General features: G+C 42.0%; 2 long non-coding RNA genes across 3 annotated transcripts; one reads left to right on the forward strand and one right to left on the reverse strand.

Annotated features, from left to right (window-relative positions):
- The first annotated feature begins 35,591 nt into the window (after positions 1 to 35,591).
- LOC144283348 (uncharacterized) lies at positions 35,592 to 69,079 on the forward strand. Of its 2 annotated transcripts, XR_013351872.1 has the most exons (6): positions 35,592 to 35,734; positions 38,324 to 38,498; positions 43,388 to 43,529; positions 63,134 to 63,337; positions 67,174 to 67,311; positions 68,887 to 69,079. It is a non-coding gene; the product is annotated as an uncharacterized LOC144283348 (long non-coding RNA). The 2 variants fall into 2 exon arrangements; XR_013351871.1 differs by lacking the exons at positions 67,174 to 67,311; positions 68,887 to 69,079 and adding an exon at positions 65,447 to 65,896.
- A 22,476-nt stretch (positions 69,080 to 91,555) lies between these two features.
- On the reverse strand, positions 91,556 to 110,434 carry LOC144282898 (uncharacterized). Its single transcript, XR_013351313.1, has 3 exons — positions 110,295 to 110,434; positions 92,503 to 92,632; positions 91,556 to 91,747 (listed from the first exon to the last, which is right to left on the reverse strand). It is a non-coding gene; the product is annotated as an uncharacterized LOC144282898 (long non-coding RNA).
- Between the last annotated feature and the right edge of the window lie 33,745 nt (positions 110,435 to 144,179).

The following is a 144,179-nucleotide window of genomic DNA, read 5'->3' on the forward strand; positions in this document are numbered from 1 at the left end:
TTTCCATGACTTTTCTATAAGTCTAAAACTATTTCAAAATAAAAAGTTTTGACCTGTTTTCTTGTGAAACAAGAATAGAAGAGGGCTGTATGGCTCACAGTGAAGACACAGGTCATGCCCTCTCCCACTCAGGTTTCAGAACTACTCAGTGATGGACAGGACCTATCTTGCCATCGTATCTCAAGTAAAGATTTTTCAAACCAGGCTGTAAGGATAGGTTACAGAGGTTCCTAAAAACAAAATAAAACAATGCTATTATAGTTATTTTCCCCTCATCAAACAATGGTGATTTAATGCTATAAAAACCCATTCATTGTTTTTATCTGTTTTATATGTTGGGATGTTGTTAAAGATTTCCTTTGAAGTTAAGGGTTCAGCCACTGAAAATGCTTGAAAACCACATACCTGGAAGAAAAATCAAATGCTGAAGGAGTAGGGGCAAAGTGGCTCATGGGTGGGTTTGTGTGGATGTGTGGAGGTGGGGGTGTATTGGAACAGAGACAGAGGAGAGGTAAGTTCATTCATTAGATATTTTCCACACTCCAGTATGTAGATATGACACCCATGGGAAGGGACTTCCTGTTTCTCAGAGTCTGCTGACAAGTCTTTATCACTCTTTTTTTCTAAAAATCTGTCTGAGGGCAGTGACTCCTGTCCTTGCACACCTGCGTGTGGCTCTAGTCTGTAAGGACAGATTGCTTCACCCTCAGGGGGTGGCTGTGAGCACAGGCTGGTCTCCGTATTCCTAGAGATGATGCAGCTGAAGTGCTCAGATGAGGAAACACATCAGGGAGGGTTTTATTTCATTGATTTTATGTTACTTTGCTATTTTAAAGGGCTTCATAGAAAGAGAGAGTTGTGGATAATTCTAGTCATTGAGCTCCCAAAAATTTCATATGAGAAGGACTTAAGAAAATGCCTTTTAAACTGCCCCATCCCATGATATAGAGGAAGCATACATTTGACATAATGCTCCAATGTGCACTTACACACACACAAATCCATATAAAGATACATAAAATTAAGCTAAGTATATTACACAACACTTACCCTCATTGCATGTCATGCATTCATTTTGTATTCTGTTCCATTTCATCCCATTTTATACATTCTATACTCCTTTATTTAAGAAAACTATTGACTTTAACACCCATTAATATATTTGTAGTTTTTAGAAATAGATGTAGGGAAAACAGTCAGGAAGGTGGGGCCTAGAAGACTTATTTTAAAGCTGGCTTAGCATTGCAGGTGACAGTAGATTACAAAAATGTCAACTAACCATATCAATGAAGGGGACAGGTGATAATTACAGTGGAGCTTTACACCCTCCCCCCACCATACACACACACCAGCTCCAAATCTCTCCTTGGGGTAGCCAGTGATGTTGGTGATGTCTCAGATCCTATCGACTTGACAAACATCAGTTCCCTGGTGTGTCCCCAGAGCAGCGTGACTAGATAGGGCTGGAAGTCACATCTTGTCTTAGGCAGAACTGGGGACCGAGGAGAACAGGCGGCTTCAAGAAGTTGAGCAGGATTTGCACATGGGCTCCTGAGGACCGGCCAAGGGCAGAGTGTGGGCACCCGGGGAGATGGACTTGAGGACACATGAGGCTGCACGGTCTTGCAGTCCATCACAGACTTCAGGGGCTGTGTGCCCAGGGAGCAAGTCAGTAAGCAAATGAGGAGGAAGAGAGCAAAAGCCAGGAAGGGGCACTGCTAGGAAAGCTTTGTTGCCTTTAAATATCCATTCCCTGCCTTTATGACAGGGGTCTCTCTGTGATTGATAATATCAGCTGAGTGTTTGTAGAAGTTATTGGCCTAAGTGCTTTACACATACGGACTTACTTAATCCCCGTAATAACTCTAGGAGGCTCTATTTCTTATTACCATCCCCACTTTGCAACCGAGGAAATCAAGGACTGGAAAGATTAAGAGAATTGATCTCAATCCAGATTTGGCCCCCTGCATCTGGCTCAAGAGCCTGCCCCTAATCTCAGATCTGCATGGCCTCCTGCAGAGCGGCCATGCTCTCGGCCTGCTGGCTGACATGCTTCAGGGAATCAACTCTCAGAGAAGAAGATAGATTCAGCATTCCCAGTGACGGGAATGCTGTGAATCACCGACCTTTGGTGGATGAACAGAGAAACATGATTCCAGGGAGAAGGAGGACAAAGAATGGTCAGAGATACCTATGGAGCTAGGAGAGGAACGGGAATTCGAATATATGAGCTGGGAGACCATGAGTTCCTTAGGGTTCAATCCACTGTCCACTCTCTTATACATTGGGTTCCTGAAACTCTCAAAGTAAGAGAATTTGTGGTTAGGAAAACATGTAAAATTGAGCTGGAGGGGCAAGATCCTGAGTGACATTCTGACATCGCCTGAGATCCTATTTTAGCATTTACCAATGAAACCGCACGTTATGTCAAATAATTTGCATCTTGTATTCACAAAAATACAGTTAACGCGTCAACTGCTTTTGTGTTTCATGAAAAATACCTGGTCCTTTCAAATGTTAAATGAAATCAATGGTATCACTAATACTTAACCTTCCAGGGCAAATACTCTTTTATGTCCATTTTTCAGATGAAGCGCGCACGCGTGCACACACACACACACACACACACACGCATCCCACAGGCTTGGCATAGTTAAGTGCCACTCCAGTAGTAAGTAGCAGAGCCAGAATTCTCACATGGATTTGTCTACACCCAGAAGCTGGGCTGCAGGCCACCTCGCTGTGCAATATCTAATACAGAGGATTGTAAATATCTAGTGAGAATTTCCTCCAACACTAGAAACTCTTCAGGATATACCTCTCTCGGAGTCCTTTAGTGAGATGCTCATTCATTATGCTCATCAGAACACACACACCAAGAACTAAGCTTTAGCTTCTAACTGACTAACACCTTCTGAGCTTCGCCACTTAGGATTCTCTGTCTTTCCTCCTAAGATACCTTGAGGAAGGCCTTGACATTTGCCTAAACTCTATCAGAAATGCTTAGGTAAATAGAAGGCAATCTGTATACGCTACAATTAGGTAGTGGTATTTGAGGATGGGGAGGGACTGCAATATTTTTGAATTTTCAAATTTAATCATTTGTATGTTTTGGGAGAATGAAACAGATCGAGTTGTAGCAACCTATAGTGAGGATAATCATATTTGGGGGCCAACCGTTTCCCAGAAACAGAGCCTGTGAGTTATAGTCTCTTTTCTCTCGGTTAACATTGTCAGAAAGCAGAAAAGACAAACCTCTTCCTTGCACTTGCCTTCCAGGCATCCTGTCTGACCCTCCGTCCAGGTGGATGAGAAACTAAGGAGCAGATCCCTTGACTTCACTCTTTCAGAGAGAGAGAAAGGACTGTATTTCCTTACGACGTCTGCAAGATTGAAAGAGCCATGAATCACAGCAAAATGGCATTTTATATTTAGTAATTCATTTCCCGTTCAGATCAAGGTGACAAAGCATATGAAAATAGCTCCTCGTGACTCACATCAGCTTTTCAAGATCTTGGTAACAAAGTTTGACGACTTATTATCAATCTGGCACCAAGAGCATGTACAACGTATCTGGGCTCCTAGTAGGATAGGCAGTCTGTCTGGTTATGTGATTGTGATTTCTCTCTCTCTCAGCAGACCGCTCACGAAAGGGGGCAAGCCATGTCCCAGATTTGATAGAACACTCGGGAGCCACACTGAAAGCTGGCTTCTTAATGTTGCCACACCTGGAAAACAGGATGCTTTCAAGGCATAAGACAAAGGCGCAACACACACAAAGGGTTCATTAATACCAAAATTTGTATGATGAAAAGTGTGAAAGGCTGAAAAGCTGCTTATCATTTAGAAGGTTCAGGATGACTTCATTCTTGTTTCCTGTGACTAGAGCTTGGAACGTATCTGTCACTGTCCTGCTCAGAAAGAGCACCTTCTGGTTGATTGTGCTGAAACTAACCTCTGTTTAATTAACTCTTTTTTTTTGAAACCAGAATCCATTCAGACAGCATCCGAGGCACTAGGGTATGGAGTGCCTAGGGTATGAGGCTGGATAGTCTGGTCGCTGGCTGGGAAGGTGTCAACAGTTCTGGAGAAATCTATGATGTAAGCATTGTATTTTGATCCTGTGTAGGTTGAGGCAGGCATGCAGGACACAAAAGAGCCTGAACTGTTTTGTGTGTAGGTGGCATCCAATCTGATTTCAGGGAGGACCAGGCATTTGATTTGGGGTATGACACAGGAGTTAAAGCTCCCTAGGAGTCAGTAAGTCCTGGGCTTGGGTGTTAGATCAGCCACTTTGGACATGGTGTGTGCCTTTTGTGTCTTGATTTTCTCATCCATAAATAGGGACAGGATACCCCAGGACTCATGCCTCAGCAGTATTGAGGGGATTAAGTGAGACCATGCATAAGGAGCGCTTAACAGTGTGTTTGGAAGATGCTCGTGTTTGAGACCTGTCTTCTGAATGAGGGATTACCCACTCTGGGCCAGGCACAGTCTCTGGAATCCTTTGAGAATAGCCAGAAGCTAGAGAAACAGATGGACTGGGATGCAGAGCATGGGACCCCTGTCCTGGGTAAGCAGCTCCCTTCTCTCTGCTGCTCACTCATTCGTGCATCCTGGCTCATCACAAGACAGCTTCCCTTAGCAACTTTCTCTCCTGCATCCCAGTCCATCTGGGATTTCTTTGCCTCACATGAAACTCTCTTGTGGTGGCAGCCATTATGAATGAGCCCCTACCAGCTCCCTGTTTATATCCTCATGGTCACACGGAGGCTGGTGCATTTCCAGGCCTGGTGTCTCCATCTCAGACAGAAAGAAGGAAAGGTGCAGGAGCAAATGCTGGTGAGTCTCTTTATAAAGAGTGCCACATAGGGACTTCTGACATCCCACAGGGCAGACAGGGCCGTGAGGCCACTGCAATCCACAAGGGAGTCTGGAAAAGAAAGGCCAAAGGGAAGGGATGGGGTGACTTTAGGGTTGCCCTAACATGGTGTATGCAGCTCTAGCCATTCTTTGCTCCCTAACATAACTACCTTTGGTCCCATGAAAACTATCTTGACAACCACCATGGTCACTGCTACCCCTGTCCCATGAAAGGCACAGCACACTGCTCCCCACTGGTAAGCCTTTAACATGAGCACAGAGAACACCATTCCTGAGCATATCACTTCACAGGTTACAATGTACTTTCTATCGTGACCTCCTATTTGACCATACAACCATCTGGGGTGTGTGTGCATCCTTTCTGAAGGGGAGACTGGCTCAACTTAACACAGCGAGATGGTGATTTGGAGATTTGGGGGCAGAAGTACGAATTTTTAGTCCTAGTTCAGAAATATTTTGGAGTCACGTGGGATGGGATTTCTTTTTTTTTTTAAGATTTTTTAAATTTATTATCATGTGCATGCGTGCTTACACTTGCACACGAGAGAGAGAGAGAGAGAGAGAGAGAACATATATGAGTTGGGGCAGGGAAGAGGAAGAAGCAGACCCCTCACTGAACAGGGAGTCTGATTTGGGACTCGACCCCAGGACCCTGGGATCATGACCTGAGCAGAAGGCAGACACTTCACTGACTGAGCCACCCAGGCGCCCTGGAACAGGATTGCAGTGCTCATTTGACCACTTATTAGCTGTGTTAACCTGGCAACTTCCTGAAACCCTCTGAGCCTCAGTCTTACTATCTGTAAAACGGGGATAAAAGCACAGGCCGCTATGGATTGCTATAGGGATTAAGTGATAAAATATAAGCAAAGTGCAATCCCTGACCTTAGAGCAGGCCTTCACAATCTGATAATTATTGTTAGTTTAACTGGTTGTTTGACCTTAGGCAAGATGAGTAAACTCTTTGGAACTCAGTGTATAATCTCTGAAATAGAGAGACAGTAAGGATTTCATAGGGTACAGGGCAGCCCGGGGGGCTCAGTGGTTTAGCGCCGCCTTCAGCCCGGGATGTGATTCTGAAGACTTGGGATCGAGTCCCACATCAGGCTCCCTGTAGGGAGCCTGCTTTTCCCTGTGCCTGTGTCTCTGCCTCTCTGTGTGTGTGTCTTTCATGAATAAATAAATAAAATATTTTTTAAAAAGCCCATATAATAAGTACTATCTAATCCAGCTTCATCTGACTGACCATGAGAGCCTCAAGTCCCACCACATAGGTGCTTTGTTCAGTTCACCCTATGATGCCATGAACATGATACGATTGGAACTCAGGTCCCAGAATAGCAAACCCTTCAGAAATAAAGCCACACCAGCAGCTGATTCTCAGAGTGTATCTCTCCAGCTTTGTTCAAGAGAAGATATGTAGCTATTTGTTCAGATTTGGTAGCTGGGACCCCAGAATTGGATGAGCAGTTAGGAATAGCATTGCTAGAGCCCTTCATTCATCACTATTTAAGTACCTACTATGTGCCAACCATGCTGGAAGCCATGGGGACGCCTTAGCAAAAGAAAGGAACCAATTTCTTTCTTTCTTCTTTTTTTATTTTTAGGATTTTATTTATTTATTTGACAGAGAGATAGAGTCAGAAAGCACAAGCAGGGGGAATGGCAGAGGGAGAGGGAGAAGCAGGCTCAATGTGGGGCTCGATCCCAGGACCCTGGGATCACGACCTGAGCTGAAGGCATACGCTTAATGGACTGAGTCACCCAGGTACCCTGAAAGGGACCTAATTCTTATTGTAGAGCTTAGAGTCAGCACAGAAAGAGATTAACAAATAAACATATCATTACAGATGGGAAAAGGCATGGAAGGAAGCCCACGTTACAATGTGACAGAGGCGCCATCCACATGGTGAAGGTCTGGGAAGGGCCCCCTGAGGAGGCAACTTTCAACAGAGGGCCGGGAAGGAGAAGAAATTAGCTTGACCCCCTGACTCTGTCTCCCCCCACAGCCACACCATGTGGGCAAACTCCCTGTGGGGCTGGGGCTATGGCTGGGTGGGTAATCCAGAAGCTTCCTGAGTGACAAGAGCTTGGAATGACAGTTTCTTTCATTCTCAAACACTAAGCTGCTCTGTAATGGAAAAGATGCACACATGCCATTCAGCAACGGATAAGGTGGAGGCTGGCTGTCGAGGAGGCAGGTGGATGGGATGGCTCTCTGGCAGGAAAACCCTGCTTCCCAGTGGGCTTCCAGGGAGACCAGGCAGGGACATCCTGGCACGTATAGCACCCTGGTCCCAACTCCTCTCCGTAGCCCTGACCCTAAGATATTGTGCAATTTACTTCCACATCTGAATCCCCTGGATGGAGGGGATTTCTCATGTGCGAGGCCATTTCTAACTCATCTCACAAATGTGTACTGCATAGTCTCCATGATCGCTGTCACCATCTTCCCCATCTTTCCAATACATGCATCATCCCAATAAATCCCCATTGCAATGGTAACTGAGGGGTAACCTTCTACGACCATTATTTTCTTTGAGTCTTAGAGAAGGTGGTGATGTAGGCATTTGCCAATGAGTCTTGGTCTATGGAGAAGCAAAGGACATTCAGACCTTGCTCCATGGTGAGTCATGGCAAGGTTGACATTTGAATCAGGTGCTTTAAGGTCTGTAGAAGACCATCCGATCCTCAGTATAATGCATGTCTTTGTAGCTACATGGCGTAGACACCATGCCTGAGAGCACTTACTAGCTGTAGGGATGGACTCCCTCTTCTCCAGCAGGCCCTGGGGACACAGAGGAGACTTTTTATGTAACAGGAACAACAGTCATTAGCCTAAAATTAGCTCCCCCAGACCCCTACCCCTCACCCCTCCACTCTTCCATCCTTCCACCCTCACCCCCCGGCTCAGGACTTAGGACTCTTGCTTCCCTCCTCCATGTAGGAATAATGTAAAGAGCATGATCCTCAATCATACAGATTTGATTTGACCCTTGACCACCTCACTCATAGATTGTAACCTTGGGCAAGGCTCTTGACCTCTCTGATCTTTCCTCCCCTCAACTCTGTGCTGAGTATTTGGAATACAGTGGGGGGCTTAATAAATCCAAGCCACCATCCTTTGCCTTCATCTCCACTAATTCATTCCGCAGAGACTGGCTGAGTACCCACATGATGACAGACAGACACTGCACCAAACGTTAATTAGACAGAGTTACATTTTACTTTCCGGGACCTACACTCCCATGGTGTAGGGACATTATGCTGTAACCCAAGCACAATCAGTGTCACAGGTGGTCCGGCCCTGGTATAAAGTCCTAGCCAGAGAAGCCCCGTGCAGATGTGGAATGCCGTCTTCCAAAGCGATTCCAAAGATTTCTCATGTCTCCCAGGGAATTTTAGTAGGGATCCAGTTTGTAATCCACACCAGCCTTACACAAATCTTCTTCCCTGAATCTGTTCATTCAGATTCTGCACCTGCTCAGGAGTCTCTCCCATGCCCATCCCCCCAGCATCTTCTATAAGCTTCCAGGCCATCATTTTCCTTCTCCCTCTTGTTCTCTTTATCCCACACTCTTTAGTATAGACATCGGCTTAGGCTCTTGAGCTGAAATCTCTCCCCCGACCTCTCCTCTCTCATGTTGGGATTTTCTTAATCTGCTCCTTTTACTTGACATGCAATTTCTTATAACTAATTTGGCAAGTACTTGCCTTTAAATTAAGAAAAACGTTGAGTACTGGGGTGAGGGTGAGGAACACATGCACGAGTGGGTCCTGCCACTCTGCTCGTGCAAATACAATGTATGTGCTGATAATTGCTTCTAATAGTTAATAACTCCCCAGAATACCTCTGCTTCGCCCATGTTGTCCTTCAAGCCTCAGAAAACTCATGCAAAGTAAGTGTGCTGTACTGATCTACATCCATTTACCTCCAATTTCTTAGCAGAACCTAATTAACCCACCCAAACTGTACAAGACTGTTGTGCTCTGGATATCGGCGGGGTTCTTCTCCCTCTGCCACTGGAGATAAACCAGGAAGCACGTGGCTTCAGCTGCAAAGAGATGCTGCCCTGGAGGCAAAATTTTGAAAGGCAGGCAGAAAATCATAATGAAATAAGTGGAAACTGATCACCTCATGCCTGGGCTCATATTTCCTCTTAACTTCCTGCCCAGAAATTTGTTTATTTTCCAAGTCGCAGTGGTTACTGGGAATAGCACTTAACTAGTAAGGTTTCAGGTGATCTAAATTTCTTCTTGATAAATGTGTATTTTCCATACTTTGGGCATGAAGCACGTGAGTTAAAAAAAAAAGAAAACAAAACAAAACCGGGGGTGGAGGGAATTGTAAAAAAGAAGCAATTTCTATTTGCAACTTTGAGTTTGGAAGCACATCTGAGGCCGGACAGGGTTGCTTGCTGCTGACTTCATCATGGCTAGTTATAGGGGGCTGACATCACTGTTGACTTTGGAGCATATTCTGGGATCCAGAAAGGAAAGAGAGTCTCCACCAAGTCATTCCCTGGAATTACAAACGACCGCAAGCAACGGTTTTCTTGGAACTAAAGTCTGCAGAGAATTCATTCATCCTACCATCAAATTAGACCAGAGGGTGAAAGGCAGGCCCAGCAGAGGGTCCTCACAGGCTCTATTTATTTGCCCATAAGTGTGAGGAGTAGCTGAGCAAACACTTGTCCTGAAGGACAGAGAAACTATAAACACAGACAATTGGTTCTAGGACAAAGATCCCATGTTGGAGGGGAACAGTGACCAGAGCTCAGTTGGGGACTGTCACTGAGGGTCACCGAACCCCCAGTCTTATGTCTTCTGGTCTCAGTTAAGGGTTGGGGGCTATTACCCCAAGACATTGAGATGCTAGTAGCACAAATCAGCTGTCCTTTAGAGTCAGGGGTGGGGCACAGCAGTGGGGGGGGGGGGTTCCCGAGCTCCAGCAGAGGGCACCTAGCAGCTTTGTTGTGAACCCTGGAGGGGTCTAAGCTGCCCGTTAGAGAGGGAGGGGATAGTGATTGGCAGGTTTCAGCCACACGGGGTCCCAGACATTGGGAAACCAAAACCACAGCAGGAAAGATAACTGAGGGGCCCATGCTCATCAGCATGTGGCTAATTCTGCCCCTTACTGGGCCCCCAGAAATGAGTGGAAATGCTTCTCTGAGAAGAGGCCAAAAGTAGTTACTGACTGACACCCTCTTTCCACTCTCCAGCTGGAGAAAACTCAGGTCAAACTCAGGTTAAAAACATAAACATGCTTTCTCCACTTTAGTAGAAAAATTAGGCATCATCTATTGTGTTTATTTATTTTCTCCATCTAGACCCCTGTATCCCCAGGAAAATTGACACCCCCACTACCCCCCTGCAACCTCCCCTCAACCCCCACCCCCACCCCCGCCCAGTTTGCCTATCAGTCCCCAGATCCTGCCTCTCTTGGCAGAGGGGAAAGAACAGGATCAGGGTGCTGGGCAAGACCAGGACCATACACCCGGAACCAGTGAGAGACCCAGCAGGGCTAATCAGAACCTTTCTATAAAAAACAGTGTATAGATGCTGGGTAATGAATGGTCTTCATGTTTTCAGGGATCGGGGGCTATAAAATTAGAAGTGTGAGATGTGCAGAAAGCGTCATTTCTGCCATCACTGAAGAGAGACTGGAGAGAACGAAGCTGATACACTACACACAGGCCAACAACAAAGTGCTGCTAGACACACGGAGCCCAATGTCATTGGGAGTCCCTAGATCTGGATTTGCCCCTCATCGGTTGCTAGCTTGGCTTTTCTTTAACGTTAGACCTCTCATTCCTCCTTCCCTTCATTCCCTCCTCCTTGACTTAATTTACCTGTAGGTGACTCCTTTTGAAAGAGCTCTGTGAACTGGGGGATGCATGCTGGGAAGCAATGGGCCCTACGCTAGAGGGGTCACTGGGTCAGGCAGGGTGTAAGGTTTGAGGAGTCATCTGATGACCCCAGGAACCTGGCAACCTCTCATAGGCAGTCAGTTAAATTGTTGAAGTGGGTGTCTTAAACTTCAGACCCCCAACTTTCAGAGGCTGGCATTTCAGAGACCTCAGAGAAAATGTCAGAACATTGGGAAGTATTCCCTTCCTCTTTGAAACTTCCACTTTGCACTGTGGTCAAGGGACAACCTCCCATCCAAACTGGTCCTTTAAAAGGGAGAGAGTGGTAGGCATCTGTGCAGAGGCTGGAAAGAGCAGGGTACACAGAGGGTGCTTCTGAAGAAGTACAAGGGTCAGGATGCCTGGGCGGTTCAGTGGTTGACCATCTGCCTTTAGCTCAGGGAGTGATCCTGGAGTCCCGGGATCGAGTCCCACATTGGGCTCCCTGCATGGGGCCTGCTTCTCCCTCTGCCTATGTCACTGCCTCTCTCTTTCTCTGTGTGTCTCTCATGAATAAATAAATAAAATCTTAAAAAAAAAAAGAAAAAGTACAGGGGTTGAAGGCAGATCCCCTCTGCTTGTCTTCCCATGCCAGCCACCCAAGTGGAAGCCATCTAGCTGAGGCCGGCTGGAATGGACAGAACTTTGAGACCAGTTAGGAAGCAATGAAAATGTCAAGGGTGTATCCAGATGCATGGACTCTGACTCAAGCCTTGGTCTTTGGTCACCAGCCAGTGTTGTTTCCAAAAACCAAACCAACCAACAGATGACTGAGATCTTAGGGGAGTCATACACAGGAGAAGGTTCAGTTCCAGAGAATGAGAGTCTGGTTGCACAACTCCCAGGTCTCGGGCAGCAGGAAGTGGGCCACTCAGTCACTGCAGGCCTGGGAGGGGAATCCTCCCTGGGACCTGACTCAGAGGTGGTTGAGAAGAACAGTGGACAGAAGAAAGCCTTTCAAAGATCAGAACTGGACAGGCCAGGTTGGCAGATTAGGAAAGTCCCTGAATTGAAAAAAAAAATTCATTCTCACAACATTGCCCAACAAGATGGCTCTGTGAACGTAGGTCACTGTTCTTCTTTTCTCCTGGCCTTATTCTTATTTAGCCGTGGTGCCTAAAAGTATTTGGGGGTTGTCTATCTTTGGGAGGAAGTTGGTGTATTTCCGTTTGGATGTAGAATAGTGCTCTTTTTAAAGAAGGAAATGTTACTTGGACATGTAGAAAGAAGGGTATGGATGTGTAGAGGGGAGCCAAGGGATAGAAGGTAGTAGCTACAGTACTTCTGTTTTCTAGAAATGCATGACTCCCTCCATGTTCTGAGCAGTGAGAGTGACCCTGCATGCCCCTCAGCTTCCATCTATGTGCTCTCAGAGCTGTCTCACTCATGCCAGCCCCTGATGGCCTCCCAGGGTTGAACAGCCACATGACCCACGTAAAGCAGCAGCAACCCACACGTTATGAGATGTCTAAGTTGTTTTAAGTCACTAAGTTTCAGGATCATCGGTTACCTGGGGTCACTTTCACCATATCCTATTGGTCAGAATGAATCACGAGGCCAGCTCAAATCAAGGGGAAGCACATTGGGTCCCCTCTTGAAGAAAAAACTTTGGTAGACCTCTTTGCTGTTAATTTGCTATATTTCACCTCCCCAGGTTGCAAGTATTCACATCTCTCCTATGCGCAAAATACCCTCGGGCTCTCCCCCTAACCCCCCCGGGTCTCACCCAATCATAGCAGGAAGCTGAGGCTGCAAGCCCCAATCCTCACCATCGAATGATCCCGATGTAGGCTGGGCTTAGGTGTGATTCCTGAGTGTAATTCCACAGCTGCCATTTCTATTGACCCACAAGATCCAGCACGAAGAGTCACTGCTTTGCCCTCCCGGCCATGCAGTTAGAGCCGTAATCATGCCCATTGTCCTGTCAGGTGGCTGTTGACACACAGCTGGAAAATGGTGAGGCCAGGACTGAATCCAGTTCTGCCCCATTCTAAAGGCCATGCTCCTCTGGCTGAGGAATGACACACAGACAAGATGTTATGGAGGCTGATATTAATTACAATATTGAAATGGCATCATAATGATTTGAAAGTACAGAAAAATGTCAAATTCTCTCCTGTTCTTTTTCCATAGTAGGCACCTGGCATTTTCTCTTCAAAGCAGAATGAAATTTCATAGCTTTGGATGATCAGATAGTTTTTTTCCCGTTTGGTTTACAATCTTTTCTTTTTCGTGACTTCGGTTGCCCCACTCATTTCTTGGTAGTACCACTGTTATTTCCAGAATCCTTTCTCTAGAACGAATGCCCCTCGTGTCTAAAATTATTTAACTTGAATTTTTAGTTAGGTCACTTGGAAAGCTGAATCCATCAATTGAATTGTAAATTTTGGGATCTCAATGATCCTCTGAATGAGTTAGCATTCAGGACTCTGATCCTGCCCCAGGTAAGCAGGCTGCCCTGGTAAGGCAAGGGAATTAGTGTTTGGAGTCTCACTAGGACACTTAGTGGCAGTCTGTTTTATAAGACCTTCATAAAATGTCTTCCTCTCAGTTAAGCTAAAACTGGAATATTACCTAAATGCCACGCATACCTAACCCTACCTAGATTAAGAAATAGAACATCCCTGGAATCCCATAAACTCCTCTTAGACCGTGTGCTATAACATCCTTTTCTCCCTAGAGGTAAGCGTGATCCTCACTTGTAATGCTGCAAATTAATAATGCTGGCTTATGTTTAAAAATTGTTGCATAAAAGTAATCATATGGTATCTATTTAACGTGCCTCATTTCTTACCTAAATAACATGATTGTGGGCTTCATCTGTGTGGTTGCTATAGCAATGGTTCACTCATCCCCATCAATATTTTGTTTCACGCTGTCTGGGCACATCATGAATTACTGATCCATTTTTCTATCATGGACATTTAGGGAGCATATTAGTTGGGGTTCTCCTGAAAAAACAGAACCAACAGAGGATGATAGATAGATGATAGATAGATAGATAGATAGATGATAGATAGATAGATAGATAGATATAGATGATAGAAGATTTTTTACAGGAATTGGCTCATCCATTTATTGGGGACCAAAAAGTCCCATGATTCCTCATCTGCAAAGGGGAACGTTGAAACCCGTGGTGTGATTCAGTCTGAATCTGGAGGCCTGAGAATCAGGGAAACCAATGGCGTAAGCCCCCATCCGAGTCTGGAAGCCTAATTGAAGTAGAGGTTTCTCCGATGTAGAATTACTTCTTCTCTTCTTTTTTCATCCTGTACCCTTTGGAAATAAGTTACTAAGCATAGCCAACAGTTATGGGGAATGATACTACACATCCTTGAGGGTAGAGTAGCTACAAAATCTACTTGAATTTCTTCTGTATGGGAGATTTGAATCTTCTCTCCCATTTATTCCATCACTTATTTATGTTGGCATGGATTCATGGATATTTAATTATAATTTGGGCTATTTATTTCATTCCAGTTTTGGCCACTAGTTCTTCTTGGCTCCCGTGTCCCTTGGATGTGGCCCATGATCCCCGCCCAACTTTGTTTAAAGCTCTGGCTTTTTACTTTCTGGCACTATAAGATGACTCAGACTCTTTCTGTATATTCTATTCCCCAGCCCTAGAATCAGCCATTTCTCCAAGAAGCCCTGATTTCTTTTATTGGAGAATGGTATTAGAGACCAAAGTCTGGATTCTAAGTATATTTGTTGCTATGGGGTTTTGTCAGGGGGCAGAACTAGGAAACGTGTGTGTGTGTGTGTGTGTGTGTGTGTGTGTGTGTGTGTTAAAACCAAGTATACATGCATACACACATATCTGCAATCACATCTATGTCTACCCCGAGTATCCATATGAAACTAATTGCGAATTCTGATGGATGTCTCAAACCCTTATCTGATACTACGTAGTTCATTCTAGTCTTCCTACATATCTGTAACCTCCCACCCCAAAGTAAGAAACCTGGTTTCCGACATTAGTGGTGCATTTACTTAATTCCAGGACAAGTTTACAGTGGGTTTCGGAAGTGGTAAGCCTGTACCCCATGGGAAACAACTATATCACCTAAAGTGCAATGCTCATGCGCAGTTCCTTCTGTGGTGAGTCTGACAGGTTTTCTTCCCTCCTAAAGTTTCAGTACCTCTCTTACCTCCAGTCTCCTCAGAGAGGTTATGTCACCCATTAGTAACAGAGGCTGATTCTTTGGCTACGGTCTGCATCCCACCTTGAGATCTTCCACCCTCATACTTTTTAACCATTTGCATACATTAAGATTTGCAGTTTGTGCTATAAACTTCCATGGATTTTGACAAATGGGTAGTGTCGTGTATCTACTACCACAGAGCCACACAAAATAAAAGATGTCCTGTACTTCATTGAGTCAAATCTCTGCATCCCTAAGCCCTGGCCATCATGATCTATTGTCCGTCTCTACAGCTTTGCTTTTCAAAATGTTATATAAATGAAAACATTTATCGGGTTGACTTCTTTCATTTATCAATATGCATTTCAGCTTCATGCATGTCGTTGGTTCTGATGATTGGACAGCTGTTAGTGTTGTGGCTATGCCATAGCTTGTTTGTTCATTCACCTATTAAAGGGTTTCTAGGTCGTTCCCAATGTTTGTCAATTATGAATAAAATTTCTGTAAATATTTATGTACAGGCTTTGTGTGGATATAAGTTTTCAAGTCAGTTGTGTCAATATCTAGAAGCTGGACAGTTGCTGGATAGTATGTTAAGGGTATGTTCAATATTATAGGAAACCACCAAACTGCACCAGCAGTTGCTCTGCATATCCTCATCAGAACTAAATTTTGATGTTGCTTTTCTTTTTTTACTTATAGGTGTGTAATGGTATCTCATTGGTTTTTTTTAATTTGCATTTCTATAGTGATAAAGGAGGTGGAGCATCTTTTTACAGGATTGTATAGGATTGTACAGGCCTGTTACAAGATCTTTACATCTTCCTTAGTGAGATTTCTCTCCATATCTTTCCCCCATTTTTAAATTGGGTTGCTTGTTTCCTTTCTGAGTTTTAAGACTTGTTTGCATATTCTGCATAAGTGAAGTTCAATGTGGTTCCCAGTATGTGCTTTCTCTTTTTATTCAATTAATATTGTCTTTCACAGAGCAAAAGTTTTCAATGTTAATAAGTCCAACTTATCAATTTTTCTTTCCTAATAAAATTAACTTTAATTTTACATTATTTTTTGGTATTGCATCTCAAAACTCATCACTAAACCCAAGGCCATGAAAATTTTCTCCATGACTTCTTCCAGAAGTTTTATAATTTTGCATTTCATATTTAGGTCCATGAAATAGAAGCTTTCTTTTTTTTTTAAGCTTTTACATTTAGACCTCAAAACCTCGTGGAACTGATTTTTATTTAGGGTTCAGAAGAGGGGTCAAAATCCATTTTTTGGCATATGAATTTCAGTTGACATAGCACTATTTATTGAAAAGACCGTCCATTACTCACTCTGCAGTGTCACCTGTGTCATAAATGAAGTGTCCTTATTTGACTGGGTCTATTTCTAGACTCTATTCTGGCCCATCGATATATTTGTCTGCCCTTGCACCAATGCCACACTGTCTTAATTAATGTGGCTTTATAAGAAACATTTATGCTGGGTAGTGTAAATCATCCAAATTGGTTTTCCTTCTTTAGGATCTTGGCTATTGTTTGGCTCTTTGCATTTCCATATCTCCTGGAGAATCAGTTTGGAGTTTCCATAAAGAAATTTGGGATTCTGTTTATAATAGCATGAAATCTATGGATCAATCCTGGATAATACAATATTGCCTTACCAATAATAACTCCTTCAAATAATGAACATGATATATCTCTCCATTCAGGAGGGTCTTCTTTAGTTCGCCTCAATAATGTTTTATAGTTTTGTGTGCAGATGTCTTATTCATTTTTAGATTTATTTCCACCTATTTGAAGTTTTTTAGTTATATATGTATATGTGTAGTTTTGGATTGCTCATGTAGTATGTAGAAATACAATTGACTTTTTTAAAAAATACCAATTTGTAGCCAGTGATTAATTATAATAGTTTGTGAATTCTTTACTTGGTTACTGGGCTGAATACCTCATTTGTCTCTCTACATACAGTTACTCTTCTCCACACTGATCTCTGCCCTAATGGATTACATATCAAAGAATCTACTGCCCTTTGGCTTTCTGCTGAGTTTAGCCAATGGATCCCATGGGACAGGGTTCTGGGGAAGAGAAGAGAGTATAGCCAGGTTGTTTTTATTTCTCTGTTTCCATCTTGCCGTCTCTCAACAGAGGTCATGGCTCCTTTCAAGTCAGCTGATTTCTTTAGGGATCACTCTCCTATTTCGCTTTCTTTCTTTCTTTTTAAAGATTTGTTTTATTTATTTGAGAGAGAAAAAGAGCAAGCGAGCACATGTCCATGAACATCCGGGGGGGGGGGGGGAGGGTTTAGGGGGGAGAGGCAGGGAGAGAAGCATGTTCCTTGCTGATGGGGTAGCCCAACACAGGGCTTGATCTGAGAACCCTGGGATCATGACCCAAGCCAAAGTCAGCTGTTGAACTGACTGAACCACTCAGGTGCCCCTACTCTTCTAGTTTTCTAAGACCCTTCCATCCCCTTGTTCCCTTGAACTTAGTTGGAAGTGCTGAAAACCCTAAAAACCTTGAGTCCTTCACTGTCCCTTGTCATTCCACTACATTTTGCTTACAATCTTGTAACAGTCTTCTTATAAATAATAATAATTTACTTATAAGTGATAGCAACTTTACTTGAATTATCCTACTTTGCATGTGCTATTTCTTTGCAATCCTGACTGAAACAGGTGCAGAGACTCCTAAAACAACAAAGTCCATAATTTCTGGAATGGGAAGCCAAAACTCTGTAAGCATGTTGTTAGGACAGTCAGAACTGCACCATTTCCACATTTGTCTGTTGATTCCTATTCCATCCATTCTAGCAATGAGAGAAATGGCACCACACATTGGTTTCTGGATCCAAGCCCATTCCACATATGCAAGATGTGCCCCTCCTTACAGAATGTTGTCTCCAGGCTGACTCCAAGGGTGAGCCATCAGTAAACCCCTTCACCTCTTTATTAGGCTGTGTGCTTGCTTTTGGGCAATTAGGTTCATTATAAAGCAATGAATCCCATAGGCATCTCTCCCCTGTCCTACTTCCTTGCAGTGGCAACTGTTTCTTGGTATGAGATACCAGAGGAATGAATAAGGCATTCCATAAGTCTACAAATGGAGTAGGCATCAGAGACTGGGAAAGCAAATTCAAATCTAGAATAGGCATCAATTCCAGTGAGAACTAGTTCCTTTCTCACCAAAATGAATGAAGTTCACTTTAATAGCTAGGCTGGCAGATGCTTTGAAGGAATGGCACCATAAGCAGCCCCAGACTTACCTGTTGTTTCTGTGCTGGGCAGAGACAGGAACTGAGTCAACCCAGGTGAGGGGCAGTCAAGCTTTTGAGAATGACTTTTGTCCATAAGTCCTTTGAACAAGCATAGGCATTGTAGAGGGAGGAGGCTGCATATTATCAGTCAAAAACCCTAGCCACCTGATCCCTGAGGACTACTTCTTCACAATGCCATTTCAAGGGAGCACAACTCAAGTTTTTGTTATTATTGCAAACAAGACACAGGCTTTACTCACCTGTGCCAAAAAATCATGTATTGGAGAGGTCAGAGACACCTTACGTAGTGGAAGAGGATGTTGACAATCCAGACATCAGAAGGCATCCAGAATAAGGGAACTATGGGAACTTGGGTAGTAGTTAAGGTGACTATATAATTTATCATCTCAACCAGGATCCTTTGGGGAGTGAAAAACACTTATCAATAGTAGTGTTGGACCAGCCACTCACAGGGCTGGTCTCCGTAGATGTTCACATGAAGAAGCTTTAATCCAGTTGGTTTTCACTGTTAGCCTCTCCACTTAAGCTTTAAACTCTAGGGGGAAAGAGATAAGTTGTAGAACTTGGGTCACATGTCCACACCTTGGACAGGAGAAGGTAGGAAGGTGTGATTGATGGTCTCACTGAATTCAAGAGCAGAGAAGTACCTGATGCCTATCCCAAAGGGAAGTGAAAACAACCAAACAAAACCAGAATGGACAAAGAAATGGGATATCACTCAGCCATCCAAAAGAATCAAATCTTGCCTTTTGCAATGATATGGACAGAGCTAGGGTGTATTATGCTAAGTGAAATAAGTCTGTCAGGGAAAGACAAATAACATATGATCTCACTCCTTTGTAGAATTTAGGAAATGAAACAGATGACCATATGATAAGGGGTAAAAAGGGAGAGAAGGAAAGAAATCATAAGACATGCTTCACTATAGAAGGTCAATGGAGGGATGCAGGTGGAGGGGATGGATTAAATGAGGATTAAGGAAGGTACTTATTCTGGGGCACCTGGGTGGCTCAGTTGGTTAAGTGTCTGACCCTTGATTTTGGCTGGTCATGATCTCAGGGTCCTAAAACTGAGCCCCACATCAGGTTCCACACTGAGCATGGAAGCCTGCTTGAGATTCTCTCTCTGTATCTCTCTACCTAGTCCCCCCTACCCCCTGCACTGCTCCCATATGTGCATTTTCTCTCTTTCTGTCTCTAAAAAACCCAAACAAACAAGGAGGCCACTTTCTGTGATGAGCACTGGGTGTTATGTGCAAGAGATGAATCACTAAATTCTACCCCTGAAAATAATACTATGCTCTATATTGACTAATTTGAATGTAGACAAAAATTTGGAAGAAAAACAAACCTCTTACCAGCTTACAAAAAGTTACTAGGCAGGCAAAACAGTGCATATATACTCCTCAAAAGGAGGCATATAAAACTAGCTGATGTATCTTCCTATAGACAGATTCATGCTGGAAAACTGCCATGTGACTTCAGACAGTGAAAAGAACATGGCACTTTGGGGTCAGGAAGCCTGGGATGAGGCCCCAACTCTATCCCTTTTCAGCTGGTGTGACTTGGTGTGAGATGCTGGGCCACTCAAACTCTGTGGCCTCGGCTCTAACACGGAGACCAAGAAGCCTGGCAGGAGTAGCGTTGTTCCCAAGTGTGGGGGAGACCGACAATGCAGGAAATGCCCGTGGGGCTCTAGAACACGGCAGATCCCCAGTGACTCATGTCCCACCTGTACCTTAACCATACTCTCTTCCCAATGTGTCAATTTTCTTGCAATGGAAACGGAACTCTTTCAGTTTGGGAGATGGATAAAACTGGATCTGATGCCTGACGCTGCCACATATAACTCTATGGCCCTGAGCAAGTTTCATAACTTCTCCAAGTTTCCACGTGGTCAGAAGGGAAAGCAATATTCACTCTGTTGGGGGTGGGGGTGGGGAGGATGGTGTTTCTGAGGCTTAAACAGGATGAGAGTTTGAAAGCACCTGGTGCCCTCTTCAGCACCAGTAGGTGTTGGAAGAACACGGGAGGACTGGCACGTTCATTCCTGGCTCTTCAGAGCTGCTCGGGACTTCTGAGATAAACAAGAACCCCTGCAGCCAAAGAAAATGTTCTCAAACCACAGAGCAAATAAGCAATTTGTCAGTCAGTCCAGGAGGTAAGAAGGCATGAATAATTTCCAGGGTATCCTCTAAGGTAGAATAGCAGTCTCCAGTGGTTCTGGAAGACTCTGTTAAAATTGACTACCAGAAGGAGCCTGCATTGGAACAGAGAAATTCCTCCTATCCTCGGATGAAACTCCAGAACCCACTAGATTTGGTTTCCTGCTCCTGTTTCCCTCCAGTGGCCACCGGTGGCTGGGGAGCTCAGGGAAGCAAAAGCACACTGAGAAAGCTGGCATGGAAAAGGGTCATCTCCATCCTCATCGCTTTGTGTTTGACTTCAGGAAATCACTGCCCACCTCTCACCTCAGCGCTGTCATCTGTGAGAGAAAAGGAGACTTTGGAGCACTGGCGAGCACCATGCACAGGTGCTGTGCCCTCTGCCGGCCCCGTCCGTGGTGTGTCATGAGTGTGTGACGCTGTGACACTGTGAGTCAGCGTGGGATCAGGAAAGAAGCCGTGTTTACGGCAGCAAAGTAACAACAGATGCAATTTATGTGCCTGCTGTGTGCTTTCCACACTTACGCTCATTCACGCCTCACCCCAGCAGAACTCTGAGGTGCTACTATCATCTGTTTTACAGATGCGGACACACTGGGGCCTGGTAATTCCTGAGACAGGAACTGATGTGAGACCAAACTCAGTGTTCGATCATGACTGGGGGCAAAGATGAGGGAATTCCTGCCAATGCTTCTAGCCTCTCAGGGAAGTTCTAGAAAGATGCTCCTGTCCCTACCTTCTTCTCTAGTGCTGAGCACATTTGTCTACTGGGAAGGAGGGTGTTGGAATCCATTAGCTAGAGTGACACCAATCAGTGAAAAATTTGAGATACCCAGCAGGTGCGTGTGACCTGTGTCCCTCTGCCAACTGGTCAGGCCCTGGGCACAGCCTGGCAGCACCAGCACCCTGGCCCGACCCTCCCACTCCCCCCACCCCATGTTCCTGCTCTGGTAGTCTCCTAGGAGGGAGTGGGGGAGGAGGTGGAAGGCCCATCTCACCTCCATATGAGATTCTAAACTGGATCACCCAATCTAGCTTTCAGTAGATTTCGCTGTTTAAGGAGCAAGATTGGACACCTGCCTGAGACTTGGCACAACGGACACCTCAATCACAATGGACCAGGGATATACTCTCTCTCAGGCCAGAAAGAGACCTGGGTATTCAACTCTGAGAAACCCAGCACCTACATTGTAGGTGCCACCACCTGAATTGTACCTGCATCGTAGAGCACCTACACTGTGATGCCACCACCTGAATTTCTCCTAGGGGACTGTGATCCCAGGTGATGCCCATTCTCTCCGCATTCCTTGCTCTTGGTCAGTCTTCTCCATCTATTCATGTCTTGTCTGGTCACTGTCCCTTCAGTACATGCTCTACTAGCTCATCAGCAAGCTGTATTGTGCAGGTGGATGCTCAGTTCTCTTCATGGTGCAAAATGTGCCAAGATGCCTCTGTTGACCCACGGTCTGCACAGATGCCTGGCCTCTGGCAACTGGTAACGACTAAAGGAAGGGTGTGGGGATCGTTGCTCTAATTATGTCATCAGATTTCATGTGTTCTTGTAACAGAGCTTTTGGACACACATTAATTTGTCTTATTTGCACAACCCTCTGGGGTTGTGCACAGACGACTTTTGTCGCTTTCCATTTTATAGATGGGGAGACTGAGGCTCAATGAGGTAAGCCCTACTCAGATTCTAAGTCACAGAGCTGGGCTTCTAAGTGAGGTTTTTGACTCTAAAATACATGAAGGGAAGAAAAAGGAACTTTCCAAATCGTCAGAGGGGATCCAAGGCCTCAGCAGTCAGCACTGCGGGGAGGAAAACCCCCTAGTCGAGGCGTCAGCAGATGAGCGAATCTCATCCTGACTCAGTGGCTAACAGGCAGCCTTGAGCAGGTCCCTGGGCCCTCCCAGCCTCAGGCTCAGCCAGTCTCTGTCGATTTAAAATGCTGACAAAAGACACACACAGCAGGAAACTGCTCTGTGCGCCCACAGAGATGCCCGCCACTGCCTTTGTCATTAGTGGTTGTTCCTACCTTATTCCTGCTGCTCTTTGAAAATGATCTGTCTTGGCTTCAACCTCCCTGCCCTCACTCCCTCCACTGGGCCTGGTGTCACCTTCTAAGGGGTCTTAGGCAGAGCAGGATGGGAACAGGGAAGGAGCAAGAAGTAAGAGTCCCCGGGCTGCCCTGGGATGCATGGCCAATGCTCTTTCCTGGCTGGTACAGGGTTTTGGGTGCAGATGGGTGCAGGTGGGAGCATGGGCAGAGAGCGGGTGGGCTAGAGATCAGGGCACTGGCCAAGCAGACTGCTGCTTACTGGGCAGTGTTCCTGTGGGCATGGTGAGGGCCTGGAAGAGCTCACTCAGGAAGGCGGTGACAGGCACTGAAGGGTCCCCAGGCATCAGGGGCTATCATTAGGAATCCTGCTTACCAGGAACCCACCTGTCCTGGTCCCCAAGAGCTCTGCGCTGGGGAAGCCGAGGCCAGAAGGCAGAGAGGGTCAGAGCATAGAACCGGGGCAGGGGCACCCTGTCACAGCCGAGCAAGAGGGCCATCCTCTCAGCCCCTCGGCTGTCCTATCTGTCCACAGCATGCAGAGCTGATGAAGGCCACTGCGGGGCTTCCTCCTCACCCCCACCCTGTCAACCCATGTCACAGCACTGGATTTGGCCATCCGTCTAGATAACTGTGGTTCCTGAGTGACTTTCAAGTAGATTTTTCATTTTGGGTCACATTACATGGGGATGTAACTTAGGAACTACTCCCAAATCCCTTTGGAAAAGATCTGACCTCCAACAGGGGGAAGGCAGCATAATGAGCCTTTGGGGCTAGAGAACCCCGAGCAAGAAATAGAGGCTCCTCACCAGGGGGACAAGAGCCCCATCCCCAGCATTCGGAGGCCTCTCTGCTCACTCCCTGGATGATCAATGCTCCAAAGAGACATGCTACGGATCTCCTTATTTTCCCAACAGATCTCTCCAAAGGAGTCAGGTGTGATTCAGCGGGTCCCAGGGCCTGCCCCCACACCCCTCTTCACCTTGGCTTAAAGGGCAAACTGTAAACCCCAGGCATTTTCTGCAGAATTCTTTCTCCATACTTTCTACACTATTCCACACATGGCCACACTTCCCACGCCCAGGCACACCGCAGTCCTCTCCCTCCCGGGGACTTGCTGGATGCTGTCATGAGTCTGCATCTCCCACACGTATTTACTGTCTCAGGTGTACCATCCTGTGTCCTAGGCTCAGGGGAGAGAGGACAGGGCAGTCACATTTCTTCCATTCTAAGGGAGAAACAGACGACCAACAAACCAGTAAGCATATAAACAATGCCAGTGATAAACACTCGTAGGACGGTTAATGCCAGATAAAGAAACTGAGACATCAAGGCAACCGTTTTAAAGCATGTTGATAAGGGCTGTATCTCTGAAGTGAGGATGCTCGGGCAGAGACCTGAATTAAAGAAGGGACCAAGCCATAAAAATATCTGAGGGAGGAGAAGGGGTCTTGGGCTGGAGTGACAATAGGATGATTGGTGCACAGGACCGAGAAACTCCCTGCTTTTTCAGGGCCTGGACTCCAGCAGCGGAGACACGCAGGAAGGAAGCAACCGTGGAACACCTGTCACACGCAATCACTCAAACAAGAAATGATAACGCAGTGTGATGCATGTGACAAACTAGTCCAGGTATGTTGGATCGGTTCTCCCAGTCATCAGGCTCCACTTGCCTCCTGAGCCTCGTCTCCGCTCCACATCTAGTAGATCTTGGGGCGGGGGGGGTGTACAACCTTGGTGGTCGACCAGCAGGAACATGTCCCACTCATGTCTCCTCATCAGGATGGTCTGGAGGGCTTCCATAGTCTACTCATGTCTGGCTTTGCCATATCGCCATGGAGTCCAACTCTCCAGGGACAGGTCCAGGCATTTTCATTTGTGGCGGGTCTGATACAAAGTCACTCCCTGCCCCACCGCAGCCCCAACCAACGCTTCAATGTTTCTGTCTAGTGTCCTTATGCTTGAGCATCTCTGATGCAGGGGAGCTCACGTCCCCACTCCAGCCCACACTCAGCAAATCCTGTCCATTTTGAGCCACTCCAGTCACTAGAAATCAGTCCTTTATGTTGAGCAGAAATGCAACTGCTGGTACTCTGCAGGTCTAATCAAAGGTGCGTAGTGGATGCCTGTGGCCCTTACGGATGTTGGCTGTACTGCCTGGAGTTTTCAAATAAATTTAATTATTTAATTATTCACAAGGGAAATAGAGAGTTTTTATTTATCTGGCCTCTCTCAAAATATCAGATCTGTAAACGGAAGGCTGGTTTCTGAAGGGGGAAGATGGGCAGGAGCCGGACAGCTGCCACCTGACGTGAGCTGGGGCACAGGTGACCACCACGCCACAGTCCCCGAACGCCCTGGGTCACCTCTACCTGGTTGGTCCACATTTTGGTCACCCGCCCAACCTCTCTGGCTGGTGACTTTGGGACCTCTCTCTCCTGCCTCTGCTTCTGAGAAGCTCAACGATGCTCCGCTACCCTCCATCGAACGACCGGCCCACCCAGGCTGACGGTCACCCGGCGCCATCAGCACATCAGCCGCCCACAGACTCAGGTTCCCACCATCCCGGCTGCTCCTCTGGATCCTTCAGTTTGTTAAAATTTCCCCAAATGTCAGAGGCAAAATTTGCCTCTTGGGTGGCGGATACCTCCGACTCGCTTTGGACGTTCAGGTTCGTTTCCTCCTTGAACACCCTGGGTTGGCCCCTCGTCAGATTCCTTCCAGGCCTTCTCCCGCCACTCAGTTTTGTTTTACTCAGTGTACCTTGGCTTTTTCATTTTACCCTCCTTTCATTTATCTGCTGCCTGCTGAATTTTTCCCCGCATCATTCATGATTTTATTCAGAGATGATTGCACACCTATGAAATAAACCTCCTCAGATCTCAGTAGCTGTCAGTTCAGGCTCTGTTAATAACGTCCTCCTTGATCTTCTGCAAACGGTTTCGCACTTCATTAAGGATCTCAGTAAACTTTCCCAACACACACACACATACACTTGCCCACATGCTAACATGCAGCAGGAGGCTACCCGATGGGTTCCTGGGACTTTCTGATGTGTAGAAAATTGTCTGTATGAGGAAGGAATACGTTCACAAGCGTTTGGATACACGGAACAAAGGTGAGGTCCAGACCCCAGCCCAGACTCCCACCAAGCAGCGACCTGGGGACTAGCTGCCAGCAAAGTCACCCAAGAGAAGGGAAACCTCGTTTTGCATAACAGATGGAGAAACACTTTGAATTTCTTTCTTGCAAACCAAGGAGGAAAGAGAGAGGAGGGAGCTGGTGGCCACACAAGGCATATTGAACAACAAACCTTCACCGCGTGGTGGAATGTGGGTGGTTAGTGGGTTTTGTAGATTCACAGAGCTGAGAACTAGGGAGGGAATTTGTGATTCTATCCTCAAGCAGTGTCTGAATCGTGTCTGCTCCATCCCCATATGCCTGTCCATCCTTGGGAAACACCCTCCTTGCTCTGAGGCAGACTTCCACCCACACAGCTCTATCCATTTACTCCGAGCCCACCCTGGTTGCACCTAGAACAGATCGCACTTCCCACACAGTCTTTGGGAGTCCTTCAACAGGACGCATTCCCAGACTCACTTCCTTTGTGTTAATTACTTCCACATTTGATGTTCCTCTGGCACCATGCTTTTTATCCTCCTCAGCATCCCTCCCATGGGTGAGTCCCTGAGGTGCATATTCCGGAACAAGTGACGTACTTGGACCTAGGTGTAGTGTTCTGCCCCTGTGGCCAGCCTCGTCCCACTGATTCCATACATGCAGTAACTTTGCCCTTGGCCGTGCGGCCAAGGAGAGGTCTCACACTTACATGTGTGCACCTCCTCTCCAGTAAAAGGCAAGGCAACACAGAGCCAGCTGCCTTTCAGGTTTGCAACATCTGTAGTTAGAACAACTTCCAGTTCAGGGATCCTCCCACAGGTCAGGGAGTCTTTGTAGGGACCTAAACTCTGAGGCCACATGGATCCCAGACTCTTGTCTACTCTTCCAGTTCCTGTGAGGCATCCTCAAAGCCATCTGGGGTTCTGGTTGACGACTGCAAGAAGTCCAGTTTCTGTAATGAATGTCAGGAGAGATCATCAAATTCAAGACAGGCTCAGCCAAAGGCAGTTAGTTCTCCTCTCCTGATCCCTTTTCATAACAGAGGTACTCAGTGAAACCTCCATCTCTTCAGTGTGTACATTGCCAGCTCAAACAGTCCAGTTGTCGTGTATATTAAAAAATTAATTTAGCGTCCTCCAAATACACTCTGCTGAGCCTGCAACAAGCAGTCTGCAAGGAGAAAAAATAAGAGGGATGAACAAATGGAAAGTGAGAAAGTGGATTTTCTTTTTTTTTTTTTACTCAATTAGATTGCCACTTGGTTTCCATGATTTTCATTGTCCTAGAGACGCAACCATAGTGAAATGGCGGTTGTAACGGAGTCATACTTGAGCACTTACTGTATGCTGATATCTTCCAGATATTTTCTCATTTAATCCTTACAGCAACTCCGTGGAATGAGAGGGGGCAGGGGTTTGGGGCAGAGACGTGACTTCCAGAGATTATCCAACCAGATGTGCTGCTTCCATATCTTACCAGGTATGGGCAGTGGGCAGCAGGGAGAAAACCACCCTCTCACTTGACTGAGCTATTTATTTATTTTAATTTAAATTCAATTAGCCAACCTATAGTACATCTTTAGTGCCTGAGCTATTTAGGGCAGCTTCTCTCTCCTTAGCACCCTGGTTTCCTCTGTAGCATGTGAGTTATTATGTAAGGCATTGTGGCAGATTCAGAGATGAAAAGAATGCACGTAGCATAGCTTTTAGCACACAGTATATACTCAATAAATATCATCTGAGGGAGTGTGGAGTCCATTGGGATAGGCAGAGCTATACTATTAATGGTCATGCAAGACAATATCAAGTAGGGATGTTCACTTATTCAGCAAGTATTTGTTAAACACTTAATATGTGGGGCACCTGGGTGGCTCAGTTGTTGAGTATCTCCTTTAGCTTAGGTCATGATCCCCGGGTCTTGGCATCAAGTCCCACATCGATCCCCCAGCTTCTTTTAGAAATGCGGTGAGGCCCTGGGGAGTTAGAACTCCACAGCCTGCTTCTCCCTCTGTCTATGTCTCTGCCCTTCTCTGTCTCTCATGAATAAATAAATAAAATCTTTAAAAGACAAAAACAAGAAAAAAAAAACCCACAATATATTCTGGGCAGAAATAAAGGAGTAGAAGGGAGAGGAATCTTCTAGTGCAAAGTCCTTGATAATTTCTTAGCATTTTTGCCACACTTTTTCCTAGACAGGAAAAAGGAGACCTAAAGCAGGCTAGTAACTTATTCAAGGTAACTGGTTACCAGAAGACTCAGGTTGAACCTATATTTTCTCAATCTGCCCAAATGCCAGATGTTTCTCCCACCATCATTTAGCTTCTCAGGGAAGATTCCAGATTTCTGGCATTTGATCTGGAGGCTGCAGAGCCTGGGAAGTAAGGGTAGGAGTGGGCGTGGGTAATGGTGAAGAGAGGAGTCCGGGCAGGTGTCTCTTATACTTAAGGGCAGGGATTTCTGCTAGACCCAAGGAAAGCTTCTCAGGGCTTTGGAAGTCATAGAGCATCTCTTAGGGCTCAGCTCTGCCACTCTCTCCTCATCTGAGACCCTACTGCTGGACTCCCTGTTGTGCAGTCACAAACAATCTTTTATCTTCTGGGTCACAGAAGGCAGGAAAACCTATAGAACAGAAAATTCTATTTGGGAATTAAGGTAATCCTAAGAGCAGGAGCCCAGTTTTGAGGTGAAATTCAAAATCAATGGCTCTTAGAAAGGCATTGGCCTGCTTCCCATGGTATCAATTCAAATATCTCAGAAGAGTCTCATTGGTTCAACACAGGTCACATGCTCACCTCTGGACCAGTGAACTGTGGCCGGGTGGGCAGGATTGCCAATGGCAGGCCAGGGCAGAGCTGAAGTGGAGGCAGGAACAATTTTCCCTCAAAGATTATGAAGCTCTTGGTAAAGAGGTCAGAGAAAAAACAGATGTCCTCATTGCTTGCTATATACCTTAGGGAATTCTAGTGAGCCTCAGTTTGCCCATCCATAAAGCTAGAATAATAGCAGCTATCTTGCAGATTTATTGTAAAGATTAGATGCAGTCACGCTTGAGTACCTGCCACAGACACAATATGTTTTTATTATTCATGCATTAAAGGACTCTTCTCTTTCATACATTTTTACAATTTTTTCACACATTTGTATAATTTCTTCCATGACCTAAAGTAAAAGTAAAGCTCCTTATTAAGAATATGGGAAAGTGACAAAATGAGTAGAGCAAATCTCCCAATTTCCCCATCTGTGTTCAGGTTACTCGTGCACAATGATCTGCAATATCTAGCTTGCTCGGCCGGTGCCGTGTAACTAGAGTAGGTTTTTACAAGTTCTCATAGAGAAAGGTAGAGCTTGCACGTGGTCAGGGACTATGGTGAGTCAGGCATGCCTACGAGAGAAGGAGCACATCCTCAGGTACAAATTTCCATGGGTCACTTCACAGACAACAAGGAGCCTTAAGTGAGGAAGGAACTAGAATGCAGGCGGCATGGTCACTCTTACGGTTTTGAGGTGGTCACATGGACTTAACCCTGAGCTTGAGGGACAAAAGACCTTTAGGTAAAGTTCAAGGGGGAACTCGTATGAGGGAATTTCATGGAAGGGTTGATCCCCCAGCTTCTTTTAGAAATGTGATGAGGCCCTGGTGAGTTAGAACTCCACAGCACTTGTGTCTCCTGGCACCCAGGAGAGATACAGTTCCAGAAGCATCAAAGACAGCTGTCATGGGCCAGACTTTTGGGGGAGCCTGGTGATCCTGGAAGCATGGTGATCCAGGAAGCAGGGTGAGCCTGGAAGCAGGGTGAGCCTAGAAGCAGGGTGAACCTGAAGGTAGTGCCATAAGCAAGGCATCAGGGAGGGGGAACACGAGGGGAAAGATAATGTCCCTTGGAAGCTTCCATACAGACGCCAGGGGTGAACAGGTGGTGTACCCTCTCTGAGGACAAGCAGAAGTAACCAGTGAGACCTCTTAACCCGATGGGGAGAGAAGCTCTCGACTTTGACTTGCCACTAGATGTACTCAGGTGAGGGGTAGGGGAATTCATTACCGATGCTAGGTAAGCATCAGCTTATATCTGTGCGCTATACTCTCCGGGAGAGGTGCTCGATTCTCTTTACTCAGTGTCCTATTATTTACTGTTTGGACGGCTTCCAGGTGTTCATTATAATAAATTCTGTGGTAATGAACAGTGACCTACTAAGCCTTTTGTTGAGTCATGTTAATTTTTAAATGCAGTATAAATGAGGGAAAATAGGCTTTTTGTGCCCCCAAAGAAGAAAAGAATGGGATCATTATGTAATGATTGATCATAGTACAAATTGGTGAATGAAGTAATTATAGTGGATCAGGATGTACAATGTCTTTAAATTTTCTATATTGTGTTTTTATATTATAATGCATAAAAAGTAATAAATATATCAGTGCACTGATACATATGCACTTATAATTACATACGTACTTATATATAATATGAATATGCATACTATATGTATATTCTATACACAATTATCAATGACAGTGCCAGGACAGTAATTCATTACATCTTGGGCTATTCTTATGTCCTTGTGCCACCAAAAATAAAGAGGAGTCTACTTCTTACTGGCGTTTATCATAAGCAATCACTACTACGGATCTGATGGCAGGGTTTTCCTTCTTCCCGACCAAATCCTGAATCTGTAAGCCAAGCTGCCAACTAAGAGTTGGACCCCAGTGGCCCACAGAAGGGATCTATGGTCATATGGCAGTCTTCTGGAAAAGGGGTCTGAAAATGATGCTTCTTAGAAACCTATGGATTTTGCAAAGGCCCTTTGGGAGCTTCCATTTGAGTTGGGTGGGACTATAGAGGGTCCTCAAAGTCCCCCACTCCTACTTCCACCAAAACAGAACGTTTCTATTTGTTTTGTTTTAATGTCCCATAAAACATTTCCTTGGAACCTAGGACTTACAGATAAAGCTATTTGTTCTAAACCCCTGAAGGATCCCTATTGATCCCCACTGCTTTCTGGTACTATCACCTGGTCCTTCCCAGACTTGAGGTTCTTCTGGAATCCGCAGTTTAGTTTGTCCCTTGGACTGTAGCATTTCCCATTTTTTACGTATTATATTACATATTAAATGCACTATGCATTACATGTTATATCACATATTGTTACACATTAAATTACATTTATTTTCCCCACCTCACTGGTCAGCCTGACTACCCCAGCTTGAGGGAGACAGAAGAATTAATTTTAAAAATTTTCCTTTGTAAGCACCGTTAGTACAATTTCCCCACAAAGAATGGAGCCTTACCGTCCTTTCTTCCAACCATATAAGTAGTACATACTCATTGTGAAAAATCTGAACCATACAGAAAATTATAAAAAAGAAAATAAAAATCAAATAAAATCCTAGCACTCTAAGATAACCATCATTAAAAATTTATTATCCATATTTCAGAACTCTCTTTATACAAACATAGAATTGGAGCCTTATAATTTTAAATAAATGGAGGGAAATACTGTAATACTATTTTTCCCTTCCTTCCCCACCATTTGTCAGATAACACATTCTGTTTTCCTCTCTCTCCTCTGTATGTACAAATGTACAGAGGTTTTAAAAAACTTGTTATCAGGGATGCCTGATTGGCTCAGCGGTTAAGTGCCTGCCTTCAGCTCAGGGTGTGATCCTGGAGTCCTGGGATCGAGTCCCACATCAGGCTCCCCACAGGGAGCCTGCTTCTCCCTCTGCCCATGTCTCTGCCTCTCCTTCTCTCTGTCTCTCATGAATAAATAAATAAAATCTTAAAAAAACTTGTTATCAATACTTGATTTTTAAATCAAATATATATGTAAATATATATGTGTATGTATACAGTTTAAAACTCTTAGAGCAGGGGTGCCTGAGTGGCTCAGTTGGTTAAGCATCCAACTCTTTTCTTTTTTTCTTTCTTTTTTTTTTTAATTACATTCAATTAGTCAACACAGTACATCATTAGTCTCAGAGGAAGTGTTCAAGCATCTGATTCTTGATTTCAACTCAGGTCATTATCTTAGCATTCTGAGATCAAGTCCCATGTTGGGCTCCATGCTCAGGGGTAAGTCTGCTTGAGAAACTCTCTTCTCTGCCCCTCTCCCTCCTCATGCTCTAGAAAGGAAGGAAGGAAGGAAGGAAGGAAGGAAGGAAGGAAGGAAGGAAGGAAGGAAGGAAGGAAGGAAGAAAGAAAAGAAAGAAAGAAAGAAAGAAAGAAAGAAAGAAAGAAAGAAAGAAAGAAAGAAAGAAAAAGGAAGGAAGGAAGGAAGGAAGGAAGGAAGGAAGAAAGAAAGAAAGAAAGAAAGAAAGAAAGAAAGAAAGAAAGAAAGAGAGAAAGAAAGAAAGAAAATCTAAAAACTGCTGGAGCAGTATCTTTGAGGATTCTTTTACTATGTTTTAAATTATTATTTAATTTTATGTTAAATTGCTTTTGTGAGAACCTATAAAAATGTTGAATATTGATAGTTAATGGACATCCCATCTTGTGCTTGGTTTTAAGAGAAATGGCTGCAGAGTTTTACTCTTTTAGAATGATGTTTAAGAGTAGATTTTTGTAAATAATGAATCATTGCCTAGTTTCTAAATTATTTTTAATATAATCATAATAGCTACCAAATTTTATCAAATTCCTTTTCAGCACCTGTTCATATGATCTTACCCTACCCCCCATCTTCCTCCAACATAGGCCTTTATTTGCAGTAGAATGGTCAAGAATAAGCACTGAGATTTCCAGGCCTAACACTTACACTATGTGTGATCATAGGAGTTTAACTTATCTCCTAATACCTTCGGTTTTTCATCTTCAAAATTCAATTCTAATTATGATTGTGATGACCAAAACAGGACTACAGTGAGAAGGCCATTGTGTTAATACATGAAAATCGTTTAGCAGAGTACGTAGTGCAAAGTCTGTGCTGAATACACATTCACCTTCAATGTTTTTATTATTCTTATATTAATAGATTTCTTGGTAGACTATCTTTAGAAGAAACCTTCCAGGTCACGGTGTATGGTCCTATTTGTTAATATTGAAATTGTGCATCTCAATTACAAATAAAGTTGGTCTTGTAATATTTGTCATTATTTCTTTTTTCAGGACTTTGTAGGCTTAGTTAGTATTAAGGTTATGCTGGTTTTTTTTTTTAAAGGTTCTATTTATTTATTCATGAGAGGCACAGAGAGAGGCAGAGACTTAGGCAGAAGGAGGAGAAGCAGGCTCCATGCAGGGAGCCCGATGTGGGACTCAATCCCAGGACTCCGGGATCACACCCTGAGTCAAAGGCAGTCAGTCAACCACTGAGCCACCCAGGCTTCCCAAGGTTATGCTCTTTTAAAGAGTTGTGTACTTGAGATTTTTTTTCTTTCTTGGATCATTACAGGTTTCTAGTTAGGACTCAATTGTGAAGCCATCTGGTCCTCAAGGTTTTGTGTTTTTTTTTTTTTTTTTTGAGTCAATCTTTAATTGCTTTTTAAATCCTTTTTTTTGGGGGGGGCGGTAATTAATCTGCTCATATTTTCTAATTCTTCCAAAGCAGTTTTGGTAGTTTGTATTTTGACAAGGAGGCATCCATCTCTCCATATTTGTTTCCATGCATATTTACTTATTTGTTATAGATTTACATGTCATTCATTTGACATTCTTAAAATTCTCTTTCATATGTGTGTTTCAACCTCCAATTTTATTTTGAACCAAGACCATTCTACATTTTCCTTGCCAATAAGGCACTTATATATTTTTATTAATCTTTTCAAAGAACGAGAGTTTTGATGTATTTATTCTAAAACATATTTTTCTTATAGATGTCATTAATTTTGTTGTGCCTCATGGGTTTGTTATAAAGTTTTATCCTTTTCACTGTTTTTTTTTTTATTTTTATTTTTTTAAAGATTTTATTTATTTATACATGAGAGACACACAGAGGGAGAGAGGCACAGACACAGGCAGAGGGAGAAGCAGGCTCCATGCAGGGAGCCCGATGTGGGACTCGATCCCCGGGGACTCTAGGACCACACTGTGGGCCAAAGTCAGACGCTAAACCGCTGAGCCACCGGGCTGCCCTCATTGTTTTTTTTAGATAGTCTGTAATTTCAGTTGAAATTGTCACTTTGAGTTTTAAAATGTTAAGTAATTAATAATTTTTGGTGCTCTTTTTTAATTAGTTATAGTCATGATTTTGATCGCAGTATGTGGTCTGCTTAATTACTGTTTTTGAATTTAAGTTTTTTGTACTCAGGAATATAATCAATTTTTGAAGATGTTTATTAGACATATGTAAAATGTGTAATGTATTCAAAGAACAAAGAGTAATATGCACACACATATAATTTATAAATATGTATATAACATGCAAAGAGAGTAATTCTAGTACATATAACACTGACGTTGCCACTTGGCTTTCTTATTGTATGCCTGCTAGATTTTTTTTTTTAGATTTTATTTATTTATTAATGAGAGACACAGAGAGAGAGGCAGAGTCATAGGCAGAGAGGAAGCAGGCTCCATGCAGGGAGCCTGATGTGGGACTTGATCCCAGGACTCCAAGATCATGACCTGAGCCAAAGGCAGACGCTCAACCACTGAGCCACCCAGTGGCTCATCCCAGTGCTCATCCAATGTCATCCCTTCAAGTGCCCCCCTCAGTGCCCGTCACCCAGTCACCCTCACCCCCTGCCCACCTCCCCTTCCACCACCCCTAGTTCGTTTCCCAGAGTTAAGAGTCTCTCATGTTCTGTCTCCCTTTCTGATATTTCCCACTCATTTTTTCTCCTTTCCCCTTTATTCCCTTTCAGTATTTTTTATATTCCCCAAATGAATGAGATCATATAGTGTTTGTCCTCCAATTGACTTATTTCACTCAGCATAATACCCTCCAGTTCCATCCACGTCAAAACAAATGGTGGGTATTTGTCGTTTCTAATGGCTGAGTAATATTCCATTGTATACATAGACCACAGCTTCTTTATCCATTCATCTTTCAATGGACACTGAAGCTCCTTCCACAGTTTGGCTATTGTGGTCATTGCTGCTAGAAACATCGGGGTGCAGGTGACCCGGCATTTCACTGCATCTGTATCTTTGGAGTAAATCCCCAGCAGTGCAATTGCTGGGTCGTAGGGCCTGATAGATCTTTATACATCTTTTTATTTTCAACTCTCTTGATTACTTTGTCTTAAATTCACTTTTGCCAACAATATGGAAGTAAGTTTATTTTTCAAACAAATTGGGCAGCCTTTGCCCATTCATCTATAGTATTAAGAACAACTGGATATGATTTATTCTTCTCACGCTCTTCATATTTACTGTTTATTACACATTGTTATTTCTAGTTTTTCCTTATTTATTTTTGTCGATCTGTTCTAGGCACTACACATATAAACTGCCTTGTTTGTACCCTTTGTTAGTTCAGAACTTATGCTATTCTGTTGCATACTCCCACCAAAGATCTCCCCTTTCTTCATGCCCAGAACCACTCACTATTCTATTTTTGTGATAAAGTGAGACAGCAGTTATTACTTCTAACCGAGCTTCTTTAACCTGCCTGCCCATTGTTACCCTCCTACATCAAGGCAATGAACACTTAGAAATATTTTCATTTCTCCTTTCTGGTCTATCCCATACCTTCATGGTTTTATTCACAGAAGGAATTTCATTCTCCCAGTTTTAAATATTTTCTCTGGTAGCATGTGACTTCTATTTCAGGAATTCTTTGATATGTATGCTATGCATACCAAGGCTTTTGGTAATTATGTGTATCTGTCTCTATTTCTATCTTTATTTATTTCATACTCTTTCCCTTCCTCCTATCCTCTTCTGTCTTGAGGTCTCTTGTTAGATTCATTTCTTGGTTGATTAGAGTCCATACTTCGGTCTCTTCAGTGAAGTGCCAGTGATGTGTTCCCGGAACCCTTCTATATCTGCAGACATATTTCACACCAACAGATGAATACCATCTTGGTTGGACATAGAATTATTGGTTCAGAATTCATTCTCTGAGCGACCTCACAATGTGATTCCATTATCTCTAATTTGGTGCTATGCAGGAGAAGTTCCATGCCAGTTTGATCCTTTTTTACCTTTGCAAATTATTTCTCTTTCTGTGTGGAAGCTTTCAATGTTTTCTTTGTATTCCCAAGATAAGAAAATGAAGAGCATTTTCAGACTTTGTCTTGGTATGTGACTTCTTTATCCATCTTGCTTAGAATTGGTTGAGGCTTTCAGGATTCAGACTCAAGCCTTTCTTTAACTCAATGAATTTTTAATGTATTAACTGTTTTATTATAACCCATTCTCCATCTGTTCTTATTCTGTTCCCCTGGAAGCACCAGTATATGCAAATTAGCACCACCCTCATCTTATCTCATCTCTTATCTTTTCCCTCACAGTTCCCTTTCCTAAGTTTTTCTCATGATTTAAGATTTTTCTTCTATTAGGTGTTCCAGGTTCTAATGGTAACCACATTCTCCTTCAATTTCTGAGATTTTTAGTTTAAAAATATTATTATATACACTAGATCTTCATTGTTGATGGATTTTGTGTTTGTGAATTTGCTTACTTGCTAAAATGTATTTGCAACCCGAAAACCAATACTCATGGTGCTTTTGCAGTCATTTGCAGACACGTTCATAGTAGAGAAAAATTTGAGAAAGCCAACGTGCGTGCCTCCAGCTGCCTTCTTACTAAAGCTCTCATACTACAAACAAATGTCTTTTTCACAGTCTATGTAGTGCCATATTTAACCACAAACTTTGTGGGTCTTTTTTTGTTGACTTTGTTATTTAAAATGGCCCCTAAGCACAGTGTGGTAGAGCTGTCTAATGTCCCTCAGTACAAAATGGCCATGACATGCTTTCCAGGGCAAATGCATGTGTTAGATAAGCTTCATTCAAACATGAGTTATAATGATGTTGGCCATGAGCTCAACAGATGAATCCATGATATGTACTAAACAAGGGGTCTTTAAACACAAACACACATGAAACAAAGGTATGTATTAATCAGTTGGTGAAACACTTTGACTAGAGGCTCACAGAAACCTATCCCTGTATTTCTTCCAGCAGCATGGCCCGGTATTTGCTAATTCAATATTCAGAGCAACTGTGTAAAACATCGACCGTGAATCATGAGAATTGCCTGTATCTGGCCCTGTGAAGTCTTTTTTTTTTTTTTTTTTCATGCTATATAATGTGATCTTAAGTGTTGATAATTTTGTCTCTTTAAGTTGCCTGTTATTCTCCAGTGTTTTTCTCTGGCTGTTAGGTCTCTTTTGACTAGATGTAAAATTTCCCTTCCCATTTAGTGGGGCTCAACTTCAGCCATAGGGTTCCTTAGCATTGACCTTCAAAGATAAGAAAGGTACCTTCGTCTCTGTCAGACTAATTATCAACAATATTTAGCTATAAAAAAGGACTTAGCCTACCTGTCAAGTTCCAATAAAGCTGCTCTGAAACCAGGGAGATCAACAGGTTTTTCCAAGAGTATTTTTTCCAGCCCCTGAATCTTTAAGGGGTAAGGATGTCCAAGGTCTCCATAGGTCCATACTCTTTGTAACGCTGCCATGTTTCTCTCCATTGATTTCCAGGCTCTCATTTGATCTAGGAGAGCAGAGATCTTTAAGCGCCATTTCCTGTCTTGACTTCTGCATGCCCCCAAATCTTGCCAGCCCTCTGGAGTCTATGGACACCACATTCAGAGAGGTGGTTGGCAGTGGGAGTTGAGAAGGGGATGCAAATACATTATAAAGTTGCCATCTTTCTAGAATTGGATTCTAAAAAGTATTAAATGTTAGAAAATGCCACTAGATTTAATGAGCACAGTCTTTCTCTAGAAGTAAATTATTTGTAAGTCTTGAGCTTGAACTAAAATGCAACCACATCCACTCGACTCCACATTGTCACAAGAGACCTCTGTCCCACAGTGGTTGTTGTTTTCATGCACTGCTGTTCATAATGCATAGGCGGATTGGTTTATCTCTTTTTTTATTTTTTGGCAAGTTGCTTGCATCACATGGAGGCAGCTGAACTCTGTAATTATGAGCATGGAAGGGAAAGAATCTCCATAACTGCCATATGTTTTACCAACAATGCTTCAGATGAGGCTCGCCCATGAGATTTTGATCCTGCACTGTGATAACAATTCTATTATTTTACAGTCTATTATTTTCAAATGAAGAAAATGAATATACATTTTCTGGCCCACTAATTCTTGTTAACACACCAAAAATCAATAGCCTCTCCTATTGTACACATACTTTCTATTCAGGGTGACCCGTTTCAAGCAAATTCCCACTAACAGTTTTTATATCCACTTGGTTATATCAGTTTTAACTGATATCAATGTGGGCTTACTTTGCCACCTGTTTCATAGTATATTTTTATATTTATTTTTATTCATAAAAGACTTTGTTTTAGAAAATGTTTGTTTCACTTAAACACGGTACTTATAACTCTTTACTTTTGTAAATTCTCTAATTTATGTGGCCCTAACCTCCATAACATGTATCTTTAATAGTTATATGCTGAACTTGAACATTTCAGAAACATTATTATATGTAGGCTAAATCTGAATTTTGTTAAATATTCATGATTTCTGTTGAAATGTATTCTGTTGGCTAAGTATTTGATACTGTAATAAGAGCACTGGATTTAAAAGCAAAAGGTTTAGGTTTAAATTTCTCTCCTGCTGAGAAGTTAGTTTGTTCTTTTTCTGTGTGACTCTAAGTACCTTACTTAACCTCTATGAACTTTGATCTTCCTTTTAAGTGAGGATGAAAGCACCAACTTTACAGAGTTCCCATACTGAGTGAAGGCTAAGAAAGTGGCTGACTCACCACAAATACTCAATGAAATGTTCGCTGAATTGGAAACCACAAGAAAATGTCTTCTACATATAACAAGTAATATAAATAATTTTAAGGAGAAAGTTTAATCCTCCTAAGTAAGTAAGCAAAGCTTCTGCACCATTTAAAGAAATCCATTTTGAGGCCAAAGTGTTAACTCACATCACCATTTTTATCCATAGTATTATGTCTGCTTTATTGCTATTTCAGGAAGACTTCTTAATTCATTTTCCTATTTCCTATAACTGTATTTATTCTAAATCATAAAATAGCTGTTCTTGAAAAATAGTCCTAGGGTTTAGATTTCTTGCTAAATTAGATTTCCTTCTGCCTCAAATTGGGGATACCTGGCTATATTTAAAAAAAAAAAAAGCAGAAAAATTTCACCTGAGAATCAGGAGTCTGGGGAAAATATTGCAATACTGTATAATAGAGTATTAATGAAATATGTATATATCATTTGTAGGGCCAATTGGAAACAAATGGGACACCCAAAGCAGTAGTTGAACAGAGCTTAATAATATATCATTGTTTGTAGAGAGGTAGGCAGGGTGAAGAAACACACAAGGATAAAGAAGCATCCAGAGAAGCAACAGCAGAATCCTTAATTGTGCAAGACCAAAGGGTTGTGAGAGAGCAGTATTACCAGAACTTGTCTGTGAAAGACAGCTTCCAGACAAGTTCTGTGGCCACAGGCAGAGAAATACAGCCACTGCCAAACCGTGGACCTGACCTGATGGAGGGGAGCATGGAGATTCTCTTGCCCTCTGATGTCCTTCCTTGGAAACAAATGCAACAGGGTAAAGGAGGATAAGAGAGCCAGGGTGAATCCCTCCTATGGGGCATGAAGCAGAGCACACTGAGAATGCAGTGAACGGCACAAGGAGAAACACTGGAGATAAATACCAAAGGCTTCTGAACACGGGAAATGTTCAGAATCGCTAAGCTGGAATGGGTGAAAGAATGACAGTATTTGGTGAGGGGAACAGGTGCTCTTATACTTTTCTATACTGCTGAAGGAGGATGGATTGATCCAACTTTTTCTGGGAAGCAGTTTAACAGTATATAGGAAAGATCTCAAAAATTTGCATTTCCTTAGACCTAAGTTTATCCTGGAAAAATCTATTCTAAAGAAATACTTGAAACATGGTCTAAGAAAATAATTGCACAGGTTCACAAACATGACTGTACAAGAAAGTTTATCTCACCAACCATTATAATAGCAAAACTTGAAAGATATCTAAATGTACAGTAATGAGGATTAGTTAATTACCATATGTGCATGTATATATATTTAATGTTCATAACTATATAAATTCTTTAATATATGTGTATATATATTTAATAGTGGCATTGATTGCAAACTCTGAGAAAGATACTGTAAATTAGAATTTATTTTCATAGAAAAAGACTCACAATATATTGCTAAATGTAAAAAAGTAGATTGACACAATATTCCTAGTTTGTAGATAAGCTGGAGTCAAAGATAAAGGCATTTCTCAAGCCCACAGTCAGAAAGAGAAGGAACTAAGGTTACAAACCAAACTTAGGCAATACCTTGGGCCATGTGCTTTCCACTTGCTCTACGAGTCACTGCCTTCCAGCAAGTTCTTTGTGACCCACCTTTGGGAAACAAGCTATACCCAAGATTACCTGAAAATTAAACAAAATTCTCTTGGGTGGGTGGGTAAGGTCTGTGGCGTCTCCTTGGCATCTGGTTCTGGTCTCAGTTGTTTCTCAACCTGTCTTAAACTGTGAGGAAGTTCTAGAAATATTTGGATCCCCATCATCCTGAAAGCATTTCAAAAATAAGAGATGTGGAAGAGAGTATGGGGAGGGGAGGGAGTAAAAAAGGAAAAGGAAGAGAGGAGGAGAGGGATTGGAGGGAAAGGAGAATCGGCCCATGTCAAGAGTTCTTTAAGCACCTGCCGCATACCAGTCCTGGTTAGGGGCACTGGTGACTGAAGCAGACATGCCTGGCCCCCTAGTCGAGTGGGCTAAGTTAACCCATAATAAAGTTGTAATCACTGTACTGGTTTGGAAGGGCTGCCAGAAAACAGCACCACAGAGTAAGTTGATTGAGCAGCAGGATTTGATTACCTCACGCTTCTGGAGGCTGCAAGCCTGAGATTAAGATGTCTGCAGGGTTTGTTTCCATGCCGCTCTCAGCTTCTGGTGTTTTGCTGGCAACCTGTGGTGTTCCTGGCTTGTAGAAGTGTTTCTCCCATCTCTGCCTTCATCCTCATGTGGCTTCTTTCTGAATCTGTGTCTATGTCCAAATTTCCCCTCCTTATAAGGACACCAGCCATACTGAATTAGGGTCCACCTGATGAAATCTATGTCCAAATAGGTCACATTATGAAGTCCTGGGGGTTAGGGCTTCAACATGGAGATCTGGGGTGAGGGAGGGACATAATTCAATCCATAACAATCACGAATTGGGATCATTGGAGGGAACTCGGAGGGTCATTTATAAAGCCTCCTTGAAGAGATGGCATTGAAGTAAGCCCTGAAGGAGCTTTGGAAAGGCACAGAAGTACATTTTAGGCAGAAGGAAGAGCATATATAAAGGAGACTGCAGTCAGGAGAGATCTTGGCCTATTTAAGAAACTCTGAAAACAGGCAACTGGGATGGACGAGAGGGAGAACAGGAGAATGTTCCAGATGAGATCCTACTTGGTAGCCAGGGCCAGACCGTTCTCAACTCTGGAAGCCACAATGAGAAGGGTTCATTTTGTTCAAAATGCAGCAAGGCCTTAAGTGCCAAGGCCTGATCAGGCACACCTACCTGGCTAATTTCATCCTCCTCCTGCTCTTACCCTGGGGCCTTGAGGCTGCCCTGGCTCCTTGCACTCCAGCAGCACAGCGACCCTGCTTTCTTACTGCCACCAGTTCAATCACTTCATGCCCCACTCAGTTCATCTCTGCAAGGGCTAGAATGGGACCTTATTTGTCTTGTTCCCCATTGTATATCTAATGGCCTTGCCTACTGCTGGCCTGAAGGAAGTATTTAGTGGATTTGTATGAATTAAATTAAAAGACACTTCCCAGCCCTGGCTCTGGCTCTATGGATCAGTTTCCTTTCTCAGCCACCATTTCCTAAGCTATAAAACCCATTTTCTAAATAAAAGGGTTCTTTACTGGCCAATAGCTTATATTCTGGGTTCAGACTATTAGGTTCACACCCCAGCTCTGCCACATGTTTGGTATGAGATGTCATGGGGTTCCTCAACCCTTCTGTGTCATTGGGCTCTTCAGTGAAAGGGAGATGCTAATAGTACCTAACTTACAAGATTGTTCTGGAAATTAAGTGAATTAGTACACACTAATCACTTATATTGTGTCTTGTACATAGTTAAATTCTAAGAATCATCATTGTTATTAATGAAATTCCTCTTGGAAATCGAGTAGATTCATCTAAACCAGGTTGTATTCATAAATGACCAAGATAGAGTGGTTTAATAAGATACAACCTCTAATTATACAGATCAATTTGTTCATGAAATGATCTTGACATATATCCCCATACACTCTCCACAGACCCTCTTCCCTCCAAATTGGAGAGCTGTGCATTGAGATATCCCCACTCATGTGTGTGGGTCTGCCCTACACATATTTGTACTCTCAGTGGCAGATAGAAGACACCAATCCCAATCATGTTGTGGGTAATTGCTTCATTTTTACCAGTGGACTTTTTCAGTGGAAATACATCTTTTGGAAAATATACCTTCTCTTCTTTTTATTTATTTTGAAAGAAATATTGAGTATGAATGTGTGAAGTTCAAGAACTGAAAGTTAAAAAGCCAGTACAGAGCTTTATTCTGATCATCCAAGTAATCTATAAACATGTATTGAAGACCAAGTGAATAATGATTATTTATCCCCGGACTGGAACACTCAACATTATTGGGTAGCTGTCCGTCTATCAATGTGTCTATATTGATTTATTACCCACTTACCTATCCAGCTAGCTAGCTAGTGAGCTATCCTCTGCCTCATTCAACAAATGATTGAGGTATTAATCCACCTTTAGCTTTAAAGCCCTCCAGTGAAGAAAGTACTATTATTATCCATATTACAGATGAGAAAACAAAACCACCTGGAAATTAACTTTCATTTTTCACTTATTAAAATATTTATAAAATTTAGAAACAGGCACTGCAGAATGTTGATAAATATCTTTGTGAAGGCCTCCATGTGTATTTCTGAACTTCTGTGCAAAACCCCACACTCTGAATCTGCCAGAATATGATTGGTGATGGAGCTCTGCATACATGACCGGTCTATATCTCTGATATCCCATTAGCAACTCACATGCAACTTGACAAGTTTGAATGATAGCAGGCTATGTTCGAAAGGATGGAAATTATATTGGAGAATTTCTCTTGTCCTCACTTTCCTAAAATCCTAATGATTATAGCTATCATTCTGGAGCCCCGGACACAAGTCCAGCTGGGAATAACAAATAAATTTCTGAAGCTGTAAATGAAAACTGGAGGCTGTGTTTTCGAAAGTAGGCTCCAAAGAAGTGGACAGTGGACTCCAATTAGTGCATCTGGTATACTTATGGAAATATATTTCTGTGTTCACCCTCATGCCTTGAAATAGCCCAGTCCTTGCCAACTGTGTCTCTCACACAGACTGCAATGGAGCACTGAGCCTCCCTCTACCTTCCTGCCTTACTGAGGCTGTACCTAAAGGCTATAGTTGGAGGCCAGAAGGATCTTCTCTGAGCCAAGTTAGCATAATATTAAACATGAGCCTGTGAGTGCCATTTCAGAAAGAAAAGCCACCATGCACCCATTTGCAAATCTGGGAAGTAGCTGGGTAAGAAACATGAAGACTAGAAGTGTCAAAGTATTTACTGAAACATGTTCCATCACGGTGTAGTTGCGGCTAAAATATGCTATTAAAATCATAGCTTCAGGAAGGCACCGATTCTGTTTTTGCTCAGCCACTTCTATTTTGAAATTGTCCTTTGGTGCAGCTTTCTTCTGCTGAATCCCTTGGGTGCGACTTCCTGCTGGGATACTGTGCAATATGGAGTCCATGACTATGTGCATGTGGAATGACCACGACTGAGAAGACAGTGAGGCAAGACCTCGTTCCCCCTTCCTCACACTTCCTGGGTAAGTTATTGCAGGATCAGGTGGTGACATGCTGGGATCACTGAGTACAGGTCGAGGATGTCCTCTGGAGACATAAGACAGCATCTGTTTTTCAGCAGTGTAACATTAATATCAGTGCAGCACAGAAAGGTCCCCAGTAGACTAAATTTTCCAGTTTCCACTCTGCATGGCAATTTGAAGCTCAAACTGACTCCTGGGACCGAATGAGCCCCTGGGGCTTGGATTTGTCATGAGGTAGGAGACACTTGCGGAGGAGAAAAGTAATGACCTTTTCATGACAGAAAATATGGAGTATGAAACAATTATATAAAAAGCAGATTTTTCTTGGAAAGGTCTTATATTAAACACTCAAAATGAAACATGCCAATGGAGAGTTGGAGAGTTATGTTGACCACAGAACGTCTTGGCCCAGAAATAATCATCCATAGCTGAATAACATTCCTGTGTGTGTGTGTGTTTGTGTGTGTGTGTGTGTGTGCACATGCATGTGTTTATATACCAGATCTTCTTTATCCACTCACCTATTGATGGGCTGCTTCCAGTTTGGCTATTGTAAATAATGCTGCAATAAACATAGGGGTGCATGTATCCCTTCGAATTGGTACTTTCGTATTTTTTAGGTAAATAGTAGTGCATAAAATTAAAATAAAATATCCATTCATATGTCTTAAACTTATTTTTCCTTGGATTTATTTTGAAGAATTCCAAATTCCTACTTGTTCTGTTCCTGCTATCCTGCTAAGTGGGAAGGGAGGGAAATTCAAAGCCATTAAATGACCCATATAATTTAATGGCTTTGAATTTCCCTCCCTCCCTTCCTTTATTTTTTATTTTTTAAAAGATTTTATTTATTTATTCATGAGAGACACACACACAGAGAGAGAGAGAGACAGAGACATAGGCAGAGGGAAAAGCAGGCTTCACGCAGGGAGCCCAATGTGGGACTTGATCCCAGGATTCCAGGATCATGCCCTGGGCCGAAGGCAGGCGCTAAACCACTGAGCCACCCAGGGATCCCTCCTTCCTTCCTTTAATAAGTTTTTACAATCTTCAGTTCAGCAGGAATTCCGCCAAGAGGAATAGATAAAAAAGCACAACACATTTCCCATACTCTGGAAGAATAGTTTAGTATTTATTCAATACCATCAGTATAGTTAAGTACTTTATGTACAATATTCCAAAATATTCTTCCCAACTATGCAATATTAGTAGTGTTATTTCTGATTTTAAAGATGAGAAGATTGAGAATGGGTGAACTGGTGGGATTTATTCACTTGGCTAGGAGAGATGGATACAGGGGCCTACCTGAAATCTGCCCTGAACCCTGTGCCTTGCCAAGACACTTATGCTGTTTGACTCCCACCTGAGCCCAACTGTGTATGGGCAAGAAACTGGCAAAGTGCTAAGAGCAGTGGGGAGGATGACCAGGAGAAGGCTACTCTACTTGGGAGGATCAGGAAATACTTAATTAGAAAATACATGAATTGAATAAAGTCAACCTGTAAAGGTCCTCTCACCACAAACAGCCATGTGCACTGAGTTGGACTCTTGATAGTTGCTCAATTTGTTAGATTAATTGGATTTGCTCAAATAACAACAACCTAAATGAGGGGAGCATTAATGTGCTTGGTGCTCTACAGAAGGTTTGGTGATGATGGACCATCCCTGTCTATATGGATCATGATTCATAAACCACATGTGCAGGGACCTTGTGATCCTCTGAAGAAAGCCAGTATATGAAATCAAAGTATGATTATGGCCAATCACTGTCTCATCAGGCAACATAAACTTGTGATTGTTTTCCCCTACATGCAGTTCGTGACAATTCTTATGGCTAGGGATCTACGTTTTATTGCCCATAAATCTTGTATATTGTACTAGTTGGAAGCTAAAGCTACCATAAGTTAAAAAACAATAGCCCCACAGACCCTGCCAATTAGAATTTCTTTAATGTTTAGGGGCCATTAAGTGGCAGAAAGACATCACTATGAAGTCATTATACTTCCAACATTCGGACTTAAATGGCAAGTGTTTGGGGCCATTATGGATCAATTCTTCAAAAAGATTGAGAGCCAGCTTCATACTGAAGGGCATGGATTATTAAGTTATCATAGGAATAGGGTATTAAATGGATATGTGAACACACTCCCTTCATGTCATCATCCTCATTAATTCAAAAATGTATATTTCCTTAGCAAGTATAAAAAAAAGTACAGGGTGCTATAAGAAGGGGACCTTCTTGAGATTTGAGGGGCTGCCAATTATCATGGAAAAATGCAAGCCTAGCGTTGTCATTTCAGTTTCTCAAGAGACGCCTGATGTGCAGATTTTTATACAAAATTACCAAATTAAAATTTCAAAAAGTTTACGATATCTTGAAGGTCACAAATCTAGTCACAGTCCAGGTGTCCCCTACGCTCTCTCTTTTTACAATCTCTGCCTTTAAATCTAGGATAATGTCTTCTTGGAAAGGAAAAGATCAGAACAGAAGATCAGGAAAAGGTATCAAGCATCTGGGTCAAATTCAGATTCAAAGGAGAAAATTCAGGAGCTTGGATAAACCAGACCAAGGACAAGAATTTGGCATCATTTTATGTTTATGACTTTCTGAGTCATTTTTATATCCTTGGAAGGGGCAGAGGAACAGTAGTTCCCTGTTTGGGCTTTGGGGTCAAACAGACCTGAATCTTAGATGAGTTTCTGAAGCTCCCTGATCTTTAATTTGTTAGCCTTAAACCAATAATACATCTATCTCATGGGGTTACAGGAGGAGTAAATGAGATCATTCACCTCAAGCACCTATCACAATGCTCAAAGTGTGGTAAGGACAGAACGAATGGCAGCCAATAACAACTGTTCTTGTATCTCATTAATTTAACTTGATAATTCCAATGAGTTAGCAACTTACCCAACATCACAATAAGTAAGAGAAGAATCAGCATTTGAGCTCAGATCTGTCTGCTGCTTCTTTTTTAAAGATTTATTTATTTGAGACAGAGAGTGATAGAGATAGCAGTGGGAGGGGCAGTGGGAGAGGAACAAACAGACTCTATGCTGAGTGTGGAGCCAGATGTGGGGCTCAATCCCATGCCTCTGAGATCATGACCTGCGCCAAAATCAAAGAGTCTGACACTCTACTGACAGAGCCACCCAGGAACCCACTGTCTGCTTCAAGTTGGTTAGCTTCTCCTGATTGACTCACTGTCTAGGATACCTCCACCTGCCACAACATCCTGGTGAACATCAGGGCATGTCATGGTGATTGGGCACAGAGACTCTCTAAGACCCCAGGTTCTCTGTGGACTTTACATTCACCCACAGAAAGTCCCTCTGGGTAACATAAGTCTTTCATTTCATGTGAGCTACTCCCTTGGCAGGAATCACATTATAGCTGTGTCACTTCACATCACGTTTCCTCATGAGGATGGTAGACTCACTAAAAGAAGGAGTTTAGATCGTACGTATGATACCGTCTTCTCTCATAGGACCTAATACGCACGACCATTTGTTATGCAGATCCCATATCCACCATTCTGAAACCCAAAGAGTTCTAAAAGCTGTATTTTTAAAAGTTCATTTGATAGGGAGACCAAAGCCGACTTTTACTATTTTTTTTAGATTATTTATTTATTCATGAGAGACACACAGATAGAGAGAGAGAGGCAGTCCTACTGATTTAACCATTGGTAGGTTCCCTGCAGGAAGCCCGATGTGGGACTCGATCCCAGGACCCCGGGATCATGCCCTGAGCCAAAGGCAGACACTCAACTGCTGAGCCACCCAGGTGTCCCTGACCTTTACTAATTTAGGGGAAAAACTTGACCTGAATTATTGAGAGGCCATGTATGATCTTCATTGATCCCATGTAGAATATTAATACGTTTTTGTGCAGATACATTAATAATTTTGAATAGTGGGTTTAGTCCAAATGTGTCAGTTCCATTATATTACCAGCCACCCTGTGTATGTGCCACCAGTGGGGGATCTACTGGCAGCTAAAGAGGCTTAGACTTCAGGGCTTTTTTTCTTTTTAAGATTTTATTTGTTTACTCATGAGAGACAGAGAGAAAGAGAGAGGGAGAGACACAGTCAGAGGGAGAAGCAGGCTCCATGCAGGGGAGCCCGACGTGGGACTCGATCCTAGGTCTCCAGGATCACGCCCTGGGCTGAAGGCAGCGCTAAACCGCTGAGCCACCCGGGCTGTCTAACTTCAGGGCTTTTGTCCCCGATATTGTATTCAAAATTTAGAATCTTTTACTTGAAGAAGTTCCCCAAATTGCATAAGCTTCAGCCCTGCAAGGGATCAGCCCTAGTACACTACATCAGTTTTGTAAAATTTGAAAAGTTTTCAATCTTCAATCAAACTTCCTACTTGAAGGATTATGGGTTTGTGCAGTTGGAAAAAGAAGAGCAAGTCAGGAAGACAGAAAGAAAATAAGATATGACGGAAGGGAAGAAAGAAGGTAGATATATCTGGTTCATTTTGGGTAAGAAAATGCTCTAATAAATAGGCTCTCAAACTCCATAGCTGAAGACACAACACAACACAGCACAGTACAAGTAGTTGATGTGATGCTCTGTTAAGTGTCCAAGGTGGAAGTTCATGGTTAGGCCCAGCTTTGCTCCACCAGATCGTGAAGGGACTCAGACTGTGGTCAGGCTGTGGTCATTACCATGTGGTGCCCAGGGTTTCCCTCATCAGCACCCTCCCAGGACATGAGGTAGGAAAGCAAGAAGTGGACATGGGAAATGTTTTTCTTTTTTCTGTACTTTGTTTTTCCTGAGGGCCAGGCCTAGAAGAGGTACATTATCTTTCTGCTGACACTTCACTGCCTATAACTTGGTCTGATGGCCATAGGTAGACAGTCTCACTGCAAGGGACACACAGTGTGGCTGTGACTTGGGAAGAAGAAGGGAACAGACTTTGGTGGAAGAGAAATAATCTCTGTCACCCCAACCTATTCTCCAAATGAGGCTCTACAGACAATATATGACTCACTACCTCTCATAGTCTGAGAGTCCAGGCCAGCATTCTGGTGTCTCTTATCCTAGACCCCTGACCAATGGTTAAATCAGCAGGACGTATAAAAACAGAGCTGATGAAAAAGAACATCAGCTAGTGATGCTTGGAATGTTCTTAAAGTCCGTACTGGTATACTGACCCAACAGAGTAGTTTCTTCCCTTATTTGATAATTTTCCAATCCTGACTTTGTAATGAATGAATGAATGAATGAATGAACACAGGCCTCTTCTGTGGGCCCAGGGGTTGAAGTATGGAAGAAAGCTAGAATCTGAGCCTCGTAATAATGATTATGATAATATTGACTAGCCAGTCAGCCAGCTTTGGACTAGCAAGTCTGCTTACCAAGCAACAGAGTATGTGATACCACTGTGATCTTCATCCAAGTCCTCCAACGTAGGCACACGGCCTAACTTGCAAATGAAGACATTGAGGTTCTAGGGGGACATGGACACCATTGACTACACAGCAAGAGTCCAGGTCTTCTGACATCATGGACAGCAGCCATTTCGCGCTATCACATGTCCTTGTGTTTTGACCCAAGCAAGAAACCCACAAAATATAGCTTCTGGAGCAAGAGTCACATGCAGTGCACCTTTCTGGGCTTCTCTTTGCATCCAGTGGGCCTATCCCAAACAGGAGCAGAATATACCAGTGGAAGAGGACATTTCAGAGCCAGGTCTGAGCCCAGAATTTAGAAAAAAATACATTTTTCCAGTGTTTGCTTTGCCAAGCTCTGTGCTGCATGAGTGGGACAGAGCAGGAGTCAGGAACTCTGGCCCATCGACCATCTCTGGCCCTGCTGCCTGTTTGGTTAAATAAAGTTTATTGAACATACAGCCACATTCATTTGTTTACCTACTTCCCATGGCTGTGTTTGCAGCACAACAGCACAATGGAACAGCTACAACAGAGGCTGTATGGCCCTCAAAAATCTAAAATTATTTACCATCAAGACTTCTACAAAAAAAAACCCAGTGGATTTCTGAGGGCAATGACTAGCAGAGTAGTCAGAGAAACAGTGAACAACTGTCCTTGAAGGGAAGCCTGACAACAGAAATACGACCAGGACACAGAAGTGGAGCACGGGAGGGAAAGTTATGTAGCGCTGTCTCTATGAGGGAAAGAGGGGTGGTGGCCTTCCACAAAGAAACAATGAGTGACATCTGGGTGGCACAGTGAAAGACCGACAGTAGTCCTCATAGTGGGAGGACACTGCAGGCATTGGGAGCAGCTCACACAAAAGTGTTGAAGCAAGAATCAAATTGCTTTAGTGGGAGCATCCTCTTCAGCAACAGAGATGAGATTCAGAGAAGACTCGCCTACAGTGAGTCAGACGAGTGATGCGCATTGTCCCGTGCAATCCTGAGAACAGACCTGCTGGGCAAGGCTTACCCCCCATTTTACAAAAGAGGGGGCCAGAATGAAAAGAAATCCAGTAACACACCTCTGTTCTCAGAATAAGAGGTGGCTTTTTCCCAGGCTCCCAAAGTCTCTGCCTGGCCCTCTGCCACACAGCCAGGCAAATCACCTCCACCAGGGCCACCTAGCCTTGCCCCGGCCCCCACCAGCCGGTGGCCATGCCTTCTCACCTGTTTGGGTGGGAGCACCATGGTGGAGGGGAGCATGCCAGCGGCGCAGGGAGTGGCGGGGAGGGACCTCTCCAGGCCAGTGCAGCAGCTGTCACGACCACTTTAACTCCTGTAATGTTGAGGTGGGCTCTCTTCCGTGTGGGGGAATAAGCCTGGATTGATATGGGCAGTGGCCAGTGACCATTAATCACAATGAAAAGCAGCCACAGTCACAAATTCAAGGAGAGCTCATCTTCCCTGCACTCCCGTCATCCCTTCACCTTATTTCGCCGAGGAGCACTGCATCCGAAGTCTGCAATCAACCCAGGCCCCAGGCAGCTGAGGGAATCTGAACAGGTTTGATTATAATCCACTTCACCTTCACACTCCGATCCGCAGTGAGAATGTGCGAAGGAGCAATGCCTAATCTTATTACATTAATGCATATTTAAAGGACCATCAAGGGAGAGAGACAGTGTCTAAAGCAATGGGCAGAGGTGATAAAATTATTTTTGAAAAGCTTAGCTCATTTGAGCTTTGAAAATCAACTGATTGTCTGAAAATCTTTGCAATCACCGTGGTGAGACAGGATACAATGGTTTCTTTTTCCGCAAAAAGAAAAAAAAAAGAGGTCATCATGGCAACTTTTGAAGAAGAGCCATGTCTTATGTATTTTATTTTTTTATTATGGTAAAATACACACAACATAAAGTTTAATATTTTAGATATTTTTTAGGGTACAGTCAGTGGCATTAAGCGTATTCCTATTGTAGCACATCATCCACCTGTCTCCAGAACTTTTTTCATCTTCCCAAACTGAAACTCTGTCCCCACTAAAGGAGAACTCCCCATTCTTCTCTCTCTCAGATTCTGACAAACAAGATCTGCCTTCTGTCTCAGACTCTGATTTCTCCTACTACCTCCCATAAGTGGAATCATAGAGTGTTTGTCCTTTTGTAGCTATTTCCCTTAGCATAATGTTCTCAAGAATCATCTATCTATGCTGTTGTGTGTATCAGAATTCTCTTCCTTTGTAGCCTGAATAATATTCCGTTGTATGCATATAGCACATTTCGTTTATACACTCACCTGTCCACGGACAAAGGGACTGCTTCCACTTTTTGGCTAATATGAATATTGCAGCCATTAACATGGATGTATAAATATCAGATTCCTTGCTTTCAATTCCTTGGATCATATATCCATAATTTCTGAAGAAGCAGAATTTCTGAATCATATGATGATATTTTAATTTTTTGAAAAACCTCTACACTCTTTTCCATAGTAGCTGCACCATTTTGCATTCCCATCATTAGTGCACAAGACTCAGTTTTCTCTACATCCTCACCAGTGCTTGCTATTTTCCATTTTTTTTGACAAAAGTCATTCCAAGTGGTATCTCACTATGGTTTGGTTTGCATTTCCCTAGTGATTAGTGACAATGAGCATCTTTTCTCATACATAGTCGGCCATTTGTGTGTCTTGAGACTTACTCAAGTTTACTCAAGTTTTTTTTTGCCCATTTTTAAATTGGATCATTTAGGGTTTTGTTGTTGCATCATGACATGGAGGAACAAAGTTTGGGCCAGCTGCATCACTCTCAAGTGTGAGAGACACAGCAGGAGAATCTAAATTACCAAAGGCATCAGTAGTGTTATTCTTTAGGATCTTGGACCATTTGCACGGGGAAAAGGAAGTGCATCAAAAGCTGAGAGATCCTGCTGATCTGGAAAGAGAACCACACTTTAGGAAGAAGAGATGATGTTCTGCTTCGCCCTTGAGGAGAAAGAACTGTCCTGAGATGTAGTTAGCCTGATGGAGGGAATCATCATTCTGCAATCCACATGCCCAGATCCCTGAACTATCCTAGCTGAACACGCCTCCAGCCTTGGTGATCAGATAACCTGGGATTTTGAGTCTCTGCCAAGGTTTTGAAGACATTTTTACGGAAGCTTAAGTGAGTATCTGCTTCAAGGAATTTTGCTCTGCTATGTTCATTTTCCTTTTTTTTTTTTTTCTATGTTCATTTTCTTTTCTCAATTCATTGGGGTTTCTCTGACCAGTCTCACCAACCCTGAACTGTCAACTGGCTTTACAAAGAACTGATGAATTCTTCCATTTATTCTTAGACCTATAGCTCATTTTCTATAGTTTTCTAACATGTCAGGGCAAGACTCATGCTTTTATTTGCTTGGGAAATTTCTCCGCTATCTCTAAAAGGTCTCTTCCCTCTAGAATTCATTTCCTGTAAGGTTCCCCTTCATTTTCCTGAGTGAGTCCATTCATTCACTTAAGCTTCTGCTAAAACATTTAAACCTCACCATAACCTTTGGATTTTGTAATTTCCAAAGATACATTCTTCCTTTGGAAAATTTTGCTATGATCCTTAGGAACATTTTTTATTTTGTCTTTTCTAGCTAGCAATATTTATTTGTTTACTTTCTTCTATTTTTTGTAATAAAATTGTATTATAATGTTATATTAAATAACAAGTTTTATTATATTAAGTTTTGTCATCTATTATAAAGTTGGATTTGAGCAATGAGGAAGTCAGACGTAGCTGCCCATACTACTGGATCTCTGTAAAGTTCCGGACACCTGAGCCTGGATCTAGACAATGCTGTATCCCTGTGTGTCTCCCAAACCCTTGTGTGGCATTTCCAAGATGATCCAAAGGTTAAGCATTGTTATCGACAGGCTCTTCATGCATCTGCAGCTTGCTCAGAAACAGACTGACCAGCTTTAATTTCCTAGAACTAAGAATTTCAGTGCTAAAATCAGGAAAGTCCAGGCAACTTGAGATGAATTGGTCATCTCAACTCAAATCCAAGCCCACACCTGGCCACCAGGACCAATCAGCAGGTGAAAGTTTCAAGATAAGGGGCAGGAATTACAAAGCACAGCTTTTTTTTTTTTAACATTTTCAAGGTATACCTAGAAACTGGAAATAATTTTGACAAGGTCTGAGGTAAATGAGTGATGTTGTACATGAATGGAGCTGACACATCTTTGTCACCCTGTGTACATTCCTGGGTCACTGTGAAATGTTCAGACAAAGGGCATTCTCCTTGGTCCACTTGATCCCCTAGGAAACCAGGATCCTTGATAAAGGGTGGGAATGGTTACAAAGAGGACTCATGTACTGCGAGCCTTTAAACCAGGCGGTCATACCACTCGCTCTGCTTCCCATTTCACAGGAGCCCACACCAGTCTCCTGAGAATATGGATAGGACATTCCCTCCATCTGATGTGGCTCCCTCCCACACCAAAGATTAAGCCCCAGAACATTTAGTACAAGATGGCATAGCTGAGCAACTTGAGACCCTATAGAAAGATGCCAGGTTAGAGTAGTAGAGATTGAGTGGGTACAGGAGCATAAGATAATAGTGAAGCTCACTAAATAAGACAAAATATACATATTGCTCAGTGCTTACATAAAAACGAACATTTTACAATGTACTTTCATTTACCATCCTTTGCTCATTTGTTTCAATGAGATGCTTGTGAATAATTTTATATATTTTCAAAAATGTACATATGAAGAACCATTTTACACCGTTTTCTTGATCACCACATCAGGATAATTGTGATCTGGAGTTGCAATCACCGTGGCGACATTTTTGTGTTTCAGAACAAAAATTAGGCAGAAATAACTCAGTGTGTCTGCACCTGAATGTCCCTAAATCACCTAGAATTTAAGAGATTCTTTACTTCCCAAATAGTCTGATCCTCCATTGCATAGCTCCTATAGCAGCAGGTCCAAGGTGTGTGTGTGTGTGTGTGTGTGTGTACATGCGCGTGCACCTGCACACAAGTGAGTCTCTTCATTTCCTGAGCTAGTACAGGCTACTTTCCATGCTCCCTGCTCTCACTTTGCTCCCAGGCACTGTGTGAGCTAATGTTCTTCCATCTTCCTTCATTTCCCTATAAAGCCCTGGCAAAGAGTTCTGGTTTGTAACAGACTTTCACCGAACACTTGGGAGCAATGGAGGTGAGATTATTTCAAACTAAATTGCATTCAGCTACGAGAAAAAGATCTATATTATTCATCTGCTCAAGGGTGTCAGGGCTAAAGTTTGTATAAATCTCTCAGCCTTTCCCTCATGATCACAAGATAACTCAAGCCATCGCATTGAGGAAGGAAAAGGGAGGAATGAGGGAAGCAGAGAAAGAAAGAATCGTTTCTGTAATTAGGGAAGCAAAAAATTTTCTCCAAAATGTTTAGCAAACATCTGCTTCTGTTCTGCTTTCTGAACCATGGCCTCTAGACGTGTAAGTCTTTAATTCCCCAGACTCTACAGTAGAGGAAGGAGAGGAAGAAAATAAAATGTTGGAAGGAATATTGAGTAACCCCCTCTCCAGGATCTGCCTTGGAAAGTAGCTCACTGGTCATGGTCCTTACTCTGGAGTCCGCTTTGTGTAAAATTGTTACAGCTCTGTCATCTTTCTTTTGATTAGTGTTTGTGTGGTATATCTTTTTCCACTCCTTTATTTTTAAAATATCTATGACTTATACTTAAGGTGGGTTTCTCATAGACAAGATTAGATGAGTCTCATGTGTTATCTACCCTACCAATTTGTCTTTTAATTGACATATTTAGACCATTAACATTTAAAGTGATTATCGATATAGCTGCATTAATATTTATCATATTTGTGACTGTGCTTTATTTATTGTCCTTTTTCTTTTCTTAAAAATCATCCTCTTTTGCTGCCTTCCCTAATTTTAACTAAGCATTTTATATAATTTCATTTCCCATCCCTTCTTAGCATGTCAATTTTACTTAAAAAAATTTTGTTTAGTGACTGTACCAGAGTTTGTAGTATACATTCACAACTATTCTGTCAACTTTCAAATTACACTATACCACTTCACTGGTAGTGCAGACACTTAGAATATTCCCAATCTCTCACTACTTTTTCTTATTGCATTGCTGTCCTTAACTCCATTTATCTATAAGCTACAGTCACCCAACACATTGCCAGTATTCTTATTTTGAACAGTTATCTACTACATCAATAAAGAAAAAGAAAAGATTTTATTTTACCTTTTCTTATGGACTGAATTGTGTCTCTTCAAAATTCACATGTTAAAGTCCGAGCCCACAGTCACTTAGAATGTGACTGTATTTGATGGAAGGGTCTTCAAAGAGGTAACTGTCTTAAAATGAGGTCATTAGGGTCAACCTTAATCCAAAAGACTCGTGTCCTTATAAGAAGAGAGATTAGAACACACATACACACACACACATGCATGCAGAGGTAAGATGTGAAGACAGGGAGAAGATAGCCACCTACAAGCTAAGGAAATATTTCCCCACAGAAATAATCTTGCCAACACCTTGAGGTCAGACTTCTAGACTTTGGAACTGAGAGGAAATACATTTCTGTTAAGTAGCTCAATATTTTGTTATAGGAGTCTTAAAAACCAGTATCTCCATATATTCCTCTAAGGTTCTTCTCTTCTTTATGTAGATTTTAGCTTCTGAGCTACATCACTTTCCTTCTCTTTGAAGAGCTTCTTTCAAGATTTTTTGCAAGACAGACCTACTGCCCACAAATCATCTCGATTTTTGTTTGAGAAAGTCTTTGTTTTTCCTTTACTTTGAAGGGTGATGTTGTTTTATACAGAGTTCTAGGTTTGTTTTTTTCTCTTTCAACACTTTAAATATTTAACTTCACTCTCCTCTCACTTGCATGGTTTCTGAAGAGAAGATGGATGAAATTCTTATCTTGCTCTTTTGTAAGTAAGGTGGACTTATTTCCTTCCAGCTTCTTTTTTTCTCCAACTTTTTATTGTGGTAAAATATACATAATAGAAAATCTACCTTCTTAACCATTTTTAAGTAGATTCATAATGATGTGCAACCATTATCGTCATCCATCCCCAGAACTCTTCATTTTGTAAAACTGAATTCTATACTAATTAATTCCATACCAATTCCATACCAATTCTATACCAATTCTATGCCAATTAAATTCTATACCAATTAAACAATAATTCTATACCAATTAAACAATAATTCCCCCTCCTCTGGCAACCACCATTCTACTTTCCATTTCTATGATTTTGATTACTCTAACTACCTCATAGAAGTGGAATCATATAGTATTTGTCTTTTTGTGACTGGCATATTTCACTTAATATCATGTCCTCATGACTCATCCATGTTATAGCATCTGTCAGAGTTTCTTTCTTTTTTAAGGATGAATAATAGTTCATTGTATGTATATACCATATTTTGTTTATCCAGTCATCTGTCAATGGACCCTTGGGCTGCTTCCACCTTCTGGCTACTGTGAATAGTGCTGCTATGAACATGGGTGTGCAAATATAGGATTGAGTCCTTGCTTTCAACCCTTTTATATGTCCACCCAGAAATGAAACTACTGAATCATATGGTAATTCTACTTTTAACTCTTTGAGGAAACTTCCACACTGTTTTCTACAGTGACTGCACCATTTTTCATTTCTATCACAAGGGCACAAAGATTCCAATTTCTCCATATCTTCACCAACATTTGTTATTTTCTATTATTTTGATAGCACTCATCCAAATGGGTGTGAGGTGGTCTCATTATAGTTCTAATTTTCATTTTCCTAATGATTAGTAATTTTGAGCATTTTTCATGTGCTTATAGCCCACTGTGTATTGTCTTTGGAGAAATGTCTGTTCAAGTCCTTTGCTCATTTTCAAATCAGGTTATTCATTTTTTGTTTTGAGTTTTAGGTGTTCTTTATATATTCTGGATATTAATCCCTTATCAGATGTATGATTTGAAAATATATTTTCCATTCTGTGGGTTGCCTTTTTATTCTGTTGATAATATATTTTGATGCATAATTTCAAAAAAATTTAATGAAGTCCAATTCATCTTTTTTTTCCTTCTGTTTCCTATGATTTCGGTGTCATATCTAGGAAATTTTTGTCAGATACAATGTAGTGAAGCATTTTCTCCACATTTTCTTAAAGTTTTATAAAAATTTTATAGTTTTAGGTCTTGTATTTAGGTCTTGATTCATTTTGAATTAATTTTTGTATATGGCTTTAGGTAAGCACCTAACTTTATTCTTTGCTATATGCATATGCAGTTTCCCAAAACCATTGTTGAAAAGAGTTTCCTTTCTCCATTGAAATATCTTGGCACCCTTATCAAAATTCATTTCACCATACAAGTGATGGTTTATTTTTACGATCTTTATTATTTCTCATTGGTCTATGTGTCTATCTTTATGCCAGTACCATACTTTTTTTTTGTAACAGTTGTTTTGCAGTAAGTTTTGAAATAAAGAAGTGTGTAAATCCTACAGATTTTTTCTTTTTCAAGATTGCTTTGGCTATTTGCAGCCCCTTGAGATTCCATATGAATTTTAGTATGGATTTTTCTGTTTCTAAAAAAGTAATTCGGTTTTTAAAATGAGTTTGTTTGTTTGTTTGTTTATTCATTCATTCACAAGAGACTCAGACAGAGGTAGAGACAGGAAGAGGGAGAAGCAAGCTCCCTGCAGGGGAGAAATACCAGGACCCTGGGATCAGGACCTGAGCCAAAGGCAGATGCTCAACCATTGAGCCACCCAAGTGCCCCAGTAACTAGGTTTTAATAGAGGTTACATTGAATCTGTAGATCTCTTTGGATAGTAATACACGTTAACATTATTAAATTTTCCAGTCCATGAACATAAGATGCGGTTCCATTTGTTTATGCCTTTTTAAATTTCTATCAGCAATGTTTTATATAATTTTCATTATGCTAGTCTTTTGCCTCCTTCATTAATTTCTAAGCATTTTATTCTTTGGTGCTATTCTAATTGGAATTATTTTGATAATTTAGTTTTCGGTTGTTCATTGTTATGGTCTAGAAATGCAAGTGATTTGTGCATCTTAATTTTGAATCTTGCTACTTTGCTGAATTGATTTACTAGTTCTAGTAGGATTTTTGTGGGATATTTAGGGATTTCTACATATAAGATCACATTATACATGAGCAGACATAATTTTACTTCTTCCTTTCCAATTAGGATGACTTTCTTTTTCCTATCTAATTGCTCTGGTTAGAACATCCAGTACTATGTTAAATAGGTCAGTTCAGCTTTAGTAAAATTCTACTGAGTTAAACTTTGATAAAACAGTTTCCCCTAAGAATAACTTTATTAAGGATAAAAGAAATCTCTGGGCAGATTTCAAATGTTTACTTTTCCTTTCCCTCTGCTGGAAGCATGAGGGGATTTTTTTCTCCAAAATTCACCCTGAGAGTCTAGTGAAACTCTTGGAAGTAAAACTTATTAAAGTATGAGTCCCTGCTAAGGCTGACCCCACCCTCCATTTTCTGTCAAGCTAGTCTATGCAGAGCCTCCAGCAAATCAACAAATAGCTGAAAGTGTCCCCAGTGATACTGGCTCCTGCTGTGGGCTTCTGCTCCCAGTAAGTCTCAATTCTCTGTATTTACCTTTTGATTTCTCTTATTTTGGTGATAGCAGATTGCCTTGGGACCTCAATTCTCTGATGAATCTAAGAAAAGTTGTTGATTTTCAGGTTTTTTGGCTTTTACCTTGTTGTGAGGATGGCAATGATAACTTTGAAGGTCTTCATGTGTCAGACTAGGAACTGCAATTCCCTGTGTGTGTTCTAATTGTGTTAAGAAAATCTGATTATTAGTTCAATTATTTTCTTAAATATAATAAGGCTGCTTTTTTCCATTAATGGCATTAGTTTGGAGTAAATTAATCAAAGCTTCCTTCTGAATTTGAGTTGTGAATATGGAGCTTAATTACAAATGACTTGTCCTCACATTGTCTGGTCTCTTGGCTGACAGGTGCAGAGGGAGTGAAACAGGTTTCTCTGGACATGCAGTTGGGTGAAACTAGGCTCAAATTTTAGCTCTGCACTTTTGATGTGATCCAATTTCTCTGGTCATTCTGCTGGCATGTAGTTTAGCTCAAGTATCAGTTTATAGGTTTATAGGCAAAAGGAGTCTTTAGAGCCCTAAGCAGAAGCTTAGTATCCCTCAAGGAGGGAAGGAGTGAGCACAGGGCCTGACACAAGAAAGACACTTAATAAATACCTGTGGAAGTGAGGGTGTCTACTTTACTCACCGTATTTAAATGTGCTTTACTCACCGTATTTAAATATGCACTGTTGTATACTGCACAACCACAGAGTGCCCTTCGCAGGGATGGAATAACTACTTATCTTCACTGAACCTACCCTCTGCAGGGCTGGGTTCTTCTCAGAACTTGGTAAATATGAGCCCTATCGATAAATTCCAATATTTAGTAAAAGATTTGGAGAGGAGAAAAAAAAGAATAAAGTTAGTCAATTAAAGTAATGTGTGTATGTGTGTGTTTACTTCCTTAGAGAGTCAGGGTAGAGTAACTAGAAGGTAGAAATGGGGAGGAAATTCTTATTCACTAGGAAAACTCCTATCCTAGGTGCCATATATATATTTTTTCTCCAGTGGCTTTTTAGAATAAGAAATGTGACAATGACAGACACTGCCTGGCCCCCACTAATCCACTTATATTAATTGAGCACCTTCAATGTGACAGGAACTATGCTAAGTGCTTAGGAAACTAGTGTAGACAGAATGAAGAAAGACCCTCTTCTCACAGGGCACCCAGAGAGACAAAAATCAATGAGAACACAGTGATATAAGCTATAAGCACTATTAGGAGGGAAGCACAATGCGTTTTAGGAGCACATAAGAGGAGCACCTACCACAGACATGAGCACTCTATGCGAATCTTTCCAGAAAGGTGACATCTCATCTGAGGTCTCACAGGTGTGTAGGAGAAAGTGAGGTAGGGTAGGCATTCAGGTAAAGGTAGAAGAATGTATAAAGGCCCAAATCACAGATGCTAATTATTAATGTTACTATTATTAGATCTTTGGTGTCATGGGGTATGGAATCAGTAAGATCCAAGTTCAAATTCTGGTTTTGTGACTGCCTGTCGTGTGGTCTTAGGGAAGTCACCTGATCTTTCTAAGTCTGTCTTGTTCTCTGCATCACACATATATGAACTTGTGGAAATGTTATAGGAAGAAGATGAACAGATAGCAGCATGGAACCTAGCACTGTGCCTGGCATTTAAAAGTTCTATAACACATTTCTCCTTTTATTCTCTTTAAAAAGTTTGACTTTTTTAATTTTATGAATTCCCAAGTCTTTTGGACACCGATAAGTTCCACCAAATAACATTTTCTGAAAGGTGCGAGATGCTGAACAAATATTCTATGTAATTACACGAGAACAACTAGCTGGTAAGCCACTCAGCGAGATCCCCCTGAGACATTACATGGTGGGGTACACTGTGAATTCTAGAAAGAACCTATAAAACAAATCTGCAAGATAATAAAGCCATATTATAAATCAGTACTGCAATTCTAGACTTTTAACTCAAAGTCAGCACAATACTTAGACCTCAGCTTACTTTAGACTTCTCTTGAAAATGCATTTTCTAAATCTAGAAGAAAAAACAAACCAGCTCTAAAATATTTTTGGTTCAATGCTACAGAAGGAGGCCAGTGGTGGGTCAACCCCATTCAACTGGAGTTTGAATCTTTGCTTCCCCCTCAACTCCTTTTAGGTCCATGAGTAAATTGTATTGTGTTTGACATAAAATCAGTATCTGTCATGCACTCTTAGGCAAATGATAATTTTCAACTGAAAACTATTTCCTTAGTGATGGTAAATCTTCAACTGCTGTTGACAGATTCAATTTTTGCAAAGCACCAAAAAGTCTAGAAGGTGTGGGGAAGTATAATTCAGTTTAGCAGATATTATTGGGTACTTAATACCTGTCATTTGCTTGTTTGTTCTCAGGTTTGACCCCCTTCCCACCCTTTCTCTGCAAACAACCCCTCCATGTTTAACTCCATGAGTTAAAGTCAACCAATAAAAATCATGTTAGGAAATAGTAATGTTAGGAAATATGGTGTAGACGTTATTGGTGCATCATTCAGATCCCTGAGGCAGGGGGACCTTTTAGGTCTGGGGTTCCCATCTCCAAACCTTTGGGTGCTGCTGATAAGGGGCTCAAGCTTACTATCTTCTCTGTGGGACTGCCCCCGTACCTCACCTGGAATTGGCTCCGGGTTATATAGCCCTCTGGAATGCTTATCCAACCACTGACTTAAATAGGGTGTACAAAAGCTCATCTCAACGCCTCAAGGCAGGAGAAAATACTGAGATGCAATTTGTACCCGAAAGCTCCCTGCAGTATGTCGCTGAAGTTAGATCTTACCCAGAACCCCACCCCTGCTTAAATCCCTGTCTTTCTCCATTATGCTCCCCTGACCATACAGATTTTTCCTGGGAGCTTCTCTTAGTGTATGATTTGTACACAGCTCCCTGTGTCAGGTTCTGCCTCCAGACTACCTGGGTAGGACAGTGGGAGAAGCCTTTCCCACTCTGCTTCTTGCAAACTGTCATCAGTGGTTCTGGCTCTTTCCCTATTCCAGCTCTAACCTTAGTCACTTTTCTAGTGCTAGCTCCCTTCTGTTCATTCCAGATCCTGCAAGGTGACTCTGTTCTCCAGACCCTCAGCTACCTTCCAGAGGTTTCACCCCCTCCAGGAAGCCTCATATGCTCAGCTTTGGCTGAATCCTTGAGAGGCTCCTCTTCCAAAGATCATACTCCCTCGCACAGTGCCAGCTATAGAGCTTTGGCAGCACTGTCACCCATGGTCCTCCAGCCAGAGGGGTGGTAGCAGCTTTCTCTACTTGTTAATCTCTCTGGGTTTCCTCACTTTTCCCTGTTTTCTGCTTTTCCAACACCTCTGTAATTAGTTCCCTGCATTAGATTGAGCATGGATCCCTCTGTTGAGCGCGGATTCTCTGTTCCTGTCTGGATACTGACTGGTACACTAAAATTCTTACATTGTGTTAAATGCAGAAGACAGGACAACAGTACAACTTTGCTTTGCCCTCAGATTACTCACAGGCATTAACTTGACCTTTGCAACATAGGCAACCCCTGCTCTGATTGATAGAGGGTCTATGGCAGGAGGGTAGAGAGACAGTGCACAAGCATCCTAGGCAGAGCTGGTTGTAAAATGGGCACTTGGCAGGGAAAGAGTCCCCTGGGAGGTGACTCTGGAGCTGAATGAAGGGTAGAGATTATGCAGGATTGCAGCCATAGGTTTTTTATCCCCCTGCTCCAAGCCAATTTTCCTCTTTAATGATAACAGAAAGGTGTGCTGATCCTACTTAAGCCCCTCTCTTTACTGCCTCATCTGGCTGGTGGTAAGTCAATTAGACTTGTAGCTACCCAGCACAAGGATGTGAGGAGACTGGGCTCATGATAGTGAGCAGGTGCTCTGAAGCCTGAGATGAACATGATGCAAACTGTGGCAGCAGGGGCAAAGGGGGGACAGTAAGGTAGCAGGGTAGGAGAAAATGTTTCCAGAATGAGTCATTTCCAAAATAGCCAGTCTTTCTCCCTCTCTGACTAGGCTTTCTAGGCTACACAAGGAGTGGTTCTCTCTACTCTAGGTGTCTCAGTGTTGTCTGTGGCTGGGCAGTATCAACATCACCTCAGAGCTTATTAGATACGCACCCTCTCAAGCCCCTCCTGGGCCCATTGAATCAGCAAGTACTGGTTGGGTGCCTTCAGTCTGTGCTTTAACAATATTCCAAGTCATTCTGATCCATGCTAACATTTGAGATGCACTGGTCCAGATGACCTCAAGGTCCAGATGACCTCTTCGTGTTCTAAGGGCCTAATGGAGCCACACTTGGTATCTGATATGGGAGAGAAACAGAATCACATCACAGCCAAGGAGGAGAGCCTCACAGAGATAAGCACTCACCGTGAGGTAGGCACATGTGTCTCTGCTCTTTTTGAGACTGATGAGTCCTCCCTTTCTGAGCTCTGATTTGTGGTACGAAAACTTCCTAGCTTTTCATTCTCATTTTCTGATTCTTGCTTCCTGGATTCTACCCAAAGACTTGTTTCTCTGTCACTGCTCAAATTTTGTTTTTCCCAAGTTTTCTGGCCTTTGGTCTCTCCCCAGCTCAACAACCAGAATTCCAGTTAAGGGCTGGAGCCTCTCCAAACCAGCAGCCTCCCTGACCTCTCCCAAGAGGCCTATGCTTCCAGCCACCCTACCCATTGCCTCCACTGGGAGTTCTCCTGAATGCATATCTGAGGCATCCATGTCCTACGAAGACACTTGCACAGCTCTCTACAACCACAGAGGAAATAAGTGTGCACCCAGGTACATGAATTATGACATCCTCCATGGTCTAACCCTGAGCCTGGTTTGCTTCTGCTCCTGCCTCATCTTCTGGCACTTCCTGTTCCACACAATGTGTCCCCCCAATGTCATTCAAGTCCCTCTCACTTTTGTTCTGTTCTCCTGTCACATTTTTCATGCAATCATGGGGAATTCATCCACTCATCCACTCATTCTATTCCCCATATGAGAAAGACTAGCTAATTGTCCATCAAACAAATTTTTACTCCAGACTCTATTTTTCAGTCTCCCTTGCAGTTAGATAAGCTGCATCTAGACTGCCTTTGGCCAATAGAATGTGTGTAGAACCCATAAGCCTCTCTTCACTCATCTGCTGACAGTTGTGTAGAATTTAGGGAAGGATGGCACATGAGGCAGCTGGGCTCCTGGGAAGCTCTGATTCAATATGATTCAAGCTCTGATTCAATTCAATATTGACCCACAATATGAAAGGAGCCTGAGTCCATGGGTGACTATGTAGAATGGAGCCCTTCCTCACACCATACCTCCTGCTGATCTTTAGTAGACTATGTCATGCATGAGAAATCATATAACTTTCATTTGTGATGCACATGGGAAAACAGTATCAAATAAAAATCAGTAGTTGTGAGCTATCCTTGCATTGATATTGCATAATAAAACAGTCCAGAACTCAATAGCTTACAAACACATCTATTCCTATGCTCATGCATCTGCAGGCCAACTGCAGTTTGGCTCATGTGAGCTGGTCTCTGCTGGGAAGACCTGCTTTGGGCAGCCATCTTGGCTCCAGACTGCAGTTGAGTTTAGGTCTGCTCCACCTGTCCTTATCTTGTGGCCCAGGTTGAAGGGACAGGAGCTTTCTGGGCAAATCACCAGAGTCCAGGAACTGAGCCAAACTGTGCCAGCACTTTATATAGCACTTGAATTATCTGCTCTTATTAAATCTGCTCACTTTCTATTGTCTAAGCAAAAGTTAGTGAAGCAGGAGAGTACAATCCACCCCAAAGGTGGGAGGGAGTGAAAATGTACTTAAAAATAATTTGATAAAAGATGTGGAACCTCACAGAATTGTCACCATCACCACCCCTGGTCTGAGGTTCTCAGGTTCTTCCTCAGAGTACTACTGGTCTCACCCTTTCCTCACCCTGAAGGAAAGAATTTAGTGAATTCCCCTCTTTTCTAGACTCTGCATTTCTTTAATTTTTAGTTAAAATTAAAACTTGGGTGGTTTCCAACCTCCCCAGCCTCCATGTGACATGAAAGGCATCTGAAGCATTACAAGCTCTTAGACTCTGCTTCAGATAAGGCAAACTGTGACCCCCATGTCACCATGGCTCCTAAATCATGCTAAACTGATTATAAACTGACCCATTTCCCTCCTACAGTATAAAGCGTATTAATAATGCAAGTGTAGGAATTCAAATTCATACAGGAAATGCTCACTCTAAACATTTGTATTGTAAGAGTAGTAGGTGATTCCTAACACCTCTCATAACTGGTATATGCACATCAGAGTACTTTCTCCCAACAGCAGGTATAAGTTGCACTAACCCTTTTCTCTAGAAATATCTCTTTTTCACTGAAGTAAGTCTGACTGCACGGAGAAGAATGGGAGTTGAATCAGAGCCTCCCAGGAGCCCAGCTGTCTCATCATAATTCCCATTTTAGCAGGTTCCTGACATGTACAGAAGCTGACTGAGCAGAGATGTCTAAATGTCACATCAATATTTGTTTCTACTTCCTCTATGGTTGTTAAAATTTTAGCAGGTCCAATGGTTCCCCAGCTTGTTGTAGTCATGGTTCTTCAGAGAAATAGAACCAATAAGAGACGGTAAATAGAAGATAGATGAGAGAGAGAGAGATACAAAGAGAGATCTAGAAAGAGATGTATTATAAGGTATTGGCTCATATAATTATACAGGCTGAGAAGTCCCATGATCTGCTATCTACAAGCTGGAGATCCAGGGAAGCTGAGGGTATAGATTCTAGTCTCGTGCTGAGGCTTGAGAACCAGGAGCGTGAAGGGCAGAAGTTCAGTATCCTAGCTTATGTGGTCAGGCAATGAGCGAGGATAAATCCAAACTTCCTCCACATTTTTATTCTTTTCAGGTTCTCAGTGGATTGCATGATGCCCACCCACACTGGGGAGAGCAATCTGCTTTACTCAGCCCACCCATACAAATACTAATCTCTTCCAGAAACACCATCACAGACATGCCCCAAAATAACGATTCATCAGACTTCTGGGCATTCTGTGGCCCTACCAACATGACTCAGGAGATTAACTGTCACACAATCCAAGACTACCTTCCTCCACCTCTCTCAAAGCTAGCTCCTGGGTCCTGAGAAGAGAAGCTCCTTCTCTTCGCCATCCATAGCACTTGGGGATAGCAGGGTGAGAGCTGGAGCAGCCAACCTGGACCCAGAGAAACTGAAGCTGTGTTGGAAAAACAGAACATTGAGATATAAGAAGCCCAGGTTCTCAGTGCCAAGGAGCTGCTATATCCGCCCTAACCTATTCATGTTCAGGTTGTCATAGGAGACAAAAGTAAACGTCTCTCAAATGTAAACCATGGTTCTTTTTGGTCTTTCTTACCACAACCAGAACATGTAGCTAAATAATATACCAACATTTGTGTCTATTTATTTATACCAAGTACTTTGTATTCCCCTTGAATATGAGCACTGGCCCTTTCATTTGACATTCATGAAAAAATATTGGACAGCAAACATCTGCAAAGGCATTGAGCTATGTACTTAAGAGACAAGACTATCTACACCAGATTCTGTCTCCTAACCCGCCTTGTACCATACTTACCTGAGCTTCAGCCATATCGTTAATCCCCAACACACTCCCGTGTCTCTACACCTTAGCACTTACTCTTTCATCTGCCTGGGATGCCTGCCTTCCCCCTTTTAGCCAGCCGGAAGAACTCCTACTCACCCTTCAAGTCCCTGCAACTAGGAAGATTTCCTCCATGGCCAGGGTGGAGTCCTTTGCCTTTTGAGATTCTCCAACACCTTTTATGTATAACTTTATCATAGAATTTGACATGTTTGATAACTCTGCCAAAATGCAAGAGCTTTTTCAAAGGAGGTGACTCTACTTCCATTCCACATTCAACAAGTAATGACTGAGCTCTTGGCATGAACCACGCCTTGCACTAAACATTGGTCATTGAGCCAAACAGCCAGAATTCCTGTTCTCATGGGGCTGATGGTGTAGCAGAAGAAATAGCAATTGAATTAGCACACAGAGGAAATGTCTAACAGTGACAGGCGCTGAAAAGAAGAAGCCCTGGTTTTATAAGAAGTCATGACAGGGGATCTAACGTGGTCAGAGATTAAGTGCACAGAAGGCTCCCTTTCGAGTATCGTGCCTGAGCTGAATCTGAAGGCTCTAATTAATCTTTGGGCCATGACAAGTACCTAGGAGGGCACCTGACACATAGAGGATGATCATCAAATATTCGTTGGAGGAAGTAATAATAAGCTATTGATAAATGCTTTAGGTTATAATTACATTTTCATAGTATTGCATGGCGTAAGCCTCTAACACATTTCATCTCACAATAATAAAATATGTTCTATGATTAATATTCTTATTTAATAGACGAAAGAAACAGAAGCAAAAAAAGTTATGTAAGTTTTCCAAGGCTACACAGCCAGGAGGTGAAACTGTGACTTGAACCCAAGCAGTCCAGCTGGCGTCTCAGCAATTAGCCACTACATTGCTGTGCACCTGCTTCGTGCCAGCTGTTTTGCTTGCATTATTTCTTCTCATACCTGAGTGAGGTGCTTTGTTTTGTTTTGTTTTGTTTTTTCTCTTTTTGTAGATGCCAGAATTAGAACTGAGGCATGAAAATCTCTCCATCCAAAATAATTAGGTCAAGAAGAGAGTCAAGCTTGGTGCCCCACAGACCTCTACCTGGATTCTCTTCACAGCACAAAAGTGTCCTCTGGGACCTGAGAAGGTGACAGTGATAGCCAAGGGTTTATGGGAGAAGGGAAAGAAAGAGGAGAGGACGAGGAGGGGCACTGGCCCCTGTTTAGATCCTCTACCCTTTTCTTGGAATTCAGATTTGGGGTGTTAGAATAATGCAGAAGTTAAAGGCAGTCAGCTCTTCACAAACACCCTGGAGCCCTTCTATTTCTTTATGGCTCTCTACCTTTGCCGTCACTTTGCATTTGTAAAAAGCATCGCAATCACTTGTAATACTGCCTGATTACAAGCTCAGTCTATTTTCCTATGCAAATAGGACACTGCCCATAGTATGAAAATGTTATAGAAAATTACTTGCACTCAATGGATTTTTTTAAAGAAAGATTACAAGTTGCATCTGCAGATTTTCAATCCATTTTTCCCCCAAATGTATGGAACTAATATTGAGCTATTGTCAAACGCTCCAAAAGGTGTGTGAGCAGGGAACCCACCAGAGAGTGGGAGGGGTCGCAGAAATCTCTGCTGACTCAGCTACCACAGCTGCAAGATGCAAAGTATAGAGACCTAGCTGTCTGTGCACATTCCATACCAATCATGTTAATTGGAAACTAGAAAGAGGAAATGGTCACAATCAACACATTTATCACCCAGAGGGCTGAGTATTTCATAAATTTAATCCAGCAAAGGAATTGGAAAATAGGATTGATGCCTGTAAGAATCAGGGGCGGGGAAGGGGCCCCTCTAAACAACCCTTTGCAGCCATATGGCTGGGATTGCTGGCAAATATTTTATTTGGAGCTATTAGAAATATGAAAAGGCAGCTTCCTCCTGGCCCCTGGCTGAAGTATTGTAGCTTTTTTTATGGTCTTTATAAAAGAGAGCAATAAAGAGACACAAACAGGGTAGTTAAGTTTAATGGCGGTAAAAACCAGACACCTGAATCTATGTAATTTATTTTCCTAAAAACTCACCCGACTGAGGCTGCTATTAATTAGCATGGAAATGTATTGCAGAGCCAAGATTGCAGGAGGTTTGCTATCTTGGCTACTTTATAAAAAAGGAAAAACACAAAACAACCAGAAACATCTTTGTCACTTCATCGTAAAAGGAGGTGGAGAAAAGTCATCCAAACAGCTTGGAGGCTTCATCTGGAAACATAATTGTGAGAGATCCCAGCTCTGCAGAATTCCGGCAGGAGCTTTGCTCCACCAGGGGGAGGGGGCAGGGGCAGCGTGGGAGAAGGGGGAGGCACACCAGATCAGCTAAGAGCCTGGCCCAAGGGATCCCTCCTGAAAGAAGAGTCAAGATCAAATGCAAGGGATCCCTGGGTGGCGCAGCGGTTTGGCGCCTGCCTTTGGCCCAGGGCGCGATCCTGGAGACCCGGGATCGAATCCCACATCGGGCTCCCGGTGCATGGAGCCTGCTTCTCTCTCTGCCTCTCTCTCTCTCTCTCTCTCTCTGTGACTATCATAAATAAATAAAAATTTAAAAAAAAAAAATCAAATGCAAGTGTGCCAGTTGCAAGGCCCATATTTGATCGGTGGTTGGTTGGTTCTCAGTACGTAGCCCACATTCCACTACCTACTGTGTTCTGTTGGCTTCTCAGCTGCCAAATAGACCATGTGCCTGGTTCCTGGAACACCAAGGATTCAGAGCCTGGCAACGAGCAAATTACAGTAACTTCTCTAAAGCCTTCATTTACCTGTCTGTGGAATGAGTCGGGTTCTCCACTTACTGCTCATTTTATTTGCACTATTCATCACCACAGACCTGGGTGGGGACAAGTCAATAAAACTCAACTGAACCACTACAGTTTCTACAGCAAGTTGTTGCTCAATAAATATTTAACAAAGAATGTGGCCAGATTACTGAAGGTGATCTGATCGAACCACATTCTATCTGCGCACTTCTGAAAAAGATATCCAAGGAGTTGCTTGCTTGCTTTCCCTTTCTTTCCTTCCTTCCTTCCTCCCTCCTTGCTCCCTCTCTTCCTCCTCCTCTTCCTCCCTGCCTTCCATCCTTCTTCTTTTTTGGGAGTGGGAAAGGGAAACATAAATGAATGTTCATTTGACTTTATGAGTATGGTGTAACAGAACTAAGTTCTCTTGTTGGGAAGACAGGGTCAGACATTACTTCTGCTATCCATTTACTGCGTATCTTTGAGCAAGTTACTTCACCTTCACACTCTGGCTTGCCCTACAGAAAACAAGAGTACAACCTGGCTTTCCATAGGATTCAGATGAGAGAACTCGGGAGAGAGTTTGGAGCCCGGCCAGGTCATGGCAATGCTCACACTCTAAATGCCAGTTCCTTTCTCATAAGGGTCTCCTCAACTCCTAGAATATGACAGCAACTTCTGAGATTCTGAAGGACAATAGAACTGGCTTCACACGAGGTTATTTCATCTGGTCTTCACCTCAAACTTGTGAGGTTAGCAGGACTGGGCTGGCCTCCCCACTTGCACACATTGATGAGTAAACTAAGGTATAAGGAGATGAAACGCGCTCTGTTGGGGTTCCATCACCCCACTGCCATCGTCCCCCACATTTATTTGACAATGTCCACCCCACCTCACCCTTCATGCTGCCACCTTATACCCTTGGCACCCCTAATTTCTTCATGTACAAAATAGGAACAGTAAGGTCACCCACACAGAGTTACTGTGCAAAACTGAGTGTGTACTGTGTACACTGGCCCCAGCATGGTGGCAGGCAAATGCTCAAGAAAAGCAGGGTTGGATTTGTGATAGCCTGATGTGACTGTGACTGTCCTGTCATGATCCCAACAAGTGCCAGTGAGTATGGGCACTCGCATTTAGACTGGTAGATGGTAGGAATATCTCATTTACAAGTATTCCTATTGTGTACATGAATATATACACACAGAAGCAGCAAAAGAACCAAAAAACAACAAAAAAAAAAAAAAAGAAAAGAAAGAAAGAAAAAGAAAACCGAAAACCCCAGTCTGTTTTGGCAGATACATGGAAAAATCACTCTGAAACTCTTCTCTGCTTCCTCAGATTGAGGAAATATTAACAAACAATGCCACAAATTGAAGGAATAATACAATGGCTGCTAAGGAAGCAGTTAGGGAGCTGACGGGTGGCCATCACTTGGTATGGAACTCTGATTTGCCAAATGGTGTCTTCCTTTAGAAAGCAGAATATCTCTTCAAAAAGAGGCAAAGGAAACGTCCCTGTGATTAACAAGGTGCCGACATGCTGGCCAATGATTCAGAGAGTCAGCAAACACGGCTAACAGCTGGCCTGAAAACACTGAGAAAACAATTTATGAGCCTCGGCTTGAGAGGCAGGCTGCAAGTTCTGGCATAATAAGCATATTTCTTACTTGCTTTGTCCCGAGAAAAATCTTACCTGGGATGAGAGGTTTGTTTCCTTTGATGCTCCTACATCCTGATTAGAGAAACATAAACCCTTTTGTGATTACCTCTGCGATCCAGTGGCTGCTGGCCAGGAGACAAGGCCATGCTGTCCCGATGCTGTAAACAGTGGGTCCCTAATAAACCGACTATGTATTGATGTGCACCGGTTCAAAGGGCCCTGGAACCCGGCTGAACATTTCAGATGGATGATAATGTAACTTCTGATCAAGCGGATTATTAGGCCATCACCAGAGCTGAATTACAAAGGGGGGATGAAGAAGAAGGGAGGGAGAGAGGAAGAATTTATAAACTAGAAAGAAGAAAGAGTCCGTCGGGAAGAGCAAAGACAGAAAGGGGACCAGAGTAAGGGCGAGGATCGAGGAATCAGAGCGGAGATCAGCCCCCAGTTATGAAACACTTATTAATTAAGCCCTAGACAAGCTGTCACGACCACCCACACATTTTTCTCATTTAATATTAAAGATAGACTTAGGGTGCCTGGGTGGCTCTGGCGGTTGAGTGACTGATCTTGGTTTTGGCTCAGGTCATGATCTCATGAGTTGTGAGATAGAGCCTCACATCTGGGTCCATGCTCAGAGGGGAGTCTGCTTAAATAGTCTCTCCCTCTGTCTCCCCCCCCCCCATTCTCGCAGATGCTCTCTCTCTCAAATAAATAAATGCATCTTTTCAAAAAAATAGAATTGTTAGTGGAAACTGTCACTTTAGACAGAAGGAAATGGGCATAAGCAGGTTAAATAATGTAGCCAAAGTCAGCTAACAAGTAATTGGAGGAACCAGGATGCGAATCCAGGAGGGCAGAGAGGAGGAAGGAAAGGAAAGGAAAGGAGGAAGGGGGGAAATTAGTTTGGGAGAAGTAACTGGCAGAGACCGCCAGCGTCTGTTTTGGAAAATTAGTGGCCTTTCCATCACAGGCAAATGGGCATAAACAAAGAGATACTTGAATTGTGCCAAGCTTAGCTTTTCCGCCCCAGAAAGTAAGAACTCCCATTAGAAGTGAATCTGGGTTGGAAAATCATGCTAATAGGGACGGAGAACATCAGCTTGATGGGAGCAGTTCATTAGTGGGGGCCACTGTTTGTTAATTCAAAAACTGGGGAGGGGAGGGTTTATAAGCCACTGCAGCCCTGGGCTGTTTTGCATGATAGAAAGGAAAACTTCAGGGAACAGGAACATTCCACCACCCATTTGGTTCAAAGACCTAGGGATATATCACAGTTCTAAGTAATCACCCTTTTACCAGGCTGCGAGAAAGGGGCACAAAATAGAACGATCATATTAGAATCACAGCAGATACATATTTTTTTCCACTAAAAGTAAACAGGAATGCAAGGAACAAAGGCAGTAGGACTGCATAAAAATGGCTCAGTCTTTCGATGGCCCAAGAGCAAAACAGCTAGTTGAAGCAAAGATATCGGAAAGGAAGAGGTGCAAACATGCTCCCTTATGCATTCTTCAAACACTCAGTGCTGCTCGCTGTCCTAAGCACCAGAACACTCTGTGCTCGAGAGCTTATCATCGAGGTAAGTACAGAGCCAAAATTCCCACCTGGGAACTCCAACCTCGAGTCCCAAGGATTTTGCTTCCTGACTTTCATTGATCCTATCAACCCAAATGCTCAGCTTCACTTCAACCAAATACTTGAGAGTTGTGGTTTTGGCATCTTTGATGAGAAGCTTCTTATAAAACAGAAGAGACACATTTAAAAACACATCAAGCATGAAACTGGAAGCATTCAATGCATGTTTGCAGAGCCCTGGACAACAGGGGCTCTGTAGTGGACAAGGTCTTGGTCTTCATGGACAGGGACCCCCAAAGGGACCCAGACAAAGCCCAAGGGACTGAGAAAAAAAAATGCAAGCCTGAAGTGTGCTCGGAAATTCATGCACACAATTCCGGAATGGAAGCTAAGTGGCATTTACCATTAAAGGGTTACCAGGATGAGAAGAGAGGCTGTGGGAACTCCCCATGTTGCAGCAACAGCATGGGTGAGGTGCCGAGGATGGAGGGGTGAGTGCCATGGGCTGGAGCCAGGGATGGTGGCCCATTACATATTTTTCTGCTTTAGTCCTCAAATCAATTTAGACTCAGGGACTTGTTGGAGATGACCCTAAGTTATAGGCTTTCTGAAAATACCCCATAAGTCGGTAGCCAGGAAATAGTGACTCTTAGGGAATTTTTTTTGAGATTTTATTTATCTGAGAAAGAGAGAGGCAGAGGAGAGGGAGTGAGAGAATCTCAAGCAGACTCCCAACTGAGTGTGGAGCCCGACATGGGGCTCCATCCCAGGACCCTGAGATCATGACCTGAGCCGAAATCAAGAATTAGGCGCCCAACTGACTGAGCAACACAGGTGCCATGATTCTTAGATATTTTAACACTGCTGCTGTGTCTGGACTCCTCACAGCCATACTGCCTCCAGACACTGATTCTAGGCTATTTCCTACTTCCCATCCAGCAGTTCCTCTCTACCGCTCTGGTCATCCCAGTGCCCCAGTTAGGAATGTGGGGTCTGCTACTTCCATCCTCAGCTTAGGTTCATTCTTCCCCTCCCCAGCCACCCCATCCCAGTGCCACCTAGAACTCTCTATATCTAACTACAATCACTTGTGTCCCCCACTGGGCTCTGAGTGCAATGTCCCTCTGTCTGTTCCTCTGTCCCAAACATAGTGTCTGGTATACGGCTGACTCCTGGCACCTCCGGGAAATGAAAACATGAAATATGAGCCACACTGCATGAGCTCCACCACCCCTCTCACTTCCACCTGATCCCCAGGCACACATTGCAGGAGGCCACTTTCCATGCAAGCAGAGAATGGGAACTTGTGACATCTGGGTCTTGCCTCTCCCCTGCCTGAGAGCGTGGCTGCCACACTGATGAACATATTCCCTTTATCAAAATCATCTCCCAAGTCTGATTCTGCCTTCACACACTCTGCTCTTGAAACTTCAGAGCTATTCTGAGCTGGCAACTAACTTCCTTGCACATTTGGTGATCAGCTTAATGGCATCACTGGGAACCCATCCATTTGTACAGTTAGAGGAAGCTGGGAAGGAGGTCTTGGCATCACCACAGGTCCAGAGGTAATACTGAAGCCCAGCCCTTGTGATGGTCTCATACATGGCTGGAGCTCCTTCACCCAGGAACATGGCAGGCTCGCCCTTTTTGTGTCATTGGCTGGAGGCAGCCCAGGAGGGGACTTTGAGCTCTGGTCATTGTGGTAGGCAGAACAAAGTAAACCTTCTCCTGACAGATATGCAGAGATGTCCAGGTCCTAATTCCCCCTTAAGCCACTTCCAAGAGATATTCAGGTCTTATTCTCCAGAATTTGCAAATGTATTACCTTACACGACAAAAGGGACTTTGCACATATGATTGAGATGGATAAATTATCCTGGATTATTCAGGGGCTCAACATAATCACAAGGGTCCTTATTAATAAAAAGAGGGACTCAGGGAGAGGGATTTGAAGACAAGGGAATGGGCTGTGAATATCAAGGGATGCAGTTTCTCTCTAGAAGCTGGGAAAGACAAGGAAGCGAGTTGTCTCCAGAGCCTCCAGAAGAAAAGACACCCTGCCAACATATTGGTTTTAGACCCAATAAGACTCATCTCTCCAGAAATGTAAGAGAATAAATTTTCATTGTCTTAAGCCACAGAGTCTGTAGCAATGTGTCACAGTGGCAGTAGGAAACACAGGAATCTTGGTGGAAATGTCTGAGGACTCTATTTGGGGGTCTTCATCCATCCATTGAGCTGTCTTCCATTTGGTACATACTCAGACCTGGAGATCAAACCCCACTCAAGGCTGGGTGACAGGCCAATACTGTCAGATGCTGGGGGAATTATCATGACCAAAATGTGTTTGCTGTTCACAGTCCTCAGGGGAAAATGATAGGATGACACCAGCACAGGGTCATGGGTGCTCTGTACCCAAGGTCAAAGGCCAGCAGTGGAGGAACACAAAAGAGGGGAGCTTAATTCCACACAGAAAAATCCAGGAGGTTTTTGGAAGAGGTGAGACCTGAGTAAAGCCTGATGGGATGACTAAGGACAAGTTAGGTGGGCAGGGAACAAAGGGGACCCAGACAGCAGGTACAAAGGTATAGGGACACAGTGGGGTTCATTTTTTTAAGGATTATTTATTCATGAGAGACACAGAGAGGCAGAGACATAGGCAGAGAGAGAAGGAAGCTCCTCGCAGGGAGCCGGATATGGGATTCAAGCCCAGATCCTTGGATCATGACCTGAGTCCAAGATAGACACTCAACTGCTGAGCCACCCAGGCATTCCTGAACTTGGGGTTCTTAAGACTACTGGAACCCCAGGGACATAGAGTGATGGGTAGAAGGGGGGTAAACTAGCTAGATCAATAGGCAGGGCCACATCAAAGATGGTCTTGTTCAAAAAGCTATAGTCTTCCCGTCTCCTGTTAAAGTACCCCAGAGCAGAGATGCATAATGACATTTGAGAAGTCTCAGAAAGAAGTAACCCAAGCAGCATAATGCAAGCTTAAAAAGTATTTGAAAACTCATGTTTATTCTTTAAAAAAAAAAAAGCATATGCATCAAACCTTTGATTTCTTCAACATAACTGGTTTTCCACCAACATCTTTCAGGAAAATTTACAATCCAGCAATATTTGCCTTCTTTCCTTAAGCTTCGTATCCTTGGTCCATATCATCTCTTTGCTGTCCCAGTTTGAGAACTATAGCTGCGATGGGGGTCCAGGAGGGTGTTAAGCAGGAAATTGATGCAGCGCAAGAAAGTGAATTATTTCAAAGTCTAAGATCTTCCCCATGGAAGACAGAGGGCACACAGTGGGGCAGGGCAAGTGGAAACAGAAAGCAAGAGTCACACAGCATCAAGGGTAAATGTTGTTCAGAGCACAGAAGCTCAGTAGAGGAAAGGGGGGAGTGTACAGAAAGAATGCAGAGGTGTCCTGGTTCAAATCAGATGGATCAGATCTGCCCACCCAGGTTTGGTGAGCTGAATAGTGCTCCTCCCAGCCATGTCCATCTGAAAATTCAGAATCCTCCTTTGGAAATCAGATTTATGCAGATATAATAAAGTTAAGAGAGACTGTCCTGGGTTATTGTGAGCCCTGAATCCAATGGTTGGTGTCCTTATAAGAAGAGAACATGACACACATAAATGCACCCAGGGAAGAAGTCATTGTGAACATGGAGACAGACACAGGAGAGATGCAGCTACAAGCCAAGGAAGGCTGAGAATGGCTAAGAAGAGACCAGGGAGGATTCTCCTCTAAAAAAGCTCACAACCACTCCCTTCTTTAATTCTAATATTTTTTAAAGATTTTTTTGCATGGTTTTAAAATTTTCATTAAAACTGATGTCATGATTCCTCTTCCTCTGGCCATTAGTAAGTCTAAGACCTGTTATTCTGGAAAAAGCACAAAGGCAGAACATTTCAACATTATGAAATACCCCCCTTTCTTTTTCCAAGAAGAAAAAAAAAACATCATCACAGAATCATAGAACTCAAAAGGACCTTAGAAATCATCTAGCTCAAACTCCTCATTTTAGAAATAAATGAGAATTTTAGGGTCAGACAGGATAAGGTTGTAAAACCTAGTCAGTTCCAGACTCAAGATCAGAATTCAGATTTCCAGACTTGTAGTCCAGGGCTCCATCTTTTCGCAAACCAGTAAGAAATGTCTGCACATGAACGATTAATCCAGAACATCCTCAAAACTGAGTGTGAGAGAAGCGAGTTACGCGGTGGTGACTGAATAGAGCACTTCATACCAAATAGAAGTTGAAAGGAACATGGCTTGTTGACACCCTGAGATCAGGGTGTCAGAACTGTGGGAGAACACCTTCCTACTCTTTGAAGCCCCCCAGCTTGTGGTGATTTGTTATGACAGCCCCAAGAAACTCATATACTGGGCAAGAGGCTAGACCCCTGCCTCTGGGAAAAAGATGTCAAGGGAAGTTTCCAGTTCTGTAAAGACTACCAGAAATGCTTCAGAGTGATGGGGGTTCTTTCATTCAACTACTACTCACTGAGGCCCTGTCTGTGTCAGGCACTGGGCTGTGAGCAGGTAGGGAGCAGGGTGTGGGGAAAATACGTAAGCCGGAGCCTACACTAAGTAGTTTTAGTGGAGAATTCATCTAAGTGTGGTCCCAGACCACCTTCATCTGAATCTTCTAGGGCAGTGTTGGTCAAAATGTGGTCCATGGACAGGAAGCATCAGCCTCACCTGAAGCTGGGCCCCATTCCAGACCTACTGAGTCAGGGTCTTAAGGTGAAGGATCCAGAAATCTGCATGTTGAAAATACTCTCCAGCTGGTTCTAGGGAATTCCAAGGTTTGAGAGCCTCAGGCTCAGTGATGGCAACTTAGTAGCGTGAGGCAAACCAGTCTAAGGCAAGGGACAATATCTCCAGGGCTGAAATCAGCTAGACCCTTTCTAGAATACCCCTTTCTTGCTTCCAGATGTGTAGTCTGGACCTGGAATCAGAACCTGCTCAGATGACAGGTGATGACATCAGTGTCCACCAGCAAGGGACAGAGAGGGGTGAGGGTGGAAGTGGGAAATGCGTGTTGGTCAGTTTACGCAGCCTTTGTCCAAATCTGGTGCACCTGATTCATTCCCTCTTCCCCACCAACCCCTATTTACTTCCCATGGAGACTTGCAGCTGAACCCCCTAAGGGAGAGCTTCCAGGGGCTGTAGTGGATGGTGATGGGGATTACCAGCACCAGCATCACTAGTACGGCCACTCCCACATGTGCCTACTATCTGTCATTTCTTAGGCACCATATGAAGTCACTTCATACATGGGGTACCGTGTTAATCATCCTTCCAATCACGGGAAGTAGAGTCTACTGTGCCCATTTTACAGAAAAGAATATCAAGACTGAGGCAGGCAAATTAATTGCCCAAGGTTATTTACCAAATAAGTGACAATGGTACAGCACATCCAGTCTTCCCACCCAAGTGCTTTCTTGCATCCTGTGTTGCCAAAGAATCTTGCCCTCCTCCAACCCCCAATTTTTCCACTTTGGGTAACAATGGGATGATTTCCTGTCAACTGCTTTTCTAAACTAGGCAGACAAGTAAAACCACCTCATAACTTGGTGTGTAACATGATTAAGGTAACTGGGCCCATTACTTAGACAACTGGGTGGATTTCAGGGAAGGGTCTGTTGGACTTGGGGAAAGCAAAACACATAAAAAATGAATGAGGTGGCACTTGACAAGATGAGCACTGGCTGTTGTTCTGTATGTTGGCAAATTGAACACCAATAAAAAATAAATTTATTATTTAAAAAAATGAATAAGGTGTAGAAACCCAGATCTGGCCAGCTGTGTAGACACTGTCACTTCCCCCTTCACCATCCCCACCCAGCCACAGGTAGTCAGGGCCTGCCCCCTGCAGAAGTTGCCCCAGCTGGTCCCTGAGCCAATATTGAGCAAAGTGTGTACAAGATGGCAGTGACCCCACTCCTCCAGTTGATGGATCCCAGATAACTTCTCAAACCAGGGCTGCTGACTTTGGCCTGGCCCATCGTCTCTTGTGGTATGTCTGCACCAAGGACTGGCCACTGAACATTTCCTTCGGCTTTCATGACTTCATTTCTAATTTGACTCTTGGTTTTCTTGGCCTCTTGCCCTTCTACTCTCTGTAAGGCCTACACTGGCCTGTGTTCTCCATCAGGAGCATGATGCTCCTACCTGCCTTGCTCAGAGCATGGATTCCCACCTGCCCAGGGGCTCTTGCTGCCAGCCTGGGCCCTTTATATCCAACCTCCTTCACTGAGGAGTCCTCCTACTTCACTGAGAAGTTGCTACTGGGCCCACTCATTCCCTCAACAACCCCAGAACCAGCTGCCCTAAACTCCCTGTCTGTCCATGGATTGTGGCTCTCCTTTCATCCCCAAAACATGTTCTTAAGTGACAGTCTTTGCACTTGATGCCACACCTCTAGGCATAATAAAAAGAAATCTCTTTATTTCATCGTGGGGTTTCAAATGAAAAATATTAGAAAAAAATTCCAAACATCCCCTCCCTCAATGGAGAGAAATAGCTGGGAATCATGCTTAAGTATGAGAGTGGTAGTGTGTGGTTAAATCTACAGGAGGTTAGATTTTATTTAGATTTACTTGTCATGCTAAGTTTGTGTGCAGACAGTGATTAAGTTTGTCATTTTATAAGATAAGGACATCTAGAGTCAACATCTCTGGGCAAGATTGACTACATTCCTTTGGGTAAAATATGAATGTTATTGGACCAAAGAAGGAAAGAGGACAGGAGTATTGGTTTTTAACTCTGTAAATACCGTATCTCATATTTGATTAATTCATGACTGGCAGCAAATACAACGATAGAATGAACAAATATTGAATGGCAGGCTATGGATCAGAATTATTAAGCTCAGGCAACTCTCACTCCACTTTGTCAATTCAAGTTCAATGTCCTTCAGCTCAAGTGTTGTGTCAACTTGGCCCCAGACCCAAGATCAGCCTCATCAGGAGCAGGTATGACAAAAAGACTGAAGGTTTGGGTCTGTGTCCGTGAGAATTTACATTCAAGTCCTACCCTGCTACTAGGAAGCTCTATCATCTCATCCAAATCATGTAACATCTCTCAGACTTGGTTTCCCAATTCCCCAAACTACAATGATCATATCACTAATTTCAGAGGTTATCTTGAGGGAGAAATGAGTTTTTCAGCAGAAGGACTCCAGACTATACCTTGAGACTTTGTTGAACCCCATATAACCTGTCTTGTGTGGATAATCAACCCCTCTTTTTTTAAAAGACTTTTTCTCTTCGGCAAGGAAGCCCAAGATGAGGTGCTAGTCATGCTGGGAGGTGACAGTGACTTGAAGGCTCAGGTAGGGTTGGGGCTGAGCCCTAAGCAGGACCAGAAACAAGGCCCATGTGAAATCTATGATAATTACTATTCTTGACATGGATGAACCATAGCATTAGTTTGGGGTTTAAGTGTCAGATGTCTTTTATAGCACCCTTAAAAGTATAAGATACTATTTGTGAAGAGTGGAAACCAGTAAGAGAGGTGGAGCAGCACCTCCTCATCCAGCAGAGTTTTGTGTGGACTCCTATCGGCACTGTTTTTGCGTGCATACCTTCCCTTGCTTACTTTGTTTGGCTCTCCCTGTATCTTTGAACTCATTTCTAGCAACTCAGAACCATCTATTAACTCATACATCCATTCAACCAATAAGTGATTACTGAGTATCTATTGCTATGAGCAGTGAAGAATGTGGACTCTGATCCCAGAATGCCTGGGTTCAAATCCCACCTCTAGCAGAGCCCCTGTTTGGATCTTTTCATTTGAGCTTCTCTAGGATACGGTATTTACAGAGTTAAAAACCAATGCTCCTTTCTTCTTTCCTAAGACCTAGGAAACCCTGGCAGGTGGGTTTTGCTACCAGCACCCAAGTATGATCAGCACACCGGGCTGCTCGCTGTTACTGAACATGCCTACAGACTGTGTCCCATGGCCTTGCATTTGGATGACCTCTTCTTGCCTCTCTAACCTACAGGAATCCTCCTATCTATAGAGGGCCAACTTAAAAGCCTTCCTCTGTGTCACCATAGCCTTGTGATTGGTTCTCCAGTGAAAGGATCCTGGCCACCGGCAGCAGTGTGGTGCTGTGGGGTCAGCAATTCTCCATTTCCCACAGCCGTATCGAGCACCAAAACCACAGCACCTCCATTATTTCTTTGAGTCTCTGCGGTCATTCTGAACAGTATTTTCATTCTGCCAAAAATGTATTTCCTCATTCCTCCATAGTGGGGGCAATAAGTTAATAAACTACAAACAGGGAGTTCAACAAGCATATCCTCTTTGTTTTCTGCATTTGACCCTCTCCATTCTGGGCCTCCATCCCACTGGGAAGAGGAAACACACACTCACTTCACGTATTTCAACTTGCCAATAATGGCTAACCCATCCACTAATCTTCTAAAATGTTCTGCTATGTAGAAAATTTCTCAGTCTTTCTGAGATCCACTCCCCTTTCCTCCTGACTATTTTGCAGTCTTGCAAAGAGGAAGTGTCAGTTTTTTAGTGGTGGCCTACATAGAAAAAATTTGGGTCCCACAGTGGAGCCTGGAGTTTTTAGGGGTCCTTGCAGTCCGATTAGGGAGGTTGCTTTCTCTGCTCATCACAAGGTTAACATTTGCTGCTAAGATGTGCAGCTAGTGATGCAGACAGAGGGCAGTGAGGAGGCTGTTTGTTCCCTTCCTCTCCTGTCCTCTCCTCTTTTCAGGTAAGCCCATCTCAGCTTTGCTTCTCAGCTTTGGCTCAGGATGGAGGTCAGTGGCCTCAGCAAGCAGCAGGATGGCCTCATGCTGGCTCCTAGCTCTCTAGCCTCAGCTACTGAGGAGCAAGCAGAGATGCATGCTCCCCTCTGCACAACTAGAGCTGAGAGGCCTCAGAGTGCTCTCTCTGGCCCCCTCTTAGCTCTTCCTGAATCTACACTGGGCCCCTGCCACATGCCCAGGTGCCCCAGGACCACGAGCTGGTGTGTAGTGCTTGTGAGGAATCTTGCTCCAAAGTCCTAGAGGAGAAGTGGGTCTTAAGACCTGGGCATCCTGCTTTCCCTACACCTTCTCTAGATTTTCTCTCCTGGCATTGCCATCCTGGACTGAGTTCAGACAAGTGAGAGATCTGAGCCCTGAGGTCTAAGGCAAACCCTTCCCTGACTCCCCTCTGAACCCATCTCCTGCCCAACACAGAGGGCTCCCTCACCTTAGAGCTTACAGATAAAATGTAAAATGCAGTATTTTTGTTTCCAAAACCTGACAGCCCCGCTCAGCCTTCTCCCTGGCGTGGGTGTCAGGGTGAGGGAGGAAGCTCTCTTGAGTCACATGTTGCTTCATGGGCCTTTGTCCTAGGTGGAGGCCTTCTCTTGCCATGAGTCACTGAATGTCACACCTTCATAGTGGACTGTGACCCAGAAAAAGAAGCCAGCCTCCTGAAAGATGAGGTGCTGCAGGAGGTTGTAATGCACAGAGGTGCACAGGAGGTCATCTAAAGCTAACTTTTTGGAATCAGACACCTCCAAATTCCAATCTTGGGCCATTTTGCTGGGCCTGTCTGAGCCTCCACTTTGTCATCTGAAATGGAAGTAATAACAGCATTTATCTAGTCAGGCTGTTGCAAGAACTCAAAATATATGAAGGAACTGTTGCCTAGTAAATAGTCAATAAATGGTTTTTGAATGAATAAATCTTCTCAGTGACTCTGCAATCTTCCCCATCAACGCTAAGGAGGGGGTATCGTGACTAACTTGCAGCTTCTATAGAGTAAAGACCCCCTTTAGCTATTTCCTTATTTAGAACTTTGCCATGAGTGGCAGAAGGTAAGGGCAGAGACATGCATTGATCACCTGTGACACAGCAGGTGCTTTAGGACGGAAGGTGAAACCAAGGCTCCAGGGAGGACGGCTGGTGACTCCCGAGCCCGCTCCACCCTGCCTCCACCCTGACAGCCTGCAGAAGAGACGTGATGGGAAACAGGCCCACCCCTAGAGCAGTTCACTGGGAGTTTGCCCCAAACAGTCAACAGTTGGTGAACGGAGGAGCCGCAAGTGTGCAGAAAATCTGACACAAATTGAGAAGCACTAAGGATTCACCCTGGAGCCCAGCCCCAGTCCTCTGCCTGCTGGTCACCTGAGGCTGTTCTCCTTATCCTATGCTGTCCCCTCTGTAAGCGTGTCCAGATGTCACCTTGGCATAACTGCTTCCATGGTGTATCATGGACCTAAACATGTTTTTTTTTTTAATTTATCAAAGTGAGATCATGTCTCCTTAGCTCCAAATTGAGGACAAAGATCCTCCTGTGTGTCTGCTTCCTCCACCAGCCCTGAAAATCTGATGTAATCATAATAATGCTAACTGCTAACACTCACGTAGCTCTTCCCATGTGCCAAGTTTTGCTATGAACATATATGATAACTCGAGAAATGCTCATATCACAATGTCATATCCTATTATTATCATCCTCTTCCTAAAGATGAGAAAAGCAAATCCCAGAGAGGTTAAGGAACTTGCCCAAGGTCGTACAGCTAATAAGGGGTGGAGACAGGAATGGAACCCAGGGAGCACGATCACAAGGCTTTGTGCTACATAGGGAGTGAGAGGGCTCAGTGGAAGCTTCTGGGGTGGGGTTTATGGGCATGTTAGAGTCAGACCTGGCCTCACCTGACTCCACTCATCCACGAGAGCTTAACCTGAAGAGCTGTTATCTAATTATTACCTGTGCAATTTTTCCAGCTCAGACCCATGGGAATGCAGCCCTCTACTCCCCCTGTCACCTCCTCTGTCTCATTACTTACCCTGCTTGTTGCTCTGGTCCCAAAGCTAGCATCGCCACCCTTGCCCGCAAGCTATATCCTTGGGGTTCAGAAGCTCATCTGGAGAAACCCTGCACTTTAAATTCCTTTACTCACTGCTGTTTGTGCTCTGGACCTTCTGGGGACAGCCTTACACATGGGACAGTTCAGGTCCCTCACTGCCTAGCCCTTCCATCTCCCCTTCCCACTATAACCCGCAACTGTAACCTCTCCATGCCTCTGGGGCTCTTTATCAGGACACTTTGTACTATTAGTTTTAGGATTTTCATTTGGTTGGACTGGCCAGGTATGAATAGAGTGATGGCTGAGTCTACAGTGTGGTTTCTGGGACCTTGTTTAACCCTCTCAGAAAACCATCCCTCCTAACAGACCGCGTCTTAGATTTGTCATGCCATGAACAGATTTCCCTTCCATAGGAGGAGTTTACTGGGGAACTGAGATCTGCTAAAAGTGGAGGCACCATGGCTACAATAGCACTGAGGTGTCCATAATGCCCAGCCAGTGACTTCCTGAGAGAATGTTCAGCAGGGAACAGAATGGGAGCAGAGAAGAACAGGAGACCGTGCATACTAAATCTAGGCATTGCTGGAATGTGGAATGCTTTCTCCAGAAGAATCCTGGTACCACCTAACTGTCCTCAAGAGAAGTGAGATCCTACAGCCACTTTGGGAATAGCCACCTGTGTGGGAAAGAGTCAGCAGACCCAGGTTTGAGTCCTACTTTTACTACTTAAGACGTATGAACTGGGACAAGTTATATAATATTCCCAAACTTCTATTTTCTCCTATGGAAAACCAGAATAATAATATCTATCTTATAATGTTTCACTGGGGGAAAAAAGTACATGATTGGGCTTATGCCTATCACAATGTAGATGTTCAATAAATATTTCCCATGCTCCCTGGTCCTTCTTCATGCCCAGAGTTACCCCTCCATAAGTGTTTAGGGGAGAAAGGAGGAAGGAAAGATACTGTTTCCCCACCACCAGTTCTCAGAGATTCTGGATCTCCAGCTGGGGAATTTTCAGGACTAGAGAAGCCCAGAACAAACCTATGCTCCCTAGAGGAGTGTTTCTGGATTGAATGAAAGACGGGTGTTGCTGCACATGGGTGAGGCAATGTCTATTATTTGAATTAGGATGGACAAGTAAACACATAATTCACACTCTAAATAAAACCAGAGACATTTCCTCATCAGTAGGACTTCATACTGTGAAAGGCAGGCTGCAAAACACCCAAAACACTTTCACTAATCAGCAATGACATGGAAGTCTCTACATGGACCACTTTTGTGTCCTCCCTACCATGTTACCAGAATTGCAATTGGGCATGGAATCTGAAGCCCAGCTCAGAGCACCCACCAAGAGACACAGTGATCCAAGATGGGGGTGTAAACTCAGAGTCTCTCCAGACACATCCTTATGGTTCTCCCTGGAACCCAATGAAACATTGTGCCATCCAGCTGTGTATTCTGAAAGAGGCAGTCTGCAGAATGGGAGGAGCTCAACATCTCTACAAAACCACAGGCAACGTCAAGGTCATTTGACCATATTTTCTTTCCCTAAAAGCCTTTAAGTCTTGACTCAACAATATCAAAGAAATCAGATGAGAAAACCCTATTTTCTGAACACCTCTTCCCTTCCTATATGTCTTTCAAGGCAAAATAAAAAATAACTTTGTCTGGGTGATTATTATCACCTTCATCATTATAGGACTTTAAATATCACAGTGATGTGTACGGGCTAAGTCTTAATAACCAAGGAAGGAATAGCTTGACAGAGAAGCATCCTAGGATGGAGGACATTTGGGAAACTGTCCCAGGCCTATAGAACAGAATGTGTCACGGTATGCTCATCTACTCACTTTGTTTGATTTTTGGTTATTTACTTTTTTCCCTTCTCACTTGTCCTTCTGTTTGCCATGTCTTTCAACCTCTGACTCATTTATTAACCTCCTTTTCTGAAACTAATCTGTTTCTGTGTTCATACTTAAGTTTTTGGACTCCATCTTATTTCTGGTTTGCAGATACTGTAATTGCAATTCACTTCATTCAGTCATTCCTTCCTTCATTCATTCATCCATCCATCCATCTATCCCATAAGACCTTAGCATCTGCCATGTAGGAGACCCATGAGTCATGGTGATAGATACTGAAGTCATACAGAAGGATACCACCTGCTTCACGACCTCGGGAAATTCACAGACTAGTAAAGTGACCTGGATTGGCCAACTGTGATTTACATGAACAAGTCAATCAGTCATCTGTTTATCCACATATTTGACAAATATACATTGAGTTCCTACTGTGTGCTAGGAACTGTGCTATATCCTAGGGGTTCAATGAATGAACACAAGTAAGAGTCTCTGCCCTTGTGGAGTTTCTAATCTCCTGGTGAAGAAGCTCCTGGGGTGATTGGGACCTGGGATGACTCCAAGAGGAGAAGTCATAGGAAAATTATGGGCTGTGAAAGATTTTCTTCTTCTTAGCCCGCCTTTGTGTAAGCACAAACTAACTGTCAATTTCTGGAACAGATTTTGGTTACCCATGGCAACGTCTGAAGCATGCAATAAAGAGCGGAGGAAAGCACACATTCACACCCTCACATTAAATTATCCACATGGCTCTCTGAGTGTACCGATCAGGAACATAAAATGAGCTCTTGGTTAATTAGAAATGCTCTAGTGCTTCATCATTAGAGTGGGTGTGTTGATTTTGGAAGAGATTTTTAAATTTTTCTTTTATTTTGTCCTAAAATTTTCAAAATGTGTTATTTGAATAAACTAAGTTATTTATAATTTTGGAAGAAGAAAAATACCGAGATTTTTTTTAAAGTTTAATAAGACAATTTCTTATCCTCCTATTCTTTCTTCATGAGGCCCAAACTTTTTTTTACAGACTTTATTTATTTGAGAGAGAGAGAGAGAGAGACCATGAGTACGGGGAGGGGCATAGGGAGAGGGAGAAGCAGGCTCCCCCATGAACGAGGAGTTCAAACGGGGCTCAATTCCAGGACCCTGGGATCATGACTTGAGCCAAAGGCAGATGCTTAACTGACTGAATCACCCAGGGGCCCCATGAAGTCCAAACCTCTTAACAAGACTCACAAGTCTTTGTGTGATCTGAGCTCAGCCATCCCTCCAACCTGATCTGTTTGCCACTCCTCATTCTGCCTCTATTTTATTGAAAGGCTTTCCCATTCCCTAATAGTCTTTGTTCTCTCTGTCCCCTGGAACACTGCGTATGCTGTCCTTTCTTTCTGTCTGGGGACATCCTCTCTTCCCCCCATCCTATCTCCTTCCCAGGTGTCCTCCTGTCTCAACTAATTTTAATATCACTTTCACCTCTGGTTACAAATGTGATTTTGCTTCTTCTAAGAATCTCTCTTGCACATAAACCCACAATGGGATGATGTCCCTGCTATGATTTCCATACCCTTCTATCATTTCCCATCAGAGTTTTAACGTTACACTGTTACAATACTTTATTTAATTATTTCTTTAAATATTTTGTATTTGAGTTTATGATCCCTGGCCTACAAAATATAATTCAACTCCCTACTTTGGCATAACAGGCCCTTCTTGACTTGAGCTCATTTGTCCTTATAATCTTTCACCAATTGCACCAGCAATCTTGCACAATTTGAAATGCTCAAAGATTTCATTGCATTCTATGCCTCTAGTATTTTAGGTATTCTGGTCTCTTGGATTTTACAGTCCTTGCTGCATTGTTTATTTGGCGAATCCTTCTTTGTTTTTCAATATCCAGCTTTATTTTACTTCTTTGGGAAATCTTTCCTACACTTTTCTTGCATTTCTCCCAAACAAAATGATTTCTCCATTTTTAACACTTACTCTTTTGATCCTTCCCCTAGGCTGTGATGACATGGCTACCTGTTGTATTCATAAGTTTGTTTGTAGAGCCTACTACACTAACTGCCATGTAACTATTAATTGAATTAATGAATATATCAGGATCATCAATGAATGTAATCTATATTGACAATAATTGCCTCGGTCAACTACTGCTGCATAACAAACTATCCCAGAACTCAGTAGCATGAAATGGTAAGCGTCCATTCACATAATCACAGCTCTGTAGGCAGCTCTAGTGGCTCTGCTTCAACCTGCGGGACATGAGTTAGGTGGAACAACACTCCCCGACGTGCCTTTCATTCAGTTGGGACCAGCAGGTGTCCTGGGACCAGTTTTTCTCAAGGTAAGGGTAGAAGTGCAAGATAGTTGAGCCCACCCCATAAAGACATTTCAAGCCTTTGTTTATTTCATGTTTATTAACATCCCATTATCAAAATATGTTATATGGCTAAGCCCAACATTAGGGGGCAGAAAGTATACTCTGCCCACAGTGAATGGGTGAGGGGAGCAATTACCTGCTTAATAATAATCCAACTTATCACAGTTATCATCAATCTGTGATCTAGCCAACATTTATTCAAAAGGAATTCTCTTTTCCTCATAGGCAATTATTAAGCAAATTTCACTCATAATGCGCTATACTAGGTTGCTTATGTAATTCATAATTAGAAAATGAGTTTGAAATATGCCATCAGTGGCATATAAGGAAGATAAATATGGTCACAACTTATTATTCCCAAGAACATGTGGATATCCCTAATGAAGACTATATATCATAGTGGAGATGGCAAAGATATTAACATTGGGTAGACTTGGGTTCTGGGTTCTGGGTCTTGTCACTACCTGGCATGTGATTGTGGGTAGTTGTTTAAATTCTCTAAGCCTCTGCTTCCCTTATAAAATGGATGTGACGACAGTGCCTATCCCACAGGGTGACCACCAGGTAAAATGGCACAGGGTATGTGTGATGCCTGGCAGAAACTGAGGACTTTGAGCATATCCATTCTCTCTGTATCCTTCTGCTCTATTATGCTCTTGTCGAGGCCCAAGTGCAAAGTGTGCAGCCATTGCCTAGGAGAAACTGTGGGTGTCATTTCCTGCTTGATCTCTTTTCTGGGGTCCACTTGGACCTGTGGTTCATTGGGATAAGACCATCGAGGAACAAGGTATGAGTCAGATCTCATTTCTTGGAGTCTATCACCTCACATCTAATTTGGATTACTTTCCTCCAAGTACATCAACTTTCATTTAATAACTTCAAAGGGCTTCCAGTACAGCTCTGTTGATTTATGTCTTTATGTGCTCACCTGGCCATCTCTCCATGAATGGTCTCAGCCATCAGACATTTTTAACTCTCACCATCATGTATGGGGTACCCTAAACTATGTCTAAACTGGAGATCCACATCTACATGTCAAGTTGCTCACTGGATTTCTCCAAGTGAGTGTCATGCAGGCATCTCAAATACAAGGTATTAAATACTGAAGTTATCCATTTCCTAAGTCTATGCTTCTTAGAATGCTCCTTATCTCAATGAATGAATTCATAATCAGCCCAGGCACAAAGGTTAAAAACCTCATGATTGCCTGAATTCTTCCCCTTCTTCCTCATCCTGATGCATTCAGTAGTAAGTATATCAGTCAAGATAATTTTGGCTATAGTGTAACAAGAATGCCAATACAAGTCAGCATAGCCAACATAACCAGCAACAAAATGTGATTATTTCATTAGTAATTAGTCCAGACAAGAGTAGGCACCAAGTGTCAAGGATCTGGTGTGATTTAACTCCAATTTTCTTGGTTTTCCTAACTCTATCCTCCCTGTGTGAGCTTCAATAGCACACTGACCACAAACTGACTATAGCAACCATAGGCATAATTAACTGTAAAATAATATTCAGAGTTTCTTTGGGGGGAAATTTTCTCTTCTTATACCTCTTTCTTAGGACTGAACATCCTCAACAGATGTTTCTCAAACATAACAAACACTTATTTTGGCTTTCCTTTTCCTCATTCCCACTCTCCCTATTTCCTCACTCCTCCTTCCTGGAAGAATGTCCCCAAATAAACTACCTGAACTTAAATTTTCATCTCAGGCTCTGCTTTCAAGAATGTTCAAATTAAGAGATGACTTGAGGGCATAGTTTTTAATCCATTTCTCAACTGTTTAGTCTCACTATTGGTTCTATTCCAAGAAGTCTCTCCCAGAGCACACCTAAAAAATATGTGAGTCACTCGAATTTGTCCATGCCCATCTGGAGCTTGATCTTGTGGTCAGGGTGGTGGAATGTGTCACTTAGCCAAGGATGAGTCACATGTTTCTCCAGAGCTGAAGGCTGTGGTCAGCCCCACCAATGTCACATACATAGATAGGTAGAGTATATTTTCATGGAAAGTCACAGTTAGGTTACCAAACAGAGGGAGAATAAATGCTAGGTAGATTAAACAACAGACACTCATTCAGAAAGTCACCAGAGCCCTCTTATCTATGGTACCCACAGATGACTCTGACAGCAGAAATGAGTAAGGAGTCCATGGCATCTTCACCAGGGGAGTGATATTGCTGATTTGGGTTGGTAATGACCTGGAAAATGATTTCACCCAACTTCTGAAGTGTTAGAGAAGTTCAGAGAGAGATTAAACCCCTTCACTTGATTAGTCCAGCCAAACAATTGGTAGTTCTGGATCAGGAATCCAAGACTCCAACCTTCCAGTGCTGGGCTAATTACATTGTAAAAACTGAAGTGGAAAAAAATAATTATCCATCCCTCTTACAGTGGCTGCCTCCTCAGCTAGCCTGACAGTTCCAGGTTATAAGAACTACAGAATTACACTCCAAAAACACCACATTGTTATAAAAATGATGGACTTGGCTCTAGGACAGGCCCCTTTCTGAATTTACTAATTCAGCCCATTAAGTCTAATCTGTGTCTATAATGAAAAATGTTGACTCCTGATTTACGTAGCATACAAGACATATTTCTTTTCACACACAGAGTGCCTGGGACAGTCCCTGACTCAGCTCTCAGCTGCCCTGCCTGCTTTCATGATGATTTAGGAAATAACAGAGAAAATAGGATTCCAAGGCAGAGAGAACAGATTGGGCTGGAAGCTTTCAGAGCAGAAGAGGATTGTTTCTTGCTTTTGTTGGAGATGAGTTGACTGAGAAGGCAGTGTGGGGCAGAGGTGTAGAGGTGGAGATAGGAAGGTTTGGGGGAAGGGCACCTGTTTGTGCCGTAAGGACAAAGGCATTGAGCTGAATGAATAAATAAATCAAAGAAGATCTGATTAGGGTGAAAATATAGTATAAATATGAACATCCTTGATAGCTAGTGTTGCTTCCAGAGTGAGGCTATGGGGGCAGGAGGGAGAAGTGGAAGAAAGGAAAGAAGAAGCTAAATTTAAGAGACACTATGAAGAGGAACAGAAAACAGAACTTACACTTATGATTAGAAGTATAAAGGCAACTGGCAGAGCGTAAAGCTTAGCAGTAGTACTCTCAGATGCTGGGGAGAGGTGGGTGAGATGGGAGTAAAACAATAAATCAAGAAATACAGTTCAAATGTAGTACTTAGAGTAATGGAGGCCTACAATGGAATAAATAAAGCAGAAATAGTATGAAAAAGAGGCTGTGTCTGAGTAATGGCATTAGGAGTGGGGAGGGGAGAGTATTCACTCCACTGTGAGCTTTCCTGTACTACTTGAATCATTACCATGGGCATGCACTGCTCTGAAATTTGAAAAACAAATGCCATAGTTCGACAGTCATCCTGTTAGCGTGGACTGTGTACCTGTTCTGTGCCAGGCACGGTGCTTGAGTTTGGAAATTAGAACATAAATAAGACAAAGAGGTAAATGTTAAAATGGAGAAATTGTTCTGGTTGGGAGAAGTGCAAGAGACATGGGAAAGGTTTTTCAAAGAGGTAACATAGGAGGTGGATATTGAAAAATGAAGAAAGATGCACCAAGTAAACAATGCAGCAAGGACTGTAAAGGCCAAGAGACCAGAATGCCCAAAATACTAGGGGCACAGAAAGCAATAAAATCTTTGAGCAACTTCAAATCATGCAAGATTACTGGTGCATTTGTTGCAAGATTATAAGGATAAATGAGCTCAAGTCAGGAAGGACCTGTTATGCTATAATAGGGGGTTGAATTATATTTTGTAGTCCAGGGGTCATAAACCCAAATACACAGAACAATAGTTGAGCAGATAATGGAAATAAGATGAAGGGGAAAGGTAGTGGTGGTATCCCAGTGAGGCACAAGATACAGTAGCTCTCTGCCAGTCGAGTGTTTCAACCCCACATCAGAGATATTGGGTTTTTCTTTTTTTTTTTTAAAGATTTTATTTATTTATTCATGAGAGATACAGAGAGAGAGAGGCAGAGACCACAGGCAGAGGGAGAAACAGGCTCCATACAGGGAGCCCAATGCGGGACTCGATCCTGGGTCTCCAGGATCATGCCCTGGGCTGAAGGTGGCACTAAACTGCTGAGCCACCTGGGCTGCCCGATTTTGGGTTTTTCAAGTAAAATGAGGATTCACAATTTTCATGTGAAACCTCTAAATTTGAAATTATTGGCAACTTTATTAGTCAGGCTATGCTATGCTGTGTTGTGATAACAAAGAAGCCCCCAATGTTCCACGGTGGAACATCACAATGGTTTATTTTACACTCACACATAGTCCAATAGGGATAGAACATCCCTTTTCCTAGTTGTACCTATGTCAACAAGATCCCAATACCTTTAAGGTCATTGACCCAGGAGAGGAGAACGTACATTGCCTCTTACCAGCCTTGGCAGCAGACATCAGTTGGCTGGAATGAGCCACTTGGCTTCAGTCTAATTTAAAGGAACACAAGGTAAGTATCACAGCACACACTTCACTATGTCTGCCACAGCAACCGATTTAAATATCACACAATCTTATCTATAATCGTTGGTTTTGGCAGAGAGATGGTGGATTAACAAGATCTCTGCCATAGTCAAGGATTGAAGATTTTTTTGAAAAAAATATCACATTTTCATTTTACAAAAAATAATTCCAGGACTGTTGACTGAAGAGGGTATTTCTGGAGGAAGTATTTTTTTTTAATTGCCTTAGAGAGCAATATTGACGACCAGGACAAGACAGGACAGGAATGGTAGGACCAGAAGAGAAGGGATGACATAAGTGGTATTAACTCTTTTACTTTGCAAATAAACAGGATGCCCACAAGGTTTCTGTGAAATGCCCAAGGTTGCAAAGTTAATAAGCAGCGGTCCAGAACCTCTTTCTGAGTCCAGCACACTTTTCATTACATTAGTAGAATGGTAGAAAGGAAAACTAATGGAAATATAAAATCTTTGACTTTGAGACTTAGGCTTTGGGGAGCTTATCTAATGCAAACACTCAATGCCATCGAATTTTGTTCATAACTGATTTTAAATGTGAACGCCCTCAAAGATATTACTTTCTTCTTAACTTATAAGACCTGCCAATGGGTAAACATCAAACAGATAATGTATTCATTTTTTTAACCTTGATTTTAGACTCTTTTCCTATCACCTTCTGGGAAATCCTCAGCTTAAGAAAGAAATGTTTTTATCTTTCTCACCTCTAAACGTGTCCTAGTGCTGGAACAGTAAGCATTCTAATCAGCGTGGCTCTGAACCATCTGTGATGAGATTTCTTCGGGAGGATTCATCTCAGTCTCTAATGCTCAGAAGTAGTTAATCCACTTGAGCCTAAAGCAGAAAGAAAACAGAGAAAGGAAAACGGTTGGGAAGGAGGGAGTGCATGTGTGGGGGAGAGAAGATGGATTAAATGGAGCAACGCTTTTTTGCCCTAAAGCTTCAGAAAATGAGAACATAATGCATCTGTGTAAGAGCACATTAAAAAATTAATGTTAAGCAAAAAGTTCTAATATTAATTGTATAGAGACTTTAAAGCAGGTGCTGGATTAGCCATTTTACATGGTCATTTCAGTGCACCTATCCTACTTCATCATGCAGTGGCTAATATTATCCCCATTTTGCAAATGAGCAAACTGAGACAGAAATGCACCAAAATCATGAACTACTAGAGAATCCTTGTTATTTATACCCAACGCCTGTGTTTTTCCTTTTTCCAATATCCCAAGTAACAACCTTCTATTTGGATTCAGCAAATGTTTATCAAGTCTTGACCATGAAGTCCAAATTTGGACACAATTCATCTCATTTAATCCTTAAAATAATCCTATGAGGTCAGTGTTGTTCCAATTATTACAACAAAGGAAAGGAAGGTGCAAACTAAGAAACAGGAGATGCCCAGCATTTTGTTCCAGGTGTCAGTGGAGAATCAGGCCAGAAAATCAACTTCCTGAGGAAGAGGACCTCTTCCTTTGGGCATTTTTTTCCTACTTTCCTTGGGAAAATCTTCCTGAAAATGAGTCTCTCTAGGTTTTCTTGTCTCATCAGGTCTTTTTTTGCCTAGAAGACCTACTGAAAGAATATGTGGGAGGAAAATAATTTTAATTATGACACCCATATTTGGGGGCATATATATATACCCCCAAATATATATATATATATATACCATCAGCATGCATCCTTATAACAGTAGCGTGAGGCATGTGTTAAAAGAACAGCCAGTATAATGATGTCCTTAAGGGAAATTACTTTGTCAAAAGGTAAATAGAGCTGAGTGTGAAGTTGGTCTCTGGGGCATCTCTGTTATGGAGGTTTTAGACAAACATTTGAAACTTTATGGTTCTCATATACAAATGCCATTGTTGGAAGGTAATCCAAAGGGATTAAACATCTGGATGATATTCACAAAGTCAAACATACAGTAAAAACTATATGCCACAAATGCAAAAATGTGGGAAAATGTGACCTATCATCAAAACATAAAGTCATCTATAGAAATAGCCCCAAGATAATTTGGATGATGGAATTAGCAGATAAGCACGTGCAAACAGCTATTCAAATAATGTTCATGGAAAGGATGGACATAAGAGTGAACAGGTGGGGAATCAGCACAGAAATGAAAGCTATAGAAAGGAGCCAAATGGAAAATCCAGGGCTGAAAAGTCTAATATTAGAGGTGAAAAACAACAAAAAGAAGTGAACAATTCACTGGATGAGTATGCAGAGATTTTTGTCTATGTGCTGTACCAAATACTGAGGGAGGGTGATAAAATCTCCAACTATGATTATAGAGATGGATATTTTTAACTTTAGCATAACTGTATTTTGCTTTTTGGAATTTGAAATTCGATTAGTAAATGCATAACAATGACAGTTAATGTTTGTCCACTTGGCTAGACCATGGAGTACACAGATATTATTCTAGATGTTTCTGTGAGGATATTTTTGGATTAGTTTAACATTTAAATTAATATGCTGAGTGAAAGATATTGCCCTGCCTGTTGTGGGTGGGCCTCATCTAATCAGGTGAAGGCCTGAATAGAACAAAAGGACTGACCCTCCCCCAAAGGAGGGGAGATTCTTCTACCCATTGTCTTTAAGTTGAACATCAATTGTCTCCTGTCTTTTGACTCACGCTGAAACACGGGCTTTTGCTGAGTCTTGAGCCTGCTAGGATTCAGATTGGGGCAATACCACCAGCTCTCCTGATTCTCAGGCCTTTGGATACACACTGGACCCACATCATCAGCTCTCTGGAGTCTCTAGCTTCAGACCATAGATCTTGGGGGCCTGTCAGCCTCCCTAATAGCATGAGACAAATCCTTCCAATAAATCTCTTTCTGTGTATCTGTAGATATACCCTATTGGTTATGTTTTTCTGGAGAATCCCAACTAATAGAATAATTAAATGAGATTGTGATGTCTTCCTGGAGAATGATTATTTTGTAAGCTTTGTCAGGCAATTTCTAGATCTCCTTGTCTTTGGAGTTAATGAAGCTTTCTTAGTTTCCTCTGGTGGTGTCATATTTGCCTGATTCTTTATGATCCATGTAGCCTTGTGTTGCTGACTGTGCATTTGAGGGAGGTAACAACTCTTCCAGTCTTTATAGACTGGTTTCCAGCAGTTTTCAGACATTTTCTTGTTAGTTTACTGGGCCAATGATATTGCCTCTGGAATCACCATCATATGGGTTGGAACTGGTATGTCTGAGCTATTGCTGGGTCTGCAGTGGGGTCCATGGTTGGTGGACCTGTCACCAGCAACTTGGGTGGGCATGGATCTCATCTGGTCCCTGAGTGGATGGAAACGCCACCAAGAACCTTGGTTAGCAGGGTGGTGCTGAGACAAAGGTACATTTCAGACTCCTCAGTTTAGTTCGTACATAGCTGGCTTGATACCAGGTACATGGTGGGTGTGGTTCCTACCAGTTCCCTAAGAGGGCACCTGCCTGGTCACTGGGTGGTCCCTTGAGAGAGTAACACTGGTACCAAACTACAGGCAAGGGGTCTGGAAACATGTCAGCTGTTTCAGATGCTACAGTCAAGATTAGAGTCTGTGGACCTGCCTCTTGAGGCACAGATGGGCATGTTCCCCACCAGGTATCTGAGTAGGCAGGTCTTTCTGGCTGGAGTGTCTGGGGCTGAATTATAAAGCTGTTTCAGGATCTGTAATCAGTCTGAGGTTTGGGGTTCACTCTGGGAGTACGGGCAGGTATATGTCCTGCTGAGTTTCTGGGTGGGGAGAACTGCTCATGTCCAATGACTAGAACTGGTGAGAGTCATGGGGCCATTTCAGGATTTGTTGTTAGATCCAGGTTGTCTGTTTTGCCTTTGGGGGCAACTAATGACCAAGTCTCCCATCGGGTACCTGCGTCAGTGGGACTGTTGCAGTTAGTGGCTGGGAGGGACTGGGGTCCAGTCACAGGATCATTTCAGGATCTTCTGTCAGACTAAGGTTGTTTGACTTTCCTCTGGGGGCATCACAGGCATGTCTCCCAACAGGTCCCTGGACCAGAAGGACTTCTAACAGACTGTGGCTGGATGGGGTTGGAGCCAAGCAACCCCATGAGGGTACTGATGGGAGTGTCTCTTTCTGGCAGGACCACTCCTGGACTGTAGCTGGGACTGGCTGGAGCCTAGTTAAAGGGCTGTTTCAGGGTGGGCTTGGGTCCAGGGAGTCCCAGACCAGAGTCAAGAGGGCCTGAAGCCAAGTCACAAGCTGCTTCAGAGGCCACAGCCCAAACTAAGGTCCCAGGGCCTATTATTAAAGGTATGGGTGGGTGCAACTTCTCCCAGTCCCTTGGCAGAGGGTGCTGGTGACATCCCAAGGGGGCTGTAGCCTAGTCCGCAGGGGTACAGAGCTGTTTCTGGATCTGCAGCCAGGACCCGTCAGTCAGTCAGCTACCTGCAGAGGCCTCTTGGTGCTGGACTCTATCCAGGTTCCACAATCTCCTGTCTGGGTCACAAAGTTCCCACAAAGGCACTTCTGTCAAAGGAGGGCTATCAAGTCACTGTGCTAAGGGGAGATACAAGTGGAGAGCTTGGTACCCCACCATCTTGCCAATACCATATCAAAAACAGTATTTATTTATTTATTTTTAGTAGTTTTATGGTTTTCTTAACACAAACACGACACACACATAAGCGGCCTGTCTATTCATTTTCTTTGCTGTGCAGCCCAATGTTGGGATTGGTGACTCCTGATGGCCAACTGGGCTGCTCTTTCCATAGTGGCTCTGCGGTTCTTGGAGGAGATGTTGTGGGCAATCTCTGCACAATGGTATTTGTTGCACATCTGCAGCATTTCAAACTCCTTGACGTTGTAGACTAGAAACTTCTGGAAGCCACTGGACAGCATGTGCTGTGTCTTCTTACTGCTTCTGTAACCAGTACTGGACGTCAAGATCTCATCCTTGAATCTTCTGCACACCCTACTGTCAATGCCTCTGGGTTTCCGCCAGCTGCAGTTACTTTTGACATATCAGCCTAGTGCCCCATGAACTTCTTGGTCCTTTTTTTTAAGGATATTCGTCTTCACCAGAAGTCTGAGGGTGGCTGTGATGCCAAGCAGGAGATGGTTGCCACCAGCCCAGGCAGCACCAGAGAAGATACAAAACTGTGTTTTTATTTTATTTTTTAAAAAAGATTTTATTTATTTATGAGAGACAGAGAGAGACACAGAGGGAGAAGGACTCAGAGGGATGCAGGACTCGATCCCAGGATCCCTGATCACGCCCTGAGCCAAAGGTGGATGCTCAACCACTAAGCCACCCAGATGCCCCCCAAAAACTGTGTTTTTAAATCTCTGATTGATTTCAAGCTTTCTCTTGGTCTTTTGCTTTAAGCTGATGATTTTAACTTTTAAAACTGTTGTTTTAAATTTTAGTTTGATTCTGATGTTCCTTCTTTGACTTCCTTTGTATTTATCCTGCTTAGAGTTTGCTCCGTTTATTGGATCTTTAATTTTTTGAATAATTTTTCTGCCCTAGTGTTACTCTCTAGCAGTTTAATGATTCACATTTTAGGCCATTTTCTTTTTATTATATCAAAAGTTCTGGTGATTCTTTTCTCCCCTTTTATTTTTCTGTTCTTTGCCTAGCCTTAGATTGAAATCAGGTGAAAGTCATCTAATTTTGTTCTTTTGTTATGTAAAGATTGTTTTGGCTATTCTAAGTCCTTTGAATTTCCACATAAATTTTAGAATCAATTTATCAATCATAGGAAATCTGATTCAAGTCACTTTGAGTCATTAGATGAATATTTAGTAATCACATTGTAATGATAAAGATAATAGAAATATGAGAGGCTTTTTTTTTTTAAAGATTTTATTTATTCATGAGAGAGAGACAGAGACACAGGCAGAGGGAGAAGCAGGCTCCATGCAGGGAGCCTGATGTGGGACTCGATCCCGAGACTCCAGGATCACACCCTGGGCTGAAGGCAGGCGTTAAACCACTGAGCCACCCAGGGATCCCCAAATATGAAGGTTTTTAGCAAAACAATAAAAATGGGATATATGATTATCAACCTTACAAAATAAAAGGGAGAAAGAGACAATTGGAAAAGGATAATAATCAGGAAAAAAGTGTTAATGGATGGACATATATCTGAATATGCCTGTAATTACAACACATAAACTAATTAACCTTTTAATGAATGTTATCACTTCTACCTCTTATTGATCACAAGAGACCCACCTAAAATAAAACTGCAGAGTAGAATAGAAATAGGCAGGAAAATGCATATGATGCATATTCTAAGCAAAGGAATGTAGACACAGGCCTCTCACTATTTAAAAAGTGGAACTTAAAAGAAATAGCATTAATAAGAATGAAGATGTTCATTCCTTGGTATTAAAAAATATCAATAACAGTATTTGGCACATAGTGGACATCAATTATTATTTATTGAATGAATAAATGAATACAAGAGGAAAAAGAACCATAGTTTTATGCCTCCCAAAACTGATAGATCAAGAATATTGAAGAACTGGAAAGTATATAAATTATTTACTTATTTAAATAATACAATTAATGTAATATAAAAGCCTACAATCAACAAATACAAATAGGATTTTTTTTTATGAACACATTCTCTTTTTTAAAAAACTGACCATATACTAAGTCACAAAAAAAGTCTTATAGTCTTAAGAAATTCAGATAATTAATCTCATACATACAAGTGCTTTTCAACCTTTATTGTAAATAAGAATCACCTACTAAGCTTCTTATAACACAAGATAGCTGGCTTCTGTCCCTAGAGATTCTGATTTAGTAGATTTGGGTGCAGCTTACGAATTTACATTTCTAACAAATGTCAACCGATGACATGGTACCAGTTCCTGGTCCAGACTTTGATAGCACATTCTCTTACAACAATATAAATTACTTCAAAATCAGTAATGAAAATATATTTTTAAAAACAAACAAAAATATGTGCCTAAAAGTTATTTTTTAAATGTTCTGCTTAATTACTCAGGGGTTAAGAAAAATATCACAATGAAAATTGCAAAATATTTTGAAATGAACTATGAAAGCATTAAATCAAAGCCTCAGAGATTAAGTCAATGTGATATTTAGAAGTAAGTATAGAGCCTGATATGTATTTATTTATGAAAATCAACAATATGGGAATTAAATGAGTTATAGTTTCAATTCAAGAAGCCAGAAGCTAACAAACAAAAATAGTTCTACTCCTGGTAATGAAGATCTAGCTTGTAGCAGCCCAAAACTCCTGCTGAGAACAGAGAGAATAGATGGGTAAAATACAAAAATAATTTGAATGCACCAAAGAGTCACTGAAGGAGCCAGAATTAGGACCATGGAAAGAAGGGAAATGCATTGGGGTGATACCAACACTTTATATCACTTTCCCAGCAAAGCATTAACAGATTTATGTGTATTCCAAGCTGAGAAGTTTAACAAAAAGAGAATGCTAAGGAGTAGAGAAATTAATCATAATTTTGGCATCCTCTTGGGGCTGGTGAGAGTAACATATGCTTTACGGCTACTGAGATAACCAATACTTAAGAAGCAAAGATGCCACAGATTAGGAACTGCCTAATAAAGAGCCAGGTAGCCTCACCATTGAGATCACCCAAGACATTTGTTTATTAATCGGTGAAGAAAGCCAAAAGACTACAGCCAGATTGGGGAGCTGAATAGCTAAGTAGAGCATCATGGTGGGAATATATAACTCAGATTTCTTGATGACCAAGAAAAACGAATACTGATAAATAATCCAGATGTTCTCTAGGAACTTCTAAATATATAAATGTATTGTTACTTATTCCTAGGGATAAAAGCAAAGAATATAGTAAATCAGGTTTTATGGTGAAACTCGGTTTCAGACAAACCTAATTAACCGATTATGATTAAACTCATCAACTAACCAAATTGACATATATAGAATACTGAAACCAGTAATTTCAGTAAACACAATCTTTTCAAGTACCAATCCAACATTTACCGAAATTAACCAAATGATGGGCAATAGACCTGTCTCAGCAAATTTCAAATATAAACACAATTTAGACCTTACTCTCTGCCAACATGGGAAATAAGCTAGAAAGTAATAACACATAAAAAATATTCTTATATATTTGGAAATTTAGACATATGCTTATAAATAATGTATGAATCCATATAATAATCCTAAAGGAAATCAGAAAACACTTTGAAGTGAATGTAATAAAAATATGTCTGTCGGAAATTATGAGATATCATTCAAGTATACTTACAGCTAAATCTATACCCTTAAATACACATATTAGAAAAGAAGAAAAGTGGAAATTCAAAGATCTAAATATTCACCTCAAGAAGTTTAAAAAAAACAAGGATAATTGAAATTTATCCTAGAAGGAAAAAAGACAGAGATCAAACCAGAAATTAATAAACTAGGAAACAGGCAGAATAGAAAATAAACAGTTATCAACTGATTCTTTGAAATGAAGAACAAAATTGGTGAACATTTTGAAAAACTGACTAAGAGAAAAATGATGGTACAAATTACAAATATCAGAAACATAAAAGGGGATTTTACCACAAATCTGACAGACATGAATGTGATAAGAAGAGGATATTATAAATGACATTTTTCCAATAGATCTGAAAATTTACATTAAAAAGACAAATCCTAAAACTTCCCAAAACTGACACAAGAGAAAATAGAAAACACAAGTAATCCTAAATATTCTTATTGTATTTATTGTTTGTTTGTTATTGTTTTCTATTTTCATTAAAAATCTTATAAGACTGATAACCAGGCCAATGAATTATTCCAACAGTCAAAGGGGAAAAAATGAACTACACACAAATTCTTCTAGATAACAGCTAAAAAAAGAAATTCTTTCCACTTCCTTTTGTCATACCAGAATAAGCCCAATACCAAAAATGGGTAAGGATATTTAAAAAAAGAAAAAATCCAGGTCAATCTTCCTAAAAGCCATGATAATACCATACTTTTGGGGGGGAGGGGCAAGATGGCGGAAGAGTAGGGTCTCCAAATCACCTGTCTCCACCAAATTACCTAGAAAACCTTCAAATTATCCTGAAAATCTATGAATTCGGCCTGAGATTTAAAGAGAGACCAGCTGGAATGCAACAGTGAGAAGAGTTCGCGCCTCTATCAAGACAGGAAGACGGGGAAAAGAAATAAAGGAACAAAGGCCTCCAAGGGGGAGGGGCCCGCGAGGAGCCGGGCTGAGGCCGGGGCGAGTGTCCCCAGGACAGGAGAGCCCCGTCCCGGAGGAGCAGGAGCTGCACCGACCTTCCCGGGGGAAAGGGGCCCGCAGGGAGGTGGAGCAGGACCCAGGGGGGCGGGGATGCCCTCGGGCTCCGGGGACAGTAACAGACACCTGCACCCCGGGAGATGCGCCGAGCTCCCTAAGGGCTGCAGCGCGCACGGGGGACCCGGCAGGACCCAGAGCAGCTGGAGGGGCTCGGGCGGCGGCTCCGCGGAGGGGGCTGCGGGGCGGGAGCGCGAATCCAACAGCGCAGGCGCCAGAGCACAGGGCGCCGGGACACAGCCCAGGATCCGGCCTCCCCCGGGGACAGGCAGAGGCCGGGAGGGCCCAGGACAGCGAGGACGCTCCTGCCCCAGCTGAGCACATCAGCGGCCCCGCCCCGGAGCCTCCAGGCCCTGCAGACCGAGAGCTCCGGAGTTCCTGGGGGGGCTGAATCCAGGTTTCCAGAGCTGGCCCCGCCACTAGGGCTGTTGCTCCTGGGGCCTCATGGGGTAAACAACCCCCACTGAGCCCTGCACCAAGCAGGGGCAGAGCAGCTCCCCCAACTTCTAACACCTGAAAATCCGCACAGCAGGCCCCTCCCCCAGAAGACCAGCTAGACTGACTGACAACTTCCAGGGGGAGCCAAGGGACTTAAAGTACACAGAATCAGAAGATACTCCCCGGTGGTTCTTTTTTTTTTTTTTTGCTTTTTGATTTGTTTCCTTCCCCCACCCCCCTTTTTTCTCCTTTCTTTCTTTTTCTTTCTCTTTTTCTTCTTTTTTTTTCGTTTTTTTCCTTCCTTTTTTTTCTCTTTCTCTTTTCTTTCCTTCTTTCTCTCCTCTTTTTCTCCTTTTCCCAGTACAACTTGCTTTTGGCCACTCTGCACTGAGCAAAATGACTAGAAGGAAAACCTCACCTCAAAAGAAAGAATCAGAAACAGTCCTCTCTCCCCCAGAGTTACAAAATCTGGATTACAATTCAATGTCAGAAAGCCAATTCAGAAGCACTATTATACAGCTACTGGTGGCTCTAGAAAAAAGCATAAAGGACTCAAGAGACTTCATGACTGCAGAATTTAGAGCTAATCAGGCAGAAATTAAAAATCAATTGAATGAGATGCAATCCAAACTAGAAGTCCTAACGACGAGGGTTAACGAGGTGGAAGAACGAGTGAGTGACATAGAAGACAAGTTGATAGCAAAGAGGGAAACTGAGGAAAAAAGAGACAAACAATTAAAAGACCATGAAGATAGAATAAGGGAAATAAACGACAGCCTGAAGAAGAAAAACCTACGTTTAATTGGTGTTCCCGAGGGTGCCGAAAGGGACAAAGGGCCAGAATATGTATTTGAACAAATTCTAGCTGAAAACTTTCCTAATCTGGGAAGGGAAACAGGCATTCAGATCCAGGAAATAGAGAGATCCCCCCCTAAAATCAATAAAAACCATTCAACACCTCGACATTTAATAGTGAAGCTTGCAAATTCCAAAGATAAAGAGAAGATCCTTAAAGCAGCAAGAGACAAGAAATCCCTGACTTTTATGGGGAGGAGTATTAGGGTAACAGCAGACCTCTCCACAGAGACCTGGCAGGCCAGAAAGGGCTGGCAGGATATATTCAGGGTCCTAAATGAGAAGAACATGCAACCAAGAATCCTTTATCCAGCAAGGCTCTCATTCAAAATGGAAGGAGAGATAAAGAGCTTCCAAGACAGGCAGCAACTAAAAGAATATGTGACCTCCAAACCAGCTCTGCAAGAAATTTTAAGGGGGACTCTTAAAATTCCCCTTTAAGAAGAAGTTCAGTAGAACATTCCACAAAAACAAGGACTGAATAGTTATCATGATGACACTAAATTCATATCTCTCAATAGTAACTCTGAATGTGAACGGGCTTAATGACCCCATCAAAAGGCGCAGGGTTTCAGACTGGATAAAAAAAGCAGGACCCATCTATTTGCTGTCTACAAGAGACTCATTTTAGACAGAAGGACACCTACAGCCTGAAAATAAAAGGTTGGAGAACCATTTACCATTCGAATGGTCCTCAAAAGAAAGCAGGAGTAGCCATCCTTATATCAGATAAACTAAAATTTACCCCAAAGACTGTAGTGAGAGATGAAGAGGGACACTATATCATACTTAAAGGATCTATTCAACAAGAGGACTTAACAATCCTCAATATATATGCTCCGAATGTGGGAGCTGCCAAATATATAAATCAATTATTAACCAAAGTGAAGAAATACTTAGATAATAATACACTTATACTTGGTGACTTCAATCTAGCTCTTTCTATACTCGATAGGTCTTCTAAGCACAACATCTCCAAAGAAACGAGAGCTTTAAATGATACACTGGACCAGATGGATTTCACAGATATCTACAGAACTTTACATCCAAACTCAACTGAATACACATTCTTCTCAAGTGCACATGGAACTTTCTCCAGAATAGACCACATATTGGGTCACAAATCGGGTCTGAACCGATACCAAAAGATTGAGATCGTCCCCTGCATATTCTCAGACCATAATGCCTTGAAATTAGAACTAAATCACAACAAGAAGTTTGGAAGGACCTCAAACACGTGGAGGTTAAGGACCATCCTGCTAAAAGATGAAAGGGTCAACCAGGAAATTAAGGAAGAATTAAAAACATTCATGGAAACTAATGAGAATGAAGATACAACCATCCAAAATCTTTGGGATGCAGCAAAAGCAGTCCTAAGGGGGAAATACATTGCAATACAAGCATCCATTCAAAAACTGGAAAGAACTCAAATACAAAAGCTAACCTTACACATAAAGGAGCTAGAGAAAAAAACAGCAAATAGATCCTACACCCAAGAGAAGAAGGGAGTTAATAAAGATTCGAGCAGAACTCAACGAAATCGAGACCAGAAGAACTGTGGAACAGATCAACAGAACCAGGAGTTGGTTCTTTGAAAGAATTAATAAGATAGATAAACCATTAGCCAGCCTTATTAAAAAGAAGAGAGAGAAGACTCAAATTAATAAAATCATGAATGAGAAAGGAGAGATCACTACCAACACCAAGGAAATACAAACGATTTTAAAAACATATTATGAACAGCTATATGCCAATAAATTAGGCAATCTAGGAGAAATGGACGCATTCCTGGAAAGCCACAAACTACCAAAACTGGAACAGGAAGAAATAGAAAACCTGAACAAGCCAATAACCAGGGAGGAAATTGAAGCAGTCATCAAAAACCTCCCAAGACACAATAGTCCAGGGCCAGATGGCTTCCCTGGGGAATTTTATCAAACCTTTAAAGAAGAAACCATACCTATTCTCCTAAAGCTGTTTGGAAAGATAGAAAGAGATGGAATACTTCCAAATTCGTTCTATGAGGCCAGCATCACCTTAATTCCAAAACCAGACAAAGACCCCACCAAAAAGGAGAATTACAGACCAATATCCCTGATGAACATGGATGCAAAAATTCTCAACAAGATACTGGCCAATAGGATCCAACAATACATTAAGAAAATTATTCACCATGACCAAGTAGGATTTATCCCTGGGACACAAGGCTGGTTCAACACCTGTAAAACAGTCAATGTGATTCATCATATCAGCAAGAGAAAAACCAAGAACCATATGATCCTCTCATTAGATGCAGAGAAAGCATTTGACAAAATACAGCATCCATTCCTGATCAAAACTCTTCAGAGTGTAGGGATAGAGGGAACATTCCTCGACATCTTAAAAGCCATCTATGAAAAACCCACAGCAAATATCATTCTCAATGGGGAAGCACTGGGAGCCTTTCCCCTAAGATCAGGAACAAGACAGGGATGTCCACTCTCACCACTGCTGTTCAACATAGTACTGGAAGTCCTAGCCTCAGCAATCAGACAACAAAAAGACATTAAAGGCATTCAAATTGGCAAAGAAGAAGTCAAACTCTCCCTCTTCGCCGATGACATGATACTCTACATAGAAAACCCAAAAGTCTCCACCCCAAGATTGCTAGAACTCATACAGCAATTCGGTAGCGTGGCAGGATACAAAATCAATGCCCAGAAATCAATGGCATTTCTATACACTAACAATGAGACTGAAGAAAGAGAAATTAAGGAGTCAATCCCATTTACAATTGCACCCAAAAGCATAAGATACCTAGGAATAAACCTAACCAAAGATGTAAAGGATCTATACCCTCAAAACTATAGAACACTTCTGAAAGAAATTGAGGAAGACACAAAGAGATGGAAAAATATTCCATGCTCATGGATTGGCAGAATTAATATTGTGAAAATGTCAATGTTACCCAGGGCAATATACACGTTTAATGCAATCCCTATCAAAATTCCATGGACTTTCTTCAGAGAGTTAGAACAAATTATTTTAAGATTTGTGTGGAATCAGAAAAGACCCCAAATAGCCAGGGGAATTTTACAAAAGAAAACCAGAGCTGGGGGCATCACAATGCCAGATTTCAGGTTGTACTACAAAGCTGTGGTCATCAAGACAGTGTGGTACTGGCACAAAAACAGACACATAGATCAGTGGAACAGAATAGAGAATCCAGAAGTGGACCCTGAACTTTATGGTCAACTAATATTCGATAAAGGAGGAAAGACTATCCATTGGAAGAAAGACAGTCTCTTCAATAAATGGTGCTGGGAAAATTGGACATCCACGTGCAGAAGAATGAAACTAGACCACTCTCTTGCACCATACACAAAGATAAACTCAAAATGGATGAAAGATCTAAATGTGAGACAAGATTCCATCAAAATCCTAGAGAAGAACACAGGCAACATCCTTTTTGAACTCGGCCATAGTAACTTCTTGCAAGATACATCCACGAAGGCAAAAGAAACAAAAGCAAAAATGAACTATTGGGACTTCATCAAGATAAGAAGCTTTTGCACAGCAAAGGATACAGTCAACAAAACTCAAAGACAACCTACAGAATGGGAGAAGATATTTGCAAATGACGTATCAGATAAAGGGCTAGTTTCCAAGATCTGTAAAGAACTTACTAAACTCAACACCAAAGAAACAAACAATCCAATCATGAAATGGGCAAAAGACATGAACAGAAATCTCACAGAGGAAGACGTAGACATGGCCAACATGCGTATGAGAAAATGCTCTGCATCACTTGCCATCAGGGAAATACAAATCAAAACCACAACGAGATACCACCTCACACCAGTGAGAATGGGGAAAATTAACAAGGCAGGAAACCACAAATGTTGGAGAGGATGCGGAAAAAAGGGAACCCTCTTGCACTGTTGGTGGGAATGTGAACTGGTGCAGCCACTCTGGAAAACTGTGTGGAGGTTCCTCAAAGAGTTAAAAATAGACCTGCTCTACGACCCAGCAATTGCACTGCTGGGGATTTACCCCAAAGATACAGATGCAGTGAAACGCCGGGACACCTGCACCCCGATGTTTCTAGCAGCAATGTCCACAAGAGCCGAACTGTGGAAGGAGCCTTGGTGTCCAGCGAAAGATGAATGGATAAAGAAGATGTGGTTTATGTATACAATGGAATATTACTCAGCCATTAGAAATGACAAATACCCACCATTTGCTTCAACGTGGATGGAACTGGAGGGTATTATGCTGAGTGAAGTAAGTCAGTCAGTGAAGGACAAACATTATATGTTCTCATTCATTTGGGGAATATAAATAATAGTGAAAGGGAATATAAGGGAAGGGAGAAGAAATGTGTGGGAAATATCAGAAAGGGAGACAGACGTAAAGACTGCTAACTCTGGGAAACGAACTAGGGGTGGTGGAAGGGGAGAAGGGCGGGCGGTGGGAGTGAATGGGTGACGGGCACTGGGGGTTATTCTGTATGTTAGTAAATTGAACACCAATAAAAAATAAATTTAAAAAAAATACCATACTTTTAGCAAAAAAATTGTTGGCTAAATTCTAACACTGTAACCAAATTAAAAATAAAAAATTTTCCTTAACTGCCACATGAAATTTATAAGGAAATACACATACACACTTCAGTAAACAGTATTGTTAATAATAGAATATTAAAAACTTTCCTTCATAGAATTTGAAAAAAAAGATGATACTCAAAACCATTTCTATTAAATATTCTACAGAAAGTCCTACAAGTTCAAGAGCAAGTAAATTCAAAATGACCAATAAGCATGTAATTTATAGTAGACAACTATAATTTGAAATAACACTATATGCTAGATACATGGCAGTATTTATCATGTATTTATCAAAAACCCACAGAATTTTATTTTTTTATAATAAATTTATTTTTTATTGGTGTTCAATTTGCCAACATACAGAATAACACCCAGTGCTCATCCCGTCAAGTGCCCCCCTCAGTGCCCGTCACCCATTCACCCCCACCCCCCAACCTCCTCCCCTTCCACCACCCCTACTTCGTTTCCCAGAGTTAGGAGTCTTTATGTTCTGTCTCCCTTTCTGATATTTATAGCACATAAGTGAAGCTGAATGTTGAAAAAACTTTTTTTTTTAAATTCACGAGATTAGGACATTCCAAGAAAGAATGCAGACTATGACAAAAGAATCTAAATCTATTGCAAATGTATGAAACAATCTCAGTGAAGGGGATATAAATAAACAATTGTGCTATTACTGTAACAGACTGGAGCAATTAAGTAAATGGAAGATAAATAAAGAGAGTCAAGTTTTTCACTGTTGGAGTTAGAGTTTACAGATAAACAAGGCAGGAAATTAGAATGATCCATGTGGTCAGGGATTATAATTGGAAACATCAGTATGAATTCATTTAGTTTGGTTTAATCAATGGTGTTGAGCCAATCTGATATCTGTAAGTAACCAAAGCCAAAACTGAATGATCAAACAAACAAAACTTGACCCTCACTTGACATTACACGAAAATTCATTTCCAAGTGGATTGTTGATCTATATGTTAATTGTGAAAGATAAAAGAATAAAGCTCCTACAAGACAATGTAGGAGAGTAATTCAGTGACTTTTGGAGATGGAAAGACTTTTTAAATCAGATACAAAAGTCACCAATAGGAAAAGGCTAACAAATTAGACTGCAGTGAAATTAACAGAAATTTCCACCAATAATTATCATTTAAAAAAAAAAAAAAAGGAAAGCCACTAGGCGAAAGAAGATACCTGCAAGAAATGTATTTGACAAACACCTGATCCAGAATTCATGGATGGAGTTTAAAATTGATAAGATTTGAACAACCCAACATAAAAATAAATAAAATATTTGAACGGATATTTTATAAAAGAGGATATCCAGATAGCAATAAGCAATGAAAAGGTGCTTAATAAATCATTAGTGCTGGGGGAGGTCAAGGAGAGGATATGATTACTTGCTGGTTGACTTGTGAATTGGACCCCAGTAATCAGAGGCTCCTAAGTCCTTTCTCTGTCCTTGGAATGTTCATTCTACTTGACCTTCCCACTCTTAGAAGCTGTCCCAAGGACACAGCCCTAGATAATGATGTGGTTGGTGCTGAGACTACCTGCAAGGTACATGTGACTAAAACCAGTTAAGGCCTCTATATGCACCAAAGATTTGACAGAAGGTACAGAGATCTACTCCTCTTGTGGCATCCAAGGCAAGGCTTGTTCCTTCACTTCTTAAACCTGCCACCTACCAATCTGAGGTAGCCCGCCTTTTCCTTCAGTCTCTCCCTGCCTTCCACATATGGGGGATGGTTTCAGACCACACCTGGGAAGCTCCCTAGGAGGTTGCAAACCAACAGTTAGAAGCATGTGAATTCAAACCAAGTGAGGTATCCTTACCCACCACCAGCATGTTTAATATAAAAACAAAAAGAAAGTCTGGGTATAGCATCTACAGTTAATGACATGAAACAATTGTAACTCTCATTTCACTCTGGAAAACCATTTGGCAGTATCTGCTGAAGTTGAACATACACATAAACTAGCATTTCCACTTCTAGATATACACTCAATAAAAGTGCATATCAATGAGCAACAAAAGTGAAGTGCAAGGATATTCATACAACATTTTACTTCTACTCCTGAGAAATGGAAATTCCCATCAGTAAGAGAATAGATCAATAAACCGCTGTATATTATTCATCAAATAAGAAATATTATATATCAATGAAAATAAATAAAATACATATACATGCAATAACATGTGTTAATATCACAAAAAAGTATTGGATTATAGAAGCCAGATAAAAAGGTGAGTATACTCTGTGAGCCCATCAATATACCTTGCAAAAATAGACAAAACCAATTTGTGTTGCTAGAAGTCAAGGTGGTGGCTATTTTTACAAAGGAGGGCAAAAGAGTGACCTAGAAGGCGTACAAGGGGATTTCTGGGGCTGGTGATGGTATTGTTCTATTTCCAGATCTGTGTTGTGGTTACATGCTTGTACTCATATTTTGAAAATTCATCCAGCTTGTGCTAATAATTTATGCACTTCTGTATACACAACAAACTTCAGCAGAAAATAATATAAATGCTTGAAAAAAAAGACAAAATTTAAAGAATGTGGAGGCCAAAAATGATAGCTATAGGAGCAGAAATTAATGTGACAATAAACAAAAGGAATAAAGAAAATCAATAACCAAAGTTACTTTTAGGGGGAAAAGAACAGTAAAAGGGCAAACCTGTAGCAAATCCACTCAAGAAATAAAGGGGAATGATTTTTTAAAAATAAATTTCGATCCAGAAATAAAGGGATTTTTTAAAAAATTGAAGTTCGATTTGCCAACATTTAATAACACCTAGTGCTCATCCCATCAAGTACCCCCCCGGCCAGTGCCCATCACCCAGTTACTCCATCCCCTCACCACCTCCCCTTCCACTACTCTTTGTCGGTTTCCCAGATTTAGGAGTCTCTCATGTTTTGTCACCCTCTCTAATATTTCCCACTCATTTTCACTCTTTTCCCGTATAATCCCTTCACTAATTCTTATATTCCAAAGAGATTTTTTTAAAAGAATCTTTTCCTCGCCCTTCCCAGCTTGTGCTATAGCTGTGTTTATTTGAGACTTCCATTTTCAAGTGCTTTTAAACTATAGCTAAGGCTTATTTCTATCTTTCTTTTCATTAATTCCAAAGGCAATGGTCTATTGTTTGTGACTTAACATTCTGGATTTGCATAATAGAAAACATGCAATTCTTTTTAGAATCTCAAGAGAAATAATTCAACACATTTGTCTTTTTCAGCATCATTACCAGTTATGACACTAACATCATGAAAAATACTAATACTCACTCTAAAATTGTCACAAATATTTAATTTAACTTGCAATACATTACCTTCTACTCAACAACACCTACACACTTAGCTCCTGGGTTTCATTTGTAACTTATTAATTCTGTCAGCATATACTGAGTTTCCAGTAAATGCTGGCCACAGGTCTAGACCCTACAATGCAGCAGTGGATAAAACATGACTCCTTCTCTAAAAAAGCTCTATTTCCATAGGGCAAAGACATGGACATACATAAACAATTACATTGCAGTTGGCAATTATGTGCCAACAAAGAAATAAGTGCGGGTCATATGGAGGCTCAGAAGAGAAAATAATTAAGTTTGTTTAGAGGATGAGCTGAGGACTGCAGGAAGGAGCATTAGCATGCTGTCCTCAGCAGGTAGAAGGTGTGTAGGAAGGCTCAGAGACAATTATGGGAATGTTCAAAGGACTCTATTTGTGAAAGACATAGCAAGCCATGCTAAGATGTTCAACTGCAGCCTACAGGCAGAGGAGAGCCCTAGAGGCTTCTACATAGTTGAATGAGAAGGTCCCATTTGATTATGAAAGAAACATTCTGTTCATTGTGCTCTCCAGGTCCTGTGAGTGTCTCACTACCACTAGACCATGAATGTTCTTCCCATCTCCCTGCTTTTGGCCTTGCAATGTGCCATGACCAGTCTGCTTTTCAAACAGTCTTCCAACATAAAAGTCGTGTGTCCACAGAACTATTCCTGAGCCTCTGGCATAGCTAGTTTCTCCCTCCATAGTATTTGCACGTTGTCTTGCACTTACACTATTACAAGAACCACCCCACTGGATTATAATTATATTTCCATATAGGTCACCTCCACTGGACCTTGGGATCTGATGACAGTGGGCACTGTCTTCTTATTTGTAACCTTAGTGCCCTGAAGAGTTCTAAGTACACATGGGTATTTAGTCAAGGTTTGTTAAATATACATGGCAACTATACAGTTTAAGCAAATGGTCTATCAAATAACTATAACCAGCCAAACAAATTTTTATATTGTGAAATATCATTCAACAATATTTCTCTTTGATGATTTTGAAGTTTTTTTTTTTTTTTAAATCTGTGTCTGCCTATATTGAAAACACATCGTAGATACTTTGAAAAGAAGTCAAGAAAAGATTCTAACAAGTGGGCCTCATTTAATCAGTTGAAGGCCTTATAAAAAGAAAGTTAGGAGAAAGAAATTATGCCTTGTGACTCAAAACTGCAATGGCAAAAGTACTAACTCTCACTATTGCTCACTGATATCCATTCCCCCCAGGGTGACTACGTGTTCTAATTTCCCTGAGACTGTCCTGGTTTTAGGTTTAGCATGCATGCCTTCAGTCCTGGGAATCCCTCCTCATCCAGTCCTCCAGGACAGCTGTATTTCCTCCCCATCAGCAGGGCCATGTGACTTGCCTTGACAAACATAATTTAAGAAGAAATGGGCAGAAGTAATGACCTACCCAGTATTTAGTGGAGCTTTCTGTTCCCCCATAGTGATGATGGGTGATGAATATTGTACTGGATGCAAATGCTGAGCCATTATGCAGGATTCTTGCCTCAGAATATCTCCCAGATCACCACTACCTGACTCTATATTAAACCGCTGAGATTTTGGTGGGCTTTTGTTTTGTTTTGTTTTGTTTTTTTTGTTTTTTACTTCAGACTGTACTGTTCTGTCTTGAATAGTAGAGCAGGAGTCTATAATTTTTCCATAGCTACCCTATAATCAAGAAAAGGCAGTTTTTGTTTATTTTAAGTAGATTGGTTGAGTAAGGAAACTTGTATATTTTTATATACAGAGAGAAAGGGGCTAGTGGAAAAACACAGACCACTGATGTCAGAGAAAGGAAGTTCTGGAGGGCAGGTGTGGTTACAGAATGCCGTTAGAGAAGAAGGCGTGGAGAAAGCAAGGCTTAGACCAGAGACTGAGGACAGAGAGCTTTTTCTCCAAGGGCCTGGGGAGCAGTTGAGAGACAGTGACCCTCTTAGGCTAAGGAAGGGGAACTTGCCATAAATGCCATTGCTCTCACAGGAGTGCTAGAGAGGGAATCCTTGGTTAAAAACCTTAAATAAGTCTTTTCTTTCTCAAAGCCCATGAGGTAAAGGTGAGGGCAACTTATCACTGAAATTTGACATTTTATGATTGTAGAAATTCTCCTCGCTATCATCACAGATACACCTAGATTTACTCCACCACCAGAAGGCAAAACACAAAGTCTATGATCCACTCAAAGAGCAGGCACAGTAAGAAGACACTAGCAAGTGTTTTAGGGCTTTTAATCAGCAGAATTCAATATGATAACTATGAATGGCTTTGTAGAGTCTTTGATTTCCAGTTCATCTCCTTAACTAGATGTGTATCTTAAATGACTTGACTTTTAGTTTGTTGACAAGAAGATACTAAGTTGAATTTGACTTTGTCTATATACTGGAAGTGAGGCAGACATGAAGCAAAACAATATGAGAACAATCCAACCCCATCCAAAGCCTTAAGGATCCTTCACCCAATCATAGGGAGAAGGTCCATGCTTTTTACAGCTCTATGCACCTAAATCTGAGAGCCACCATCCATAGGCAAATGTCCCTTAGCATCCCCTCCTGCCTGCACCCAGATAGATTTGAGTATTTTCTGTTATCTTGCATTTTAACAGGATTTTAACTGAACAATTTTCTAAAAGTGTAGTTGAAGTTTTTACACTATATACCTTAATGTTTGCATATGCAGATATATTTGTGGTGAATTCCCAGATGTCAGAGTTAAAGAAGTTCCTTCTAGATGAGGCAACAAACTCAAGGAGTTGAAGTATTTTATCTAAAGTCAAACAACTGTTTATTTGTTAACGTTTGATGCATGCACAGTGCTAGGGGCTGGGAAGGTAAGAGGCATGTAGCAGGTCATACGCCCTATAGTGAGGCTGGCACCGCATCCTAACTAGGAACTGGTTCACTGGGCCAGGGAAGAGGTATCAACTTATTCTGCCTGAAATGCACATTGTCAAAAAGGAAACTTGCAGAAAGAAAAAGCATTTAATGAACATTAAATGGAGGATCGAGGTCATTAATTATGAGCAGAAATGGACCATAAGTGAAGGTCTACAGGATAGTATTCTTTGGAAGTAGATTTTTATGTTTGAGAATCTTGACAACACATCACAATAACCTAGGAAACTTTAAACAAAATACAGATGCTGAGCTCGTCCTGTGCCTTCTGCTTTATTAAGATTCAAACGTCTTCATACTTCTCAATGATAAATATTGGGTATATCAATTCCTTGTAAAATGGAGAACTGTGCCCCTAAAAATCTGAAATATGAATGGAATGTTAAAAGCTTTCTTATCTATTCCTGTGATTATATAAAGAAGACTAAAGATAATATACTTGCTCCTAAAATACCAAAAATTTCCATCAAAGCTGGCATATTCTCAAAAAACATTTTTTGTTCTCTCTTCTTACAGAATTGATTGTACAAACTTAGGCCCCCAGAGTGTTTACTGACTCACAACATTTATTTTAGAGTATGAGAATATGAAATCTGGTAACTACCCGTTTTTAGCCGATATCTTTGTTACAAGTCAACTAAGCTTGGTATGATCTTGGTTCAACCAGGCTCCCCTCAGAAAATGCTGTTTCCACTGAATATTAGTCAGCTTGGGCTGATGTAACAATACCACAAATTAGGTGCCTTAAGGAACAGAAATGTTCTTTTAGTTCAAGCTTGTGTTTTTCATTGTGATGTATGCAAATCTTTAAAAGGATTTTAAAAGGTGGTGAGGGTTAATTCTGCTTTGATTATTTATTATGGGATTTTTCCACTTGCATATGAATGCCTTAAACTTGATGGATTAGGGTGTGTTTTGTCTAAATACGCTTTGGAAGTCTTGTTCATGCCTGACTGGCAGACAGTAAGATATGAAACAAGCTCTATGCACAAATCCACTTGTTGTTTTATTTCCTGTATGATGTAGAGTTAAAAAATAGAAATCGAGTTATGAAATGCCCTAAGTATTCAATACCAGACTGTTTTAAAAATTAAAGATTGATAACAGGCAAAAAGAGAGAGAGAGAGAGGGAGAGAGAGAGAGAAAGCATTTGGACATCAGAATAGACAGAACAGATTTCAAATTCCGGCTCTCTCCCATGTTCTGAGGGAATGTGGAAGTTGCACTGAGCCTCAGTTTCCCTATCTGAGCCTTGGTTCCCATGTGAGAACCAAATGTATCCATCCAACACCTTCTGAACACCTAATCGGTACCAGTATTTACAATATTTACCAACTCATAAAAACTGCCCATTAAAAAGAAAGAAAGAAAGAAAGAAAGAAAGAAAGAAAAGAAAGCAAGAAAAGAAAGCAAGAAAGAAAGAAAGGAAAGAAAGAAAGAAAACAACAACAATAACAGAAACCAACCAAAAACTATAGGTAAACTTGAGCTGAATAGATCACTGGCTTGAATGAGCATAGGTAGAGGTGCTGGAAATACAGAAATTAATGGGACAGAGCCATGCCCTCCATACCTCAAAAGACTCTGAGTCCTCTAAGAGAACCTCAAACACAAAACAAAATGAATGCACTGTGGTGTTCTCTGGATAGCAGGACAGCAGATGAGTCATGGTTGGAAGCGCCTGGCACAGAGCTTATTACAGAATGGGCACTCTTTCCTTTCCACTGGCCTTCATAGGGAAATCGGTCTTTAGTATGGTGAGATCGAGCCTCATTTTATTTGGCAAAAATGGGAAAAAGAAAGAAAAATCAGGAGACAGAAAATATTCCTTAGATTATGAATAAAAGGGAACTAGTCAAAAAAATTTTTTTTCCACTCATTCAAGGCTTTACTTTGCACCATAGTGCATTAGTTACCAACACTAAAATGTAATTTCTCAGTTACTCCAATACAAATGTCTTGATCATCAAAACCTAAAAATTACTCTTCGTTTCCAGCGATTCAGACATCACACTATTTATTTGTGTTATCTATTTAATCCTCTTTGAACTTGTTACAAAGATAATATTATCTAGTTTATCAGGTAAAACTGGAAGTCAGAGAGGTGAAGTGAATTGGCCAAGGTCACTAGACAAAGTCACCATCCTGGATAGACCCAACGTCCTAGAGGCCACAGGGCAGCTATTCCCCTGCCTTCTTCTCTTTGAAGACCCACTGGAACAATGGACAACGACTCTCCTAAAATGGGGCAGCATCATAGGACAATGGATTCTCAATCTTAAAGAGGAACAATGTCACACTATGAAAAAATTTAAATAAATATGTTGGGAAACGAATAAGGGGTGCTGGAAAGGGAAATGGGCGGGGGGGTGGAGGTGACTGGGTGACGGGCACTGAGGGGGGCACTTGATGGGATGAGCACTGGGTGTTATGCTATATATTGGCAAATTGAACTCCCATTAAAAAATAAATATGTTGCAATATCAGAAATAGGATGATTTTAATAATTCCTCCCATTATGTACATATGGGGGGAGAGGAGAGAAAAAAGAGAGATGCGTCAGGAAAGAAGGTTTTTAGCATTATCCTTGTGTGTAGAGTGATGTATAATCTGCACTGTTTAAAAAAAAAAAGAGCTGAAATGCTACCAACTTAGATTTCTTGGGTTGAATGTAACACAGATATATGCCTTTTGAATAAAAGTGTTACTAAACAGAAAGGAAGAAAACAGTCGTTATGATTGCATGCTCGGAGACCAAAATAGATCCAGAGGCTCTTGTCTGATGTGGAAGTCATACATGTCTACATGCAGCAACACCAGCATTGCCTCTTCAAGACTGGCAAAGACGGGGGGCGCTCAGCCATCAAAGCACAGCCTGGGGTGTGCTGTGGGGGGCGAGGTCTTTGACCTCATGTTTCTGCACCTGATACCAATTTTTGTATTTCAAGCCATCCTTCTTCCTTATGACCCAAACAGGCCTTCCTCTGGCTCAGGGAGGGGATCTTCCAAGTTTCAGAAAGCATCTCTCCTTCCAGGACACCCCTGCCTTCCGTTAACTAAGAGCATCCTGTGATCTACTAGGCTCTTGCTGCAGTGACTCCTGCTCACCCCCACACCCCCACCCCGGGGACATCTGGTGACTGTAACAGCCCTCTGTCTCCCTACTCTTACTCCTGCCTGGGCCTTCATAGGTTGGCAGTCACCATTCTGCAATGAGATCATGAGGCGGATACAATTGCTGTACTCCAGGATCTGCACCAGAGGAAAGCTATTAATTCCAACCCAGGAAGTGAAACAAGAGCTCAGGGGCCAAGCGAAAGTTCATTGCCATGTGTCAGGACAAAGAGCCAAGCTGAGCTAGAGCTGGTGTGGTAAACAGCAGCAAGAAGAAATGGGGAACAAATGTGGGAGAGGAGCCAAGCAAAGTCCAGCTTGGCTGAAGGTGTAGTCTTGCCATCCAAGGCTGCTTGCTGCAAAGGGCCAGAGTCAGGTTTTCCAGCTCATGTGATGGGCTTTGTCAACCCTTGGTGCCCATTAGCTGATGGCAAGGAGGGGACCAGCACAACCACCAGCTCCCATTCCCAGCTGACTCCTCCCCTTATTGAAAGGATAAGATGATGGGAACATTTTGGATTTTGGCCCTTCATTGAATATTTTTAAAATGACATTAAGGGGCACCTGAATGGCACAGCTGGTTAGGTGTTCAACTCTGGGTTTCGGCTCAAGTCATGATCTCAGGGTCATGGGATTGAGCCCTCTGTCAGGCTCCATGCTCAGTGCAGAGTCCGCTTGAGATTTCTCTTTCCTTCTCCTTCTGCCCCTCCTGCTCATGCTCTCTCTCTCTCTCTCTAAAAAATAAATGAATCTTTAAAAAATAATTATAACATTAAAATTGCACAAATAGGGATTGGTAATCATGAGTACTTGTATTCCTGAATGTTTTTTTAAATGACACTCACTCTCAAAAGCAGTGAGAAGCTACTTATACTAGGCATCCCAGCTACGATAAGTCTATAAAAATGAGACAAAAATGAACACTAGCTTGGGATACCTGTATGGCTCAGTCAGTGAAGTGTTTGCCTTCTGCTCTGGCCACGATCTCAGGGTCCTGAGATTGAGCCCCACGTTGGACTCCCTGGTCATCGAGGAGGAGCCTGCTTCTCCTTCTCCCTTTGCCCCTCCTCTCTGCTGGTTCTCTCTCTCTCTCTCTCTCTACCTATCTCTCTCTCTCTCTCTCTCTCAAATAAATAAATAAAATCTTTAAAAAAAGAAAAAAATGAACACTAGCAAATAATGGACCAGCCTTAGAAGCAGAGGCCAGTGGAACATGAGTTTCAGACCTGAGCCCTCTGGCAACACCTGCCGGAGGATGATGAGGGAAACTATCCATTACAGGCAAGAGGAAGTTGCTTTGAGGAGAAACTACTGCATGCCAGAAACTGATTATGCAATCATCGCATCAGTCCCATATTGAAGAAGAAGAAGAAGAAGAAGGAAGAAAGAAGAAGAAGAAGAAGAAGAAGAAGAAGAAGAAGAAGAAGAAGAAGAAGAAGAAGAAAGAAGAAGAAGAAGAATGAAGAAGAAGAAGAAGAAGACGATGACGACGACAGATAATTTGTCCAAAGTCAGAAGAGCAGTGAAGGAAGAAGAGAATTCTGATGGTACATCCTCTTGCTCTACAGGACACAGAGGCTTTGTCTTCACCAGCACATAATCGAGCCACAACACAAAAGACCAGTTTACGAAGGTTAATCCGGTTATCCTAATTGTTTTCATCTCATGGACTTTCGAAAGCCCATTTGTTAATGCACTTAGCAAAGAGTCATTCAGTTCCCATCACTTGCGCAAGAAATCCGTGGGTGTGGTTGAGTGAGACAGCTTTGCCCTTTGCCCTCAAGGAGCTTGCAGTTTAGGGGAGGGAGAGACAGAGTGAATCCATAATATTAGAGTAGATGCCCAGGCACCCTTTCCCGGTGATGGCACAGATGATGAAGAGGAGAGGAGGAAGACAATGGGGCAAAAAAAGAAAGCAGGGAAAGAGGAGGAGATGGGCAGGAGAGATTGGGAGATGGAGAGAAGAGGTACAGAGAGGAGAAAGACACAGTCTGATTATTTTCAGACATCCGCCTAGCCCCGTGCTCCATCTCAGACCTGCCTCCTAAGTCCTGGTGGTCCTCATTCTCTTAACTTTATGTTTGGGGTCCAACCACTAAACATACAGGTTCCAGCTCAGAAGTCTACCTCAGGCTGGTTCACTGAGTAAATTCGGGGGGTGGGGGGTGCAAAATGCTTAAATGTATCATCTCTGCTTTGCCTGGCTTTTACAAAGAGCTTGCTAAAACCCTTTCTGTGGACTTTGCTGCTATAAACATCGGGGTGCAAGTGTCCCAGCGTTTCATTGCATCTGTATCTTTGGGGTAAATCCCCAGCAGTGCAATTGCGGGTCATAGGGCAGGTCTATTTTTTTATAGCAGCAATGTCCACAATAGCCAAACTGTGGAAGGAGCCTCGGTGTCCATCGAAAGATGAATGGATAAAGAAGATGTGGTTTATGTATACAATGGAATATTCCTCAGCCATTAGAAACGACAAATACCCACCATTTGCTTCAACGTGGATGGAACTGGAGGGTATTATGCTGAGTGAAGTAAGTCAATCGGAGAAGGACAAACATTATATGGTCTCATTCATTTGGGGAATATAAAAAAATAGTGAAAGGGAATAAAGGGGAAAGGAGAAAAAATGAGTGGGAAATATCAGAAAGGGAGACAGAACATGAGAGACTCCTAACTCTGGGAAACGAACTAGGGGTAAGGAAGGGGAGGTGGGTAGGGGGTGGGGGTGGCTGAGTGACGGGCACTGAGGGGGGCACTTGACGGGATGAGCACTGGGTGTTATTCTATATGTTGGCAAATTGAACACCAATAAAAATAAATTTATAAAAAAAACTCTACAAAGCCATTCATAGTTATCATATTGAATTCTGCTGATTAAAAGCCCTGAAACACTTGCTAGTGTCCCCTCACTGTGCCTGCTCTTTGAGTGGATCATAGACTTTGTGTTTTGTCTTCTGGCGGTGGAGTAAATCTAGGTGTATCCGTGATGATAGCGAGGAGAATTTTCACAATCAGGGTGGGGTGGGGGCAGAGGACAGAAGCAAGTGAACAAACACAAATTTTCACAAGAAAAAGACCCAATTTCTTTCCTGGTACCCGGACAGCTGCATCAGTAGCAGTCAAGACGATGGATAACCAAGATTCATTTGCCGCTTGAGAAAGTGCACACAGGATGGTCAACACACTTGTTTGCTTTTAATAATGGATTAGACGCTAAGTGGCGAATGTAAAGCTCTTGAAGCTCCAGAGGAACCGGCTGACATTCTACGTGGTACGAATTCAAACAGTGCTTTATCTCAGCAATATCTTTTGGAAAGGGCCCACAAATAAGTTGGAAAGCCCTGAGTTCTTGGATGCCCGGAAGCAGGTAGGCTGACCATCTCCCCACAGCAGCCAGAAGGCCCGTGTGTGCTCATCTCCCTACCCTTCCACTGGCCACCACCTGCCCCAGGGATAGTGGTACCCAGCCGGATCCCGAGGTGACAGGCCTGCCTTTTTTATCCCTATCTACTCCCCACTGGCTGCGTGATCTTGTACAAATTACTTGACCTGAGACTAAGATGATTCCAAAACCCAATGCGCCAGTGGGACTGGAAATAAGGACTTCAAGAAGTTGAAAGCAAAGTAATAATAGCATCCAATTAAATGCGCAGCAGTCGGCTTTCTGCCTTCCATATACCAGTTACAATAATCCCTGGACCTAAGCTAAATATATCTTTAGTTTTGTTCTATAGATGTACAGAGACGGAGAGTCAGAAAAGGGCAAAAACAGTCATCCAAGGCCTCGCCGTCAAAATCTTGGTATGGCCAAGATTTTCCCTACTCTGGGCCCCATGAGCTAATGCTGTCCCCTTTGGGACTGGGTCACTGATTGGATATGGGTGAGTGGGAGTGAAGAGCCCAGGAGAACCCTCAGGGTCCTGGGGTGGGTGGAGCAGTTCTCTGGGAAGGCCGAGGAGAAATGCTAAGTCCAGGCGGGCACCCGTGGTGTTTCGGTGTCTGACAGACAGCCATGCCCTTGTCCTGCCATTTATTGCTCTAGCTCCTGAGGCTCCAAAGAGAAGGGCTGAGCTCCAGAACTGTGAGACGATGAAGCTCTGCTGTGTGAGCCGCACGGTTTATGGTGCTTTGTTCTGACAACTGGAGAAATCTTGCGTGGCATTTATAACACTTTGCTGCCTTTAAATCCATTTGCCCGCTGACTCTTTGCCTTTTGGTTTTTTGAAACAGTGTTTGTTATTGACTTTTCACTCCATGACAGGCACCGAGAAGACACAATCGTCCCTGTTATGACAATGCTTACACTTGCCTTGTCTAGGGGGAAGAGCATTACAGTAGAAGTATCACTGAAGGGAGGAAAAAATGTGAGCATGCACGTGTCAGGAACGGGCCTCTATCCATCACTCTCTGGTTGCCATAGGAGAAAGGAAGTTCAGTTACCCTGGCTCCCGACAAGAATGACAATCCCATTTTATACTCACTGATTAATTAACTTTATAAACAGGGCATAGCTTGCATCACAGAGTTCTGCGGTGATTCTGCTCACTTCTCACAGGTCCAACCCCTACCCCATCAGCACCTCCTAAAATGTGGAGATTTTGTAAATAAGGGGATAGAACCGCTCACTGGAGGGATGCCGAGGCTGCCAGATGCTCTGCAATTTTTAAATTGCTTTGACATAAGCAGCGACTTTGGAAAAGACAAGCTTAGTATTTGTCAAACCACAAGTCGGCTGCACAAAGATTTCAGGGAGGGGCTCCCTGGGTGGGGCCCAGTCAATTCAGTGTCCAACTCTTAGTTTCAGCTCAGGTCATGATCTCATGGTTGTGGGATCGAGCCCCGTGTCGGGCTGTGTGCTCAGCTTGGAGTCTGCTTCAGGTTCTCTTTCCCTTTCCCTTTTAGTCTCTCTCTCTCTCTCTCTCTCTCTCTCTCTCTCTCTCTCTCAAATAAATAAATAAAATCTTCAAAAAAAAAAAAAAGATTTCAGGGAGCATTTTGCATAGGATATACCACAGTCCAGCTGGCAGTTGCAAAGCAGCCACAAGCACACCTGGTATTAAGGGGAATTATGAAAACGCTGTGATTTGCCATGGATCATTTGCTGTCTCTTCCTCCTCTCCTTGCAGACTCGGCTGACCAATAATTTAAGTTCATCCACTTAGCCCCTGTACCAGGAGTGCCCTGAGGGAGATCTACACTGTTCCCCAAATTAAATCTCATTCACTGCTCCCCTCCTGCTTGTTTGCTTCTCATATTTAATAATTTGTTAAATCGGGCAGCCCTGGTGGCTTCACGGTTTAGCGCCGCCTTCAGCCCAGGGTGTGACCCTGGAGACCCAGGATCAAGTCCCACCTCAGGCTCCCTGCATGGAGCCTGCTTCTCCCTCTGCCTGTGTCTCTGCCTCTATCTCTCTCTGTGTGTCTCTCATGAATAAATAAATAAAATCTTTAAAAAATAATAATTTGTTAAATCCCTACCATAAGGTACTCTGTGCTAAGTTATGTGAACACAAAGGCAAATGTCAAGGCTCTGATGTCAAGATTCTCATAGTCTAGTTGAGAACCAAAAGAGTAAATTCTCACCCACTCTCCTCTGTGATCCTATGGCATCTCCTACACAGTTTCATTGCAAAGAGCATCCCAGGGCACCTCCTTCTTGTCATGCAGTAGAGTGACAAGGATGTGACTCCACCAGACAACATATTTACTGTCACCTGGATAAACCAAGAAAAATAAAGATGATCCCCAGGGGCACCTGGGTGGATCAGTTGGTTAAGTGTCTGCTTTTGGCTTGGGTCATGATCCTAGTGTTGGGATCAAGCCAATATTGGGCTCTCTGCTCAACTGGGAGCCTGCTTCTCCCTCTCCGCCTACCTACTGCTCCCCCTACTTGTGCTCTCTCTCTCTCTCTCTCCCTCTCTTGCTCTCTCTCTCCGTGAAAGAAATAAATATATATATATTTTTAAAAAGATGATCTCTGGAGAAAATGCTGATGAGCTCCAGACAGCAAGAGATCAACAATATCAAGTCACGTGACCCTATCCCTGATTGTTATACCTGGGATCCTCTGCTCAATATTCTTACAATAAGTTCTTGTTTTGATTTTTTTGGGTTGGGGGTTGGTTGTTGTTTTGTTTAAGTTAGATCAGGTTGGGCTTTTTAGATTTCAAGCTGAAAGAACCCTGACTAACAGGGGGATTGTACCAGAAGTCAGGGTAAACACTTTGGGAACTGATGTGCAGAACTGGCTTTATCAAAATAGGATAGAATATAGGTGCCTGGGTGGCTCAGTCGGTTAAATGTCCAACTTTTGATCTCAGGTTGAGTCTTGATCTCAGGGTTGTGAGTTTGGGTCCAAAGTTGGGCTCCATGCTGGGCATGGAGACTACTTAAGAAAAAAAGAAAATAAAAAAAATAAAAAAAAAAAGATAGGATAAGGAATCTTCATGGTTCCCACCACCCTCAGCCAGGATACTGGGAACACTGGTTGCAATGTGGCATGGCATCTGGCTACAGGCTTCAACCTTGTGCCCAACACAACTGGACTTTTAGTGACCTGGTAGAAAATTGTCAGGATATTGGATTGTAAGTTCTGTCCTTTGGTTTATAGTAAACTTCTACAACAAGGAGCCAAACTGGTCCATCTGAAAGCAAAAAGAAAGCCTTATGCACCTTGGTAGAAAAAAATGCTTTCTAGACAGCCTCAGCAATGCTAAGGGTAAAGGTCAGACCATAAAGTATCTTGGAGAATTGCAAAACTAAATTTCCTACCCTGTGATAAAGTCAATGTGAGTAAAAACAGGGCAGTAAGAAATGTGGCCAAAGATCTGTTCATCCTCTGTCTGACAAAGTAGTAATTCCCTACAGCATGAGCAATTTGGATGCAGCTGTGGGGAGGGAAGAGGATTAGCTTTCCCTTATCATCCTATCCTGTCTTTCACTTTTCGCCAAGGCCGGAGTCAAGACAGAAGCCATTAATCAGAGGCCAAGTAGGATGGCCAGAACTACAGGTCTATTGATAAGCAATCAAAAGAGTTGGGTCTTGTTTCAAAGATAATGACCAGCCATAGTTTCTGACATCAGTCCTGTGGTCTTCAGAAAATAAAACTGTCAGATAGGTGACTGGGGTCTTAAGGGAGACTTATGGTGAGAGAAACAACAAACGTCGCACAAAGAGAACTGGTGGCTTCTTCCCTAAGGCTCATTAAAGTATATTAAGAAACTTAGATGGGCATTCTCCTGACTGCACCAGGAGGCCAGGGAAGATACCAGATGAGGGAATCTGTCAGCGGGCAGGTTCTGAGGCAGCCACGTTGGGTGAATGAGGAATTCAGGCCATTGTTGACAAGCCAGACAACAGATGGAGGCACCGAATATCACTTCCTCCTCTCTCTTTTATCTGTGGACTTTTATTTTGACCCTTCTGTTTTACCTCAGGGCTGTTTATTAAAAAAAGCGAGTAGTTATATTTATCATTACAAAAGCCCACAGTTTGCAGATTCTTTCTAAGCTCTAACTACTTATCCGAGAGCAAGAGAAAGGCTTAACATTTAAAGATCCTGAATTTGGGGATGAAGGCAACATCTGGACATGATTTTGGAAGCAGTAGTTTTTCTATACACAGGGTAACTGCAGTTTATTAGATGGAAACATTTTGGGAATTTCATGTATACTAAAAACACTTGTAAATGTGCTGGGGAATCAAAGACCAGATTGTACACAGTACACAAGACTTCTTTCTTCTGGTAATTAGAAATCACTTCCTTTGACCACCACAGACACGGGCACAAATCCCAGGAGAGGCCTCCCACATCATCCCATCTCTCTGGGATTGCTTTGGGACCAATCTGAGTCCCTATTTGGGATTTTTCTGCAACAACCATTGAGGAAAGTTCTCCTCCGTTTTCAGGAGCATTGGAGCTTCAAGGATGGATTCCTGGACCATCTGGGGGCCAACATAAGGTCTTAGGGAAAGACAGAATCAAGGGAGGAGAAAAAACAAGATGTGTCCAACACTGTTTCCTTGATTCTGGCCTCGGATACCCTCCGTGTTTTATTAGCTCTTGCGGCTCATCCTACAATTATGTGAACCAAGCCAGTAGTTTACCAATCAGTTCCTGTTTTCATGAAGCTAGCTAAACGTGGGTTTCTTTCCAGTTTAAGATAAAGAAGGACTAGAAATACAGTGTCCAGCCCGGTGACAGCACCGGGATGGTACACAAGAAGATTGTAAATTCTAAGAGCTCTCACCATGAGGGGATTTTTTTTTTTTTTTTTTTTTGCTTTCGTTATTGTATCTTATGGGATGTTGGATGCTAACTAAACTTATCTTGGTAATCATTTCACAATCTATGTGAGTTAAATCTTTACGTAGTACACCTTAAACTCACACAGTGATGTAGGTCAGTGATAGCTCAAGAAAATGGAGGAAAATGAGTAAGTCATGGGGATGCAGTGCACGTGTGGTGACTGTACTTAATGAGAACATATCATATATTGGATAATAGCAAACGATGGATCTTGAAAGTTCTCTGCACAAGAAAAAAATTCTGTAACTATACATGGTGACAAGTGTTAACTGGATGTATTGCGGCAATCATTTCACAATATATACAAATACTGGATCATTACATTGTACACCTGAAACTAATATAATTTCATGCCATTCATAGCTCAATTTTTTTAAAAAAACACTTTTAAAAAAATGTGTTTTTGTCACTTCTAAATGAAGGAGTCTTAAAGGGTACCCTAATCTTTTCATTTGTCATTGAACTTCCATGCAACATATCGGTAGTGTCACATTATTGTAATATATGGATTTTTTTTTAACCAATAGAAAAATTTGATTCAAATTTGTAACCCACTGAACTCTGTCACCTAAGAGGGAAGTACCATAAAAGGAAGACTTTGTATACGTCATTACTAATAGTCTTCCAATTTAAATATTCATTATCCTCACAAACATTAGGACCCCTACTCTGTCGTCTATTTATGTCTTGGCTTTGTACAACTTAATTATCCTATCTCAGATTAATTTTCCTTATCTCTAAAATGAGCATGATACTATCAACATCATAAGGATTAACTGAGTAATATAAGCAATACTCTTAGCATTACTAGGGTTCATTAGTTCATGATCAATATGTGGCATTCTCACTGATAATGCCAGTCATTTATCCAGATGTTGCTTGCACACATACACTCAGAGATTCCCAAGTATATTAGCAGTCACCCAGTGTTGGAAACATTCCTTCCCACAACACTGTCTTGTCATTAGTCTGAATTTTGTAACTATCTTGGTAATAATCAGCAACAAAGCCTACGCAATCCCTGTGTGCAATGCCGAGTGCCATGGGGCATCTTGAAATGATGTGAGAGAAGACCCCTGGCAAAGTATGGAGACAAATAATTTAGACACTTTAGCACTTGCTTCCCAACGCATTCCCCCAATTTCCATTTCAGATGTAACCTGCGGAACACAATTATGAAAAACTCAATTAAGATAAGCTTCTCTTAAAAAAAATAAACACACATTCAATTTATACCATTTCTTAGAATTAGTTTAGTAGGGGAAAAATTCTCATAATACTATTAAATTTCCATTCAACTTTCAGCCAGAGAACAAGGACTGCTGGCAATAATTGCTTTTTTAATGACTCGCTGCAACTCAGGGTAAACTCTGCTGTAATTATAGTCTTGCAGGGGAAGCACCTTATGATTAGATTTTGGACATAGCCAAAATAGCATTTTGTGCTCTCTGCCTCTTTCCATGAAAGCTTTTTTAGTCTTTCATTTCTGACACTTATCTAGTGAGTCCATTTAGAGAAATTACCATTTTTTCCCTTGAGAAGCTAAGTAGGCAAGTATTAAGGTAAGAGAGCCATAGACTTGTCCTTCAATTTGGTTCAGAGGCTTGTTTAACTGCACCTCTCACCCTGCCTCCCACTGTGGATCTGCTTTACTCACAGGGCTCTGCAAGCCAGCTTTTCTTGTTTCTCCACAAGCAAATAGACGCTTAGCCCAGACACAAAATAGCCTCAACTCTTAGGCATGGTACCCAACTACATGGCTTCCCAATGCTATGTTCCAACTCTAAATTCCAGAGAAAGAGAATCTAGTAAGTCCGGCGTGGGCCAGGAGCACTCCTGTTCAGTCAGTGCTTCCCAGGTAGGAAAGCTCATCGAGTGCTAATACGTCTCCCGTAGAGTGGGCAGCAGAAATAGCTGTTGGATGAGAAGGGGGGGCTGCACAGAATCCCCAGAGAGGTTTACTTCATAAATATCCCCCCACCATTTACTAAAAAGAACACCAAAGTCCAGAACATTTCAGCAAGTTGTTCAAGTCTCCAACTGGCAAGGATATATATTTGATCTCAGGTATGTCTGACAGTGAAGCTTGTGATTCCTGTTAGGTCAGTGGTTTCCAAAGTGGAGTGCACTTGAGAGTCCATTGGATTTATGAAGAAAATGCTAGAAAATTTCCTACTCCTTGTGTTTAAAATATAAGTAAAAAGTAGATTGAAGTTCACACATATCTAATGTGCAGATTGATGCTGAGCCTCTGGCGTGGTTCATATGTCAAATGGTAACATATTCCAGGGACAGGTCTTTTTACAAGGAGAACTGAAAAGTAGCACCCACATGTTAATTTACTTATAGCTGAAGCCACTGTCTCCCAATTTCTGTGTGCCTAGTGGGGAGGATTCCCAGATTACATGTAGTCTTGACAGCTTAACTACCACAACATGAATAAGTGATCTTAAAAAGTTTCTGCAGAGAAATCACAGCTTAAACATAACAATAACAATTCCAAAAAAGGGGCCAATGATGGGGCACTTGGGTGGTTCAGTGGTAGGGTATCTGCTTTTGGCTTAGGTCATGATCCCAGGGTCCTGGGATCAAGTCCCACATCAGGCTCCCTGCTGGAAGCCTACTTCTCCCTCTGCCTATGTCTCTGCCTCTCTCTGTGTCTCTCATGAATAAATAAATAAAATCTTTTAAAAAGTATGGGCAATGAGAAAATGAAAGAGTTATTCAAAATATGGATTTAAGAGCCACTATTCTTAATGATAAATCTGGCTTCAAGCGTAGAGTGAGCCGTGAGATATTAGCTAATGAGAGTATAAAGCCATCACAATGAGAAAGACATTTAACATCTAAGTATGCAGAACAGTGTTAATAATGATGTGCTTCAGCAAAGAAAAAGGCTCCTTGTGCCAAGAAAAATAGATTGAAATTACATTATTTTAAAAACATCATTTATTCCATCTTTGTATCATTCCTTATCCATTTATATTTTGAGGTATTGTTAACATATTAGGTTAAACTGTATGAAATGGCTGCTTCTTGTATTTATAAAGTAGATCATTGGCAAATTCACATTGTCCAACATATATATATATATAACAGTTCTTGCACATGATTTGAAAGAAATAAATATGCATCCATTGGGGGAATTTCTAGAAATGTTTTGATAGATGGGATGTATGGTCAACAAAGTTTGCGGCCCTCTCTCTTGTCTTGCATCATGCTAGACTAGGGAGGGATTTACTGAGAAGATAGCATTGGATAAGGCTTTAAAGAATAAAGTCTCAAGAAATGAAGAATTTCTAGAAGAGAGAGAGAGGTCATGGGTCTTGGAGCAGTGGTGCAAAACCAGACCGAGAGAGAAAATTGAATTCACCAAGATAAGAAGGCATGAAAGGACATGTAGGTGGGGGTAAAGGGACTAATTATCTTTGGCAGCAATGTAGAGGGTAAGGAGATATTTATTATTAAATAAAGCCTCTTCCCTTACATGGAGGACTGTTATCAAGTGGTCAACAGGCCAGGGGACAAGTGGTAAAGGCATAATTGCAAAGTTCCCGTCTGGGACCTAGCACTATTCTCTCTCCATGCCATGTCATTGTCATGAAGACCCTCCAAGACATATAGAAGGATAGAGATGGACTGCAAAGGTGAGCTCCCACTCCCACAAACAACAGATGTTTTGCACATTTATCTGGATAAGACAAAAAAAAAATGTGTTTCCCATGCTCCTCTAAGATCTCTTTCCTCTGGTGACCACCAATTTTCTGCCCTCTATGAATATAGATTCAGATTTAGAAAGTCAGGATTAAGTCCATGACCATTTCCATGAGAAACTAGAAAATAACCCCTAAATGTTCAATACTTGTAAGAGTGAAAAAGAAAAAGGGATATGAAGTTTGCCACAGTGAAGTGAACCATCACACACACACACAGCTCTCAGAACAGTTGTTTGTCATTGATGCAAAACTCAAGTAGATAAGGCATTAGCTGATTGCATCCTGGGGACATTATTACCCTCTTTTTAGAGTGGACAGTGAGAGATAAATTGAAAGGAAGTGGAAATCTGTTGGATATTCTAGACTTTGACGGAGGCTTCCAGTCCCAGTTGCCACACACAGGCATGCACAAACATTTGCAATAATGTAGTATTCCACATCCTTCCTCTTAAACACTAATAAAGTATATGCCTATCACTCTACTTAATTTTAACCACTTCTATATAATAATAGGATAAAAAATTCTTACTTAGGAACCTGACTACAATATAACTTATGATTAGTGAAAAAGCAGACCTCTTCTCCGCAGTGGATTGTTTTTCCTTAATACTTTTGTGTGTCTGAATTTCTTTATGTTTTATCATTAACAAGTATAGCTAAATAATTTCTGTGCTTTTCTAAATTCTTCATGAAAAACACTGATGAATTATGGAGTGATCTCCCGCTCAGCGTCCTCCTGTTATCTGTGCTTGAAATAAGCCCAAATGCTCTGCCTATATTATCCTAATCGGGAGCCACTAATCCCCTGGTGCCAACCAGCAGAATGATTCATGGGAAGGAAGAGAATTAACCAGCTTCTCAAGTTCCCCCAAATAACTTTGCCCGTGACCGTGACCGTGATGGAAACATCACCTTTAAGTATTATAAGCATCATGATTTCACAGGAAGATTTACATAGGAGACATGACCATTCATCCCCCATTTACAGAGCTCCACTTAACAGTGTGACTCAGAAAAGAAGCTCCAATAACTAACACATCTACATTATGATTTACAAATGCCTTTTTTTGTATAGTCTCTCTCACCTCCACAACCTCTTCATGAAAGAGGTATTATTGTTGTTATTATTATTATTACTACTATCCCCATTTCAGGTTTACAAGGAGAAAAATGGAAGGGTCAGAGAAGCCAAGCCTCTTTTCTATTTACTTAGAATCTTAAATGATGCTACACAGCAAGAAACTGGCAGAGCTGGAATTCTCAGAGTCCCGCCTTTTACTAGAACTGCAACTACAAGAAGAATGTTCCTAAAATGAGCCCAGACGACAACCACATGGAAGAGCATTTGTATTTTAAAAAGCCATGATTTTTGAAGTGTAGAAAATGGACATAATATGCAAGTTTATCATAGCAAAACAGCTGAATGTATTTTGATATATCTCGCATCAGTCAGCTTTCAGTTGGGTACGCAACTGTAATAGATGATCACAAAAGTCCTGGTGGCTTAAAAACAAAGCAAAACAAGGATTTTGTTCGCATTCATGTCCATGTGAGTAGGAGGTGGCTCTGCTGTCCATCCTTTCCATTCCAGGATCCAGGTTGAAGAAGCAGCTTCCATCAGAGATACGGTGGGTGTGGGAAAAATAAAACACCAGTCATAGAAACAAGTGATGCTTCTTGAAGGTTCTGCTTGGACATGGCATATATGATTCTCAGTTAAATAAACAATAAAATGGACAATCACAAGTCTTATGGACAGACTTAATGGCAGCAGGGTTGGAATCTTCTCTTTCCTCAGGGAGGGCCACCAGAGAGGCACTCTGTAGATACTGACCACTTCGAGTGACAGCAAATACTTTAAATAACTGAAACGATGTTATGAATAAGCATACTAAGTAATCTCATGCAGGCCTTTGAAAATGAGACTTTTAATCTATAGTTAATGACCTGGAAAAATATTCATGATGAATGTCCTTCCATGATAATTGTCCATTGACTAAGATATAAGCTTTATGAAAGCAGAATTTTTGTCTGTTTTGTTCACTGATGTATCTTAACTGCTTTTGAACAGATGCAAATAAGCAGGGACACATAATACAAATGAATGGATGAATAAATGAATTTTCTTCTAGGCATAATTTTATATTTGTAACAGGTTTTTTTTTGGCATTATTTAAATCCCCTTTTGGTCCTAAGTATTTTCTTGTTTTTCTTATATTCTTTGACCCATTAGCTACTTAAGAATTGCATTAAATTCTCACATGTATAATTATTTTTATTTATACATCAATTAAGTCAAATTGATAAAAATGATGTGTTTGCTAAAGAACTTTGGAAATTTGTTAAGATATTCTTTTATAGCCTGAGGGAATGTGAATACTCATAACTGTTCCCTGTATGTTGAGAATAATGTATATTCTCTAATTTCTGGATACAAGGTTTCTTTATTTGTTCAGTAGATCATTTCATAAATTGTGTTGTTTAAATCTTGTGTATTCTTACACATTTTTTTCACCTTAAATATCATTTATTTAAAAAGTGATTTTTTAAAAAATGTGATTTTAAGTTTCCCACTATTAATCTGGACTTGTACGTGCATTTTGTAATTCTGTCCATTTTTAAAATATATTTTAACTTGTGGGGCTCCTGGGTGGCTCAGACCATTAAGCATCCGACTCTTGCTTTCAGCTTAGGTCATGACCTCAAGGTGGTGACATAGAGCCTCACGTCGGGCTCCACGCTCAGCATGGATTACATTATCAAGTGCATACAAATTTAATATTGTGAATATTCTACTAAGTTGAAGCTATTATTGCTATATTACATTTATCTCTGCTAGCACTTTCACTTTCAATCTATTTTGTCTGATGGAATTATAGCAACAATATCCTTCTTTTGTTTTTTTTGTTTGTTTGTTTGCCTGTATAGGTTTTCTTCATCCTTCTCTTTTTTTGAGTTCACACATCTTTTGGATCAGTCTCTGTTACATTATATATTACCAGGTTGGGCTTTTTATCTTATCTGGAAATATTTAATAATTAGTAAAGTTTCTCCATTACTAGAGCAGACCAATCACATAGTAGTCTATTAACAAAAAGTTACTTGAAAGAATAAATGAGGAAATAATTGAATAAGCCTTTGTGATTAATGATATATTTAAATTTATTTTTATTATAGTATTTTGTTATTTTTGCCCTTATGTATATAAAGAATACATATGTATTCATATAAATATTTGGGTTTATTTCTACTATTGTGTTTTGCTTTTTACCTAACATGTTTTACTATGATCCTGTCTCCCAATTTCTTGTTTTATATTCTATTAAAATAGTATTTTTATTTTTAGTTTTCATTCTTTCTATTGCTCTAAAATGTATATATACTAAATGTATTTTCTTTCAGTCACTACTCTTAAATTTTTGACCTACGTAATGAATTAATAAAATATAAAATTAATCATATCTCTACTATTCTATCATGAAATGCAAGTCAGTTCATCTACTTCCATATATATAATATAAATAAAATGTTGGGTATTTTAATTTCACCTTGCTTTTCCAAACCAATTTTAACTACCATTATTGTTGTTTTAGATCAACAGTGTTGACATAGATTTGCCCACATATAATTTCTTTTCAACACTTCTTTATTGCTTCTCAGGCTTTCTCTCTCAGGTCAGGTTTTTTCTTCATGAGCTATAATTTTCACAGTTCTTTTGGTGACAGTCAATTCATGTCACCTTCACTCTGGAATAATAATAATGCTGGGCATGAAATGTTACAGTAGTAGTTTTTCCCCTCAACACTTTGAAGAGATTTTTTTTTTTCACTGTCTTCTGGCTCCCGTAGAGAAAACTCTGAGTCGAACCGCTATCCCTTTTTAGTAATCTGACATTTCTCTCGGGTTATCTTTAAGATTTTTATCTTTATCCTGGATATACAGCAGTTTGGCTATAAAGAGCCTAAGTGTAAATTCCTCTTCCATCAGTTTGGTTCCCTACACCTGGCGGTTTGTGAACTTCATCATCAACACTTCTAAAGAATATTTCCTCCAATGTTCTCTGTTCTTCTTTTCCTGGAACAATTAGATTAAGCTAGACCTTCTCCTTCTGCTCTGCTTTTCTTCTACCTCTCCTTCATATTTTACATCTTCATCCCTCTGTTCTCCACTCTTGCTAATATCTGCAGCTCTATCTGTAAAATTCCCAAATCAATTCCCAAAGTTATGTCTAATTTACTGCTCTTCACATTGTCTAAAATACTTTTGTAATTTCAATGATCACGTTTTCTTCTCTGGAGGGTCTATTTGTTCTTTTTAAACATGCCTGAAACTTTTTTCGTGGTATATTATTTCTGTCTCATGTTTTTCATTTTTTATTTCTTTCAAGATTTCTAATATACAATTTATATTGTGTATCTAACAGTTCTAAGTCTGTAGCTTTACAGAACCCAATTCTGATATCATTTCTGCTGATTCACACTCACAGTGACACACACGCTCCCATGGCTTGTAGTTTTGGATTGTGAGCTTATCTTCTAAGAGGATTTACTTTTAAGAATCCTTAGAGGTCTAGGGAGCACCCGAGTGGCTCAGTTGCTTGAGCATCTGACTCTTGGTTTTGGCTCAGGTTATAATCTCAAGGTCATGAGATTGAGCCCTGCATCCAGCTCTGCACTCAGTGGGGAGTCTGTTTGAGATTCTCTTCCTCTCCCTTTGCCCCTCCCCAGGCTTATGCTCTTTCTTTCAAATAAATAAATAAATCTTAAAAAAAAAAAAAAAAGAATCCTTAGAGGTCTATATGTGCATCAGCCCAGGGGTATCCATGTGCTTCCATCAGGTACTCAAATGTATTATCAACCCCAGATGTTCCTAGTTTCTTAGCTTCTGTTCCCCAGGCTTCACAAATAGAGTAAACAAAAGATTAAATGAAATCCAATATACATGTGAATCAGGACCTTGGGAGTCTTCTCCTCTCCCATAGACAATCTTTTTTGTTCTTTTTGTTTGCTGCTGATGAACAGAATTATTTTCTCTAGAAACTCTTAGAGAGTCAGGCCTTGTTCCTAGTTCCAATTTTTAAGCCTTCACTTGTCTTCTCTTTCTGTCTCTGCCATCACGTAGGCGTTGCACACTCCCTTTATACTTCCAGACTCCTTGTCGTAGGAAGACAACATGGGGCCTCCCTCTGATAGTCCTGGCCCTGGGCTTTGTTCCCTCTTTCCTAGTTGTCTGGCTGCCACCAGGAACATAGGTCGGATCAGTCTTTTCTTGGGAGTCTATCATCCTGAGTTTGGTAGGTTGAAAATGCTTGTTTCCCCCCTCCTCCTCTCCCCTTAGTCCCCAGCTTAGCTTCATTCTCCATGCACCTGGCAAGTAGTCATGTACTTAGGGTAACAAAATACATGTGGCATTACCTATTTGGCTCAGATTTCTTTCACTAATTTATACTTCACATTCTAGACACCATGAGGAGAGGTGATGGACACCTATAACCTCCATCTATTTAATCTTTTCATAGCCCTGCAGAATAAGCAATGGATTTTAACATCAGTTTTTCTTTTCCCCTTTCCACCATTATCTGAAAGTGACAGAGAGCAATGTAGAGATAAATACAGCAATGATATGAATCATGCCATCTCTAGAAGACAGAAGCAGCTTCCTGCCACTCAAGTACTTGGATCTTCTATGAAATGTCTGTGTTCTTTCTTCCCAGGCTATAAAATCACAGAAATACAAGAGATTCTGATGGGTCTAGGAGGAACAATGTGTCTAAGGCAGAGATAGATAATCTAGTGGGTTTCTTTTTCCTTCAACATTTACTTATTGATCATATCTTATGGAACAGGCAATGTGCTAAATGTTGCAGCCACTAAGATAAACAAAACAACCTTATTCCTTGAAGAGGTCACTGTCTGAAGGAGGAGACAGGCACATAAACAGAGAGGTTCATGCAGAATCCAAATTTCCAGAGAGAAGGAAGGCGTTTCCTGAGATGTGCAGAAGACTTTTGGTGGAGATAAAGCCCAAAATAAATCTTCAAAAATTACTGAAAAATAGTCTATTCCTTTATCTAATACATACCTATTAATCTTTAAAATTTATTTATTTAAAAGATTTTATTTATTTATTTATTTATTTATTTATTTATTTATTTATTTATTCATGAGACACACACACACACACACACAGAGGCAGAGACACAAGCAGAGGGAGAAGCAGGCTCCATGCAGGGAGCCCGATGTGGGACTTGATCCCAGGTCTCCAGGATCATGCCCTGGGCCAAAGGCCCACCGTTGAGCCACTCGGGCTGCCCACAAAATTTATTGATTACTGGTTCTATGTTGGGTGTTAAGATAGGCCCTGGACATACATCTGTTAATAGCAAAGACACAGTCCCCATCATCATGCCCTTGCATGCTACAATCCAGCACTTGCACCCCCGAGAATATCCTACAGAACTAAAGATCTATGTTCACAAAAAGCCTATATATGAATGTTTTATCAACTTTATTCATAATATTTCAAAACCAGAAGCAATTCTGATGGCCTTGAATGAAAGAAGGATTGAACAAACTGTGATCCATCCATACCTTGGAATACAACTCAGAAATACAAAGGAATGAACTATGAATATGCACAACCACCTTCTTGGACCCCTGGAGAATTATGCTGTATAAAAAAATAGCCAGTCTCAAAAGGTTGCACACTATATGATTCCACTTATATAATATTTTTGAAATGACAAAGTTATGGAAATTAGACATGAGTAGTAGTTGGTAGAGGCTGGGGTGGGGGAGTGGAGAATGAAAGTGCATGTGTTAGAAAAAGGCAGTAGAAGGGATTCTTGTGGTGATGGAAGTGTTCTGTACCTTCACTGCAGTTGTGTACACAGAACCGACACAGGTGCTGAAATTACACAGAGCTAAGCAACAACACAAATAGAAGGAAAACTGGGGAAATCTGAGTTAGATTAGGATTGTATCAATGTCAGTGTCCTGGTTATGATGCTGCACAATAGTTGTGTGAGTTGTTACTACCAAGGGAAAGGGGATATGGGATCTGCCTGTATTATTTCTTAAAACTGAATGTAAATTTATAATTACCTCAAGATTTGAAATTAAATGGTGGGATTACCATGGTGGCTCAGTCAGTAGGTCATCTGACTCTTGATTTTGGCTCAGGTCATGATAAGGTCTTGAGATCCAACTCTGTGTTGGGTTCCACATTCAGACTGGAGTCTAATGGAGATTCTCTCTCTCTGCCTCCCTCACTCTCATTCTCTCAAAATAAATAAATGAATCTTTAACATAAACCCACATCTTTGAGGAGGAACACTTAGCTGGCTTAGTCAGTAGAGCCTGTGACTCCTGAGCTTCAGATCACGAGTTTAAGCACCACATTGAGTGTAGAGCCTATTTAAAAACAAACAAAACCAAAATGTTTTTGAGGAAAAGCAACAGGACTGTTCCAGCTTAAGTTGGTGCCTGTCCTGGGCTGACATTTCAAGCTTATTTATGAGGCTGTCATCCTCTGCTTGTGAGCACATCTGCCTCCCGCTGCTCCTGGGAAACGCTGGGCCGGTGGAAATGTTCTGCTTGAGGCAGAGATGGCAGCCTTGAAGCTGAGTCTACTGCAGGGCTGTTTCTCCACAGCCAGAATTCTGGCCAACGGCCGAGGTGCACAGGGATAAATGCAAAGTCACTGCACTGCAGGGCCACAGAGCTGCCGGCCATCCTCATTGATGGCCCCTGTGGGAGCTTCCTTCCAACTCATGAAGTGGATTTCCACCAGAAGTGGATTTCCCACTCAGAAATAACAACGGCACATCTGTTCACCCATGGTCTTCAATCATGGAGTCCACACTGGGTCCCTCACATTTCTCCCGTGAGGTTCAACTCTCTTCTCTCTTTGTGGCTAGTGTTATTTCTGAGAAACAGTCTGAATTTGGAGCTCACTAGTTGGGGATCCAATTCCTGAGAGAAGCAGTAGTATTAACAAGCCAAGGCTTGGGGTAGAAAGACCTGACTCAAATCCTACTCCTTTAAAATGAGCTCAAACAAGTTATTGAGCCCCTCAGAGCCTCTGTCTCCCATCTGTGAAGCAAGATGATACTGATCTCAACAGTTGGGAGTATTAAATAAGATAATGAAGAGTCAAAGTGTTAACTCAGACTTCCCTAGCAGAATACCTGGCTGGCTTAAACAACAGAAATTTATTTTCTCACAGATTTGGGGGCTGATCAAGTCCAAGATGAAGGTGCTGGCTGATTTGTTCTTGGTGAGGACTCTTTCTGGCTTGCAGATGGCCAATTTCTCACTGTTTTCTCACCTGGACTTTAGTTAGTGTATATGGAGCTTCTTTTTATAAGAACACTAATTCTATCAGATTACAATCCCAACCCTAATATCTCATTTAATTTGATTACCTCCTAAAATCCCTATCTCCAAATACAGTCACATTGGGGGTTATGGATTCAATATATGACTTTGAAGGGGGGGCATATTTCAGTCCATAATAATCCACTTAGAGTAATTATCTGGCACACAGTAAACATTTATAATATGGAAATGCTTATAATTTTATGAGTTACTTTTGTTAACATTTTTTATTATAAACATAAATCATAACAATTATAAAAAATTATTTAAAAATACAACATTGTCTTTTAAATCAAGGTCTGGAATGAAACTAGTGTTTGAAGAAGTTTCTGGAAATGAGAAACTGAAATGCATCAGGAACTCAGAAATCTCTTTCTACCTCTCACCATCGCTCCTCGTCACTGTTTCTATAGATTGGTTGCCTCCACCCTTCTGAGTAACATAAAGGGACAAAAATGACCACTCCACAGCCCCCACAATACCATTTCCTCTGTGCTGACCACCCACATCACTCAACCAATTTCAAATTGTCAAGGGAGGAAGTGAGTTACCACACTTGGGTCAGAGGTCCCCACATGATCTACCTACAGCCTTGAATGGCCTAGATGTTCACTTTCCTAGGCAGAGAGCTGTCTTCAGAGAAAGAGAACAATTGTTAACTGGTTAATAACCCTATAAAGCATCTACTGCTACATTTTTCATAATAGTGTTAACTCTGTTTTGTAGTTTGCAAATCTCCAGGTGTAAACATGAGGTCCCAGTACTAGTCACAGTCAATAGTTATAATGATCTAGTCCTGACTCCACCCATTTTGGGGGAAGGGGATCACCATCTTCCTTTCTATCACATGTGTGTCTGGATGCACAATCCTCCCATCCTCCCTCAGTCCCCTGGCATCTCCCTGTCTTGGCTCTCTGGATGTGGTTTGCTACCCAGGCTTTTAAAACCCAACATGTTGCCTCATACAAGATTGTCCCAGGATGTGCTGGGAAACGATGTCCAGCCAACTCCACACCAATATGGGGCCAGCTCTGAACAACTCCAAAGTCATCTTCTGGACTGGAGCTCTGGAGTCTCACAGAATTTCCAAGCGCCAAGTGTGCTGGAGGGGACTGGCCTCTTGGTAACAAGGGGAATAATGCCCTTTCCCATCCCCATGGTTTATTTTTTTGAGTCAGATTCCTCCATACAGGGCTGTCCCTGGTGAAAAGTGATTCAGCATTTTGGGCTGTGAGGGCTGGTGTCCATTTCTCTCCTCCCCAGCCTCTGTACTCAGACCCAAAGCAACACGCTTGGCCAAAGAGGATGACTTCCCTTATCAATCAATATGTGAGATGTGAAGAGAGCATACTGGCTGCATCTCCCTTCCCTGTCATCACTGGAAACTGCAGCCAGGTGACCACAGGTAAAGCACAGGTCTTCACTCCACACTGCAGGCTGAGATGCAGGAGACATTTTGTGTGCAGAGAGAGGAGTGGAATACATCTCTACAACGAACAATAAAGACTATTAGATCTAGAAGGGAAGGGGAGGAGTCACATTATATATCATGTTTTTGTTCTATTTTCTGTTCAAACATCTTCCTTACAACACCTGTGAGCTTCAGGGCTCAGGGACTGTCACTACCCAGAAATGTTTATACTTCTCAGCTTTATTTAATTGAATCTTGGAAACATTTATAGCAACAGCTCTCTTGAACTTGGTCTATTTAAATGGCTGTCTGGTTAACCAATATAACCCTGGCCCCTGTAAAATATTCTAGACTGAAGCTGTCAGCAGGATGAGCTCTCGCCCACAGAGGGCTTTCACCTAGGATGCTTTACTACTCCCAACAGGTTGACTGTGTGCTAAGAATCCTCGCAGTTTCCTGAAAACTGTTTCATAAGCCAAAGATATATGAAGGCAGAGGAAGATAATGCCTCTAAGAAAATTATGATGAAAAACTTTGCACCTTGCAAAGACTTTAAAAAATAATAAATATTGCTTTAAAAATTGCTGGAAAATTACATTCAGTCATTATAACTAGATAAAAATGGGGGGCAGGGTCATAAAAATCTAGATGTCTGCAATGGGACTCTAGCTCAAGTGTCTTAAATTCTCTCTCCACACTAAAGAAAGAAAAACTGGAAAGAGTAGAGGATCCTTTATGCATGTAGTTTGTGCAAGAAAGACAAGGAAGAGCTCTAACAGAGAAACCTCAAAGCAGCAGCGTTGGTCTGCATCACAGTTGGTAAATACACGTATATTTACATTAACAATATATGCATATACTTATATTTCAAATAAGACATTCAAGCTCTATATGAATATTTTTATCTGTTAATTTTTGCTAAGATTTTATTTATTTATTCATGAGAGACACAGAGAGGCAGAGACACAGGCAGAGGGAGAAGCAGGCTCCATGCAGGGAGCCCAATGCGGGACTCGATCCTGGCACCATGGGATCATGCCCCCAGCAGAAGGCAGACACTCAACTGCTAAGCCACCCAGGTGTTCCTATTATTATTATTTTTTTTAATTTTAGAGAGTATGAGAGAGAGGGCATGGTAGGGGGGGAACAGCAAAAGGAGAAAGAGAGAAAGAACCTTAAGCAAACTCTACTCTCAGCATGGAGCCCAACAGAGGGCTCCATCCCATGACCCTAAGATCATGACCTTGAGCCTAAATCAAGAGTCCGATGCCAGACCAACCAAGCCACCCAGGCACTCCTTTTTGGATATTTTTATTACTTCCCACTTTAATTCATACCTTTAACCAATGAGCCCTGTCTCCAGCCATTTGCATCAGAGGATTCTGGGGCATTTCCTTTATTTATGGCCTTACCCTCTGAGACTCTGTGAAGCAGTAGAAAGGAACAGACCTTTGAGATGTGAACAGGGCACATTATTTGAACCCTCCCAGGCCCAGCTGCCTCACCTGTAAAGTGGGAATTAAAATAGTAACGTTGATGGATTAGGAACAGTCACTAATGGCCAGGCACTGTTATAGGTGCTGAGGCCATCAGGTGAGTAAGCACAGCCCCTGCCCCACAAAGCCTCAAGCCTATGAAGAAAAATAGGTGCAACAGAGATCTCTGTAAATGTGCTGATTCCACAATGAATTATTGAGTATCTATTATGTATCTACAAGTTACTCTAAAAACTTCTATCATGAGCAAAATAGGCGCTGTCCTTGGTAACACGGAGGCTAAAGTCTAGTGGAGGAGAAAGATAATTAATAATTAGAATCCAGAGAGTGCACCATAATGGCACCTACTGTCCACTCTGGGTGCTCATGTTAGGATTGGCTTCCCTAGGGAATAAAATTAGAGCAGAGATTTAGTTTATTGGAACACTAACCAAACTAGAGGTAGGAGGAGCACCAGCTCTCCAGGCCGAGGGCACCACAGTGGAAGGAGAAACACTCATCACAGGATGAACACTCTGGTAGAGCTGCTCTGGGAGGCACCAGGGAAAGGAAGAGCCAAGTTTGGGGAAATGTCTGGGTTTGGGGAAATGGTGTGATCTAGGAAGACTTCACAGAGGAGGTGATGTCGGCCTGAACTGTGAAGAGCAGAAGCTGTCCTCCAAAGAAACAAGAGAAGAAAAGCTGTTGAAGAAAGGGACCTGCATCTACAAATGCTGGAGCCTGGGTGGTGGAACTGCGCAGCTGTGTCAGGAGGACTGGGGTTGGGGTCAGCAAGACCACTCTCATGAGAGCTATGGGACTGATTGACCACAGAATGACCAGGATGAAGAGGAGAGGATCCTCTGGGAAGGCAGAGACTTAGGTCCCAGGCTGGAGTGTGTTTAGGAAGATGAGGCAGGGCCATTCTAGGTGAGGGCAGGACACAGCAATGGGCAGAGACATCCTGGGATCTCTGACAAGGGGTAGGATGGGCTGGGATCATGACAAACACTTGGAAAAGAGCAAACATGTTTACATGGGTGTCCAGAAGTAAATAAAATTTCTCTGCAAGCAGGCATCACTGGAGGCTTCGTGGAGCAAATGGCATGTGAGGTGCACCTTCAACAGCACATGGCATTTCTCAGATGGCATTCGGAAGCGGCAATCCAGACAGTGAGCAACAGCCCAGGTGGGACACACAACAGGTGGAGGAGCGTGCTTCCCAGCAGCAGGTCCTCCATCTCGTGCCTCTTCTGATTTATCTTTTCTATGTTCTGCCCCTTTAGCTTAACCTCTGATGAGATTGTTTTGAACTCAACAATGTACAATTAATCCAGCTGTTATCTAAAGTAGATAATGGCTTAATATTTCTAGATCCCGGGCAATAAACCTCTGAAAGTCCTTCCAACCCTCCACATAAAAATCTGGCAAAATTAATGGATGAGAAATCTGGAGAGTGTTTTCCTTTTAGTTTCCATCCCCCCAAATGACAGTGTACCAGAGAAAATGCAGAAATTATAGTTCTACATGACGTCTGACTCATGATTTGCAACGGGGCAGATTTTGTCCTTCAAGGGGCATTCGGCAGTGTCTAGAGACATTTTTTGGCTTATCAAAACGTTTGGGGGGTGGACGGTGTCAGTGCTACTGGCAGTAAGTGGGCAGAAGCCAGGAGTGCTGGTAAACAGCCTACAAAGCACAGAGCAGTCCTTGCAACAGAGAATCACCCAGCCAAAAAATTATCAACAGTGCCAAGGTTAAGAGATACTATTTCCACCATGAAAGAACTTTGAGATTGTGAATTGCAAATTTCTAATTTTATGGATACTACATGTGAAGTCAAACACGTGAAATGATTTGCACATGGCCAGCTGGTCAGTAGCAAATGAGGCAGGAACCCAGAACTTACAGACCAGAGTTTTCTTCTCTCAGTGCACCAGCTCTCCTGTAGGTTTTTGAATCGAAAGGCCAGCATGTTTTAATGCTATCAGCCCTTAATCCCAACACTGAGAGAGGAGTGATGTTGTCAGTGCTGCCTGCACAGGTGGGAATGTCTGAGCTCAGGCAGCTGAGGATTTGGGTAGGGAAGGAGGGGTGCTCCCTCTCCATCCAGAGTAGCATCACTGGAACCCCAGGTGGAGCTGCCCAGGGGAATTGGTGTATGGTGACCAATCCACAGCACTGACATTGCTTAATTATGAAGAAAAGAGGAATAATTCAGTTCTCTTTTCCTTCAGAAGATAAACGGCTGGTCCAAAGCATGAACATTTTTTAGACAATTTAACAAACATAAGTAGTGGGAAAAAAAGACAACTATGTGAAAAGGAGGCCTCGGACATCTGAAGATATCCATCTGCAGCTCCAAATTGAAGGAGACACAGGAGAAGACCAGAAATGGGTGCTCTCACTTCCCCTCGCTTACAGATCCTGTCACTTTGGACAAGACTAAAGGCTCAGTTTCCCCAAATACCAAGTGATGAAAGCAGAGTCACAGAACTTCAGTGTCAGAGCTCATTTCTGAGATATCAGGTCACATTTCCCAGGTGAAGAAACTGAAGCTCAGAAATGTCAGGTCATCTCTTCTAGGTCACAAAACCGGTGGGAGATCATGGGGCATGATCTCAGATCCCTGATAAACCAAGGGCAATTTGTGCTCCATTTTAACACTTGGAAGGAATGTTCAAAAATGATTTTCTGTGCAAGAACAGGCCCGAGGCCCCCACAGCATTTTTCGGGCTCGGTGGCTGGGGTGCCATTCTCAGCACCATTTGTGGGTTAACCAGAGACTGGCCAAGAGCCCTTCAACAAGTTTCTTCATGCCCACAACCCTGTGAGACTGCAGGACAGTGGCTCCTTCCCCTACAGCAGGAGCCCATCACAATCACAGAAATAATCACTCAAGCTAGGGGAAACCGATGGACACAAATAGAAATGTAACGTTTGGTGATGGCTGAGCCATGTGGCCCCAAAGAGTGACTTGTTTAGGGAAATGAGGCTTCCAAACCAAGAATCAGGAGTAGATTGAAGAGAGTCAAGCCTGAAGAGTTAGATGGGGGACACACTCATTAACAAACTTCCAACAGCATCCTTTACCCAACACTTCTGGGACTTGCCTTAAGATAAGATAACAGATTGGTGAAAACAGAAGTCACTTATGCCCTGGGATTGGTTTTTGTGCTTCCAAAATGACACAGGACTAATAAAAATGGTCTGCACCTCAGGAATCAGCAAACATTAAAAAGATCAAATAAAATTTCCAGAGTCATTGAAATGCCCTGCTTGTGTGGTGAATTGGAGCTGAATCCTTGGAACTCCTTAAGCCTGGGGCCGGTGGGCTATTCAATCACATTACGTGTTATTTTAGAGCAATCCCTACATTTTGGTGGGGAAGAAGCCATCCACAGTGAGGCCCTTGGGGAGAAAATATGTTGTCAAGATGGTTTTATCCGTGATCTAAGGTACAAAGTCTCACTGGGTAAAGCAAATGTGAGCTTGAAGCTTTTTTTCCTGTTCACATTTTTCTGTTTCCGATTGGCTGTACAATATGAACAATTGTAATCTTTTCCTGGGAGCAGTCTGGCAAATGCTTGGCCTCAGAGAAGCAGTGTGATGCTTACTCATGTGGCGTGAGGGGTGGTCTGTTTGACCTCTGAGCTCCCACTTAATTCCAGTGTTTTAGGATGAATTAGGGGAATATATAAATTCTTATTTAGTCAATACTGATTTAGGAATTTTAAAACTTTAGCACTTAAACACCTTTAGAGAATATGCCTTCTAGAAGTGCCAGGATTGCTCTTTATTAAAAAAAAAAAAATCTTGCTTAATTTCGGCAATTTTTTTTTCAAAGGAAGCATGAAAATAATGCATGGTTTCATTCTTTTTTTCTCACTCCTTCTTACACTCAGTAAATACCCACAGAGCATCTGCCATGTGGTTGCACAGCTCTGACACAATGGGGTTCAAGTTTCCAATTGCCTACACTGTCCAGGATTTTCAAACTTTAAACATTAACAGAAAAACAGGAGCAGACTTGTAATGTTCCAGAGGCATATGACAAACATGACATGTCCTCAAACCTTTTCTGGAAGGGGCATTCTCAATCCAGTTCTTCGGGATTTTTTGTTGTTGTTGTTGTTCTTCAGGATTCATAGAGATGCAATCAGAGTGAATGAACTCAAGATTAAAAATTACAAAACATGTGAGGAGACAGCCGGTGACAGTGAGTAGCAGACACATAAAGCACACAAACCACAAAGATATTTAGACTCCTCAGAACTTAAGTTAATGTTATTGACATAGATGAAAAATAAATACATTTAAAATATTTTTTCCTTTTGAGAGGAGGAAGGGCAAAAGGAGAGGGAAGGAGACTGAGAGAGAATCTTAAGTAGGCGCCATGCCCAGTAAAGAGTTCAATGCAGGGCTTTGATTTCATGATCCTGAGATCATGACCTGAGCCAAAATCGAAATTAGGAGTCAACCACTTAACTGACTGAGCCACCAGGTACCCACACATTTTAAAATTACAGATGTCTAAACAAGTGGGACAAAGTTCCGATCTTATCCAAAAAAAGGCCAGATGTT

The sequence above is a fragment of the Canis aureus genome, chromosome 14, assembly GCF_053574225.1.
Source record: "Canis aureus isolate CA01 chromosome 14, VMU_Caureus_v.1.0, whole genome shotgun sequence".
NCBI classification, from domain to species: Eukaryota; Metazoa; Chordata; class Mammalia; order Carnivora; family Canidae; genus Canis; species Canis aureus.